The sequence below is a fragment of the Oryx dammah genome, unplaced genomic scaffold (genome assembly GCF_014754425.2).
Source record: "Oryx dammah isolate SB20612 unplaced genomic scaffold, SCBI_Odam_1.1 HiC_scaffold_29, whole genome shotgun sequence".
Lineage (NCBI taxonomy): Eukaryota > Metazoa > Chordata > Mammalia > Artiodactyla > Bovidae > Oryx > Oryx dammah.
In genome coordinates this window covers 31,024,607-31,168,785 of record NW_024070213.1, presented here as the reverse complement: position 1 = coordinate 31,168,785, position 144,179 = coordinate 31,024,607, and the positions used below count along the sequence as shown (strand labels likewise).

The 144,179-nt window shown below is 37.6% G+C and overlaps 1 protein-coding gene and 1 long non-coding RNA gene across 18 annotated transcripts; both read left to right on the top strand.

Moving 5' to 3' along the window:
- The first annotated feature begins 30,429 nt into the window (after positions 1–30,429).
- C2CD5 (C2 calcium dependent domain containing 5) lies at positions 30,430–120,625 on the top strand. Of its 17 annotated transcripts, XM_040235332.1 has the most exons (30): positions 30,454–30,649; positions 30,805–30,923; positions 44,421–44,507; positions 46,103–46,274; positions 47,799–47,894; positions 50,375–50,530; positions 52,010–52,208; positions 57,262–57,413; positions 60,932–61,123; positions 62,738–62,823; positions 63,397–63,429; positions 68,401–68,509; positions 71,495–71,560; positions 80,735–80,849; positions 83,959–84,054; positions 90,287–90,478; positions 93,869–94,055; positions 95,869–96,033; positions 97,893–98,033; positions 100,730–100,793; positions 101,183–101,244; positions 101,470–101,568; positions 102,222–102,311; positions 102,789–102,876; positions 103,644–103,730; positions 112,878–112,928; positions 113,815–113,916; positions 115,227–115,417; positions 118,472–118,618; positions 119,323–120,625. In XM_040235332.1, exons 2-30 carry the CDS (start codon positions 30,834–30,836, stop codon positions 119,452–119,454), a joined length of 3,447 nt encoding a protein of 1,148 aa, XP_040091266.1. In that variant the 5' UTR covers positions 30,454–30,649; positions 30,805–30,833; the 3' UTR covers positions 119,455–120,625. The 17 variants fall into 17 exon arrangements, with proteins under 17 accessions (XP_040091277.1, XP_040091280.1, XP_040091282.1 ...); XM_040235333.1 differs by lacking the exon at positions 71,495–71,560; XM_040235338.1 differs by lacking the exons at positions 57,262–57,413; positions 60,932–61,123 and adding an exon at positions 56,107–56,231.
- LOC120858940 lies at positions 108,273–111,157 on the top strand. The gene is made up of 2 exons (XR_005719971.1): positions 108,273–110,805; positions 110,988–111,157. It is a non-coding gene; the product is annotated as an uncharacterized LOC120858940 (long non-coding RNA).
- Positions 120,626–144,179: the final 23,554 nt, after the last annotated feature.

Below are 144,179 nucleotides of genomic sequence, written 5' to 3'. Positions count from 1 at the left end.
GGTTCCCCTTTTGGGGACTGCCTTCAGTCATTACAAGGCACTGGAAAACTGCGGAGCAGGGCTCAACACTTGCTTCATGCAGGGCATATCATTCTTTCACACAAGCACACCATAGAGTTAGTGAAGTAGAGCAGAAAACGTTTTCACTGAGAAAGCAGAGAGGCTAGAGCTCTTGAGTGTTCTTACCCTGTCCTGAAGATCCTGGAGGAGCCCCCAAGATGACAGCTTACGGTGAATGCTGTCAGATTCGTGATCTCCAAAGATTTAGCTTTGGGACCAGACAGCAGGCTTAATCACTCAAGAGTTTTGTATAGCAGAGTTTGATTAAAGTGAAAAGGGACAGAGAATATGTATCTTTTAATTTCATGGCTGCAGTCACCATCTGCAGTGATTTTGGAGCCCCCCAAAATAAAATCTCTCACTGTTTCTATTGTTTCCCCATCTATTTGCCATGAAGTGATGGGACCAGATGCCATGATTTTAGTTTTCTGAATGTTGAGTTTTAAGGCAGCTTTTTTGCTCTCCTCTTTCACTTCCATTGAGAGGTTCTTAGTTCCTCTTTGCTTTCTGCCATAAGCTGGTGTCATCTGCATATCTGAGGTTTCTGATATATCTCCCAGCAATCTTGATTCCAGCTTGTGCTTCACCCAGCCCAACGTTTTTCGTGATGTACTCTGTATATAAGTTAAATAAGCAGGGTGATAATATACAGCCTTGGTGTACTCCTTTCCCTATTTGGAACCAGTCTAAAGACTAGAGATATCTTCAAGAAAATTAGAGATACCAAGGGAACATTTCATGCAAAGATGGGCTCGATAAAGGACAGAAATGATATGGACCTACAGAAGCAGAAGATATGAAGAAGAGGTGGCAAGAATACACGGAAGAACTGTACAAAAAAAGATCTTCACGACCCAGATAATCACAAAGGTGTGACCACTCACGCTCACCTAGAGCCAGACATCCTGGAATGTAAAGTCAGGTGGGCCTTAGGAAGTATCACTACGAACAAAGCTACTGGAGGTGATGGAATTCCAGTTGAGCTATTTCAAATCCTGAAAGATGATGCTGTGAAAGTGCTACACTCAATATGACAGCAAATTTGGAAAACTCAACAGTGGCCACAGGATTGGAAAAAGTCAGTTTTCATTCCAGTCCCAAAGAAAGGCAATGCCAAAGTGCTCAAACTACCGCACAATTGTACTCATCTCACATGCTAGTAAAGTAATGTTCAAAATTCTCCAAGCCAGGCTTCAGCAATACATGAACCATGAACTTCCAGATCTTCAAGCTGGTTTGAGAAAAAGCAGAAGAACCAGAGATCAAATTGCCAACATCCTCTGGATTATTGAAAAAGCAAGAGAGTTCCAGAAAAACATCTATTTCTGCTTTATTGACTATGCCAAAGCCTTTGACTGTGTGGATCACAATAAACTGTGGAAAATTCTGAAAGAGATGGGAATAGCAGACCACCTGACCTGCCTCTGGAGAAACCTGCTTGCAGGTCGGGAAGCAACAGTTAGAACTGGACATGGAAAAAGAGACTGGTTCCAAAGAGGAAAAGGAGTATGTCAAGGCTACATACCGTCACCCTGCTTATTTAACTTATATGCAGAGTACATCATGAGAAATGCTGGCTTGGCGAAGCACAAGCTAGAATCAAGATTGCCAGGAAAAATATCAATAACCTCAGATATGCAGATGATACCACCCTTATGGCAGAAAGTGAAGAAGAACTAAAGAGCCTCTTGATGAAAGTGAAAGAGGAGAGTGAAAAGTTGGCTTAAAGCTCAACATTCAGAAAACTAAGATCATGGCATCCAGTCCCATCACTTCATGGCAAATAGATGGGCAAATAGTCACTGACTTTATTTTTCTGGGCTGCAAAATCACTGTAGATGGTGATTGCAGCCATGAAATTAAAAGACGCTTGCTTTTTGGAAGGAAAGTTATGAGCAACCTAGACAGCATATTCAAAAGCAGAGACATTACTTTGCCAACAAAAGTCCATCTAGTCAAGGCTATGGCTTTTCCAGTGGTCATGTACGGATGTGATAGTTCGACTATAAAGCAAGCTGAGCACTGAGGAATTGATGCTTTTGAACTGTGGTGTTGGAGAAGACTCTTGAGAGTCCCTTGGACTACAAGGAGATCCAACCAGTCCACCCTAAAGGAGACCAGTCCTGGGTGTTCATTGGAGAGCCTGATGTTGAAGTTGAAACTCCAATACTTTGGCCACCTGATGCAAAGAGCTGACTCATTTGAAAAGAGCCTGACGCTGGGAAAGATTGAGGGCAGGAAGAGAAGGGGACAACAGAGGATCAGATGGTTGGATGGCATCACCGACACAATGGACATGGGTTTGGGTGGACTCTGAGAGTTGGTGTTGGACAGGGAAGCCTGGAGTGCTGCGGTTCATGGGGTTGTAAAGAGTTGGACATGACTGAGTGACTGAACTGAACTGAACTGATGGTCATATTAAAATCATGTGTCATGGTTATTAAGTTTAAAATTCAGCTAAATTTGTCTTCCTAGCCAGAAAAAAGATAAAAATTAAACAGGCAAGAAGTGGGCTTTTTCCTAAATACCCCATGAATACAGATGGAGGCAGTGGTTGCCTTGACAACTATGAGAAATCTGCTTTGTGCAGGGAAACAAATGAAGCATCAAAGCAAGAGGAAGTGAAATGATTAAGTAATTTGAGGTTTAACAGGAGTTTCTAAGTTTCTTATATAGTAAGACACATGCTTAGACGTGACCTATGTGCCTGAGACCAGACATTTTTATTTATGACAATAATGAATTGAATGTGGCTGGGCTGGGCTTGGTACCTCTGAATATGATTCCAACATGAGTCAGGGCCACATGGCAATTTATTTATTCCTAGTTTTCTTTTGTCATAAATCTTTGTTATCCTCTAGCTTCATGATATAATGTTAGCATGCAAATTCTCAAAGAGGGTGGTCATTACCAAATTGTAATGGATTATTACAGAGTGATCCAAGTTTCTTTTGCATCTTCTGTGTCACCAGAAGTCCAACATGGTGTGGCCAGGCTCTCTGTTCAGGATATTACGAACCTGAAACCAAAGTGTCATATGGACTGAGATTTTTGCCTGGAGGCTCTACAGGAAAATCAACTTCCAAGTTCATTGGTGTAGTTGGCCGCATTCAGTTCCTTGCTGTTCTTCTAAGACGGAGGTCCCCTTGGCTTGCTGGCTGTCAGCCAGGAGCTAGAGGACCTAGAGGAACTAGTTCCCAGGAGCTAGAGGCTGTCCTTAGCCCCCTTCTGCAGGGCCACCATTACCACTTCACAACATGCGAAGCCAGACAGTTCTCAAAGGTCCCCTTCTTAAACTAGCCAGAGAAAATGCTCTACTTTTAAAAAAACATTTATTTATATTTAAATATAAATAAATCTGCTTGCAATCCCTGGGTCAGGAAGATCCCCTGGGGAAGGAAATGGCAACCCACTCCAATATTCTTGCCTGGAAAATCCCATGGATAGAGGAACCTGGTGGGCTACAGTTCATGGGGTCACAAGAGTTGGCCACGACTTAGCCACTAACTACCACATTTATATTTACTTATTTATTATTGACTGCCCTGGATCTTCATTGCTGCATGTGGGCTTTCCACTAGTGGTGGCAAGCAGGGGCTACTCTCCAGTTGTGGTGCTTGTTCTTTCTCTTATGGTGGTTTCTCTTGTTGCAGACATGGGCTCTAGGGCATCCTGGCTTCAGTAGATGCTGCACGTAGTTTTGGTACCTGAGCTTAGCTGCCCCAACACAGGTGGAATCCTCCTGGACCAGGGATGGAACCAGTGTCCCCTGCATTGTAAGGTGGATTCTTAACCACTAGATCACCAGGGAAGCCCCAAAATGCTCTACTTTGAAAGATTCGATATAATTAGGTCAGGTCCATCCAGATAATCTCCCTACCTTAAGGTCACCTCTTCCTTGTAACAACATAATCACAAGAGGAAAATTCATCAGATTCGCAGTCCCAGCAATTATCAGGTAATGCACAACCTGTCAGTGGGATATTTGGGGACCATTTGAGAATTTTGTCAACCATACCACTACCCATGGAAGTTTATCAGAATGGGGAGTATATTTTGAAAAGAACCCAACAAATAAAGAACATCTACGGTTTTTCTTAGTACTTTCCCCCAGATTCTGAAAAAGAACCCTTTCTTTAGTGGAATTAAACTTGAATTATTCACAACTACATAATTCATTTCATTCATTGTGATTTATATGACTAAATCCAATTCTTCCAGCACAATTCTGAATTTCCATTGGTTAGACAATGATGGTGGCAAGTGTTAGCATGTGTGGGTTATCCTTGCTGACCAGTGAGTTCATTTTGGGCTAATTTAGCGAAACCATTAAATAACAATAAAATATTTTGGGGGAGTGCTAACAATATCCAGCGATATCTGTATTATTGCACTAGAGTTTTGTAAGATGCTACTTACTATTGGAAAAGACCCTGATGCTGGGAAAGATTGAGGGCAGGAGGAAAAGGGGGTGATAGAGGATGAGATGATTGGATAGCATCACTGACTCAATGGGCATGAATCTAGCAAACTCCCGGAGGTAGTGAAGAACAGGGGAGCCTGATGCGCTGCAGTCATGGGATTGTAAAGGGTCGGGGATGACTTACTGACTAAACAACAGCTTACTATTTGGGGAAACTGGGTAAAGGGTGTGTGGGAGCTCTTTGTTACTCTTACAACTGCATGCAAACCTGAAAATTTCACCTTGAAACTCAAAGTTTACTTTTAAAAAATATCCACTTCTTTTGTGGCACATTAAAATCAGGTGCCAGCTATCTGGAACACTGGGGCATTGATTTTGCTTTTTCCAGAAGAAAAAGATATATGAAAGGGGAGCAAGATAGAATGAGAAAGGATTTTTGGAATATCCTAAGTGACGAATCTGATCAAAAGCTCTAGACAGGCTCTTCCCCAGCTTAAGTCAGCTGAGTTTCTAGATCAGTTTCTAAATTTCACAGAGTGAGTAAATTATCTATTCATGCTTTCGAGTTTGTGTGTTTAGAATATTGGAAATCCAAAGCTTTCCCTAAGTTTCCATTATATTATGCAGAGGATCAGATGTTTTAAGCAAAAATATTGTGACTTTTGTAACCATGTAAAAAAGAATGATTAAAAAAAAAAAAAAGGTGTGAAGCACCCAAAGGACAAGGAATGTATTTTCTCCTAGACACTGTTTCTGTGATTTCAGTTACCATCACCATGTGATGAACGCATAAATATATTCTTCTCTGTGCATAGGCTACATCCTAGGTGAGAAGAGAAAAGAGCTGAAATGAGTCTTTGATTCTGTTCATTATGATTTTTACCATAAAAAGTATTTGAAAGAACTATTATGTTTGAGCTTGTTATATAATGAAGCTTCAAAACAAAAGTATCCTATGCTAAGAATGACATCAATCTCTTACTTATTTTTCTATTTGACCCCAAGCAAAAAATTTTTCAGGTAAGTTCTAGATGCCATTCACCAGCTATTTTCTCCTCACAGCTTCGTTAAAGATGCATCATCACTCCAAGCCTGTAATAATTGAAGTCATTAACTGAGATGTCCACACTTTGCTAATCTCTACTTATTTTTCACAGAATTGCTAATCTTCAGGGAACATCTCAAACCATCATTTCTCTTTCTGAGTCAGAAAAACAGAAAGTGGAGAAAGTTATGGATGACAGGGACTTTTGAAACATTAGACTTTAACATGGTCATGTGACTATCTCTTTTATCTGGAAAGAGACAGTTCTGATACACTGTCATTAAAATTCAAGGCACTCCAAAGCTGTATGGTCTAAGGAAAGAGTATGAAGGATGTTTTTGTCTTTATATCTTTCTCTACATCATGAAAATTTTTGCATGTGAGTGTTCAGTTCAGTTCAGTTGCTCAGTCATGTCCAACTCTGCAATCCCATGAACCGCAGCACGCCAGGCCTCCCTGTCCATCACCAACTCCCGGAGCTTACCCAAACTCATGTCCATTGAGTCGGTGATGCCATCCAGCCATCTCATCCTCTGTCATCCCCTTCTCCTCCTGCCCTCAATCTTTCCCAGCATCAGGCTCTTTTCAAATGAGTCAGCTCTTCACATCAGGTGGCCAAAGCTTTGGAATTTTAGCTTCAACTTCAGTCCTTCCAAAGAACACCCAGGACCGATCTCATTTAGAATGGACTGGTTGGATCTCCATGCAGTCCAAGGGACTCTCAAGAGTCTTCTCCAACACCGCAGTTCAACAGCATTAATTCTTCAGCACTCAGCTTGCTTTATAGTCCAACTCTCACATCCATACATGATTAGTGGAAAAACCATAGCCTTAACTAGATGGACCTTTGTTGGCAAAGTGATGTCTCTGCTTTTGAATATGCTATCTAGGTTGGTCATAACTTTCCTTCCAAGGAGTAAGCGTCTTTTAATTTCATGGCTGCAATCACCATCTGCAGTGATTTTGGTGCCCCCCAAAATAAAGTCAGCCACAGTTTCCCTGTCTATTTGCCATGAAGTGATGGGACCAGATGCCATGATCTTAGTTTTCTGAATGTTGAGCTTTAAGCCAACTTTTTCACTCTCCTCTTTCACTTTCATCAAGAGGCTTTTTAGTTCCTCACTTTCTGCCATAAGGGTGGTGTCATCTGCGTATCTGAGGTTTTTGATATTTGTCCCAGCAATCTTCATTCCAGCTTGTGCTTCTTCCAGCCCAGCATTTCTCATATGTACTCTACATATAAGTTAAACAAGCAGGGTGACAATATACAGCCTTGACATACTCCTTTCCCTATTTGGAACAAGTCTGTTGTTCCATGTCCAGTACTAACTGTTGCTTCCTGACCTGCATATAGGTTTCTCAAGAGGTAGTAGGTCAGGTGGTCTGAAATCCCCATCTCTTTCAGAATTTTCCACAGTTTATCGTGATCCACACAGTCAAAGACTTTGGCATAGTCCGTAAAGCAGAAATAGATGTTTTTCTGGAACTCTCTTGCTTTTTTGATGATCCAGCGGATGTTGGCAATTTGATCTCTGGTTCCTCTGCCTTTTCTAAAATCAGCTTGAACATCTGAAAGTTCACGTGTATTGAATGCATGTGTTGGGGAGTGGGAAGTTTCCTCTTCTCTTCTTGTATTCTTATAACTGGAGTAATAATAAAATTGACACAAGACTGATTCATAGGAGAAAAAAGAACACAATTTAATTCATGCACATGGTGGTCCCATATAAATGACACCTAAGAAGTGATGAAAACAGGCAACTTTTATACTTTTTATACAAAGAGACAATAAATTTGTGAGGAATTGACCGGACAAAGAAACTTAGGTTTGGGGCGCCCCATTAGTGAAGAATCTGAACTGAGTTTGGGCTTGGGGTAGTAAATTTTCAAAGTCATCAAGTTTATTTACACAGGCTTCTCAGCCCCAATTTCCTGCCTCAGGAGATAAGAATGTCCTTCTGCCTCCAGGTGAAAGAAGGGCATTCTTCACATGAGACATTTATTTCCTGCTTTCAGGGAGACAGAGAGGAGAGTTAGAGTGGCCCCCTTGCATTGGCCATTTCTTTAGCAACTTGATTCAAAATAATCAATATGCTATTGAGGTACATTTTGGAGTGACGTAGTCTAAACCCCAATACAGGTAACACTTCAATTGAAAGAAGCCTGCCTTTCAAGGCCCTAAGTATAAAAAATAAACTTTTTAAATGGTATCATTTTAAGTATCAAGTTCACTTTGCAAGGAAAGAGGAGACTGGGTCATGACAATGGTTCCTGACTGTTAGGTGGACTTTGGAAACTTTGGAAACAATTAAGGCAAGAAATTTCAATGACAGACTGTTTCTGCCCTACTGGAATGCTGGCTATGTCTACCATATTAGAGCCAGTCTACCCCACCATAGGATGCAGTACATTCTCAGGAGACCTGAGACCCCCTAGTTAACAGCCAGTGTCGAACATCCAGTCTTGCAAATTACAGCATTCTTGCAAGAACAGCCATTCTTGCAAATATGCAGCTGCATGAGTGGGTCAGCAGAATTGACAGAGGAGCCATCCAACCAACTCAGAATTGGCATAAGAAATCCTTGCTGTAAAGTCACTGGGTTTTGGGACGCTCAAAGCAGATTGGGACAGTTGAGGAAGACTTCATGAAACTCAATGTTTTAAAAAAGGAACAATAGTCCCCAAATAGAGTTATTTATGCTAAGTCCATGTCACCAAATCAAGACTTAATACCTAATCTAATTGCTGTCTCAACTCCCTTGGAATGTGATCTTTAACCAGTCAGCCTGGAATTACCTGTCAGCACTAACTGAAGCAATTTGGCCAATAGGTACTTTCTCTCCCCTTAAAAAGGAGATCCTGTCTAAAACTGCATTGTTTGTTAATAATTTTCAGTTTCCACCCTCTTTCTGCCTTTAAAAACCTTTCCTTTTCCATAACTCAAGGGAGCTCCTACCTGTTTACTATAGGATGCTGCCTGATTCATGGATTGTTTGATAAAGCCAGTTTGATGCTTATATTGACTCAGTTGAATTTTTGTTCTTTAAAAATATTACAAAACTAAACTCATTTTTCTTGATTCTAGTTTTCCCCCTTTTCTAATAATAGTGCCTTCATTTCTGTGTCATCATGTTTCAAAACATGAGGCAGGCTTTTTCTTTCGTTTTATTTCCCTTTAATGTGCAGAGCTATGTCTCATCAATTCTTCCTTAATACTTTTTGTCTCTACTTTCCTTTCCGTTAACAGTTACCATGTTTATGCTAATTTAATAGCTAAAGCACAGCAATGATTCTTTGGCCTTCAGTAGTTCAATTTATCCTGAATCCTCATGGAATTTTCACTTAGTAAAATATTGCTCTAATCATGCTTCTTACCTCCAAAAAATCCTTAGATGGCTTCCTTTGCTGACATAACAATGTTCTTGCTCCTTCGATTTATTGATTGAATCACCTCCCTCCCAATTCTGGTTGCCATTTGTTGCCCTGGGGATAACCTATCCTTTTTCCAAGTTACTACTTTTCTCCCAAATCCCCAAATCCAGCCATAACTCTAGTCATTATTTTTAGACTATTCCGTAAGCATTCTTTCTTGAATAGTTTTGTTCTTGATTTTTTTCTCAAAGGAATCCCCACTGTCTAGATCTTGATAATCCTCAAATTGCCAACTCACTTCTTTCTTTTATGAGAGCCTTCTTCCCTGACTTTTCTCAGATTCCTTAACTCCTTTAATGTTTCATCCAAACCATTCAGTTGACACCCAAAAGGTTGCTCAGTGGTAAATAATCTGCCTGCAATGCAAGAGACTGCTTGCAATGCAGCGGACATGGGTTCAGTCCCTGGGTTGGCAAGATCCTCTGGAGAAGGAAATGGCAAAACACTTCAGTATTCTTGCCTGGAAAATACCATGAACAGAGGAGCTTGGTGGGCTACAATTTAGGGGGTTACAAAGAGTTGGACATGACTTAGCGACTAACCAACAACACATAGTCATTTATTATAGTTAACATTTTTCATGTGTAATAAATGTTTCATCCACATACCTGAACTACAAACTTCTGGAGATCAAGATCCATACCTTAGACCTTGTATAAGGATAAAGCATCGTCAGTAAATCGTAACTGATGCTGAAGGAAGCAGTAAGATTTGCATAAGTGGGGAGAGAAAGGGCATTCTAGAGGAACAACAGGGACCAGAAAATGCACTGTTTGTTCCTGAGACTAGAAAGATGATATCAAGTAAAGGGTCAGTTTAATTCCCTACCAACAGCAACGATAAAAGCAGTGCTCAACTATCCTTCTTCCACTTGCTTACTTTTCTCCAAGGCACATCGGGGCTCATTTTTGCCTCAGGACTTCACCACTTGTTGTGGAAAATATGATAACCAAAACAGAATTTTAAAATTACTTTGCTGTTTGCAAGAGGTGTGTTACAGGAAGGAAAGAGGGGGAGTGTTGGCTAACCGTAGGCAAATTACCACCGAACCCAGTTCCTTAACATAGAAAATGACAGGATCTATTTATACCTGCCCCCCCACCCCCAGCCTCTCTTCCCCAGAGTTGTCTTGTGGCTTAGCACAAGGAAATGCCTCCCCAAATGAGCAGGGTGGTGGAAGAGAGGGCCCTGTAGTCAAAAGTTCTAAAGAGCTGTTTAAAAGGGGTGCTGTTTGCATAAATTTGAAAGTGTCATGCAGTTGGTCCAATAAAACACTCAATAACCACTATGTACATGAGCCCTTAAATTCTCTAACAATCGATATGTAGTGGTGTCATCAGTCAACACATTCATTTATTCAACAAATATTCTCTGAGTGCCAACTATGAGATAAACACTGTGCTAGGGGAAACGTGTCTCACAATAAAAAATATGAAAAATTTGTATACAGAGAAGTCTTATGAGGTGGCTTAGTTGGTAAAAAATCTGCCTGCAATGTAGAAGAGACCTAAGTTCGATCCCTGGGTCAGGAAGATCCGCTGGAGAAGGGAATGGCAGCCCACCCCAGTATTCTTGTCAGGAGAATTCCATGGATAGAGGAGCCTGGTGGGCTACTATCCATGCAGTTACAAAGAGTGGGACACGAAGAGCAACTAACATTTTCACTGGCAGAAATATACCCCCAAGCCAGCACAGTGGTAAAGAATCTGCCTGCCAATGCTAAGAAACACAGGAGACGTGGTTTTGATTCCTGGGTTGGGAAGATGCCCTGGAGAAGTAAATGGCAACCCATTCCAGTATTCTTGCCTGGAAAATTCCAAGGACAGAGAATATACTGTGAGAATACTGACCAATCGAAAGCTGGTTGGGCAATATTAATAGATAAATGTTCATGAAAAAAATATTGTGAGCAGTTCACTTTGTAATGTTGAAATGATCAACAGGAAGAGATCACAATTTTATTTCTGTGTCCTCTGAATAACAGCCTCAATATATATAAAGCAAAAAAAAAAAAAATTGATAGAACTGTAATGGAAAATAAATAAATCCACAATCATAATAGTTTATTATGGAGAAGCTAATTTCTTTACCATCCCTTCTCCTTCTACATTGTTACATTGTATATTCCCCTCCTTTTTTCCTGATATTGCTTCTAAAAGGGCTATTTTCAAGTTATTCTATTTAAAATAATTCCTATTATACTTTATTGTGCCTATACTTGCCTGAGATTACAGTATTCATTTACCTACTTCCTAATTTCTCCTTTATTGAAATATATCCCAGGAGGGCAGTGATAATGTTTCTCCTTCACCATGAAATGTTTGGTTCCCTGAACAGTTTCTGCCACATAAAAATATTTACTGAATAAATGAATAGCTAAATGATAGTTAATGGTTTTTTGATACTTCTGGGCTCCAGAAGCGGTTTCTTGGGGTTTTATTAAGAGTTATTTACTAATGGCTGTGCTGGGTCTTAGTGGCTGCTCCTGCTTTTCTCTAGTTGCAGAGGGGGCTACTCTCTTGTGGTGCAAGAGCCTCTTGTTGCAGTGGCTTCTCTTGTTGCAAAGTACAGGCTTTAGGGCAAGAGGGCTTCAGTAGTCGCGGCTCCCAGGCTCTAGAGCACAGGCTTAGTAGTTGTGGCCCATATGCTTAGTTGCTCCATGGCATGTGGGATCTTCCTGGACCAGGAATCAAACCTATGTCTCCTGTATTAGCAGGCAGATTCTTTACCACTGAGCCACCAGGGAAGTCCCTCCAGAAAGTTTAAATGCATTATTGAAATACTCCCAACACTTCTTAATTTTATAGAAATTCTTAGTTTTTACAGTGTAAGTAATTTACTCAGTCTCAAACAGTAAATGAGGAGTTAAAGGTTTAACTCCAGGGCTATTGTCTCCTTGCAAGTCCTTAGCATTTCATCAAACTTGAGAATCCGTTCTTCTTACACAGGGACATGACATTTTATTCATTTAATAAAAATATACTACATTGCCTACTGTGTGTAATCTGCCAGCGATGTAATGATGAGGCAGAAATGGACAGTGCTTGATTTCACAGGGCTTATTACCAGGGCAGAGGGCTTTAAACAACTACTCGCCTAATTAATTATTTAGTTACCATTATTTTAACATCAAAAGGGGTAACTTAAAGTACTACACAATGCTGACCTAATCTGGGAATGCAGGGAAGGTTTCTTTGGGAAAATGTCAATTGTGTTGAAATTAATTGCTACTCATCTTTCAACTTAAATGTCTGGAGCACCCTAGACACAGGATGAGTAAAATAATTCATGGTAGACTTAATTTTAAAAGAAAACATTTATTAATTCTATGTATTTCTTGTAGGGGTGAAAAAATTTCTAGGTTCTTGGGTTGGTCTAATAATTAAATAAGACAGAATAATAGGATAAAAACACATTTAAACATATATGTACAAGAGCCCCTCAGAGACAATGACACTCAAAATCTGTTAGGAAATTGAGGCTAATATAAGGCTGTGTCCTCTTCAGCCAAGGAGACACAGGTAGGGGCCTGGGACTTCAAAAGGAGGAAGACAAGTCATCGGAAGATGAGTTTGGCTTGCCACACACAAGTCTTTCAAATAGAGAAATCATCTCTGAACTGATTCAGCTAGATACATATATTTTCCTTTACAGTTTATTATAAGGTATTGAATATAGTTCCTTGTGCTATACCGCACAGACTGGTAATATTTTAATTTTACTATTCCTTTATTCATGAACTGGAATATATCTATAAAGAAAAACTTTCCCTTATAAATTATTCCCTTATGTTATCCTGAGGTGAAATTCTTCTAGGAAAGGCAAGATAATACTTTATTCATTCTCTTTAGTTTCTGTTCTCAGAATAATGTGTTTGTTTCCTAGCATTCTCCAAAGGGAACAACAAGGCTTTTTATTCTGTTGCTGTAAATATTATGAACATTGGATTTTTACACACTTGATGTGTTCCAACAAAATATACATGCTATTAAATTTGATGTGGTCCAATAATAAATATATATACACATATATTCAATATGGATATTATTACTAAAGATATTATTACTAAAGATTCAATATGGATATTATTACTAAATCTATAAAAGAGATTAAGATTTCTTTGCAGTTATTTTTGTCCCTAGGATACTTCGCAGTAGGGATATATAGATGAACTTCTACGTTGTAAAGACATTTGGAATGATTTTTTGTGTGTGGTTAATTTACCGTTTTTCTCTTTGAGACCCACGGACTGTAGCCCGCCAGGCTCCTCTGTCCATGGTATTTCTCAGGCAAGAATACTGAGTGGGTAGCCGTTTCTGTCTCCAGGATGATTTTCCTGACCCAGGGATTGAACCCAGGTCTGCATTGCAGGCAGATTCTTTACCATCTGAGCTACGAGGCAAGCACCTTCTATATAGTTAGATTTGCCTTATTTTGATTTCAATTAAAAAAAATTTTTTTTGTACTTTGCTTTGTTTCCAAAGCCTGTGCCACAGAATAAAGTACTTTTCTAAAAAGGCTAGCTTCTTTCCTATCTTCTCTCTCTCCTCAAGGTAACCATTTTTACTAGTTTTCATTTATTCTTTGCTTCAAAATAATATATATGAATACTTTTCTCTTTATTATTATTCCTCCCCTTCCTTTGAGAAAAGATACTTGGTGGTTGGTTTTTTTTTTTTCCCCTCAACTTGGTTGTTTTCAAAACATGCTTCTTTTTTTCATGCTTAGCCTGTATATCTTTGTAATTGTTCCTTAGTAGTATATAGATACTGTCTTTACTCATATTACAGTTGCATACTATTCATATTTAAATATGCAAACGACATAGTGCTTTATTCAGCCTTGCATGATTTTCAGTCATTTCATGACAGGCATATGTGCTCTTAGTCTTCTGCTGTTACAAAGAGTGCTATCATTAATAGCCTTGTGTACACAATTTTCTGTGTTTTTGTTAGTGTTTCTTTGGGATATGTTTCTAGAAGTGGGATTTTTGCATCAAACAAAAATTCATTTTAATTGTGCTAAATATCCCCACATTCTTCTCCACATGGATTATGTTTTGGCATTCCCACCAGAAATGTATGATATATCTGTTTCTCACAGCTTTGCCAACAGAGTATGTTTGTCAAGCTTTTGGGTTTTTTCCTACCAGATATATAAGAAATGATAATTCATTATGGTACGATTTGCATCTTTTAAAATTATGAGCATCTTTTCATATGCTCAAGGACCATTTGATTTTCTTTTTCTTTGTTTGCCCCTGCACTGTGCAGCTTTGGGGATTCTAATTCCTAGACCAGGGATTGAACCTATGCCCTTGTCAGTGACAATCCTAAGCACTGGACTGCCAGAGAATTCCCTGATTTTCTCTTTTCAAGTGGTGCAGGGTACAGAATCTGCCTGAAAATGCTGGAGATGCAAAAGAGAGATGTGGGTTTGATCCCTGGGTCCAGAAGATTCCCTGAAGTAGGAAATGGTAACCCACTCCAGCATTCTTGCCTGGGAAATCCCACGAACAGAGGAACCTGGCAGGCAAAGGCCCATGGATCACAGAGTCAGACATGACTGCGCACACACGCACAGGATGGACATGAACCGTCTGTTTATACTTCTTAGTCATTAAAAAAAAATCTCTTTTAGAAGCTCTTTATTTGCAGAGTTATTAATCCTTTTTCTGTGATATAAGTTCCAACTACTATGATGTGAGGAACATGTTCAATTTTTCCTTTTCCATACAGCTATTCAGTTATCTCAACGTTAATTATTAAGAAATGGAAAATGGTATTGTTTAAAGGAGACCAATGCAGTTGGAATAGGTCAGTGGGAGGGAGGGTCATGAAAATTAAGCTAGTAAAGTTAGGCTTCCTTTGTAGCCTAGTGAGTAAAGAACTTGCCTGCAGTGCAGGAGACCTGGGTTAGATCTCTGGATTGGGAAGATCTCCTGGTGAAGGAAATGGCAACCCACTCCAGTATCCTTGCCTGGAAAATCTCATGGACAGAGGAGACTGGTGGGCTACAGTCCATGGGGTTGCAAAGAGTCAGGCAAGACTGAGCAACTAACACTTACAAGTTAAAGTTGGTAGGGGTCAAATCACATACAATCTTATAGTATAGTTTAGAAATTTTGGTTTTTCTCTTTGTAGCAGTAGAAAAACATTCAATAGTAATATATATCAGGGGATGTTTGAGCAAACTTCCTTTGGCTAGGTGTGGTGGTGGTGAGTCAATTTCTTTACCCAAGTGGGTGTGAAGACAAGCCACAGGAGTTAACTAGGAACTAAGGTCCCAAGGTATGTAGCTGAATTTATTCCTTGAATGTTCATTCAGATCCCTACATCAACTGAGTTTTGTTGTTCCAACATGGTCCCCATAGGTATTGCTAAAATTTCAACTGGTTGCATCTCAATTGCAATAGCTCTCTGCATGTTTGTTGCCTGTAATGTGTGAAGCTACTTTCTCCTGTGGGAAGCAACTCAATCGATAGCAGGGCTAGAAACCCTCTATGCAACTGTTCAGAACAGATTGCATGTGTGTCATATCACAGTGAGCTGTACAGGGATACTAGCCATAGATTAGGTTCACTTCTGTTCTTCCCATCAGTTGCAGTAATTAGTAACTTCCTCACTTGTTACCATCCCTCCTTTAAATAGTCCACAGTGAGTTCAGCCTAGAAGCTGAATCTTGCTCATTACAGATTTTAGTAAATATATATCTCTAGCTTTACTTTTCAAGATACATTTGAACATTATTGAACATCTCCTTTAACAATAGGAAAATACTGGACATTAACAAAGGGGTTGAGAAATTTATACCAGTGTAATTCAATTAATGTTACACTCAGTGTCTCTGTGAAGATAATGGCCTATAGAGTCTGAAAAATTCTATTATAATAATGTCACCTAACTGGCAAAGGAAAAATAATCTGCATCAGAGGAAATATAGCGGCTGAGTTAAAACTTTTAAGGATCAGTATGTAACTTGTATATGACTTCTCAGGTGGCTCAGTGGTAAAGACTCAGCCTTCCAGGCAGGAGACATGAGTTCAGTCCCTGGGTTGGGAAGATCCCCTGCAGAAAGGAATGGCTATGCATTCCAGTATTCTTCCCTGGAGAAAACAATGGATAAAGGAGCCTGGTGGGCTACAGTCCAAGGGGTGGCATAGAGTCAGACAAAAGTGAGCACGAATACACAGGAGGCAGTCTAACTTGTATAACTTGTAATGAGTTGTGGTGAATTGGGATCTATTTCAGTCTGTAGATACTGAAACAAAACAATTCATTTGAACAACAATCCCCTTGAAATGGAACAATCTAGCGTTAGGTGATAGGGTAACACAGGTGGAAAGTCATGCTTTGGCTTTAAACAAACTCATCAAGGCAAAAATTAAACTAAAAACCCACTTCTGATCTCCCTAAGTTCTGAAAATTTTTACTTTCTTGTAAAGAAAAGTCTCTGACAAGAAAAAAGGGATGTCATCTAATCTTTGGCAAAAAAATTCCCCTAAAATAGAGTGATGCAAATATATTTGCTATTTAAAAACATCTCTTTGGCAGCTTTATAGATTTAAAAGAGTGGAAGTGGGGTTACCAGATATCCAGGTGATAAATAGTGAAAGAAGTAGATGGATTTGAAAGATGCTTATTGGAAAGATTGATGCTAAAGCTGAAACTCCAATACTCTGGCCACCTCATGAGAAGAGCTGACTCACTGGAAAAGACTCTGATGTTGGGAGGGATTGGGGGCAGGAGGAGAAGGGGACGACCCAGGATGAGATGGCTGGATGGCATCACAGACTCGATGGACAAGAGTTTGAGTAAACTCTGGGAATTGGTGATGGACAGGGGGTCCTGGTGTGTTGCAATTCATGGGGTCGCAAAGAGTCGGGGACAACTGAGGGACTGAACTGAACTGAACTGAACTAGGAGTAAGAAGCAACAGGACTTGGTAATTCTTTGAGTGTCAAGGGTAAGAGGAATGGTCCAAAGTAATTATCAATTGTGGTTAGAGATTTCCAGAAAGATCTTATGTTCAGTTCAGTCGCTCAGTCATGTCCGACTCTTTGCGAGCCCATGGACTGCAGCACGCCAAGCCTTCCTGTCCATCACCAACTCCCGGAGTTCACTCAGACTCACGTCCATTGAGTCAGTGATGCCATCCAGCCTTCTCATCCTCTGTCGTCCCCTTCTCCTCCTGCCCCCAATCCCTCCCAGCATCAGAGTCTTTTCCAATGAGTCAACTCTTCGAATGAGGTGGCGAAAGTACTGGAGTTTCAGCGTCAGCATCAGTCCTTCCAATGAACACTCAGGACTGATCTCCTTTAGAATGGACTGGTTGGATCTCCTTGCAGTCCAAGAGACTCTCAAGAGTCTTCTACAACACAGCAATTCAAAGGCATCAATTCTTCTGCACTCAGCTTTCTTCACACTCCAACTTTCACATCTATACATGACCACTGGAAAAACCTTAGCCTTGACTAGACGGACTTTTGTTGGCAAAGTAATGTCTCTGCTTTTCACCATGCTATCTAGGTTGGTCATAACTTTCCTTCCAAGGAGCAAGCATCTATTAATTTCATGGCTGTAATCACCATCTCCAGTGATTTTCGAGCCCCCCAAAATAAAGTCTGACGCTGTTTCTATTGTTTCTCCAATCTATTTTCCATGAACTGATGGGACCAGAGGCCTTGATCTTCAATTTCTGAATGTCGAGCTTGAAGCCAACTTTTTCACTCTCCTCTTTCACTTTCATCAAGAGGCTTTTTAGTTCCTCTTCACTTTCTGCCATAAAGGTGATGTCATCTGCATATCTGAGGTTATTGATATTTCTCCTGACAATCTTGATTCAAGCTTGGGCTTCTTCCAGCCCAGCGTTTCTCACGATGTACTCTGCATATAAGTTAAATAAGCAGAGAGACAATATACAGCCTTGACATACTCTTTTTCCTATTTGGAACCAGTCTGTTGTTCCATGTCCAGTTCTAACTGTTGCTTCCTGACCTGCATATAGGTTTCTCAAGAGGCAGGTCAGGTGGTCTGGTATTCCCATCTCTTGAAGAATTTTCCACAGTTTATTGTGATCTGTGTCAAAGGCTTTGGCATAGTCAATAAAGCAGAAACAGATGTTTTTCTGGAACTCTTCCTTTTTTCATGATCCAGTGGATGTTGGCAATTTGATCTCTGGTTCCTCTGCCTTTTCTAAAACCAGCTTGAACATCAGGAAGTTCACGGTTCACGTAGTGCTGAAGCCTGGCTTGGAGAATTTTGAGCATTACTTTATTAGCCTGTGAGATGAGTGCAATTGTGCAGTAGTCTGAGCACTTTGGCATTGCCTTTCTTTAGGATTGGAATGAAAACTGACCTTTGCCAGTCCTGTGACCACTGTTGAGGTTTCCAAATTTGCTGGCATATTGAGTGCAGCACTTTCTCAGCATCATCTTCCAGGATTTGAAATAGCTCATCTGGAATTCCATCACCTCTACTAGATTTATTCGTAGTGATGCTTTCTAAGGTCCACTTGACTTCACATTCCAGAATGTGTGGCTCTAGGTGAGTGATCACACCATTGTGATTATCTAGTTCATGAAGATCTTTTTGTACAGTTCTTCTGTGTATTCTTGCCACCTCTTCTTAATATCTTCTGCTTTTGTTAGAAAGAACTTTCAGTTCAGTTCAGTTCAGTCGCTCAGTTGTGTCTGACTCTTTGCAACCCCATGAATTGCAGCACGCCCCGGCCTCCCTGTCCATCACCAACTCCTGGAGTTCACTCAGACTCATGTCCATCGAGTCAGTGATGCCAACCAGCCTTCTCATCCTCTGTCGTCCCCTTCTCCTCCTACCCCCAATCCCTCCCAGCATCAGAGTCTTTTCCAATGAGTCAACTCTTCGCATGAGGTGACCAAAGTACTGGAGCTTCAGCTTTAGCATCATTCCTTCCAAAGAAATCCCAGGGCTGATCTCCTTCAGAATGGATTGGTTGGATCTCCTTGCAGTCCAAGGGACTCTCAAGAGTCTTCTCCAACACCACAGTTCAAAAGCATCAATAATAGACATAAATGGAAATCCTCTAGGCTTTGCAATACAGGCATTAATAAAAAGAGCTTGTCACAATAAGAAATAATAAGCTTGTCAAAATAAAGTCAAGGCCTTTAACCTACCCATTACACCTGGGTGACATGGCTCATTGAGTGCATTGTTGGTTACTGACACCAAGCAATGTGTTCCACTTCAGTAATGGAACAATCTGGAGAACATCTTTCTCAATGTGGTCAGGATGCCCACCATTATGGCTTTATGAGATTCAAAGGAACCAATGGGAAGATGATCCTACTGAGCTGCCTATTTGGCTCATTTTTATGCTTACTGTGGAAAAGGAAACGACAATCTACTCCAGTACTCTTGCCTGGAAAATCCCATTGTCAGAGGAGCCTGGTGGGCTACCGTCCATGGGGTCGCTAAGAGTTGGACACGACCGAGTGACTTCACTTTCACTTTTCACTTTCATGCATTGGAGAAGGAAATGGCAACCCACTCCAGTGTTCTTGCCTGGAGAATCCCAGGGATGGAGGAGCCTACTGGGCTGCCGTCTATGGGGTCGCACAGACAGTCGGACACGAGTGAGGCGACTTAGCAGCAGTAGCAGCAATGTGCTTACTAAGTTTGATTTACTGCTTTACAAGTAAATCAGCACAAAAGTAACCTAACCGAATTCGAGTTATCATTTGTATCCACCCTCAATCTCAAACCAGTGAGCCTCTAGATTGAGCACTTCACTAGGCATCAGGTGATGCTACTGTTAGAGCTGAGGGACTATAGAGGAAGAGAAAGTCAAAGTGAAGTCATTCAGTCGCGTCCGACTCTTTGGGACCCCAAGGACTGTAGCTTACCAGGTTCCTCCATCCATGGGATTTTCCAGGCAAGAATAGAGTGGGTTGCCATTTCCTTCTCCAGGAGATCGTCCCAACCCAGGGACTGAACCCGGGTCTGCCACATTGTAGGCAGATGCTTTACAGTCTGAGCCACCAGGGAAACTCTCACAGCGGCAGAGAACTGGGTCTTTTATTTTGTTGTTGTTGTAATCGCTATTGCTGTAGTTCCCCGAGGAGAGATAAGGAAAATAAGTTCCATTGTGAGTTCGAAATGCAGTACTTGGATGCAATCTCAAAAATGACAGAATGATCTCTGTTCGTCTCCAAGGCAAACCATTCAATATCACAGTTATTCAAGTCTATGCCCCAACCAGTAATGCTGAAGAAGCTGAAGTTGAACGGTTTTATGAAGACCTACAAGACCTTTTAGAACTAACACCCAAAAAAGATGTCCTTTTCATTATAGGGGACTGGAATGCAAAAGTAGGAAGTCAAGAAACACCTGGAGTAACAGGCAAATTTGGCCTTGGAATGTGGAATGAAGCAGGGCAAAGACTAATAGAGTTTTGTCAAGAAAACGCACTGGTCATAGCAAACACCCTCTTCCAACAACACAAGAGAAGACTCTACACATGGACATCACCTGATGGTCAACACTGAAATCAGATTGATTATATTCTATGCAGCCAAAGATGGAGAAGCTCTATACAGTCAACAAAAACAAGACCAGGAACTGACTGTGGCTCAGATCATGAACTCCTTATTGCCAAATTCAGACTCAAATTGAAGAAAGTAGGGAAAACCACTAGACCATTCAGGTATGACCTAAATCAAATCGCTTATGATTATACAGTGGAGGTGAGAAATAGATTTAAGGGACTAGATCTGATTGATAGAGTGCCTGATGAACTATGGAATGAGGTTCATGACATTATACAGGAGACAGGGATCAAGACCATCTCCATGGAAAAGAAATGCAAAAAAGCAAAATGGCTGTCTGGGGAGGCCTTACAAATAGCTGTGAAAAGAAGAGAGGCGAAAAGCAAAGGAGAAAGGAAAGATATAAGCATCTGAATGCAGAGTTCTAAAGAATAGCAAGAAGAGATAAGAAAGCCTTCTTCAGCGATCAATGCAAGAAATCGAGGAAAACAACAGAATGGGAAAGACTAGAGATCTCTTCAAGAAAATTAGAGATACCAAGGGAACATTTCATGCAAAGTGTGCTTGATAAAGGACAGAAATGGTATGGACCTAACAGAAGCAGAAGATATTAAGAAGAGGTAGCAAGAATACACAGAAGAACTGTACAAAAAAAGATCTTCATGACCCAGATAATCATGATGATGTGATCACTAATCTAGAGCCAGACATCTTGGAATGTGAAGTCAAGTGGACCTTAGAAAGCATCACTATGAACAAAGCTAGTGGAGGTGATGGAATTCCAGTTGAGCTGTTTCAAATCCTGAAAGATGATGGTGTGAAAGTGCTGCACTCAATATGCCAGCAAATTTGGAAAACTCAGCAGTGGCCACAGGACTGGAAAAGGTCAGTTTTCATTCCAATCCCAAAGAAAGGCAATGCCAAAGAATGCTCAAGCTACCGCACAATTGCACTCATCTCACATGCTAGTAAAGTAATGCTCAAAATTCTCCAAGCCAGGCTTCAGCAATACATGAACCGTGAACTTCCTGATGTTCAAGCTGGTTTTAGAAAAGGCAGAGGAACCAGAGATCAAATTGCCAACATCCACTGGATCATGGAAAAAGCAAGAGAGTTCCAGAAAAACATCTGTTTCTGCTTTATTGACTATGCCAAAGCCTTTGACTCTGTGGATCACAATAAACTGTGGAAAATTCTGAAGGAGATGCAAATACCAGACCATCTAACCTGCCTCTTGAGAAATCTGTGTGCAGGTCAGGAAGCAACAGTTAGAACTGGACATGGAACAACAGACTGGTTCCAAATAGGAAAGGAGTACGTCAAGGCTGCATATTGTCACTCTGCTTATTTAACTTATATGCAGAGTACATCATGAGAAACGCTGGACTGGAAGAAACACAAGCTGGAATCAAGATTGCCGGGAGAAATATCAATAACCTCAGATATGCAGATGACACCACCCTTATGGCAGAAAGTGAAGAGGAACTAAAAAGCCTCTTGATGAAAGTGAAAGAGGAGAGTGAAAAAGTTGGCTTAAAGCTCAACAGTCAGAAAACGAAGATCATGGCATCCGGTCCCATCACTTCATGGGAAGTAGATGGGGAAACAGTGGAAACAGTGTCAGACTTTATTTTTTGGGGCTCCAAAATCACTGCAGATGGTGACTGCAGACATGAAATTAAAAGACGCTTACTCCTTGGAAGAAAAGTTATGACCAACCTAGATAGTATATTCAAAAGCAGAGACATTACTTTGCCGACTAAGGTCCGTCTAGTCAAGGCTATGGTTTTTCCTGTGGTCATGTATGGATGTGAGAGTTGGACTGTGAAGAAGGCTGAGCGCCGAAGAATGGATGCTTTTGAACTGTGGTGTTGGAGAAGACTCTTGAGAGTCCCTTGGGCTGCAAGGAGATCCAACTGATCCATTCTGAAGGAGATCAGCCCTGGGATTTCTTTGGAAGGAATGATGCTAAAGCTGAAACTCCAGTACTTTGGCCACCTCATGCAAAGAGTTGACTCATTGGAAAAGACTCTGATGCTGGGAGGGATTGGGGGCAGGAGGAGAAGGGGACGACCGAGGATGAGATGGCTAGATGGCATCATGGACTCGATGGACATGAGTCTGAATGAACTCCAGGAGATTGTGAAGAACAGGGAAGCCTGGCGTGCTGCGATTCATGGGGTCACAAAGAGTTGGACATGACTGAGCGACTGAACTGAACTGAAGGTCACTTTGATATTCCAAATGGAAATAAGAATATGGCAGTTGTATCTATCAGTCCAGATTCCAGGAGAAAGTTGTGAACTACAGATAAAAATGTGAGATTCCTTAGCTAAACAAATAGAAATGTAAATTATGAGCTTGAATGAGATCACCTAGGGAGAGAAGTTAGATGAGGAGCAAGAATGGAACACTGAGAAAAACACATCATTTGTTATGAACTGAGAGTAAGCTGAGAAGACAGATGTATATAGGAGAATACGTAAGAGAAGCTTTGAGGACTATTTCAGGCTTGATCAATCGTCAGATGCTCTTGAGAGTCATGTAAAACATGAACTGTCCACTGGATTTAGCGAGAAAAGTTTATTGGTGGCCTCAGTGAAAGCTGTTTCGGTAGTGGTAGCAAAAGCCAGATAGGAAAAGTTTCAGGAGTGCCTGGGAGGTGAGGCGAGGACACCACATGTAGACAACCCTTGAGAGGCTTAACTTTGAGGGCATGGAGAGAGATGAAAGGATTTTAGGAAGTCAGGAAAGAGAGAGCAATGTAGTAATACTGTAAGTGTTGCTGCTGCTAAGTCGCTTCAGTCGTGTCCGACTCTGTGTGACCCCATAGACGGCAACCCACTAGGCTCCCCTGTCCCTGGGATTCTCCAGGCAAGAACACTGGAGTGGGTTGCCATTTCCTTCTCCAATGCATGAAAGTGAAAAGTGAAAGGGAAGTCGCTCAGTCGTTTCCGACTCTTAGCAACCCCATGGACTGCAGCCTACCAGGCTCCTCCATCCATGGGATTTTCCAGGCAAGAGTACTGGAGTGGGGTGCCATTGCCTTCTCCAACTGTAAGTGTTACTTAAATTTAATTCAACAAGTATTTTCTTGATCACATGAAGGGCAGGGAACTGAGAACTGAGAGATGAGTGAGCAGAAATCAGTCCTCAAGTTGCTCAAAGTTGAATGGAGAGAGACAGGCCAAAAATTATGTATATGGACAGTGCAGTATTACACATGTTAGATGCAGTGGTAGCATAGTATGTTTATTAGGAAGGAGAACAAGGAAGACATCTAAGTCACATTTAAACTGAGTCGTGAATTTTTTAGGTGTCCCTGGTAGCTCAGCTGGTAAACAATCTGCTTGTAATGCAGGAGACCCTGATTTGATTCTTGGCTCGGGAAGATCAGCTGGAGAAGGGATAGGCTACCCACTCCAGTATTCTTGGGCTTACCTGGTGACTCAGACAGTAAAGAATCCACCTGCAATGCAGGCGACCTGGGTTTGATCCCTGGGTTGAGAACATCTCCTGGAGGACGGTATGGCAACCCACTCCAATATTCTTGCCTGCAGAATCCCCATGGACTGTATGTAGCCTGCTAGGCTCCTCTGTCCATGGTGTCACAAAGAGTCAGACATGATTAAGTGACTAAGCACAGCACACACATGAATTCTTAAATGTTTTTTATGATGACTATCTTACAAAGGCATTTCAAGCGGAAGAAAAACATCATTTATTAGAAAACTACATGTAGTCTTTAAAGAACACGGGTTCTTGGAATAGCATTGTCTAGATATAAATCCTGCCTCAAAGATACCAGCTCTATGATTTTGGTTAATCACCACGTGTTTGCCAAGCCTCAGTTTCCTCATCTATAAAATGAAAGCTGATAATTACCATCTCAGGTTTTTAGGGAGGCTTAAAAGTTAAGATGCGCTGACTGTTGCACATCAAATATTCAATATACATTAACTCTGGTTAATACGGTAGGATATAAAATGTAAAAAGTGTGAGAGGGTATGAAGCTAAAGAGGTAATCAGGAAGCAGATCATGATGGATTTGTCAGGAAAGTCAGTATTGTTCCCAGAACTAATTAAAAGAAACCAGTACAATTAGAAGACAAACTGAAGTCAGATTTAATTCTGCTAAAAAAAATCTTCAGGAAGCATCTTAATTATAATCTCCTGTTGATAAGCCTAAGGCAACAGCTATGTACAAGTACCTCTCAGGCTACTAATTAGGAGGCTGAATGGCTAATCTCTAATTGTGCAATTTACAAATTTTTTATTACAACATCCTGTAACATAATGCATTATTTTTCCATTAAGATTGTTACTAAACTTCATTTATCTAATTCTTCTCTTTATATATATTTTTTGGTATAAAAATGATAGTATAGCTACATTTTGATTTCAGTAATAAAGCTATTTCACCTCCACCATTGAAACAAAATAAAACAAACCAAGATTAGCTGATCATGTACTTACTATAGCTGACCTTGAGAGTATTGTAAGGGCATTTTAAGTGTAGAGTTACATTCCACAAAAACTGCAGGTAGATTTAAGGAAATTTGCATTGAAACTGTTGCCTCTATTCATTTGTCATAGTTTGGATGGATAAAGGTTTCTCTAGTTTCATATTTTAGATTTTAATTTTGAGATGGTCTTTGTTTTTTTGGAGGAGGGGAGTTCAACATCTCACTTACATGAACAGTATTCCTTCTGTAAAGAAATTTTTGCTTTGAAAAGATCATTCTGGGTCACCACTGTCTAGTATACTTAATTTAACCTGTTGAGTACTTTTCTTTTATTGAGGTAAAACTAACATATAATTAATGCTATGTTTCAGGTATAAACATAATAATTTGCTATTTCTGCTTTATTGACTATGCCAAAGGCTTTGACTGTGTGGATCACAATAAACTGTGGAAAATTCTTCAAGAGATGGGAATACCAGACCACCTGACCTGCCTCTTGAGAAACCTACATGCAGGTCAGGAAGCAACAGTTAAAACTAGACATGGAACAACAGACTGGTTCCAAATAGGAAAAAGAGTACGTCAAGGCTGTATATTGTCACTCTGCTTATTTAACTTATATGCAGAGTACATCGTGAGAAACGCTGGGCTGGAAGAAGCCCAAGCTGGAATCATGATTGCTGGGAGAAATATCAAAAACCTCAGATATGCAGGTGACACCACCCTTATGGCAGAAAGTGAAGAGGAGCTAAAAAGCCTCTTGATGAAAGTGAAAGAAGAGAGTGAAAAAGTTGACTTCAAGCTCAACATTCAGAAAACTAAGATCAAGGCATCTGGTCCCATCAGTTCATGGAAAATAGATTGGAGAAACAGTGGAAACAGAGTCACACTTTATTTTGGGGGGCTCCAAAATCACTGCAGATGGTGATTGCAGCCATGAAATTAAAAGACGCTTGCTCCTTGGAAGGAAAGTTATGACCAACCTAGACAGCATATTCAAAAGCAGAGACATTACTTTGCCAACAAAGGTCCATCTAGTCAAGGCTAAGGTTTTTCCAGTGGTCATGTATGGATGGGAAAGTAGGACTGTGAAGAAAGCTGAGCACCGAAGAATTGATGCTTTTGAACTGTGGTGTTGGAGAAGACTCTTGAGAGTCCCTTGGACTGCAAGGAGATCCAACCAATCCATTCTGAAGGAGATCAGTCCTGGGTGTTCATTGGAAGGACTGATGCTACAGCTGAAACTCCAATATTTTGGTCACATCAGGCGAAGAGTTGACTCATTGGAAAAGACTCTGATGCTGGGAGGGATTAGGGGCAGGAGGAGAAGGGGATGACAGAGGATGAGATGGCTGGATGGCATCACCGATTCGATGGGCATGAGTTTGAGTAAACTCTGGGAGTTGGTGATGGATGGCGAGGCCTGGCATGCTGCGATTCATGGGGTCGCAAAGAATTGGACACGACTGAGCGACTGAACTGAACTGATGAAGTGATGAACACAGTAAGTCTAGTTACCATCCATCACTACACAACTGACCACTTTCATCATTTTGCTCACTATCAGCCCTCTTGTCATCTAATCACCAGTTTTTTCTGTTCATCTATGAGTTTGGTTTTGCTTTGTCTGTTCTCTGTTCATTTCTTTTTTAGATTCCGCATGTATGTGAAATCATACGGTACTTGTCTTTCTCTGACTTACTTCATTTAGCATGATACCCTCAAGGTCCATTCATGTTGTCACAAATGGCAGAATTACCTTGTTTATGGCTGAGTAGTGTTTTATTGTATACACATACACTGCATCTTCTTTACCCATTCATCTATCACAGGATATAGGTTCTTTTCGTATGTTGGCTAATTTGTAAATAATTCTGCAATTAAAATGGATGCATCTTTTCAAATTAGTGTTTTTGTGTTCACTAGACAAATATCCATCAGCTTTAAATGGCAATCCACTCCAGTACTATTGCCTGGAAAATCCCATGGACAGAGAAGCCTGGTAGGCTACAGTCTGTGGTGTTGCAAAGAGTCAGACACGACTGAGCAACTACACTGACCATATCATAGTTCAATTTTTAATTTCTTGAGGAACCTCCATAATGTTTTCCATCGTGACTGTACCAGTTTACACTCCCACCAACAATGCACAAGGACTCCCTTTCTCCACATCCTCTTCAACACTTGTTAACTTTTGTAATTTTGAGAGTAGTCATCCTAGTGGGTGTGTGCTGATATTTCAATGTAGTTTGATTTGCATTTCCATGATAGTGATGTTGAACACCTTTTCATGTGCCTATTTGCCATCTACATGTCTTCTCTAGAAACATGTCTATTTAGATCCTCTGCCCATTTTAAAATCAGATTTTATTTACTATTGAGTTGTTTGCTTTTGACATTTTAGATACTAACCCCTCACTAGATACATATTTGCCTTTCTATTCAGTAGGATGCCTTTTCATTTTGTGGATGATTTCCTTTATTGTGCAGCTTTTTAGTTTGATGGAAGCTCACTTATTTTTGCTTTTGTTGCCTTTACTTTTGCATGCAGTGTGCAGTTGTGTCCGACTCTTTGCAATCCTCTGAACTGTAGCCTAGCAGCCTTCTCTGTCCGTGGGGTTTTCCAGGCAAGAATACTGGACTGGGATACCATTCATCCTCTGGGGATCTTCCTGACCCAGGGATTGAAACTGTATCTACTGTGTCTCCTGAATTGCAGGTGGATTCCTTTACCTGCTAAGCCATTCAGTCTAAAAATTTAATGCCAAGACCAAAGTCAAGGACCTCACTGTCTATGTTTTCTTCTAGAGGTTTTATGGTTTCAGGTCTTATATTTAAGGCTTTAACCCATTTTAAGTTAACTATTGTGTATGGTGTAAGATAGTGGTCTAGTTTCACACATTTCATGTAGTTATAAAATTTTCCATTGTATATTTTTGGCTTCTTTATTGTAATTGACCATATACTTGTGGGTCTATTTATTGTTTTCTATTCTGTTCCATGTTAACTTCCCTGGTGGCTCAGAGGTTAAAGCATCTGCCTCCAATGTGGGAGACCTGGGTTCGATCCCTGGGTCGGGAAGATCCCCTGGAGAAGGAAATAGCAACCCACTCCAGTATTCTTGCCTGGAGAATCCCATGGACTGAGGAGCCTGGTGGGCTGCAGTCCATGGGGTCACAAAGAGTCGGACATGACTGAGTGACTTTACTTACTTACTTATTCTGTTCCACTAATCTGTGTGCCTATGTTTATGACAACATCACTCTATACAACTTTGCAGTTATAGTTTGCATCACTCAAACTATAACTTTGCGGTATAGTTTGAGATCAGGGAGTGTGATACCTCTTTCTCAAGGTTGCTTTGGCTATTTGTGTTTTTTTTTTTTTATTCCATAAAAATTTTATAATTGTTTCTTCTAGTCCTGTGGAACATGACTTTGTAATTTTGATAGGGATTGCATTGAATCTACAGAATGCTTTTGGTAATACGGACATCTTAACAACAGTAATTCTTCCAGTGTATGAGCATGGAATATTCTTCAATATTTTGTGTCTTCTTTCATTAATGTCTTAACAGTTTTCAGTATACAAGCCTTTCACCTCTTTGGTTAAATTTATTTCCAGATATTTTATTCTTTTGATACAGTTGTAAATGGAATTTTAATTTCTCTGATAGTTTTAAAGAAAGCAATAGGTTTCTATATATTGATTTTGTATCCTGCAACTATAGAGAATTCATGTTAGTTTTAACAATTTTTTTCCATGGAGTCTTTCTTTTTACAGTATCACATCATTTGTAAATACTGAGTTTTACTTCTTGGCTTCCAATTTGGATGCCTACCTTGTTGAGTATTTTCAAAGTTAAAAATATCATCTTGATATCTTCATTTGGAATTTTCCACTCCTGATGAATCCCAGTGGTATAATCTTTCTACTGAAATTGCTAATGCTCATTCTGGTATTTAACATGGCATGCATTGTTAACGCTGTTTTTGATACTTTTATGGAGTGATTTGTGTTACCTCACGTGTGTGTGTTTCAATTTCTCTAATCTTTTTCTCATGGTCCGAGCTTATAAAGTACGCTTCATTTTAGCAAGTTTATGTATATATACAATTGGGTCAAGTCTTCAAACGGTTTAATCAAGCACGTCCAGTTAGCTGAACATAATTTCCTATGGGGTGTGTATTAGTTGCTCCTTCGTGTCTGACTCTTTTAGTCCCCTGACTATAGACCACCAGGCTTCTTTGTCTATGGAATTCTCCAGGCAAGAATACTGGAGTGGGTTGCCATTTCCTTCTCCAGGGGATCTTTCCAACCCAGGGACAGAACCGAGGTCTTCTGCATTGTAAGCAGATTCTTTACCATCTGAGCCACCAGAGAAGCCCAATTTCCAATGGTAGGAGGTCCTGAAATTCCGGCAGCATTGTAGATCTTTAGATGCTTAATAACCACACTGAAACGAATTAAGAGTGGAGGGCAAATTCCTTCAAGAAGTTATAATGGTGTCAGGGCAGGGGCAAGCTATAGCAGCTCAGCTCTATAGCCATTGGTTAGCACCGCAATGGGCTCCTCCCCCAAGCAATTGACAGGGAGCAACTGTCAGCCTGCAGCTGTTACTGGTTCTGCTCAGCGACTGGACTTCCCGGGTGGCTCAGACCCGTAAAGAATCTGCCCGCAATATGGGAGACCCAGGTTCGGGAAGATATTGTGGAGAAGGGAATGGCTACCCGCTCCAGTATTGCTGCCTGGAGAATCCCATGGACAGAGGAACCTGGCCGGCTTCAGTCCATGGGGTCGCAAAGAGTCAGACAAGACTGAGCGACTAACACTAACAGAGTGGGCCCCTCTCCCACGTCTGTATAAAAGGAGCCTGAATTGAGATTAAGCAGAGGTAGCTTTTTGAGGCCTTAGTCGGCCATCTTCTCAGTCTGCTAACTTTCCAATTAAAATCGTTATTTCTTGTTCCAACAACTCGTCCCCTGATTTATTGGCCCGATTTATGGCCAGCATAACCAGCCTGAGATGACCTAAGGGTACGAGGCAAATTCCTGTAAGACTACCCTAGAGGTTCCTGAAATTTCTCACCCTATTTCATATAAGACAAAAACTGTAGCCCTTCCAGGTAGAAACCAGTTAAGCTGATTTCACAAACTACTAAAGGGTCGTTAAAGGCAAACTGAAACCGCTCCTCTATCCGTCTCTGCTGCTGCCGGGTCTCTCCTGGCCCTTTGGAAACGCGGCGCTGGCAGCCGGGAAGGTAACGGCCCGCGAAGTTAGCAGCCGCACCTGCGGTCCGCCTTTGACCGGTAGACCTGTTTTCTTTCCGGAAGCAGCTGTGCTCCAACCTACAGCCCGCGCTCGCTGGATGATGCGGAGCTCCACCGGTTCCCCTGCCCTCCGCTTCCTCGAAGTCCGTCCCGCCTCTCATCTGCTCTCAGCCAATTTCACATCTCCTCTGCGAGGTGGGCCGAGCGCCGAGCAATCGATGCCTCCTCCCCGGCCCCGGGAGCCGCCATTTTAGGGGGAGGAGAAACACTAGTAGGGGCGGCAGCGGCTCAACGGGATGTCGACTGGCTTCTGCTCTTCTTGCCAGCGCTGTGGAGCTCGGACAGAAGCCTCCATCGGGACCACTCCTCCGCCTGCCTCTCCGGAATGAGGCCTAAGTTCCCGCACCGGAAGGCCCCCTTTCTCCAAGAGTAAGTAGCACCAGGCGGCGCAGCGCGCCCCCGCGCGCCCTCCTCTGTCAGTTACCCTGCGCGTCCCCGCGGCCGCGCGCCGCTCCCCGCGCGCTCCCGCCTCTCCCCCTCCCAGGCTGGGCGCTCGGCGCAGACTCGCTTGTTTGTGTCTGCAGGAGCCCAAGAAGAGGCCGAAGCCGAGACGATGCCTGGGAAGCTGAAGGTGAAAATCGTGGCCGGGCGCCATTTACCAGTGATGGACCGAGCTAGTGACCTGACTGATGCCTTCGTGGAGGTTGGTGCAAGTTCCTGCCCCTCCAAACACAGGGAGCGCCAAGCCCTGTGAAGGGTCCTAGCCACCTCGCCCGCAGTCCCTCAGCCCGTTCCCCGCCCACCGGCCTGCGGGGTGCGGTGCTTGGCCAGCCCTCCCTGGAGAGCTGACTGCTGAGACTGCAGCCCTTGTAATGGGTGCACGGCTCGCAGGCGTCAGCGGCACGCTCAGCCGCGAGGGAAGGCTGTTACTGCTGTGTCTGCAGGGGTGACCCTGATGTCAGGACTCCTAACAGGCCACCCGCCAGTCAGGAGATCCCAAGGCGTGGCCAGGCGGCCACTGAAACACACACACAGACACCCACATCCACCCTTCTCTGGGGGGAGGGTGCCTGGTTTTTTAACGTTAGAGTGATGGAGATGTTTAAGAATGTAGATACAGTCTGTTATGGACACGGGAGAGCTGCAAGGCGATCTCCTCTTTAACATAGTGATTTCTGAATCATCAGTGCAAGTTCTGAAACCCAAGTGTAACACTTTTCTGCTCTTGTATAGACTGGTAGGTCTGATGAGCTGTTTCAGGGTAATTTAGTGCCTTGAGGTAGGAAGCCAATTAAGTGCCATGGGTTTAAATTGCAAAATTGCTTTTTAAATCTAATGATTAGTTTAAAACTCATGCAAATTAGCACAGGCCTGGGGCGCGGAAAGTTAATAATCCAGAGTCTGAAAGAAGCCTAGTAATACTGTAATAAAAAATTGTCAGGACGAGCCAGAACATTAGAACAGTAATTGTTTGGGCTATTAATGCTTCAAGTTGATAGATACATGATAATATACAGCCTGATTCCATCTCAATATAAAATACTGTTCACGGTCCCTAAAGATTCTCTAACCTAGTCAAATATTGACACAAACATTGACATTCTTAGTCTCAACTTCATTTTTATTTGAGAAACAGATACTGAGTATGTTTTGGGGCCACATGATAAGTTATGGGGTTGCACAGATTGCAAAAGCATAGTCTTTGCTTTCAGGTATATCAGAGACTGACCTGCACAATTTAGGTTAATAAATAGTAGCTGACGTGTGTTGAGTCTTTTTATTGCCAGGTCTGTGCTAAGTATTTTTCAATTCTTGGTCTTTATATCTTAAATTTTAGTCTTACATCTTAGTCTTTATATCACATTTCCCTGCTAGCTCAGGCCGTAAAGAAGCTGCATGCAGCGCAGGAGACCCGGGTTTGATCCTTGCGTTGGGAGGATCCCCTGGAGAAGGGAATGGCTACCCACTCCAGTATACTTGCCTGGAGAATTCCACGGACAGAAGAGCGTGGAGGGCTACAGTCCATGGGTTGGCAGAGTTGGACCTGAGTGCACAACTAACACACAACCCAGCCTTTATATCAGTCTTACTGTTGTATTGTTATTTTCCCATTTACAGTGGAAGTACCAGAAGGACACAGTAGATTGGTTTGTTTTAATATCATATGGACTTTTGTTTCCAAGCAATATGTACATATAATCAATTAAAACATATCTGAAAAGAATCATGATACCTGAGAAATGCTATGAAGACTTGCTGGTACGAAGGAACCTGGCAAGTTCAGGAGCCAGGGGAAAATGTTCTGAGATAACATTTGCACTGTCAACCTGTATTGACTGTTTTTACAATTAAAAATGCTTTACAACTTGAAATAAAGCCTAGGAACAGTAAATAATTTGCCAGAGGTAACTTAACCTTATGTTTCTCCTTGTATTTAGCCCTGTGGCCTGTTAATCCACTGTGCTCATATCGCCATTCCAGACAAGATGATGGGTGTTTCTGGAAACTTAATTCTGTCTCTGAAGGTTGAGGGGGTCTTCCTAAGAAAGAGACATTGGAGCTGGGCTTTGTAGAATATCCAGAATTTTCCAGGCAGAGTGGAAAGGCACAGAACATCAAAGGCGCAGAGTGGGATACGTGGTGTGTGAGGAGACCAGCTTAGTTTGTGATGTGCTTGGTGTCAGAAGGGATCTGGGGGTAGTGGAGCTTTGGGGGGGTTAAAGCTAGAAAGGTAGGTTTGCGCCAACCTCATTTTTTATATTAACGGCATTTTCCTTTATTTTGTGAGTGTAGGGTAGTCTGGGGAAGTTTTTCAAGCAGAAATGAAATAAGATCATTTTTCTATTAGGTTGTTTCTTTCTAGGATGACTTGAATGGTGATGTTATTGATAGACTGGATAGATGAGAGATGAGGCAGGGAGATCAGTTGAGAAGGTGGTAAAATTATCCAGACAATGTGTGCATGTTTAGATGATAGTGGGAATGAATTAAAGGAGAAAGATTGGAGGGACGTTTCTGAGGTCACATTCTCAGGCCTTGGTAACAAATGGTGTTTGCTGGAGAAGGAGGAGTTGGATTTAATGGTGACTCATTCATTCCTTCTTTCAACAAATAGTTACTGAGTGTCTGCTGTTTGCCAAGCCTTGTGGTAGTCACCGATCTAGCTGCTGTGTATGTGATAGTGAATAAAATATTCTTGGTTCCTGTTTTTATGGACTGTATATTTTGGTGGGAGAACCAGATGTTAAAAAGTAAAGGAAAATTTATAATTAGAAATCGTGGTGAGAGTCATGAAAGAAAAGTGATAGAGAATCTCAGGAGGTTTACCCTCACTGTTCACCTGAAATTATCATGACATTGTTAATCGGCTGTACGCCAATCCAAAATAAAAGGTTTTAAAAAAATTAAATACCATGTACTTGTACCCTTTTTGAAGTAGTAGACTGTTAAAAGTTTAATTTTGCATAGTCACTGTCCTGGAGTAAAAAAATAAATATATGCAGATACACTTTTCTAATTGTCAGTAACTATTAAAAAAGAAGAATCTCTGGAACTTTAGGTTGGATTATCAAGAGAGGCCCCCGAGAAAGTGCCAGCTAGCCACAGACCTGCTGGATGAGAAGGAATAGCTGCTTGGTAGTGGTGGTGGTGGTCGCCGTGGCGATGGCGGTGGCGGGGTGTGTGTGTGTGTGTAGTAGAGAGGCTGGAGGAGAAGAAAGCCTCAGCAGAGGGAAGATCCTGAGGATTTGCTTATTTCAGGAAGTGAGGGAAGAGATGTGTGCTGGCAAGTAGTAAGGGAAGGAGCCAGTGCTGTGAGATAATACTGGACAGTTAATCAGGGAGCCAATTGTGCAGGATCCTAGAGGCCATGACTGAAGTTTGGTTTTGATTCTCAGTTCAGTGGGAAGCACTTATTAAGATGAGTATTTCTGTTACTGTCTGGAGAATGGACTGCAGAGGGGAAAGAGCAAAAGCAGGCAACTAGTTAGGAGATTTCATAGTAGTTCAAAAAAGAGATTGTGAAGGTCAAGGTGATGGTTTTGGTAATAGAAGTGGATGGATTCCAGATATACTTTGAAAATAGACAGTAGAGGACTTGGTAGGTTGGAGTAGGGGCCAGGGAAAGGGAGATGTAAAGATGATTCCTAGCTTTCTGGTGTCACTGGAGTAATATTCTCAGTCTCCATGGGATTCAGAGAGATTGAGTGGGCTGAGCATAAGCTTTCATTTGGGCATGTTCAGTTTGAAGTGTCTTTGGGTCCTTTAATTGGAGTTATTGAGGAAAAAAAGGTTGGATTTGTGAGTATGGTGTTTTGAAGAGAGGTATGAGTTAAAAATAAGCTCCCACAGTCCAGTATTTCTCAACTCCATGAGGCCCAATCTCGTGTTTATATAGCAGGTATTTTGGAATCTTCCCTTTACTATCTTTACATGCTTACAATTCTAAAGAATCAATATAATGCTCTAACTGTAATATGATACAGAATAAAAGTATTTCATATTATGTATTTTAATACAGACATACTTATTAATGACCATAGTAGATGACGTGAAGTAGTCAGATTGAGTCCATGATAGTTATTGAGGCTTTGTGTATATCAGATACTATTAGTACAGCATGCAAGGATAGAGCAGTGGGCAAAACAATTTCTGTAGTCATGGAACTTAGGTTTTAGTGGGAGGAGAGAGTTAATGAGGAAAATTGTTAAGTAAGAGAGAAACTATGCAAGGTGGTGAGAAGTACCCCATGTGGAAAAATAAAGCAGGGATTCAGGATAGCAAATACCTCACCTCCATGTACCATCTCCTGCACACGGCTGCTCCTTGCACAGAGTGAGACAGCTGTGTAGTGCTGGCATCTCAGATGGCCCTTCACGGCCATAGGTGATCTGGTTTTCCAAAATAGTCAGCTCATGGGGAAAAAGTTGTCCACTCATTTTTACAGTAGTCATATTTCTTGACAATTATGTATATTAAAGTGAGTGTATATTTAAACCACATTACAATACTTAAATTTGTAAAACTGAGTTAGGTTCTAGGTTGGTTTTTGACCCATCCGACTATCTGGTGGGGACATTTGATAGTCACAACATAGGACAAGTCTTCATTGTTGAGGACTGTCATTGTTGAATTGCAGGAGACCTAGCATCTCTGACCTTCTTCGCTTAATACTACTACTGTTTGTCCCCAAAATACCTGCTGGCAGTTTTTAAAGTTCCATTAGAAGTTGGTTCTGTCCCATTTGCAAACCACTGACTAAGGGGGAGAGAAGAGGGAGCAAGAAGAAAGAGGGATCCTTGAATGAATTTGACATTAAGAATTTGTTAGAAGTTGAGGATGGTGGGAAGGAAACATACTGTCAGCCAGTGATTTTAGGAGAGAATCAGGAAAGTAATGTCTCAGACGGCATTGACACTCAGAAGGAGTGACAAGGCCGGAAACCCATACTGTAGTAAAGTAAGTACACAGGAGGGCTTCCCAGGTGGTGCCAGTGGTACAGAACCCACCTGCCAAGACGGCAGACATAATAAGAGACTCAAGTTCGATCCCTGGGTTGGGAAGGTCCCCTGGAGGAGGGCATGGCGACCCACTCCATGGGAGAACCCCATTGACAGAGGAGCCTGGTGGGCTGCAGTCCATAGGGTCGCAAAGAGTTGGCCACAACTGAAGCGACAGCACACACGCACTGTACACAGGAATAAGGAAGTAGGGGTGGCATGAATAGGCAACTGTTTGAAGAAATAAGGCTGTGAGGGGAGAGGAGAAGTAGTGTGATATTGAGGGAGTACGCAGCTTTTAGTACTTAAAAAATAAATTAGAAGATATTAGAACATGTTTGTGTGCCAGTAGGAATAATCCAGCAGAAAGGGAAAGATTAATGCAGGAAAAAGGGGATAACGAAGGATTACAGTATAATAAAGGGATACATTGTATGGGGTAGACTCTAAGCACTGTATGAATGCATAGGAAAGGAGCATAATGAAGTCTGGGCTGGTGATAAGAAGCCTTTGTGCTGGACTGGAAGGATGGTAACATCTCTACAGGCAGAGAGGAAAAGGGAGCATTTTTTGGATGAATACGACAAACTTGATAAAAGCAAAAGGAGGGGATAGAGCACGTGTAATTGAAAAGAGGGTTCTTGTTGAATAGAAGTGGGAAATAAAATTTGGCGGAGTAAAGGGGATACGGGCCCCCTGGTGGCTCAGATGGATACAGATTGCCAGGTGGTCTGAAAAGGAGGGGGAGAAGTCTGTAAGGTGGATGCTCTCTTAACCAGTTTCTACCAGCTGACGCATTGTGGTCCCCAGTGCCCTGCATTTCTGCCATAAACACATTTCTGAAGACCTCACATCATTAGATTCTGCTCCAGTGTGCCTGTTCTTCCCATCAGTTCTGATATATTACTAAGAGGCAGGTGTGTTTATTCCCTACCCTATTTATGCCAACTCCATTTGTTATTGCTATTTGTTTAAACCTCATACAAATCAGTGATTCAAGTGGGATGATGAAGTTGATAATGCTGTGTAAAGACTTATGGATACAGTTGCTAAAAATTACTCCTGAATTAGATGAAGATTTTAAAATGAGTATTCTCTATCCATAGTTTTTTACCAGCAATTTTAAGTCTATTGCATGAAAAAAAAAATTATTTGTTTATATGGCTGCGCCAGGTCTTTAGCTATGACATGTGTGATCTAGGTCCCTGACCAGGGGTCGAACCTGGGCCCCCTGCATTGGAAGTGTGGAGTCTTAGACACTGGACTGCCAGGGAAGTCCCTCTGCCACATTATAAGGAAACCCAAACTGGCAAACACAGATGATACATTATGAGTGTTGTTTACGCAAAAAAGATGCCGCAGAACTGTCAGCAGTGGATCCTTACTCAAAGATGAGGCCTTTAGTCTTATGATAAAAGATAGAGAAGTGAATATTTGTTTGCCTGTTTTATTTGAAAATGTTTACTGCTTGTATCACTTTTAATTATTACCTGATCTAACCAGATTATTTGACTGACTACTCAGATATTGGTCCTGGTTGTACTGGTTGAGGGAATTTCTGCTCTATATGATGTGAGCCTTTCAGGAAGCCAGTGAAGACCAAGTAGTACTTAAAGATGATTATTAAATTGGAGTCTCCAGGATGAATGGGATGGGATTCTGTACAAGGGAAGTGTTAATCAAAATATATCCCAGTATTAATGTGCATGTTACAAACTGTTCTGCTAAACTACATTATCATTTTGTGTTTACCCAGGAGCCTTTGAAGGAACTGGGAGAGGAAAAGAAATTAATATTTAATGAGCATCTTCTACCAGACATTTTGCTAGGTCTCTACATGCATTATCCTGACTAATGCTTACAGCAACTCCTCTTTTCAGAGGAGGAAGCAGCTTTAAATAACAGGTTAAATAACTTTCTCAAGGTAATTTAGCTAATGAGTGGGGAAAGAGAATGCCTTTACCTTACCAGGGAATCTCGTTAAAATCCCTGATGTTCTTTAGCTAAATGGTGAGGCATTCATTTAATTGCTGAGTAATAAAATCTCCTTTGAATTAAATAAGACCAAATGAACTCTGATTTTTCGTTAGTAGGTGGGGAATCACCGCAATGTTGGCAGGGTACCCGCTCTAGCCTTTTTCTTCTAAAATCTTTTGTTGATTTAGAGTAGTATGGGGACTATTAGATTTTTACGTAGATGGAATAGGCAGTTGACCATCCCCACCGGCCCCCCCCCCCAAAAAAATAAGCACTTTATGGCACTATACTATAGTGGGACAGAACTTAAGAGAGTGCAAAAATCATAACTTAGGGAATGATATGCTGGTTTTTGGCAGTTGAGCCAAAACCCTTGGGTACATTTGGCTTTTGAATGGTGTTGAATGGTATTATGAATCCTAATGATATTTTACTTCAAATAAAGTAGTTTTTAGGTAAATTAAAAAATAAATATTTCTTTGGTGTTTTGAATATTGAAATGTAATAAACATTAGAGAAGTAGTAAGCATGTTTCTTCTGAGGGGTCTTTTTCCTCATTTCATTTCTTTTACATTTGTGATTTAAAAGTAAAAAGATAGTTAACGCAGTAATACAGTTGGCCCCTGCACGCCCCTGGGGTCTGCTTCCTTGGAATCAACCAACTGCAGGTAGAAAATATTTGGAAAAAAAAATTCCAGAAAGTTCCAAAAAGCAACACTTGAATTTTTGTGTGTGTGGCAGCTATTTTATAGTATGGGCTTCCCAGGTGGCGTTAGCAGTAAAGAACCTACCTGCCAAAGCAGGAGACATGAGACAGGTGTAGGGTTGAATCCCTGGGTTGGGAAGATCCGCTGGAGAAGGGAATGGCAACCCAATAGTCTTGCCTTGAGAATCCCATGGACAGAGGAGCCTGGTGGGCTATAGTCCAGAGAGTGAGTCACAAAGACACAGGACTGAAGTGACTTAGCATACACACATGTTGTATTTACAGCTATTTACCTAGCATTTTGGAAAAGGAAGTGGCAACCCACTCCAGTATTCTTGCCTGGAGAATTCCTTGGACAGAGGAGCCTGGTGGGTCACAGTCCATAGGGTCGCAGAGAGGGCACGGCTGAAGTGACTTAGCACATGGCTTTGCGACCCTCTGGGCTAGAGATGATTTAAAGTCTACAGGAAATTATGTACAGATACTGTACCATTTTATATAAGGGACCTGAGCATCCACAGATTTGGATATCTGGGGCTTGGGCGAGGGGTAGGGAGGAGTCCTGGAACCAATACCTGGGTACTGAGAGACAACTGAGCATGAATAACTCCTGTAACAAAAGATCCAGATACTCAGAAGGAAACCTGAAAGCCCCAAACTTCATACAGCACTGTACTGTGTCATCTGCTCCCTTATCAGTTCCTTCTTCAGAGATCATTGCTGTCTCTTTTTTGGCATGTATCTATCTACTCCTCCCTCTAAAAAAAAGCAACTTTTACATATCATGTTTCTTGGTTTTTTCAGTTGTTATGCCATGGACCTATTCCCCCCACAGCATATATAGTCAGCTCCGTTCTTTAGTAGGGAGTATGTGATTTAGTCCCTTTCTTGTTGTCACTAGGTTTTTGTGTATTTTTTGGAGGAGCCACATGTGAAAGTACTTCTTTAGGATAAACTCCTGGAAGTGAATCCAGAGTTCTATAATTTGAATCTTAAACAGAGTTTTTGCCATTTGAATTTAGTTTTATTTTTGATGTTTTTGACTTTTAAAATAGCCCATTTAAAAAATAGGTAATATACATGCATGTCAAAATTCAACAGGTGCAAAATGAGTCGGCCTCTCATTGCCTCTCCTTCAACTGATCTGTTTTGTTCTGCTCAGTGGCCTCTGTTAACATTTGTTGTATGTCCTTCCAGAAATAATCTGTGCACATATAGGCATACGTCATATGCCTTATGACATTTTGTCATTTTTTTTCTCCACAAAGAATGCCATACACACTGCCCTGCAGTAGAGATGTATTTTAGACATTGTTCCTTTTTAAAAATTTTTTAAATTCAGTTTATTTTGGCTGCACTGGGCTCTTTGCTTCAGCACACAGACTTCTCTGCTTGCAACACATGGGCTTAGCTGTGGTATGTGGGATCTTAGTTCCCTGACCAGGGATCGAACCTGGGCCCTTAGACATTGTTCTGTACTAGTGTTTGGAGAACGGCTTCATTTTTCTCTTTAGCACTGCATCATACAGCTTTCCCATACTTGATTTATCCAGTTCCCAACTGATGGACATCTAGGTTACTTCCAATCATTTGCCACCATAATGCTGCTTGTACATGTCATTGTGCATCTCTGTATGAATTTAAAGGGTACGGGCATTTAACATTTTGATAAATGTCAGATTGCACTTTGTGAAGATTGTTCAAAGTTACACTTAGAGCAACAAGAGTATGAGTATGAAACTTTTCACTCACACTGTTTTTTCAGATTTTTTGACTTCTGCCAACCTAAGTAGTCGACATGTTGGTTTAGTTTGTTTTCATCTTTTGATATATTAAAAAGACATCTATGTTTCCATTTCTTTGAATTTCCTATTTTCAGTTGGTTTATTGATCTTTTTCTTACTTTTTTGTAGGAACTTGTTAGAAATCAAGGAGATTAGCTGTTTGTGACATGTTTGCAAATCCTTTTTCTCAGTTTCTTATTTATCATAGTCCTTACCATGCCTAATGGAGTAGGAAATGGCAACCCACTTCAGTATTCTTGCCTGGAAAATTCCATGAACAGAGGAGCCTGGCTGGCTTCGTTCATGGGATCTCAAAGAGTGAGACACGACTGAGCAACTAAGCACACTCACCATGCAAGAACTTACTATTTTTGTGTAATTTCTTAAACTTTTTCTACCCTCTGACGCAACTACCTAGGTACAAAATGGTAGGTATCATCCCTGATAATTCAAATTGTATGATAAAATGTACAGGAGATAATGACCATAGTTTTGGGTATTTTGCTTTTAGAATATTTTCTGGACTGATTAAACTTTAATGTCTGCCAGTATTGCAATACCAAAAGTAGGATTGTAAGTCAGGGAGGAAAGGAGATTTCATGGGTAATCTGACTGAACCAGCATTTTCTAAGTATCTACAATGTGCAAAATTCTTTGCTGGGTATTGGGATAAACCTTTAGTGAATTTTGAGGGTGGGAGATACATACTGGTGAAAACTGATAGAATTGGGAAAGAGCTTGGCAAGATCAAATTTAGGAAAGATGAGACAGTCTAGGAAGTAGTTTCTTATCTGTTTTGCTCTTAAACTTCCTGACTGCTTCTCAAGTCCAGTCTGAGGTTTCACAATCTCCATTCTTTGTTAGAAACATCCCAGGGATTTAGCCTGCTTTCCATCTTCTTCATTTCCTTCTTATTTACTTTTTCTTTTTGATTTGGTGCCTGCCAAGACTGACTGTGAAACCAGATAGACTCCCCATCCAACCCCTTTTATTGTCCCCTAACGTAGGAACATAAAACCCTTAATGACCATAGTTTATTGCTGATCACTGATGCTGGGAGGGATTGGAGGCAGGAGGAGAAGGGGACGACAGAGGATGAGATGGCTGGATGGCATCACCAACTCGATGCACATGAGTTTGGGTGAACTCCGGGAGTTAGTGATGGACAGGGAGGCCTGCTGCTGCTGCTAAGTCACTTCAGTCGTGTCCGACTCTGTGCGACCCCGTAGACGGCAGCCCACCAGGCTCCCCCGTCCCTGGGATTCTCCAGGCAAGAACACTGGAGTGGGTTGCCATTTCCTTCTCCAATGCATAAAAGTGAAAAGTGAAAGGGAAGTCGCTCAGTCGTGTTCAACTCTTAGCGACCCCATGGACTGCAGCCTACCAGGCTCCTCCATCCATGAGATTTTCCAGGCAAGAGTACTGGAGCGGGGTGCCACTGCCTTCTCCGACAGGGAGGCCTGGTGGGCTGCAATTCATGGGGTTGCAAAGAGTGGGACACGACTGAGCGACTGAACTGAACTGATGTATACACAAGTAAAGATTTTTAAAAATAACAAATATGAGGAAGTAAGAAAATAGAGGAGTATATGTTACTAAGAAGTTCTTGTAATAATAGTCTGTAGTTCTGGATTCCCTTGATGAGCTGGTAAGAAGCTGTCCTTTTTACCTTCTGATTTTGTTTTGCTGGTCCTCTACCCTTAAGACTTTGCTCTTTCGTTTAAGCTCCTGTTTAGTGAAGGCTGTGTTGAGTACTTCCTCCATATGGAGTTGGTGATGGATTAGCCACTGTCGTGTCCCACACTTGTGACCTCATGGACTGTAGCCCACCAGGCTCCTCTGTCTGTGTGATTTTCCAGGCAAGAATAGTAGAATGGGTTGCCATTTCTTTCTCCAGGGGATCTTACCGACTAGGGATTGAACTTGGGTCTCCTGATTTGCAGGTGGATTCTTTACAGACTGAGCGGCCAGGGAGGCTCTCACACTGACATAATGGTCCGATTTTAATTTCCCTGTGCCATGCTGTGCTTCGTCGCTCAGTTGTATCCGACTCTTTATGACCCCGTGGACTGTGGCCTGCCAGGCTCCTCTGTCCTTGGGGATTCTCCAGGCAAGAATACTGGAGTGGGTTGCCATGCCCTCCTCCAGGGGATCTTCCTTGCCGGGGTCCAGCCCTGGTGGATCCAGGGAATTCGAAGGGTGGACGGCGTTGGCGAGGAAAGACTTATTTATTTATTTATATAAGATTAGATTAGGAAGACGTTAATGACGTTTAATGACGTTATTCTAGAATGTTTTCTTTCCAGATGATGATTGAGAAATGTGATTTAAAAAAAAAAAAAATGGTGCCAGGTACCACAACAGTAACAGAACTTTGCTGTTTTCTGAGGTTTTGTTTTTTTACTTTTTTTTTTTTTTTAATGGAGTGTGCTGGATGTCTCTATAATTTTGTTCAGATGACTGCAGGACCTGGAAAAGCTGTTGCTGCTATTGATGCATAACATACTGCTATTGGGCTTTTTATATAAATAAATAAATATATATATATATATATACATATATATATAATTTGAATTTTTGGAAACTTTAGCTGTGCTGTCAACTTTGGAAAAAGTATCCCAGTTGTACCGTGTTGGGTTGGCATTGTACAGAAATTAACAGCCATATTGGTCTAGAAACGTTAAACATTTTTTCCATTTGTACAGGGGTAACACACTGTATTAAATATGTAAGGTCTTATCTACATGGGTTTGTTAACAGAAACTAATAAAGTATTCTCTAAAAAAAAAAAAAAGATTAGATTAGGAAGAAATAGTGTAGTAGGAAGATTAAGTGGAGGAAGAGGGCTGAATAACTTGGATTACGCGGAAGACCAATAAAATTCCAGACAAGGAATTTGCACCATCTACGTTGGGCCACCGGCGCTCGCTTGAATATCTAAGGGTGCCTCGCCTTAGGCTCCCTTTCGCGCGGGTCTTAACAGCCAGGGCAAGTAAGTAGACTTGGCGAGCCTCTGTGCCCCAGATGGGAATTCAGCCTGAAATTAAAGTAAAGAGGAGAGGGAGGGAAAAAGAGAGAGAGACACGGGGGAAACCAGTCCAGCGTCTGGCTCCGGCTCCTATTGTTTAGAAGGCCTTATATGCCTTTTAGATGGTACATACAGATCAATGGGTAATACAAAATTATGCAGTGTTAGCAGCCCAGACTCTTATCAAAACCAGGCTTTTCTCTCTGCATACCTAATTGTATACACAAGTCTTAGGTGATTTATATCATCTTCTGGCCAAAAAGGGCCAATTAACATTTTACAGCCTTTTTTCTGATAAGGGTTTGTCAACCAGAAGACTTACTTGTGTTGATCTTCCCAAGGTTTGGTGCCACTCTCAGAAAGTACTAAATAAAGTTACATTCTTACATAGCAAGGACACAAGAAGAGTGCAAAGAGAAGTAATTAACTCAAAAGTCTAGTGTTGCTAACATCAGAACTACTATATATCTTTTTCCATATCCCGTTTATATTGATTAACATCCTCCCAGGTGCCTAAAAGATAAAGAATATGGAGGCCTGGCAGCAATCATTGAGTCAACAGTGAAATCCCGTCACCAATATAATTTTTAACTCTTTAGAAAAGGCTCTGTATCTTTTAAGATGCTTTTAAGCTTTGTGCCTCTCGCGGTTGGGGGCTGCAAGCAATTCACAAGCTGTAAGAGGTCCAGGGAACCTGTTAGGCAAGCTAGAGAGCAATCAGAGGGGGTTAACTGAAACATCCCTTTTAAATGCAGAAGACTAAAGCCCTGAGTTGACTTTTTTCCAGAGAATATCAGAAAAGTGGAAAAGCAGAGTACAAAAGCCGGCAGATTTTTATTTTGGGGGGCTGGATGCTCAGGAAATGCCAGGGGGAGCTCCTGAAGTCTGATCACGGCCTTGCGTATGTCAGCTTCCTCCCTCATGACCTTGTCACGGATGGGATTCCTCACACTGGCTCCCGGCACTTCCTGACCCAGGGATCGGCAGAGCTAGTCAGACAGAACGGTGGGCGAGCCCTTGTTCCCTTGTCCCCAGGTGTAATCTATCAACTTACCTGGGCCTATCCTATTTTCTCCCTTTTCGTCTCAGGGATAGTTGTCTTTTCCCCCCTGCATGGCTAATCTTCCCATTGCTTAGCTGACATTAAATTTTATTTTTATTCACATTTTTCATCTTTATATTTGAATTGTTTCTCATTTGTTTTTAGGTAAAATTTGGTAATACCACCTTTAAAACAGATGTGTATCTCAAGTCCCTCAACCCTCAGTGGAACTCAGAGTGGTTTAAATTTGAGGTAAGTTTTTAAATGTCAGCATTTTTTTTATGTGTATTTCTGAAATGACCCTTTTTTCTCCCCTCCCCAGGAATGATTGCACTACTTTTTATTTCAGGTATTGTAGTTTTTCTACACCAGGAAAATATTTCCTATATGTGTGCTCAGTCACTCAGTTGTGTCTCTTCGGCCCCATTGAACTCTGCCCATGGGATTCTCCAGGCAAGAATCCTGGAATGGGCTGCATCTTCCAGGGCATCTTCTCAACCCAGGGATCAAACCTGCATCTCCTGCACTGGCAGGCATATTCTTTACCACCAGTGCCAGCTGGGAAGCCCTAGGAATATTGAATTTTCCAAAAAATTATGTTACAATTTAGAAACTTGGTGTATGAATAGGACAGCCAAGATTAAAAAGGTATTCTATTATTATGTAATAATTTTCCTCTGGATTTTAGCATATACCAAAAATGACTTACAAACTGTGTACAGCTTAAAAGTTTTTGAATTTTGTAAAAATATATCATAAATATTACCATTTTAACCATTTTTAAGTGTACAATACAACAGCATTAAATGCATTTACCTGCATACAATGATATGCAAACATCACCACTATTTCCAAAACTTTTTGGTCACTTCAGAGAAACTCCTCATTCAGCACCAACTTCCTGTGCCCTTCTCTCCCCTGCCCCTTGTAGCCTTTCATCTACCTTCTGTCTCTGAATTTGCCTGTGTAAGTATTTCATATAAGTGGAATCATAAGTATTTGTCCTCTTGTGTATGGCTTCTTTCACTTAACATGATGTTTTCAGGGTTTATCTGTGTTGTGCAGTGTGTATCCAAGTTTCGTTTCTTTTTATGGCTGAATAATATTCCATCTTATGAACATACCATGTTTTGTTTATTCTCATCTGTTGTTGAACACTTGGATTTGTTTCTGCCTTTCGGCTGTTGTGAGTAATGCCACACCAGTGAACACTGGTATACAAGGATCTGTTTGGATCTTTGTTTTCAGTTCTTTTGGGTATATACCTAGAAGTGGAGTGTGAGTCATATGGTAATTTCTGTGTTTAGCTTTTTAAGGAACTGCCAAACTTTTCCACATTGGTTGTGCCATTTTGCATTCCCACCAGCATGTCTTGAGAGTTTCAGTTTTTCCATATTCTTGTCCATATTTATTTATTTTAAAAATATAAGTCATCCAAATAGGATAATTATATAAATGATCCTATAAATTATATAAATTATTATATAATTTTAATGTGCATTTTTATTATGAATTAGGTGAGTTTGATTTCTTATGGCTAAGGCTCATTTGCATTCTTTTACTTTGAACTGTTTCATATTTTAACCACCAAAGGAAGATATTTAGATTTTGGAGGTAGACTTCACCAGACTTGATAACCATTTTAATACAAAGAATGTAAATGTGAGGTGGTATCTCATTGGTTTTCTTTTGCATTTCTCTGATGACTAGTCTCTCTACCTTTACTTAGAGATAAATCTGTACGATTTATTTTTTCCCAGAGATAAGTAATCTTCTACATTATGCATACATTTATGGTAATGAAGATTTTTATTATAAGATTTAACTTTTAAAGTATCCTTTTTTAGGTGGATGATGAAGATTTACAAGATGAACCTCTCCAGATCACAGTTCTTGACCATGATACGTATAGTGCAAATGATGCCATTGGTAAAGTGTACATTGACATTGATCCTTTACTCTACAGTGAGGCTGCAACTGTCATCTCAGGATGGTTTCCAATTTATGATACCATTCACGGTAAGCAGTACATTTTAAGAAAATAAGTCACAATGTTTTTTTAAAAATTAATTCTTCAAAATTATTTTTGGGTGTGCCGGGTCTTTGTTGCTGCATGGGCTTTTCTCTGGTTGAGGTAAGCGAGGGCTTCTCTGTTGTTATGGAGCATGGGCTCCAGGTGCCTGGGCTTCAGTGGTTGTGGCTCGTGGGTTCCAGTTCTGGTGCATGGACTTGCCCTGGGTGTCATATGGGATCTTCCTGGGCCAGGGATTTGAACCCGTGTCCCCTTATCACTGGGCCACCAGGGAAGTCCTCACAATCTTTTAATTTATCTTAAAGACTTTTGTGCTAAACTTGTTTTTTTTAACAATATGGCTTTTGTTTTAATAGATGTGGTAGTATGTATTGTTGGTAGAATTGTAACTTTTCTGACCATAATTTGGAATAATGCTTGCTGAATTTGTGCAATATAATAAGCAAATACATCATTTGAAAATCATCTAATATTAGTACTCTGTTTCTAAAACATACTTTAAAAATGAATGATTTTGAAACTTTTCTACGTAAACATTCTTGAAAGGAAGAAAAGTGTTCAAAGACTTTTTGTTAACTAAAGTAAAGTTCTCAAAGTATGGTCTAGAGACACCTGTGTGTCCCTGAGATACTTTCATAGGCCCTGCGAAGTGAGATAACTGTTTTTGGCATGATACTTATATGTATGTCATTTGCCATTTTTAGCCTCATTTTCTTAAGAGGGTACAGTGGAGCTTTCTAGAAGTATCTTACAATAATATCATGTTACCACACACTGAATGCAGAGCAGAAATGAGAATCTAAATATTTCATTAAGTTATGCACTATAGAGGTTCAAAAAAATGTAATGCCACTCTTATCGTTAAACATTTTTTTGTTTTTCAAAATATAGTTATTTTTATAAAAATGTTTATTTTGTCATAAATGGATTTCCTGTTAGTTTAAATGAAGTAATAAGTAAATATTTTTCTGAATTTTCAGTTTAAATTTGTAACATGCTAAATATTGAAGATAGGTTTTGACTCACATAGACAAAGACTCTTTGAGATCCTCAATAGTTTTTGAGATTAGAGGGGCCCAGTGATCAAAAAGTTGAGAACCACTAACCTAAAAATAATGTCATCTCTTTAAAAGGGCAGATGGACTCATAAGAAACTGGCAGATTCTTCTGCCTACAGTCTTGCACTTTTCTGCCTATTTTACATTTTTGACCTGGCAATTCCATCGATAGTAGTTTATTATAAGAAGGTAAGATATTTGATGAGATTTGTGTGTATTGTGACATTATTCATATTCTCTATTTTTACTGATATTTAAAATAGTAAAATAAGTTAGGAATAGTATTTACTTAAATAGAGCATCTATAGAATAAAAATAATTAGGAAACAAGGTTAGCATTGCTATCATGATTGATATATTATTTTAAAATCATTAATTGGCATTTATTTGCTGATTATTTAATTATACTTTATTTTCTAAAGGTATAAACTTGATTTCCTTTTGAAATTACAGGTATCCGTGGGGAAATCAACGTAGTTGTCAAAGTAGACCTCTTCAATGATTTAAATCGATTCAGGCAGTCATCATGTGGAGTCAAATTCTTCTGCAGTAAGTAAATATATTTTATTACTCATTTGACAGGAAATTTAATACATTTATTAATAAATATGAGAAATTTTGTTAATTTATACATATTTACATTAATAAATACAAAAATGTATTAATAAATGTGTTAAATGTAAGAAATCAAATTAATATTTCAGAAGGCTAACAGAAAACCTGTTATACCTTGGTCTTAATGTCAAAGAGAAAATTGCTAGTTTTTCAGAACTAATTGCTGTAGCTCTGGAAACTTATCTGATTTTAAAGTAGATGATAGCCAATTTTTCACAAGTTCATGGAAAGTTTTTTCTAGAAAAATCCAATAGGGCATGTCTGTGCATGTGGTTGTCATGACGATGTCACTGTGGCCTCCAGGGAGGCTGCCTTTGGCTGTTCCCCACTTCCCTGACTTCTCTAGTCTCTATGCCAGCCTCCGCCCAGGCCCACAGAGCGTGATTAGAAGGAATCACATTAATCACTGCTGGTTACAGTATTTAACAGCATTAAAAAGAGTAACAGCTGAAGATTTTTGCATCTTTTTCAGAAGTTTTAAAGAAGAATCCATATGTTAATGAGAGAATATTTACTTAAACCTTATGTTTAGTGATACTGGGTTTGAGGTGGAGAATTGATTGGTAAAGCACTACTTAAGAAATATCTAAGCATGACTAGAAACAAGATTGAAGATAAAGGTGAAAAGTTTTTTCCTGCAATGCAACAAATTAATTCAGCCTTAGAGAAATTAGATATGGGAATGCAAAGTATGCTAGCATTTGGTACAGTCTTTACTCAAAATGCAATAATTAAGGGAATAAACCCAAACTGATATATAGAGAATGAGCCCACAGTTCATCAAGGCTACATGTTGAAAGAAAATCAGTGCATTCTTAAACTGGGTGTGAGCCCATGTGTAATATAAAACATTGTGATATAAAACAGCTGATATACTGTATTTGAACGTAGCCTACACTACCTTGATGTCAGCAGGTAATAAGTGGTCAGAGACAACACGAGGGGAGAGAACTTGTTGCACTTTCTCAATCAGTGAAGACGAATCCCATTAATATCTACATTTGGAAAACATATTTGATGAGGCTACATGTGTGGAATATTCAGACCTAATTCAAATAGGTTGTTCAAAATGAAACAATATAGATGTGGAACCATTTGTGGTGGATGGACATGTATATCTTGCAGAAGTCTCACATGGCTTTAAAAAGCAGAATTATTATTTAAAAAGCATAATTACAGGACACTAACTTATAGAGAAGACTGCAAGCTACTCGTCTAGTTTGAGTTTTACTCTTGTACCAGTAGTCAACAAAATCTTAAAATAATTTTCACATATTTGTCTTATTCTATAAAAATTAATATTTTATTGCCTAGTACATTTTTTTCCATAAATTAGAACAAGTTATTTTTGTCAGATGTGTAAAAGATCTGACTATAATTAAGCTTTGAATAACTGTCACAAAAAAGAAAGATCCAGTGGCATTTTATGCTGGTATAGGATGCTGAAAGGTAGGAGTGGAGTACCGTGGTACTCTCCAGAACAACATAAGCATCTACAGGTATGGAACCCTGCAAATGCCATGAAATGTGGGGTCGCAATAAAGCAGTTCTGGGCAATTCATAGCCAGCCTGAACTAACAAGGTTGAAAACTCCTAAATAGTTAATTTCAAGGTACATGAATGGCTTGAAACTAATGACTCCACCACAAATGGCTCCATGTCAGTATTGTCTGATTTTGAACAGCCCATATGAATTCAGTGTAAATACACCACACATGTAGCCTCATCAGATTTGTTTCCCAGATGTTGATATTAATGGCATTTTTTTTTTTTTATTGGTTGAGAAAGTGAATTCTCGAATTCTCCCCTTTTCGATAAATCCAGGGAGCTTTGTTGTTCTCAGTATTGAGTGAGTCTGTTAAGTAGTGTAGTGACTACTGAACCAGTTGGTCCTGGAGCCATGGATTATTAGGAACTACAAACCTGTAGGACTTCTCAGATTAAGTCAGAAAGGTAATGGTTTGATTTTTGAGCCTTCATTATGAGGTGTTCAGAACTTTTTAAAAGGGTTTCCAGTAATTAGAGGTTTTTGGTATTATCTACTTTCTGATTTTTTGTATAATACCTACTTAGCTCAGTTTAATTTTGACTTTTTAAATATTTTGTATTGAATACTGTTTAAGATGGTGTGAAGCTGTTTTCTATATTATAAAAATAAAGTTTGTATCTACTATGCCATTATATGAGAAAGGTGAGAAGCCTCATGAAAGAAAATGATTGTTTCTAAGAATAATCATTAGAATCAATAGAAGAGACTGTTTGATTGGAAGTATTATTATGATTACACTGAGGTTATCACAGTAAAAGATGTTCTTGTAGTATGTATCCACAAGGTAAGAACTAGTTGTACATTTTTAAAGGGTTGAATTTAACTTTGTGATAAACGGAGCATAATAAATAATTTTCTTTAACAGCAACATCTATTCCAAAGTGCTATAGAGCTGTAATAATTCATGGATTTGTAGAAGAACTTGTGGTCAATGAAGACCCAGAGTATCAATGGATTGATCGAATTCGCACGCCAAGGGCATCAAATGAGGCCAGACAGAGGCTCATTTCTTTAATGTCAGGTATTTGAAAAATAATAATATGACTTAATCCTCCAAAATTCTTCACTTCCTTTTGACATGTTACTAAAACTTTACAACGAAGACTATGAGTTTTAACTGTTTCCTTATCCTTGGCCCCATTCTGCTAAACACATGTGCATTATTGTCTTATAACAAGAAGAAATCTGAATCAGAAGCTTATGGTTCCTCTTTATCTAGGTGATGAAAGGAAATTGTGCTTATGAAGTGGAATAGTGGGAAGTAGTTTTCCTCCTTTGAGTGTTTATTTGTAGTCAGAGCTTAGGTGATCTCTCTGAGGCTTTTTGTTTGCGTGCTTGCTCAGTTACTTCATTGTTGTCTGACTCTTTGCGAGCCCATGGACTGCAGCCCACCAGACTCCTCCCCACCAGACTCCTCTGTCCATGGCATTATCCTGGCAAGAATACTGGAGTGGGTTGCCATGCCCTCCTCCAGGGAATCTTCCAACCCAGGGATTGAATCGACATCTCCTGCGTAATAGATAATTTTTCCTGTATTGTGGGCAGATTCTTTACTGCTGAGCCACCAGGAAAGCCCCTAGGCTTTTTGTTTAAATGTCTTTTCATAGTCCTTCTCTGACAATTTATACCTCCTTTTATCCCCTACTCCCCTGCTGTTCTTACCCCATTACTTTATTTTCCTTTGAAGAACTTATTTCCATCTAAAGTTTGTATTTATATGTATGTGTGTGTGGCTGCATATGCACACACACACGCACATACATTCATTCTCTCATATATATCAGATAATGCATATTTGTTATTAATAAACACAAATATATTTATAATAAATTTGCATACTTAAATAGAAATATAGATATATTTATAGTTATTAATTTATTAAGTATATTGACATGTACTTAATACTTATAAATTTTTAATATAATTGATACAATTTTAAATATTTATAAATATTTAATGTTTGAATGCATATGCATATTATATTTAATGTTACTGTTAATATATTAATTATATGTTTTATTGTATTTAGTCTACATATTAATAAATCATATATAATTTATTATATTTTTATGTATTAGAGTATATTGTGCTGTATATTCTATGTGTATTTATATTATATGTAACACTTGTTTACTTGTTTTTTATCTGTTTCTCCCCCTAGTATGTAAATGCCACTAGTTTTAGGGCTTTATCTTTCTTGTTCCCCTCTGTATCTCTAGCACAGAAGAAAAGAATGCCAGGCACACAGTATATGGTGAGAAATTATTTAGTAAATGAATGTACGAATGAGTGAACCTTACTTAGCACATCTGTAAAATGTAGCTAATAATATCTTACCTCCTTGACTATAGGAGTATGTATCAGGTAATCTTCTAGGTTCCCTTCAAGTTCTCAAAATCTGTGATTTCTGTGTACTCTTTTGAATCAACCACCATACCCAGCTTTGTGTTTTGAAACATACAGATAAAAAGCTGACTGAATTTTCTTCCCTTTTTTGTAGGTGAACTGCAGAGGAAGATTGGCTTAAAAGTACTTGAAATGAGAGGAAATGCGGTTGTTGGGTACTTACAGTGTTTTGATCTGGAAGGCGAATCTGGGTTAGTGGTACGAGCCATAGGAACAGCGTGTACGCTGGATAAATTAAGTAGCCCAGCAACATTCCTTCCAGCATGTAATTCCCCGTCCAAAGAAATGAAGGAGTAAGTATGAATTGATGACTTGTTCTTATGGAGCTTTTTATCTTTTGCTTACATATTTTCATTTGATTTGAAACATTTTAGTAGAGTTGTTCAAAATACATTTTTTCCTGTGGCAGTTTTACTTATCAGAGATGACTATCAAAATTTGAAACTTAGATCTTCCTAGTATTTTTTATACTGTCTTGTGAAGTTCATATTAAGTAATGTATAATTAAACTTGTTCTACATCTTTAGGCACTGTGTACCTAAAGCATAAAATGAACGTTTATGCATTGTGGGGAATTTTACTTGTTGTATGGGAAATGCTTAATACCTTATACCTCGTAATCCAATTATGCCTATTATTAGCAACATAGTATAGAAAGCAGGGAAGACTGACCTGTTCGGGGGTCTCAAACTTCAGTGTCCACAGAGGTCAAGCAATTTATATAAATAAAATAATTCGGTATAATTAAATGGTGAATACTGGGACTGCGTAGAGCAGATGTTGGCAAACTTCTATAAAAGACCAGATAGTAAATAGTAGGTATTTCATGCACTGGACATATAGTTTTTATCTTTGTTTATAAAAAAAAAATTAAAGGAATTTGGCGATTTTGATCTAAAGGAAGTTAAGAGTCTCACATTAAAAAAAAAAACTCCATCTGATCCAACAAAACATTTCTGTTGGCTTGATTTGGCTTACGTGTCGTCATTTGTGCTTAAGGCAGAGATTCTTAATGTGGTGGTGCTATCGAGAAGGAATACTTGAAATGAAAAGTTTCTGTTGTAATGTTTGGGGTAAGGTGGATGATTCTGTTGGAGACCAGAAATGCTGCCTGTTCTGCAGAGCAAGGGATAACTCTATACAACAAAGACTTGTTCTATGCTAAAAATACTGATAGTATTTCCACTGAGAACCATTGCTCTAGAGATTCTTGTAGATCACAGGTCAAAAAACTTTTTGGTAAATGACCAGAATGGGAATAGCAAGGACTCAACTTTGCTGTTGTATGAAAGCAGCCGACAATAGTTTGCAAATGAATGGGTGTGTCTTTCATTCCAGTAAAACTTACTTATTTTGAAAATCGGATGGCAAGATGGATTTGGTCTGTACTGTGTACTGTGCTGACCTCTGACTTTCATCATCAGGGAGTCAGAGTTCTGTAGTCAAAAAACCCAAAATGTTTCCTAGTTCAGCAGTAAAGAGGTTGCCTAGAAAGCAATCACAATGTTTTTTCAAACAGTCTTTATAAAGGTGAAATTTTTCTCTTTGTCTCCACTTAACTCTTTTTAATTATTTCTTTCTGCTGACCTTTAGTTATTTGAATTAAATATTAGTCACAAGAGGGAGGACAGTGTTGCGTATGCGACCTGATTTTATTTAGAAGTATTGATAAGTGTAATTTTTTAAAATAAATTGAGTGAATTTGCTTTATATTCCATTTAAAATATGTCTTTAAAAAGGTGTGAGCTACCTTGTTCTATAGATAAAGTCAGATGGCAGGTATAACCTTTTTGGGGATTGAGATTTTTTTCTCTTTCCATAGCAAATTTACTTGAAGACCTGGGTCCCTCCTCCTTCCGCCATCCTCCTGCTTTATTTGTACTGCCTGAAGGGGCCTGGCCTTTGCAACTGCGATGTCTGAAGTTTTCCTCTTTTCACTAAATTACTTAGTGGAAAGAAAGCTGCAGTACCTGTTGTTGTCTTAAAATGATATATGGATAGTAGGGAACTACATTTTACCTGCATTCAGGGAGAGTTCCATTTATAGTAAACCTGAGCTTGTCTAAGTTTTCTCTTTTTCTAATTTTGTTGCAGCCATTTGCCTTAAATTTTCAGATATTCACACCATGAAGAATTTAAGTGGCTTCATTAAGATTTTCTGATGGCATCTTATTATTTAAGTCATGTTATTATTATTATTTTTTTAAAAAAAAACACTTTCAACCAGCTTCTTTGTCTTTTTGATAAAGAATTAGTTTGGGTGCTAGTTTAAAATTGTTTTATGAGTCATCTGATTGTATTACTTTGCTATTTAATTTTAACTTTGTTGATTCTAGACAGGAATTTGATAAAGGTAATTTGGATTATGTTCTTGTCTGAATGGATTTAATGTTAAGAAATACCACTAACATATTCTTGTAAGGCAACCTTTCATATAAGACCAATAAGAATTAGGGCTCCAAGAATACATTATGGTGATGCTCCCTCCACTGTGCTTGGATTTTAATTCAGTGTCATAATTTGAACATTTAACAGTGTTCATTTTATTTTGCTTTTATTAACTGTGTGTTCTACTCCATCAGTTTGTTTTCATTTTAGATGTTTAGTTCAGAGTATAAATCTCTTTGGTGTTTCCTATTTGAACTATCTTAATGGTAGAAAGTGCATTTAAATATGATTTATCAATTCCATGGTGCTGCTGCTGCTGCTGAGTTGCTTCAGTCATGTCCCTACTTTTTTTTAAAAAAGTACTTTTTAGGAGCTTTTAGTTATAGTTTCTCCTCTGTATGGCACTGATTCTTAGACTTTTTAACTCCATTAGTCTCTTGAACAGAGAAAGAAAAAAAATAAAACCTCACTCAGTTGCTTGTATAGAAATTGGTCACCCATGAGATATTTGATTTTTATACATTAAACACTTAAAAATTTAAGTTAGCAACTAAAACAGAAACATTTGTCCTACAGTAAAAGCAGTGATATTTTCAGAAAGTAGATGGTCTGTAAAGGACCACTGTTGCCAATTAATGAGAACTCATGTTTGAATCTTGACAGATTGTGACTGTTGGGAATGTTCACTGGGCAATGGAAAAGGAAGAAAGGCCAGGAAAAGTTGGGCTCTTAAACTACTATTAATTTGAATTCTAAAAAATGGGAGCATGAGAGCTTTTCAGAGTATAGTCACTTATTTGTTTCTCCCCATTGTCCATAAGGGAAGGAATTGCACAGTGAAATAATTGATTATATGAAGTCCAGGATTCTTAATTATATAATATGCCTTTTTTTTTTTTCTTTTTGGCCATCCATTTAAACTGTGCTCTTTCACCTAAATTTCTTTGAAAATTTTAAATGTCATAGATGAATGTATATCTGTGTATCTGGTCTAAATATGTATCTTTACATGTACATAGATGTGATCTATTGCAGGATATTAGTTGATATCCTACAAAGTTTCAATTCAGAATGTAGTTGAAATAAATTCTGTTAAAAGTTTAAATAATATTTTCTGTTTGAAAGTTACAGAAGAGTCATTTATATTGTTTAATTAATGTTTTTATTTTTTAAAAAGCAGTGTTCCTTTGCTTTGTTTTGTTCCCGTTGTAACCTGGTTTTAAGGTAGATGTTTGGTGTGTTCAGAAATATGGATGATTGGGTATACATATATATACATTCTATTCACTCATTTATCTTTATGCTGTCATTTTTCATATTTTTATGTACCCTAGTCTTGATATTCTAGACAGAAACAGTTCTGTTATTAAAGTTTCTTTATAGAAAAATATAATTATATTAGCAATTATTCATATCTCAGTTTCAAAGGTCATGTAAGAACTTCATATTTGACTTTTCATTTTTATGGGTATTTTCTTCCTGAAATACTGTTCAGTGATGATCAAAATAATAACAGGCATTTTAAAGTAACTGAAAATCCAAATCGCAGTCTTTTTATTATTTAATTCACTGACAGTTCTGCTTGCTGTTTTTCTATTCACAGTCATAACTTATTAATCTGATTCCTAACAAATTAATATCTAGCTCTTCTTTTTTATCTCAACTTGTTTTGTGCATGCTAGGGATCAAAAAAATAATTCCTCTCCCTTAACTAAAGCTCGTTTGAAACTGTTTTAACATAACTTTGCTATCTGTTGTATGTATTGTTTTCTTTTCTTCCACTTTGACCACAAACTCCCTCAGGTCTCCGCTGGTTCATCCTCCAAGCCATGGATGCCGCTCGACTCACAACAGCCCAATTCACACTGCTACTGGCTCACGACTTACTCAGAACTTCTCTGTGTCTGTTCCCACTCTCATCTATACTGGTACGAGACTGCTCAGACTCCAGAGCTGGGGAAGCAGGCCACGGGCAGAGTGGCTGCAGAGGGCAGGCAGGCAGGTAGCGTAGGCAGGCCCCGCTAGTCTTTGCTTCTTCCTTTTCTTACTCCTAGTCCAGCGGCAGTGAAGAATCCTGTATTTAGCCGCCGCAGAGGTTCTAACTACATGGAAGTGAAAGTGTTCTTCCAGCTTCCAAAGTCTCTTCCATAGATCCTCTAAGAACCCTATCTTGTGTGCGTGTGTGTGTGTGTGTGTATATATATATACACACATATATATACACATACATATAGATACTGTGAGTTTTGGGAGAATCTTCCAGTATGTATTTTTGCCATTATTTCTGCATTAGAAATAAAATAGATAATTGGAATCTAAATGAAATAGCTGCCAAAGCTTCCAATTTGCTTATTTTCTTTATGTACAAAGCTTGTTACAGTAGGGTCTGTTTCATTCTGTGGAAGAGAACTATTGGAAAACAGGTAAGCGACTCTTGTGCATAAAATGCGATGTCTCTGTGTAACTATATTCATTTTCCACTCTGCTGTGTTTTTAGCTGTGGCACTCGATGCTATAGGATAAGGAAACATGTTTTTTTCCAAGATATCCGTGTGTGCAAATATAAAAACTATTGTGAATATTTACACACACCATTTGCAGTCACCATTTTTTATTTTGTAACTTAAAAAAGCATTGTTTGTTTGAAAATATTTTTAATCATGTATTGATCCTTTTTGTTTATTTCTTCTTTTTAATATTTTTTTACCCCTTGAGTCTGCCATTTCATGCTTTTTTGCTTTTTCCCTTGGCTTATTAACTGTTTCAATGCAGATAATTACTTATCTGGAGAATGTTGAATGGTTAAACAGTTGGATGCCTTTGGCCTCAGACCCAGCTCCACACTTAAGAAATGACTACTGGCCCTGCCCCAATCCTTTCCTGGTGTTTGGATCATGCTGCCTCTGTCAGGTCCTTTGGCACATGATTGCTTAATATTTTTCCACCTTCTTCTGGCAGGATTCCCTTCAATGAAGATCCCAATCCCAATACTCACTCATCAGGACCCTCAACCCCTCTGAAAAACCAAACTTATTCCTTTTCACCTTCCAAGTCCTACAGTCGACAGTCCTCTTCTTCTGACACAGATTTGAGTTTGACACCCAAAACTGGTAAGGCACTTCCACTCACCTTTTCTTTTTTTCTTTTATTTTCCAAATTTGTTTTTTGTTCCTTATTAGCTTTCCATCCAAGCCTTTCTTCCTGTTTTTGGCATTTAAGTTAAAAGCTAATGGAAATACTGATCATTTTCAGTGATTACAATTAAAATGTGAAAACTTTGTATAGTTCAGAAGTTATTTTGTTCGAAGCATGACATTTTGTTGATTTAATTATAGTTCAGTTTAGATATGAAGTCCAGGATTTATTTTTGCATGTAGACATTTTTCATTTCATGCTCAAATTAAGAGGAATAACATCTCAAAGCATTTGAATAGAAAGTAACACTAGTAGCTTGCAGTCCAGTTCCTCATGCAGTATAAACAGTTTTGAATTCACTGTTTCTATTTTGAAATTTAATTCTAAGATTTTATTATGAAAAAAACCTTAAGAACAGCTGATATTGTTATACTGGAATATATATTTATTAGCTTTTATTTAAAATGTTTGGTTTTGCTAGTCATATTCTCTAGATTAGAAAATAGCATTTATGCTTTACTTATTCTTGCATATTTCTCAGTGTATGAAATTTATAATTTTTTCCTCTCCTATTTGTATTTTGCTGATCTCTCAGTTTTGTGAATATGTTTTATGATAAAAATTGATTAATGAATCAAATAAGTTTCTTATGCCTTAAAATTAGCTTATTTAAATCATCAAATTAATATTCTTGAGAAAAATGAAAGATAAATGAAACATTTAAATGTTAATCGTTTGCAGTTTTTGCAAATAGCATGTTTGGGAGTTTCCTTGACAGACTGAGGAAAACATTTTGCCTAGTTCATGTGTTATTTTTAGTTTGTAATCTTTAATAACTATTTTTATGTTAGACAAGAAATTTAGAATGACCCCAGATTTTATGAAAATAATGAGAAGAAATCTAATTCTAGAACCAGGGCTACTTTCAAATTAAAGATAGGGTGTTTTTAAAAAACCTGTAGTCATAATATCTGGAGAAGGAAATAACAACAGACTCTAGTATTCTTGCCTGGGAAGTACCATGGGTGGAGGCACCTGGCAGACTAGGGTCCATAGGGTCACAAAGAGTTGGACACAATTTAGTGACTAAACCACCACCACCAGACACAATATTATTTTTTATAAATATAGTCACAAAATGTAAAGAAGACAATTATTAATACCTAATTCTTTGATAAGCATTACTTTATTTTTACATGTATAACTATGAACAACAACAAAAAAATGTGATATTTGATAGTAATGGATGCTGTGGAATGTGGCAGCTTAACCATATTGGTGTCGTAAAGACAGAAACATTGAAATTGTAGGGAAGTGGGGGTGTTTTGTTTTTTGTTTTTTTTAAATTTTGTTTTTAAGTAAAGTATAAGATTCTGGCTTTGGTATTCATAATATCAAAACAATAAGGACGTAGCATAACATTTGATGAGTAATTTTCTTAATTTTTTGAGACTTTGTCCACTGCTTGTTCATTTTTGTATTCCAAGCCATTTTTCAGTATTCCTTATCTTTTTTTTTTGCCATGCTACAAACACATTTTTTAAAGTATTTTCCTTTGTCTTTCTGTTTCTTTTTAATTAATCAGGAAAACCAAATCTAATGAAGATTTTCAAGTAATAAATCAGACTTCTTTTCCCTTAGCTTTTTAGTAGGCAATCAATTGTATTATCAATGAAAACTTTTTTGTATTTTCTAGCTCCAGATTTTTAGTTTTTAAAAATTCATTTACAAAAAATGTATTGTTCTCATGTATTTCTATATAAGCTGCCTCTAAGTAAGTTATTTTGTTTTGCCTGTAATTATTCACTACATCGGAGAAGGCAATGGCATCCCACTCCAGTACTCTTGCCTGGAAAATCACACGGACGGAGGAGCCTGGTAGGCTGCAGTCTATGGGCTCACTAAGAGTCGGACACAGCTGAGCGACTTCCCTTTCACTTTTCACTTTCATGCATTGGAGAAGGAAATGGCAACCCACTCCAGTGTTCTTGCCTGGAGAATCCCAGGGACGGGGAAGCCTGGTAGGCTGCCATCTATGGGGTCACACAGAGTCAGACAGGACTGAAGCAACTTAGCAGCAGCAGCAGCATTCACTACATCAGTTGCATTTTTATAGGATATTAACAGTTTTTAGGTGCTTGTCCTTATTGTGGATCCTTACTACTTATGAAAAAGTGAAAGTGAAAGTGTTAGTTGCTCAGTCCTGTCTGCCTCTTTGCAACCACATGGGCTATAGCCTGCCAGGCTCCTCTGTCCATGGGATTCTCCAGGCAAAAATACTGGAGTGGGTTGCCATTCCCTTCTCCAGGGGATCTTCCTGACCCAGGGATTGAACCCAGGTCTCCTGCATTGCAGGCAGATTCCTTATCGTCTGAGCCACTAGGAAGTATTCCTATTTTTCATGGAGATTGAAAGTGCCAAAATTATGAATGTTCTAAAATTTCTAGAGCTGTGGGTCAGCATGTATTTCATGGTAGATTGGTTGCTCATGATTGATTAATTACATGTACATTGGGAAACAAAAACAGAATAGAATAAAGTTAATAGAACTTAGATTAAGAAAGTTGTTTTTCTGTTTGTAGTTAAAGCGGTCATCCACCTCAGATGAGTCTTGTTTTTAAAAAATTTCATCTATTTCTGTAGATTTTTATTTTTTGACATTTTACCAGATTTTTTTTTTCATTTTTTTTTTCAAGTATTCAACTAGGAGAAGTGGAATTTTAGAATGCTAGTGTTAAGATACTGATGTGACATCTGACTCAAGCTAATTTTTACTTTTTTTTGATCAGGCTTTTTGCCATGTGTGTTTTTTGTGGTTCAGAGCATATTCCTTTGACTCTCAGGTACTCAAATCTTTGTAAATGCAAACAGTGTTATGATCAGATTTGAGTATTTAAAATTTTAGAGGAAAAAGAAAAGCGTTAATATTCATCCTGAAGCGTGACAGAAGGTAGTTAATATTTTATTTATTTAAACTTGATGGCTATCTGCTTAATATGGTAGCAGGTGTTTGATTTTTTTAAATTCAATTAAAATACTCATAAGTCATGTGTTTTAGTTAGTAGCATTGGAAGAACTATACTCTTACTTCTTTAAAAAAGTTCTTGCATTGAGACAACAAATTTCTGGCTTTAAAAAATGTGATACATTTTGACCTTAAACAGTCTTAAGCAAAAAAATGGGAAGTAATTTAAATGTTTTTAAGGAGTCAGCGAAAAGTAACCAGAATGGCATAAAATCGTGTTAATCGATTTAAAAATGTTTAATGAGTACCGAGTTTGTAAAGGTTTTGTTAAGTGTTAGACTATGCCTTTTATTTAGATTACGTTGAACAGATGATCTTGCTAATGACTTCATATGCTTTGCTGTAATTTGTGTACGCATTTTACAGTTCATTTTACTGTTACGTTTTGCTTCACCATTGCTTCCCTTATCCTGCCTTTTCTGGTCACCTTCTGAATCTGCGTCTTTTCTCTGCTACTTTCCTCCACAGCACCTTACCCACAGGGGCCTAGGATTTACCTGTGTCCCAGCTCCCCCTCTCTCCCTTGTGGGTCCCTTCATCTTAAAAAGTCCTGTCTCCTCCTCTCGGAATCTAGCCTTCCCCCTCATCCTTCTAGCCTTGTCAGCCCAGTTCTGAGGAAAAGTGTTTCTTTCAGTGAAGAGCTGTTCCTGGCTGCTTCTGGTAGGATCATATTATGTCAGCTTTTTAATCCCTTTATTCGAAATCATTTTTGAAAAAAATTAATTATTTCATACTATACAGAAGTATTGAGTATTTGACACAGGATGTATTTCTTATTTTTCTTATTGGCAGACAGTAAAATTACCATGAGAACACAATTGAGGATTACTTGATGGATAATTATGAATATTCTGCTAAATAATCTTATGTATTAAAAATTGTTTGTCTAAGTGCTTAGAGCTGCTTATTTCTAATAATTATTAGGTTCTCATTACTAGAATTTCTGTTTTAGATGCTTTTACTTTCTTTCCCTTCACACAACTCCATTCACTTTGGACCTATGCCATCATGTTGCTAAACCATATGGTTACATTAGTGAATTATTCTGTTTGAATCAGTTTAAGTCTCATTTTAGTGATATTCTTTCATTATCCATTTTTTTCTTGTCCATTGCATTAATTTTCAAGTTATTCTGCTCTATTTTCTGATATTTCATTTATCTCTACCAAATTACATTTTATTTTATGACTTTCAATATGCTTCATATGAAGATCTTAGTTTTGTTTTTGTGTTTAGTATTGTATAGTCTCTAAAAATTATGTTTAGGTTAACACAAAGAAAATTACATTTCTTTTTAATTTTTAAAGAACAAAATGGGACTATACACATGCTAACTTTGTTTCCTTATCCAAGAACAGCTAAAAATATAAAAGTAAATTAGTTCCTTTCTTAAGTCATTATAGTAAATATGCTTGCATGTATCTTCAGGTTTAAAAGGTGGGACTAAATTATTAATTTTAGTTTGTAGAGCACTGGCTTCTCACCTGCCCCCTGCTTTCTTTAATTCTTTGACCATAGTTGGTCTATTAGTACTATCAAAAGAACAAAATAAGGAAAGACACTTAAACTTATGCCTTAAAAATAAATACATCTAAGAGCTTGGGAAATGTAATTCTTTCATCCATAACCATGTACATTTGTGATGTGTCTATTATATGTCTGCAATTTTTAGTTTTTAAAAATTTTATGTCAGTTTTTGCAAATGAGTTGTATGATATGAATATTAGTGCTATTTTGTAATGAATATTATGTTTATGAATGCAAAATTATCAGAAAATAGATATGACTATATTTCAAAATTGCCTAAAATTCATACTCTTTAGAGAATTTTGGAATATTTTAAGCTCAATTAGTGCTTTCTCTATATATATATTTAGTTTGAAACAAACATTTAATGTTTCTCATTTCTTTTAGTACTCTTCACTTGTTAGCAGGGTATAAGTAATTGATATTACATTGATTTTTTTATTAGAAGATTCAGCTTTTAAAATTGAATATTACATAAAAAGTTTATCACCTTAATGTAATTTTAAAAGTGATTTTTAGGATAAATTAAGTCCACACTCACTGTGATCAGAATTTTGACATCTTGCTTCTAAAGAAAACCTTGTGAATAAAAAAGAGTATGTGCTTAGTTACCATCACAAATACTTCAGATGTTTAGATTTTTGTTTTTAACAGATTTTGTTCATGATATTTATGAAGATAAATGCAATTAAACTTTCTATGTCTCTAGTTGTTTTTGGTCGTTATTTACATACTGATGTTCTGTAGGAATGGGAAGTGGTAGTGCTGGAAAAGAAGGGGGGCCCTTTAAAGCTCTTTTAAGACAACAGACTCAATCAGCATTGGAACAGAGGGTAAGGTTCACTCAATATTCTTTCTTCTTACACTGTTAATATGATTTTATTCTCATGTTCTATGTACTTACTTGTTTCCATATACTAGTTTTGATTAATATTATAATTTCAGTCCAAAGGTATCATAGTAATTTGCTTATAAATGATTACTTTTAATTTGGAATAATTCTATAACTATTTTTGTCTTATCTCCCAAAGTTATATTAGAAATAGTCTGTTTGGAAATATCCATTGAATAATGAAATCTTTCTAATTTTATGTTGAGTTTAATATATAAAAGGAAATAGTGGATAATTTTCTAGAAAAAAGTTTATTGGTATTGTATTAAAAATAATTCTTTAGTATATTAACATATATTTGCTGAGATAAATGTTATCAGTGGCCAGTTTCTTTGGGATTAAGAAATGCAGATTCCATATTTTTACAGATTAACATAGATAATATGATTGTTCAGTCTGTGAATACATCTCTTTTAAGTACTGTAAATTTACTTAATTAAATATGTTGTATGAAGAGCTAAAGTGTTTGGATGATTTTCTCTCTTTATTTTTTTGTATAAACTTCATTGCTAAGGGAGGATCGCCTCATAGGTTCTGTAGAAGGCGGGTATGTTTCTGAACATGTATGAGAGCCTATTTCATGTATTGGTAGCTTTTCTAGTTTTAATCTTGGTCATTTAAGTTTTATTTAAGCATTTAACAAATGTTGCCAGCTTTTTTTCTTTTTATAATGCAAAGTTGTTTGTTTTTTGTTTTAATTTAATGGCACTATGAGACTCATGTGTTTTTTTTTCCCCTAACTAATACAGTGCATGGTTTTATATGTCATGTCAGTTATTTTAAGGCACAGTTCCATAGCTTTCATTATGTCTGATTTGGAAGTTACAAGCATTTACAGAATTTTCTTCTACATGTTCCATTTTATACTAGCAGTAAAAAAAAAGATGAAACATATCAAATATCTGTAAAAGGATGCATTTTATAAAACAAAGGTATTTATTTGCTAGAAGTTGGCTTTCGACAAGAGTGTTTTTCAGATCCTATTATTATAAACAATACAACAAGTAATTTTAGACTTTCTTTCTTTGTGCTGAAAGTATCTGTGTGTGCAGTTTGCCTGTTATGAAAGTCTGGAGAGAACAGAGCTGAACTAAACTTGGGACTTTGGTAGGACTTGGGTGGTACCTGGTTCTTTGCCTGTGAGCTACTACTCTTACGTCGGCAGGCATATTGTGCCAACAACTGCCATCAAGTAGCTCACCTGAACATTCAAACTATACATTGAAACCAAATATAAAGAAAGACTAACAGCATGGGGAAGAGGATCAGAGTTAAAGTGTGTATGTCACTTACAGTTTTTAGGCCAGAGAACTCTTTATCGCCTACCCCCTCCCAGTTTTACATTTTCTGGAGTCCCTTACGCTAGGAATATTTTCTGTAATCTAATTACCATTCTAGAATTCACATGAACAGAAAAACTTGACTTGCCTTGACATTTGATATAATGAGACTGCCTGTGTGTTGAGTCCGTGACTCTCCTGTCTGTACTAAGAGCTTTAAAAAGCACCTAGTTTTAAAGGACAGAAGAAATACTAATCATTGAAAATGTTTTGGATTTAGTTTGGATAAAATTTATGTTTGAAACATTCTTCAACTTCTGGGCACATTAACACATTGGACATACATTACTAAATAATCCTCGAGGCATTAACAGCAGAGATGTGGAGGTCTGTAGTTTTCATTTACCACTCTGTAAACATCAGTTGGCAATATATTTACATTATCAAACCTTGCAGTGGCAGTGAGTTGTATGTGTGAGCCTCCCTCTCTACCCTGTGTACATAATGGCTAGAAAAAGCCTTGTCATGCTTGGCTTCCCCATGTACCTGTGGCTGCCATCCGTATGGGAAAAATTTGAGCAGAAATAATGAAGAATTCTCCCTGTATGTGGTCACTTATGCTTTAACTCTGCCAAGTTGAACACTAGATCAAGTTGAACATATGATCTATTTATCATTTTATATATTCATTTTTAAAACATTCACTTCTGCCCCTTGCTACCCTCAATATATTATATGGCTTTTTGTTTCTTGTGGAAAAGAGGAACTTTATTTGTCCATCATCTTTTGAGTTATTCAAGTAGCAGTTATCAAAAATAAAAGTGCTTTTTTCTTCCTCTCTCACAAAAGCATTAAAAAATAAATTGACAAGATCTTGGTAATTGGTATCAGACTATTGGGAGGTAAAAGTTTAGATTAAGGTTCTGCCTGTGAAGTATTTGCTATGAAGCAAATAGATTTATTTTTCCAATATGATTCTTTTTTAACTTGCCAGAAAAATGAAGTTACTTTTTAGATTCTGGAATGTATATTTTTCTTCAATAAAGAATCCTAATTAACTTAGTTTGGTATTTCCCAAATGTATTTTACCATGAAGTCCTTCCATTTAAAATGCCTGTTAGGAACCCACTTTGGGAAAGTTAGATTTAAAATGGATTCTTTTGATAAATTATGATCTTTTTTGAAGAAGGGATAAAATTATATGATAAATCGTTGTAGGAACCTGGCAGGGAGTTTTATATCTAGAAAGTTTACTATGGTGTCTTGGGATAATAAAAAAAAATCTCTGATTGCAAAAAATGAAATTGATTAAATATCTTCTGAGAAAAATCCTATTTAAATCTTTTTAAAAATTCCATTTGTTCTCAGAATTTTCAACTAGCCTGCCCCTGAGCACATGCTATTAAATGATTTATGCTGCATGCACTTGGCTTATGTCAAAGCATCAATGTATGAAGTCTTATCTAGGCTCCACAGGGCAAAATAAGGGCTTTCCAGAGAAAATGTGGTCCCTGGCATTCCCATCTGGACACTGAAGGCAGGGTGCGCTTGGGTGGATCTTAACGAAGCTGTCCTTTTCAGTGGAGGAGAACCTGTAGATTCATCAGGTGTAGTAACAGATAGAGATTAAAATTAATTCTTTTACTCAGTGTTTTAACCAAAAATGGTAAGAAGCCAGGTGACAAAGTTTGTGGCTCAGAGAGTGTAGGCCCTCTTCATTTCACTGTTTCACCTGAATCCTGGATTTGATAGGACATCCATCTCAGGGTATGGTAGCGTCTGTGAAGCCTAGTTTTGAGGTGCTGTGCCCAGGACTGGCACATTGGAAGTGCTCCATAATAGTTACTGGTGATGCTGGTGGGAGGACAGCTATGTAACCCTCAGTTGAGATACTGGCAGTAAGCTCTTCTGAAAGTGTTGTTTGCCAATCGTAGTTTGGGTTGAATAACAATGCCATTTAAATTCTAGGTTAAGTTTGTTGGTTTGTTTTTGGCCACACCCTGTGGCAAGCAGGATCCTAGCCCTAACCGTGGGTGGAACTCATGCTCCCTGCAGTGAAAATGCGAGTCCTAAGCACTGAACTTCCAGGGAAGTCCCTCTAGGTTAAGTTTTGTGTTAAACTGGGCGAGTGTGCTGCTTGGATGAACTGGGGACAGGACAGAGTCTAAGTTGGCAGGGCATCCTCCACCTCTTAGGTCAGCTGGTCCCCACTACTTCTGCTCTGACCAGCTCTGGAGTGATGCTTCCCCCGATCCTGTTCTCCCATTTTCTGAAGTTTGGGGAGAAGAGTTAGAGACTCCCAAATAGAGAAGTCATTTCGGTTCCTTTTCTTTTTCTATCTTATCTAAAATCTTATATGCAGATTTCCAGCATGGAATTGACTTATTTCTCAAGTTTAGGTGGAAGTACTGTGTTCCATTTAGCTCCCAAAATTTGCATTTTCACTGTCTGTTATCCAAAATATTTAAAATGTTAAGTATAAAGATAAAGTGTAACATGCTTTTTGGACTTTACCACAGTAGTTTGAGGAAATTTTAAAGCTCCTGTATTCTTAAAATTGAAACCAAATCTTAAGGATCTTAAGGACACAACTTAGAGACTGAATAAAAGACTCATGTTTCCAATAGTATGAGCTTATCTGTACATTTCTCATTTAAAATTTATATGTAAAAAATTTAGGTGGAAATAAGGGGGCCTCTACCTATCAACTGGGTCAAACCTATCCACTTCCACTGTTTTTTTACTCCCTTTTTACATAGCATAGGTTTTTCTTGCCCTTGTTAAAGATTACTTTTAAATTTTAATGAATTTATTTCTGAATATGAGTGTGTGTGTGCACACACCCACACATGTATATATATTTTAATAGTATATGTCATGGGTTATTGGGGTGTGCAGGACTGTTTGCCTCTGTGCTAAATGATTCCAAGTTGCTTTGCTGTGTGAATTATGGTTTGGTCGGTTCATATCCCCCTGCTTTAAGCAGCCAGTCAGTAATCTTGCTGTGGTTAATGTGCCTGCTTCTTGTAGTATTCTATATCTCTCTATCTCCCAATTTTTATTTGCTGCATTTAATCTGCTATGGTCCAGAAAAAAAAGATACCAGTAGATTTTAGAATATATTTGTAATGTTGTACACTTGTAATTACCATATATCATTGTATGAATATAGTCTATGGGGATCTCTTAGGAATGAAATACATGAAGTTTAGTCCTTGCAACTGTAACAGTTCTTTTGACTGTTGAGAGCCCTGTTTTGCTTAATTTCCAGTTCTCAGTATGTTCTGAATAGCTGAGGCTACTGCTAAGTGACTTGTGGTTACGTGAGCTACGTTAATCTTGCCGCCAGACAGGTTGGATATTGTTTTCCTTTCTTGCATCCAGTTTTTATCATATGAGCGGCCTCAGGAACTCTCCTTTCCTTTGGGTGCCATTTCAATAAATTTTCTTTCTCTGCTTTACCATTTCTCTGTTGCCTGCATCTCTTCATTTCTAAGTTGACAAATTTGATGTCCGAGAGAGAGAGAGAGAAAGAGGAGAATAAATCCTGGAAGAACTTGTAGAATTTGATTGCCTCCCTTGCTGTCATCTACATACCTCTCCCCTTCTTAATATGCATTTATATATTTAGATTTTTTTTCCTGCTGCCCCCTTGTTGATAGAGGAAATAAGCCCACACAGTAATTCTCTGCCTACCTGAACTTGGCTCTTCTCTTCATCTTTCTATGTAGCTGTTAACCTGCTCTGCTCATCCTCTCCCTCCTCCTACCTCAGCCCCACCTTGTTTTAGACCTCCTGCCCCAGGACTTCAGAGTCTGCCAGTAGCCTGGAACAGGGTAGGTGTCTGAGGGAGAGTCTGCCCCATGGAGAAGTAGACGTGGATTGTGGGTCAGGCAGATTCCTCATCGCATTGCCAAGTTGGATCTCAGTAGGCTATTGAGAGGAAGGAAGAGTGTGTTCAAATATCTCAAATTGAAACTCTGAGAATGTTGTTTTTTTTTCTCATTTAGAAGTGATAAAAAAAAGGTGTTCGGATTCTCTATAACATCATACATATGGGAAAATGGATTGGGAACTCAGCATCCAAGGAAGCTTTTCATTACAAAGCATCTGTAATGTATAATTGGTAGCCTTTTGTTAAGGGGTAGAATTCATTTCTTTATGACAGGCTTTTTAACAGACATGCATTTGTACTTCACACGTGGTCAGGCATATTTTTCCCCCATTCTTTCTACTAGGAATTTCCATTTTTCACCCTGACGGCATTTCCTCCTGGATTCCTTGTGCATGTTGGGGGTGTTGTTAGTGCACGCTCTGTGAAGCTTTTGGATCGTATCCACAATCCTGGTATGTTCTCTAAACATTTGTTTTCTGTGTTTCATTTACTTACACTGTGATGATTATTAACACTGATTTTTATAGTTTTTTAAGCTGAATTTATCCAAAAAGAAAAATGACGAAGAAAGTATAAACTAGCACACATTGCTTTCAAATATTTGCAGTAATCTTAACTAAAAATAAACTAAGTAGACATGTATATTTCAGTTACCTTTTTTTTTTTTTAACACAAAGCAAATCTTGATTCATTTTTGGCCAAGGTGTATCACTCTGAGGCAATCCTTAAATCACTTTTGAGTCAGCTATTTTCTTTGACTCAGGCAGATAACAAAATTTACAATTTGATCATTGTGGCCATTAGCTTAAGAGGTTAGGTTAATTCTTTTCACTGGAATAATTCTTTATGGGTTATTTGAGTAATTTTCTTATTCATAAAAGAAGTCTTAGTTTGACATGTATACATTATGTAGAGAACCTAAAAGTTTTAAAAAAGTAATTGTCTTTGGATCCTTGGTTTCTTTCAGTAGCTATTTATTCCATTTAAGCAAACAGGAGAAAATGGCAACTCACTTCTTTAAAACATGAACCTTGATTATAAAAGAGAAAAAAAGCATGCAAGTCCCAGTAATTTCAGACCCTTGGATTAAAAATGCTTTGCTGGTTTTTCTAAATCTAAAATAAGCATGAGAAGTGTAGTAGGAACTTTCCCTATGGAACTTGTTCTTACATCTCTCATTGACTAGATGCCCAGTAACTTGCTCAAGTCACTTATTATTTTGATGACATACTTTAAACTTGAAGTTATATTAGTATTCTTACCTGGCATGTATGCGAATGTATTTTTGAAAATTGAAATGGTCACTTCCAGTAACCTCTTTGGGGCTTTGTACTGACAGCTATGAAAAAAGAAAAATGCTTTGAAATTATTGTATGCAAAACTCAAATAGTGATTTTGAGGATACAAAGCATTACCGTTCTTTTAGATTTTTAAAAAATTTAATCTAGGCCCCATAGTTTGATGTCATTTGAATTAAAACAGAATGGAATTTTTCTAGACCCTGAATGGAATTGCAGAAAAGCAATACTATTTGGGATTAGTTAAACTCTAACGTTGAGCAAATACATATTTTAAGTACCAGTCTTCTCTTTTTCTTCTCTGGTTTATTATTTTTTTTCCCTGTATCTCATTTTTGGGGTCAATTTAAAATCATTTCTTTGTGCAGTATTTTATGCATTCTGTAGTAATTAAACGGAGAAGGCAATGGCACCCCACTCCAGTACTCTTGCCTGGAAAATCTCATGGACGGGGGAGCCTGGAAGGCTGCAGTCCATGGGGTCACTGAGGGTCAGACGCGACTGAGCGACTTCACTTTCACTTTTCACTTTCATGCATTGGAGAAGGAAATGGCAACCCACTCCAGTGTTCTTGCCTCGAGAATCCCAGGGACGGGGGAGCCTGGTGGGCTGCTGTCTATGGGGTCGCGCAGAGTCGGACACGACTGAAGTGACTTAGCAGCAGCAGCAGTAATTAAAGGCAAATTTAGACTGATGCCAGTTTTAATGGATTGAGATCTTGAAGACTATGCCAAGTTTCATATCTGTGCATTTAGGAACTTAAATTATTTGAGAAGTGCAAGGAAATACTGAGTTAAGATACCTGACACTAACTGGGTGACCCAAGGCCAGTTACCAGTGTTTCTATGTACCCTTGACTCAAGTATTTTGATAGTTGGCATCCACTCATCGATACAATAGCTCCAAAAATGGCTCTAGGGTTATATTCAGTTGTTTGTGATGGAAACATTTAGATTTCATCATTGCTTCCATGTACTCTGAGTAAGCTGTAGAATCTAGGAGAAGAAATGAAGGTTACTTAAACTAAGTTTAAGTAGAGAGCCAAATTTTAAATTGCATTACTTAAAAAAAAAAAAAAAACCAAAACCTGCTTTTGAGCGTTTTCCATACTTGACAGTTTATTTTTAGTTGTGTAAGAAATATAAAATTCCAGGCCCAGGGAAGAAAACACAAGTTCTTCCTTCTTATAAAATATGATTTGTATATTGTAACTATAGCACATCCATTTTCTTTCTCTCCTTCCCTATCAGAATATTTTTTCAGTTTACGTGGAGAAATTCTCAGTTACTGATGGTTTATTTTCCAGAAGATTATGGGCATATATAATACATATAAATACTTGTAATGTTATAAATGTTGTATTTCAGTTTTGTTTCTATTTTCAGTTAAATACAAATCAGTTAAATACTAATGGCCCCAATATTATATTATTTTGATATAATTATCACATTATTTGGATTTTTTTTATATATGTACTGTGCCTGAAAAAAGAGCATTTGCTTAATATTTTGTTAATCTTCAGGCCTCGTAAATAATTATGTGTGAAAAAATTTTAATTTGTTTACAGAAGCTAAATGTCAGAACAAAACTCAGTTAGCATCTACCATAATAAAGATTTATTAATTTTATGATTCTGAGTTACTCTGCTGAAAGAAAATTATGACAGATGAGATAACATGTGCTAATGTTAAAAGTCCTATATTTGCACTCTCAGATGAATCTTGCAGCTATTTTTTGACTAGTGAATATGGGAAATTTTCATTTCACACTAAGTATAAAAGGAAAAGCCTTATTTTAAAATGACTACCACCTGCTAACTATTGATTATTATTTTGGAGTTACTTCTTTAGAACTTCCTCTTCTTCAATAATAAACAGGTCATACAATAAGGGAGAGAATGGGATGGTTTTAAAAGGTAATTAATTATCTGAAATAATAATTAGACTTCAGTTAATGTTAGATTACTATAGCATGTTCCTTCTTCTCTATTTCTACTTCTTATTAACTCTGCTGTCTGTGTCTTTCTAGTTCCTGTCAAGTGGTGGTGTCAATTGTGTTCTTATTTGTAGTATTTTTTGTTTTTTTTTCCTACTATTCTGCACCTAAAACTGATCTACTAATTTGCTGTTTTGAACTCAGCCTTTGTCGGAATTATGGGTAACACAAGATCTTACAAACTGCTAGACTGGAATAGTTTCAATTCAGGTATTTTAATGGTCATTCAGTACTACATATGCTGACAAAAATTATGGCAGCTCAGTGAAGTTTTTAGAAATGTTCTCAATTAAATAGGCTTAATGTCAATTCAGTTAATACAGATATATTTTGGAATACATATGTGATAACTTTTGTAATTTCCATGGAGATACAAACATAAAAATGTTTTTACTAAAATGAATTAATCAAAACCATAGAAATACCATGAATTATGAATGACTTCTGTTAGGTGATGAACTTTCAGAGTGATAATTTTAAATTATATTTATTACATTTTTGTACAGTTTTTTTCATATCAATTGAATGATACTAGATTAGCTTTATCATTGAGGGAATAGTAATTGTTAAATATATAAGTATCAAATGGCTAGTTTGATCATCTTGAAGTATATTTAAACTTCAATTTAGATTTGAATATATTTAGTGTTCTGTAAATATTATAAAAGTATAACTATTTTTATTAATTTTAATTTTTTAAAATTTATTTTAATTGGAGGCTAATTACAATATTGTGGTTTTGCTGTATTTTTATTTATAATTCTAGAAGTGTTCTAAAATTTGGTAAGTAGGAGCAGATTTTGGGGGGATTAACAGCTTTCATAAGCTTTCCTCTCTCCCTTTCCAAATAGAATATATTTTTTCTTTTTAAGTAATTTTACATATGAATATAGTTTGTAGTTTTTAAAGAAACTAAGATAGCTTTACAGCTGATGATGTGGTTTAGAGTCAAAGCCAATTAAATTTTCTTTTTGATTAAAAGCATGTTCTCTTAACATAAAAATGTAGATATTTATATTATCTCTATTTTAGAATTAAATAATAGAGCTATTTGATTCAGTATCAGAAACTGGCATTTTCCTAAAGAACTTTTTTAGTTGTATCAGAAAGTATATCAATTTATAGAAAAACAAAAGCAGAAGCACCAAGAGGTTCATCATTTGAGATAATATCCCATAATCTTTTCAGTATTATAAACTTTTTGTTTTTAGGAGTCCAGGAGTAAGTTCTGATGTAAGTAGTGCATGTTTGACTATGAAGTAACTCATGTTCATCATGTGGATTTAACCTAAAGTCAGATCTGATCTGATCTGGTCCAACAATCTGATCTGGTCCAACCTTTGCAGATTTGGACTGACATCAGTTGGTAAATCTTTGAGGAAATTACCTCTATTTCCTATCTAAGTTTTTGCCAGCATGTATCACATTGGTTAGAGTTAAAGTAATCTCTTGTAATGTCATGCTTTATATTGTTTTTTTTAATGAGAAATTTAAAATACCCTGCTGGATTCATTTAATAAAATAAGAATATATTTTAGAAAAACATGGGCAGATTATGGTCGTGTGCAGAGAAAAGGCTAGTTATATAAGAATAGGACATTGAGGCATCATCAATAATTTAAGGAGCTGAAAGTTTGTGAGGGCAACGATGTTTAAAATGAGAGATATAATAGATGATAGAGCTGTTTTGGAAAGTGGAAAAGGCAAAAGTTAAATCTTAAAGACACAGTAAAGACTTTATTCCCTGTCAGCAGAATTTGGTGAGGAGGAACATGGTTGAGGAAGCAGTATATCTTGCCATCATTTAAAATAAAATCCAGTAGTAAGTATAAGAAAGAAAAGATGGATATGTTACAGCATATTAAAAGAACATAAAAAATGATGCTTTCAGTTTAACATGCTCATAGTTTTATATTTTTGATTTGGGGATGTTTTAGAGTCTTTCTGGTAAGAATTGGTACATACTTAGAAACCAGGGTTTTTCTGATACTAGTTTCAGAAAAATAGCTTGATAATTCTGCAAAAAAATTATATATTTGGTAAATGTATTCAAATCATTTATATATTTTTCTCTGTAATTAGGGAATATTTAGCCACTCCTGTCCTGTATTACCACAGAAACTCAAAAATTGTAGAAAAGTAGTTGTTGATACAGTTTCTGTTAATGCTAGAAATTATTTATCAATACTATATTTCCTGGTCTCTGATACCAGCTATATCATTGACTTCATAAAAGCCTTCTAAGAAAAAAGAGGAACACATGCTAGTCAAACATACTAATTATTTGACATTTTTATTTCAGAAACATTAAAATGTGGAACAGTATAGGAAAACATTTTATATCACACAATAGTGTTTCATGCAAAACAGTAGACCATGTGGGCAGTTATTAGAATTTATTTTGTACTATGCAATTTGCTAGATAAGAGATGTGCAAAGGTACCTGTCCCCCTATTTTTATATTCTAGGAGGACAGAAGAATATGTAAATGGCTTACTGTGTAGTATGGTGTGATACAAGATTCAGAGTTAGAGAGAAAGTTAGGATTAACTCTCTGTGGCAGGGTACCTTATAGAGGTAGTAATCTTGAGCTCAGATTTGGATAGTATATGAAGATTCACTTAGATTTATATTTCAGACAGTGTATTTGGAACCATGTTAGTATATTCTTTGAGTCTATTTCTGAAACTTCAAGCATTTGCAAAACAATATCCTAGCCATTACTCATTTGATGAAGTTTATTACACAGCTAATTCATACTTTTTGTTTGCCACCTCCTTTTCTTCTGCTTCGTCGTGTTAGTTTGTGTTAACTACAGTGTTAACTTCCCTGGTGGCTCAGAGGTTAAAGCATCTGCCTCCAATGAGGGAGACCCGGGTTCGATCCCTGGGTCGGGAAGATCCCCTGGAGAAGGAAATAGCAACCCACTCCAGTATTCTTGCCTGGAGAATCCCATGGACTGAGGAGCCTGGTGGGCTGCAGTCCATGGGGTCACAAAGAGTCAGACACGACTGAGTGACTTTACTTACAGTGTTAACTACAGTGATAGAAGGTATTTTTATAGAGCAGGAAGAAAGAAACTCAATATTTGAAAATTTATTCAAAACTCTAACGTTTTATTACCTTGTTTCTTATTTCTTTGGCCTGTTAAAACACTTTGAGAAAGACAAAATGAACCTTGCTACTAGGAAGGAGAATGTAACATTTGCAGATCTTGTGTGTGACATGCCAGGGACAGGAGATTCAAGACAGATTTGCATTAAATTGCTGCCTACTGGTTCAGAATGAATTTAAAAGCAGCAAGACTAGAGAGAGCCCAGTTAGTGCAGTGCAGGAATCCTAGCCAGTGAGTGACCTGGGATCTGATGGTGACAGGAGAGCTAAAGTTTTATGGTGCACTTATTATGTACTTTTCTAAGATTTTATGGTAGTAGGTCATTTAATCCTCAAGCACAGCCCTCACATAGGCATTCGTCTCATTTTGTACGTGAGCAGTACGAAACATAGTCATTTGTCCGAGGTCAAATGGGAAGTGACTGAGCCCCAGTTTGAACCTTACAATTTTGGCTTCAGGGCTTACACTCTTAACCACAAATTTACAAACTGTTTAGAATGTGAAGCCTGCAGGACTTGGTAATTATAGGAGAATGTGGTGAGTGAAACAGGCTCTGTGCAACTTTCAGCTGAGAGAGAAAGAGAAGGGTAATGATTGTCCCACATGTCTGCAAGTCTTAACATCCCAGGGCAAATGATTCCTATCTTTTAGAAACTCAAGTCTGTTTGAAAGTTCAGTTGTAAATAATATTTTGAGTAAATTTTAATAGCCCTAGCTCATTGCTTCTCAAATGGCTGTAATCTTTTTTTCTTCTGAGTTTACCACTAGAAGTATTTCTGAATAGGTCTCACATAGTTTCTTACTTATAACAGTCTCAGTGAGTTGAGGAAAATTTGTTATTCTTTCCTGTGTAGGATGCATGTCAATTTAGATAACATTTTTAAAAGTGACAAGAGGAAATTTAAAGTAGTTATATAATGTCATTTGAAAAATACTATTTTGAAGTAACTTATGAACTTAGACAATATTTTTAAGTGTTTTTAAGCCCTGAGTTAGTAAAGCAAGATGTTTGAATAGCCTTTCTTTTGTTTTTGAGAATATTCTAAAAATATTTTTTTTCTTTTTTTACTGTTTTAGACAGATTGTAGGTTTTAAGACTTATTAGACTGGAAATTTTCTCAATCTTACAATGAATGAACTTCAGCTAATGATAGATTTAGTGGTTTAAATTTACAAAATGTTACTCTTTTTCTCTTTTTTTGTTTTCAGAAATATAGTTAGAAATTTGACTTTATTTTGGAGGCAGAATTAATAGTTAACATCTAAAAGTGTAGTTACTACTTTAAAAATATTTAACAATATGAGTCAGCTGAGGAAATATTTATACAGAATATACTTATCACTCTGATCATTCAGATTTTTCTCCAGTAGATGTTTGTCAAGTGCCTACTATGTCTTAAGCACAGTTCTGGGGATTGGAAATAACCAGGGTTCACCTAGGCAAACCTCCTGTTTACATACTAGTCTAGTCTATTTCTTATACTACTTTGCTGTGTGTGTGTGTGTGAGAGAGAGAGAGTTAAATGGAGATAGACTTTCTTGGAATTTGAATTCTACTGATGATCTCAGCAATCATTATTTTTCTACATTTGAGGGACATTCATGAGCAGATGTGCAAAGTTAAGCAGCATTTGGTTTTCAATATTTTAATAAGGTTTTCAGAAAGTAGATACATAGAGTTCAAGAAGGCATAAATATAGCATGCATGACTTGTGAGCTTTCCTTTAAATGTGACATAAATATAATATTTAATTTTCTTTCTATATATAATGTAACTGGATATTCATTACTTTTCTACTATCTGTAAAAAAAAGTCAGATGGGTAATCTCCTTAAGTGTGAAGTTTCACTCTTCATATATATGAAATATGTAAAATGTAACTGGATATTCCATTACATTATTATAATGTAACATGTAAATGTAATGTATCATTCTCTGTATAAAATAATGTAACTGGTCACCAGTTACATTATATATATAAAGAATGAAATGTCACAGTCAAGGAGTAAATTACATATTTGACTTTTTTTAAAAAAACAAATAGTAACGACTGCAGTTTGGTCCAACATGGATTGTATCTGAGCCACCATCCTATTCCAAATTACCACATCTTGAAGTTCACTCTTAGTTTGCGCATTACTTCTTCTATAATGAGATTCTTCTTTTTAGTCTATACTAAATCCCCAACCAGTTTGAGGTTCTATACTTCCTTGAACCTGGACTCTCTAATTTCTGTTCTATTAGTGGAAATTTATCTTCTTCAAAAGGTTGTTTTGCGTTGGACTATTACTTTCAGATATTTGAGAAGATAGCTTTTTGTGCTCTCCATTAACAAGATACATTGTCCTTTTTCTGAGAATCCTATCTAACATTTTATCTTCTCTTGTTTATTTAAAAATTAGATTGAATAACTGCCCATTTCCTTTTTTTTTTCTTTCAACTTGATTAAAAGGTTCCCAGGGACAGAATTATTCTCTTCTAGACCTATATAAAAATAGAACTACATTGAACTCTTTATGTAGTCAGCATTTCTTAGTTGCAAATGTGTAATTGCCTAAAATCTTGCAGGAATTGACTTTTATAAAGGCATATTATGTTGAGTTGTTCACGTCTTTACTTTTTGAGGGGTAAACTATTACTGTCATTTTAGGGATCTTTACCAGTGTCACCTGTACTTTAGAAATAAGGAAAAATACTAAAAAGATGGCAAGATATCAAGCTATGGCCCTGCTCTAGACAAGTAATAGAAAAACGAATTAACTGTGGTGTCAGCGTAAGTGTGAGGACATTACCCTTGTAAGAGGCATCATGAGGCATTGATCTAGAAGTCAATTCATGCTTGCAATTAAAAGAATATAGTAAAAGATTTGTGATAATTATCTATGTATAGTTCTGACCCTTAGAAGAAAAATACAAAATAGTATGAAATATAATATATAATAAGTAACTTTTCATATCTCCTAAAATGATAATCTTTTTATGATTATCAATAATTCTGTAGATTCTTGGGAGGAGCATGGTATTTTAAGTGAAGCTATTTTTTCTTCACATCTCTGAAACGTTAATTTGAAACCCTCACATCTCAGCTGTATATCCTTCAAGTGACCAAATTGTATCCAGTTTCATATAAGGCGTGTATAGTTGCCAGTAAATTTTTAAACCAGGTTCTTTGTTTTGCCTTTTATATAAGTATGGTAAATCCTCAGTTTTTACTTTTTTGTAGGGTGAATAAAACAGTTCAGATTCACTAATGTATTTCCTATAAGAAGTATAATTAGCAGTTTCTAAGCTTGAAGATTTCCATTAGTAGGGATTAAACACTATGATTTTTGTTTCTGAATTTTCAGTACTAGTAAGTTAGACTGAATCATGATTGCTACTTGAATATTCTGTGGCTCATCTCTGGCATTAAGTATAACATAGGCTTTGAAGAGAAGCTTAATTTTTCTGTAGTATTAAATAAATTGATTTTTCTTAATTGTATCTTAATTAACCCCTAAATTTAATAGCCAAAAAATTCATCCTTTGACTTCTTGCTCACAGTTGTAGGTAATGATTTTAATCCAATTACTGGTTTGTGATCAAGTGCTCCCTACTGTATGCTTGCCTTGCTTTCACCTAGAATCTAGGGCCATTACTTTCTGTAACCATTTCAGTGAGCTGCCATAGTTTTCAGTCTGTACCGTCACCTGATCCAAGCATGCGCCAAAGTTTCCACTGTTTCTGGCTCCTGTCTGCTGAATCTGCTTTGCAAAACCCTTCGTTCTTTGAGCTTTTGCTTTAGCCAAAAACCAAATTTAAGAAATTCTTTGGAGTGTGGACATAACACCATTTGCTTCCTTAGCCCTCCTGTTATGTAACTCTTTAGCTTTTATTAAACTTGTAAATACTTTATTAACTACAACAGTGGCATCCCCATGTGCAGTTGTGTGGCTCATGTGTCAAAATAAAGGCTGCTTGTGAACTTGTCAGAAGAGTATGAATGCTCTACTTGCACTGCATTCAGCTTTTTGTCGGTTTTTTGTTTGTTTTTTTAAATCAGCCACTTATTCTTTCATAGTGTTTGGTTTAATTATCTGATTATTTTATGTGTTACACCAAGGTAAGTTTGATGTAGATAAACTTTGTATTCTATGTGGTTACATGTATCTCATGGTAATTATTATTACATACTTTTCCATTTAGGCATGCTGGCCTTTCTAAATAAATAGATCTCAAACTTAAAATAAGTAGCTTCTTCCAAATTTTTCATTAATTTAAAAAAATATAATATTGTTGATTACATCCTGTAAAATTTTTAAAGCAGAAAAACTGCCATGTATTACCATGTAGCAAGATGTAGGCAAACCTAATGTGAGAAAATCTATTTTTTTAAAAACGTAATATATGATTATTTGATTTAGTAAATATTATTGTAAACTTCCAGAATGATTTGAAAAGTAAATTGCAGGTTTTACTATTATGTTTTAGAAAGTCGACTTTTCATTTTACATAGTTTTTCAGGAAAATAATTTTTTTCTAAGCGGAGATATAGTTCTCTTATTTTTGCTATCTTTTTAGAAAATCATAAGTAATTCGATAGATGGAGCAACTAGTTGAATAATAGTTTGTCTTATGATATAAAATTTCCCTATTAGGAAAAGATGATGTTAATAGATGTCCAAATTAATCTGGAAACTTGTATGTCCTAAAAAGAGAGAATGGATATGAAAGTGTTTTTGTGCTCTTAATGTCTACAATTCAGCTAGGAATATGAAGAAATTCTTTAACGTAGTAGCATATGTGCAAAATAGGGCCTCCTAATTGTCTCACCCATTTCTGAATTTGTAATATTGATTGCTAACACCATATTGTAGTATTTTCTATTTCTTTTCCTTCTTTATCTCGTACTTTGATCTTTTCCTCAGTTTCCTGGAGTTTTGTGTTTCTTTCTTCTCTTCTGAAAGAAAGTTTTAGGGTAGCACGGTCTTGGATCTAAGACTTTAACGCAAGAACTGGCTGGCATCATTTGTAGTTCTGGTTTTTATCTCCTCACTTCTTTTTGCTGATCTCCCTGTGGGGGAAACAAAATTCCACCATAGGAATGTGAGCTATAACAAGCCTTTTAACCTTTCTTTACTTTGCTGTCTTCAGTATTTCACTAGTGAGTATGATTCTACTTATTCTACTTATTTTGAAAAACGTATTTGAAAACTGCATATGTACAGAAACTCAGAAGGCTTTTGGATTGTTGGATTTTTAGTCGTAATAGTGCCTTTTTAATGTGAAAGATTTACAGTAAGAGCTTAGCATCTTATTTAGAGTTCATCAGGTTTTTTCTTTTCCAAATTGTTCCCAAATGGAATTGGTCACAAAAAAAGAAACAATTTAGGATATGCTGATTATAGACCGTTTCTGTTTTTAACATCTTTGCACATGAAAAGTTAACTATATATGCAGCTGCTGTTCATCAGTAGTTTGCAGCTGAATGCAAGTAATTAGAAAGTGTACGTGACAGATGTTCCATCTATAATGCTCCATTGCAAGCAATGTTGGGCTACTCTATGGTAATAAAATGTGATTCTGTGATTCGAAAGCATTTTCTTAATGACAGAGCTATATATGGAGTTTCAGTGTTCTTTCTGAAATTTGTCCTTAATGTACATTAACTAGATTCTTTGTACTAATGTTTCCAATGTATTTGCTTTCTTTATTTTCAATTGGCCAGTCCCTTTATTTCTTGTCACTTTGCTTCAGGACCCACATCTCTTTAGAAGGATGGCTACACATGGCTTTCTGCTTTTTAATGTTGATAAATCTATGCCTTGCAGAGAACCCAGACTGTATTGCATTATTAAAAATTAAGTACCAGGAAATGAAATCAGAATTTAAAATAAATTTATGGATATGACTCAAGGTGCTCACTCAGTGAGGTGAGACATAGGAAGTCCTTTTAGTTTAAGATTAGAGTCTGAAAACTCTGGGTCTACCTTTCAAGTTGTGTCTCATAAAACAGATCCCTATAGATAGCCCTAAAGCAATAAAGCAAATAGAACTAGAGGATTTATTTTCTAGCATCTGAGTTTAAAATGTTAAACTTCTTGAGAAGTAGCATTAAATGAAAATGTTAATAACCTTTTTGAGAACTAGCATTTTAAAGATGTGAAGTTTGAAAACCTGTTGTAGAATAGTAGTTCTTTGCCTTCCAGAGTATGTGTACTTTAAATATTTCTTGTTCAAATAGACAATGTGCTATTGAATAGTGAACTGATTTAAAATTTATTTTTCAGATGAACCAGAAACTCGAGATGCATGGTGGGCAGAAATCAGACAAGAAATAAAATCCCATGCCAAAGCACTAGGCTGTCATGCTGTAGTGGGCTACAGTGAATCAACTAGCATCTGGTAAATGATAATAACAACTTGATTTTCTAGATGCTGTAGTTTACAGATTGTCATCTGAAAGGGGAAAAGCTTTAGGCAGATACGGAGAAAAGAAGAAAAGCGGATTGATCCAGTTAGCATGGGCTTTTTTAGAATACATCAGGAGGAGGTTCATATGCTATCTTTACTGCTTAATTTTCCTGAAACTTCAGGAAAATTGCTCTACTCCTCCAAGTCTCAGTTTATACATTGGAGACAATAACTACCTATCAGTTAAGGTTATTGAGACATTAAGTGAGAATATAATACTGGCACACAGCAAGTATTAACTCCAGGCCTACTTTACTCCAGTTTATGACTCCACCAGCTCCTGCCTCTGGGATTTTGAAACCCTTAATCTATTGTAAATGAACCGCCGTGTGTCTTTCAAATTCATTTGTAAAGTCTTCTGCCTGTATTAATGAACTATAACAACTTTTTCCCACCAACAAATCTCCCTAACGCTACCCAGTTAGGAAGGGACTTCCATACTCAGTTCTCAATTTCTTTTTCGCCTGTCTTTCATTTGGACAACCTCTTCCCCATTTAAGTCCGTGCCGATCCACTGTTCAGGATTCTCTACCTCCAAAACTTTTTTCTGCTCTTCTTTTTCCTGCCTGTCTCCTCCAGTTAAACACAATAATCTCTTCTAACAGCCTGTCATTGTGCTTTCTCATTCTCAAGTCCTCTATCCTCAATTGAGTTTCAACCTTATTTTGACTTCATTATCACATGAAACTGTTCCTCTTTAAAAATTTGAAACCATAAAATTCCACTGTTGGATCACAACCTGATATTTTCCTACCCATTCCATTTGCTTATTTATTTCTAGTTTATTTTGGCCCTTCTCTTAATCAAGAGTTTTCCCAGTTCCTTACTTAGGTTCTGATTTTATGCTGTCTGCCATCCTTGAACCCTACTTTCCACTCCTTCAGAAGTTGGTAATAGATGTCATCTAGACACTGTTTGACCTTATGCTGTCTAATTTTTCCACCTTCTGTTGGGTAATTCTTAACTGCCAGCTATTACATGGATAACTTTCTTATGGTGGTGCTGATCATTTTTGTTGGAGAAAAAATGATTAGACTGTAATAAATGAGGATGTTATAGAACCATGCTGTTTCATTCTCTAAGGATCCTTTTTTTTTCTTTGCAGACCATATATTGTACTCTTTTTAAAAAACAACTTTATTGATGTGTAATAGGCATATAATCTCACATGTTTAAAGTGCATTACTTTGAAAAGTTCTCACATAAGTTTTATGTGAAACCATAAAAGTCAGGAAACCATTATTATCCTGAAACCATTAGCATCAGTCATGAAACCATGAAATCATTAGTGTCGAGACAGTCAACACATATATCACCCCCAAAGCTTCTCTATATGCCTTTGTACTCTTTCCCTTCAGTCCCTTCTCATCCCACCCCTGTCACAGGATATACTGCTGATCTGCTTTCTATCACTAGAATAAGTTTTCACTTTTACAGAATTTTGTGTAAATAGAATCTTAACATTATGCACTCCTTTTTGTTTAATTAATTTCACTCAGCATGTTTAAGTTGAGATTAAATTGAGTGTCATCCCTGTAACAGTTAGTAAGAACCTGTTCCTTTTCATTGCTGAGTAGTACGCCTTTGTATATATTATACTCTTGAACTGCTCTGCTCTCATAGAAGCTGTTCTACTTTTATTAACCTGCTAACCTTGTTAGGCTTATCCTACCTTTCCCCAGTAGATAGTCTTGCTCTATTTGTGGATTTATTTTCATAAACTTTCAGCTCTTAGGGGTATAGTTTTAGAAGACATAGTTCTTACCATCAGATTCACATTCTCCTGGAGAATTATGACAAGCATAATACATTTTATGGTAGAGATATCCCAGTATATCTTAGTTTCCTAGAGGCCTATAGGTTAGGAGGATTGGAAGAAAGTTTTAATGAAGTAACTGAAGCTTGAACTGTATCTTGAGAAATGAGTTATATCAATGAAGAGAAAAGGCATAAGGAGGGTTTTCAGGGTGAAAAGAGTAGCATGTGGAGAAGGCCAGAGGTGTGGATTCAGTTGCTGGAGATAAGTCAGAGATGCAGGAGTCTACAGAAATGAGTTCAATTCATTTACTTAGAAGTTTGCATTCACCTGATGTAAGCTTCTGTTTTCCCTGGAGACCTCAGAAAATCTTTGTATTTAGATCCTGTCTTGACTAGTTTTTTCTGTTCTAACCCATCCTACTTACTGTTACTAGATTTAGTTCCCTGCAGTGCACACCTTGAAATGCACACCTGCTCTAGTAGCTATTTGATTCAGCGCCTTCTGTGGCTTTGTGTTTCTTTTATATTCTCAGTGTGCATTTGACCATTAGAAGCTTGGCCTCTTGCAGATCATTTCTTTTATGGCCTTGCTTCTTGTCCATTTACTTTCTTTGAAGTGTATTGTCCCTAGGTTGCTACTTTTCCCATTAGCTTTGAGTGATCATATTCATAAATTCAATAATTATGTTGATTGTTTTTTGGTTTTCAGGTTGGATAATATGTAATAAAGAGTTTCAGATAATTCTTTGGAAAATCGGTTTTTAACATATATATATTATGATGTAGCTTAAGCTCTGTCTAGTATACTTTGTATGTTTGTGTTAGTTGTCTTTTTATTATTAAGTTTAAATTAAGCTAAAGCAATATAGATATTTACATAGTTGTGCTTTTAGAATAATTTTAATAAAATTCAATATTCATTTAAAGAGTATTTTATTACAGTTTAATGGGCTATTGCTGGATTCAGCAATATAGTTTGTTACTACCATTATTTTGAAACATTCCAGTCTTTATAAGCTTTGCCATATTTTAGAGGAATTGTCACTAATACTCTATCTTTTACAATTTTTAAGTGACAAAGAATACTCTTCGTCTTCATTTTAACAATGTCACTTCTATTTTCTATTCTAGATTTAGGAGGTAATCCTGTGATAATAATATTTAGTAAAGTCTATCTTAAATTTAAATTGTCACCTTGGTAATGACTTTGATATTTAACATTTTCCAAAGTTAGACTGCCTGAAAATATTAACTAGGTTATGTTTTTTTTTTTCTTTTGTAGTGAAGAGGTCTGTATTTTATCTGCATCCGGCACGGCAGCTGTACTGAACCCTAGATTTTTGCAGGATGGCACCGTGGAGGGCTGTTTGGAACAGAGGTTGTCACGACAGCATGGCTTATTTTCCTTAAGGGTAGAGAAGGGAGAGTTGGACTTTCTTCTCAGAGCTGGGATAATCCTTCTCTATGAGGGCGGGTTACACGGGTGCGGTGTAGAAATCAGGACCAGGCACTTGGCTGATTTTTACCTAATCCATAGCAACACCATAGCAACAAAGAAGTATTGGGTTCTGCACTGCATGACGCACGTTGTTATTTTTAATATCTCAGTAAATGGCACATGTGATTACCAATTGAAGAATTTCAGGTATACATTTTTGTGTTTGCTACAATGTAGAAATAATTTCTTTTGAGTTGTCTCTTCCTTTCTTTTCCTTTTGTCTTACCTCCAAAATAGGAAAAGGTCATGAAACAATTTCCATAAAGAAAATTCCTAATTTACAAAACAGACACTATGTTGTATGAAAATTATGTATAAAAGGTTCAATTATGTATAAAAACCTTGTGAAATATGACTTTAAGATATGTGAAAGAGAAAGTAAAAGTGAAAGCATTAGGTAAAACGAGACTGCTTTTTGGTTTATTTGATTATTGGTTCCTTTAATCTGTTAGTGTCCATAAATAAAATGATCAGGTTATCAACTATATATACAGAAAGCTGTAAGTATGATACCAGAGCTTCCCTGAATAATATAAATCTTAAATACTTCTTACCTAACACTATGCATATTTTTCCCCAGTATTAATGTAGGGAAGAAAGTAAAAAAAAAACCACCAAACTATATGTTATCAAATTTAGTATAAATTTGCAAGTCTCTGTAGCCAAGAAAGATATATTATGAAGACCTTGGTCAGTTTCTTCTTTTGCCAGTATTAAACATGGATTTTGACCATAATATGTTTCAGAGCATTAAAAGTCATGGTAAATAATAGGAAAGTGAAGATTGGACATTTTGAAGTATACTAAACAATTGGAATATTCTGTTGAGGAAACTGACTTTGCCAGTGAGTTGTCCCAGTGCTGCTGTATAGTTCTTGCTTATGTCGGTAGCTTCCATTCTTTAGTAGGTAGAAGCCTAATTTAATGAACAGCCTTTCTCATGCAGTTTGATTGTTTCCGTATTATGGCCTGGACGGACACATGAAATTATTAGTGCTTACTAAAGAAAATTTGAAAAAATGTAGGAGAGTAGAAGGAACAAAAAAATTCCCTAGGATGTCAGTATTTAGAGATTATCCGTTTTGTACATTTCATCTTTCAGATGTTTTCATACTTTCTTTGCATTTCTTCCTTTTTGGGATGGTTTTGATCACCGCCTCCTGTACAGTATTATGAACCTCCGTCCATAGTTCTTCAGGCACTCTATCAGATCTAATTCCTTAGCTCTGTTTGTCACTTCCACTGCATAATCATAAGAGATTTGATTTAATCATACGTAAATGGTCTAGTGGTTTTCCCTACTTTCTTCAACTTAAGTCTGAATTTTGCAATAAGAAGTTCATGATTGGAACCACAGTCAGCTCCTGCTCTTGTTTTTGCTGACAGTATAGAGCTTTTCTACCTTCAGCTGCAAAAATCTGATTTTGGTGTTGACCATCTGATGATGTTCACGAGTAGAGCAGTCTTTTGTGTTAGTGGAAGAGGGTGTTTGCCATGACCAATGAGTTCTCTTGGCAAAACTCTTTTAGCCTTTGCCCTGCTTCATTTTGTATTCTTAAGGCCAAACTTGCCTGTTACTACAGGTATTTCATGACTTCCTACTTTTGCATTCCAATCCCCTATGATGAAAAGGACATCTTTTTTGGTGTTAGTTCTAGAAGGTCTTGTAGGTCTTCACAGAACCGTTCAGCTTCTTTAGCATAAGTGGTTGGGGCCTAGATTTGGATTACTGTGCTGTTGAATGGTTTGTCTTGGAAATAAACAGAGATCATTCTGTCATTTGTGATATTGTACCCAAGTACTGCATTTCAGACTCTTTTGTTGTCTATGAGGGCTACTCCATTTCTTCTAAGGGATTCTTGCCCACTAGTAGATATAATAGATACAATGTAGATATAATAGATATAATAGTAGATACAATGGTCATCTGTATTAAATTCGCCCATTCCAGTTCATTTTAGTTCACTGATTCCTGAAATGTCGATGTTCACTGTTGCCATCTCCTGTTTGAACACTTCCAATTAACCTCGATTCATGGACCTAACATTCCAGGTTATGAATCTTTTCTATGCAATATTGTACTTTACAGCATTGGACTTTATGTCCATCACCAGTCACAAAATGCAAAAAGGCAACATAGTTGTCTGAGGAAGCCTTACAAATAGCTGAGCAAAGAAGAGAAGTGAAAGGCAAAGGAGAAAAGGAAAGATATATCCATCTGAATGCAGAAGTCCAAAAAATATCAAAGAGAGATAAGAAAGCCTTCCTCAGTGATCAGTGCAAAGAAATAGAGGAAAACAATAGAATAGGAAAGACTAGAGATCTGTTTAAGAAAATTAGAGACACCGAGGGAACATTTCATGCAAAGATGGGCACAATAAAAGGACAGGAATGGTATGGACCTAACAGAAGCAGAAGATATTAAGAAGAGGTGGCAAGAATACACAGAAGAACTATACAAAAGAGATCTTAATCACCCAGATAACTACAATGGTGTGATCATTCACATAGAGCCAGACATCCTGGAATGTGAAGTCAAGTGGGCCTTAGGAAGCATCACTACAAACAGAGTTAGTGGAGATGATGGAATTCCAGCTGAGCTATTTCAAATCCTGAAAGATGATGCTGTGGATGTGCTGCACTCAATATGCCAGCAAATTTGGGAAACAGCAGTGGCCACAGGACTGGAAAAGGTCAGTTTTCATTCCAATCTCAAAGAAAGGCAATGCCAAAGAATGCTCAAACTACCACACAGTTGCACTCATCTCACACACTAGCAAAGTAATGCTCAAAATTCTCCAAGCTAGGTTTCAACATTACATGAACCATGAACTTCCAGATGTTCAAGCTGAATTTAGAAAAGGCAGAGGAACCAGAGACCAAATTGCCAACATCCACTGGATCATAGAAAAAGCAAGAGAATTCCAGAAAAAATCTGTTTCATTGACTACGCCAAAGCCTTTGACTGTGGAGATCACAAAAAATTGTGGAAAATTCTTAAAGAGATGGAAATACCAGACAACCTTACCTGCCTCCTGAGAAATCTGTATGTAGATCAAGAAGCAACAGTTAGAACTGGACATGGAACCAGCAACATTTCAGTTCAGTCCAGTCGCTCAGTCGTGTCTGACTCTTTGCGACCCCATGAATCGCAGCACTCTAGGCCTCCTTGTCCATCACCAACTCCCGGAGTTCACTCAGACTCACGTCCATCGAGTCAATGATGGCATCCAGCCATCTCATCCTCTGTCATCCCCTTCTCCTCCTGCCCCCAATCCCTCCCAGCATCAGAGTCTTTTCCAATGAGTCAGCTCTTTGCATGAGGTGGCCAAACTACTGGAGTTGCAGCTTTAGCATCATTCCTTCCAAAGAAATCCCAGGGTTGATCTCCTTCAGAATGGACTGGTTGGATCTCCTTGCAGTCCAAGGGACTCTCAAAAGTCTTCTCCAACACCACAGTTCAAAAGCATCAATTCTTCGGCATTCAGCCTTCTTCACAGTCCAACTCTCACATCCATACATGACCACAGGAAAAACCATAGCCTTGACTAGATGGACCTTAGTCGGCAAAGTAACGTCTCTGCTTTTGAATGTGCTCTCTAGGTTGCTCATAACTTTTCTTCCAAGGAGTAAGCGTCTTTTAATTTCATGGCTGCAGTCACCATCTGCAGTGATTTTGGACTGGTTCCAAATAGGGAAAGGAGTACATCAAGGCTATATATTGTTACCCTGCTTATTTAACTTATATGCAGAGTACATCATGCAAAATGCCAGACTGGGTTAAGCACAAGCTGCAATCAAGATTGCTGGGAGAAATATCAGTAACCTCAGATATGCAGAGGACACCTCCATTATGGCAGGAAGTAAAGAGGAACTAAAGAGCCTCTTGATGAAGTGAAAGAGGAGAGTGAAAAAACTGGCTTAAAACTCAGCATTCAGAAAACTAAGATCATGGCATCTGGTCCCATCACTTCATGGCAAATAGATGGGAAAACAGTGGAAACAGTGACAGACTTTATTTTCTTGGGCCTCAAAATCACTGCAGATGGTGACTGCAGCCATGAAATTAAAAAACGCTTGCTCCTTGGAAGAAAAGCTATGACCAACCTAGACCACATAGTAAAAAGCTGAGACATTACTTTGCTGACTAAAGTCCATCTAGTCAAAAGCATGGTTTTCCAGTAGTCATGTATGGATGTGAGAGGTGGACCATAAAGGAAGCTGAATGCCAAAGAATTGATGCTTTTGAACTGTGATGTTGGAGAAGACTCTTGATATTTCCTTGTACAGTAAGGAGATCAGACCAGTCAATCCTAAAGGAAATCAAACCTGAATATTCATTAGAAGGACTGATGCTAAAGCTGAAGCTCCAATAACTGACTCATTGGAAAAGACCCTGATGCTAGGAAAGATTGAAGGTGGGAGGAGAAGGGAACGACAGAGGATGAGATGGTTGGATGGCATCACCAACTTGATGGACAGGAGTTTGAGCAAGCTCTGGCAGTTGGTGATGGACTGGGAAGCCTCATGTCATGCAGTCCATGGGGTCACAAAGAGACAAAACTGAGTGAACTGAACTGAACATTTTAGCACTTTTATTCTTTATGTTTTATGATGTTATACCACCTGTGTTCAAACTTCTGGGAGTTATTTGGTTAAAAATTGTCCCAATTTTCATCTTTCTGTGTCCCCCTTGTACCACATGGGCTTTGGATTCAAACAAACTGACGTTAAAATCTGATGTCTGCTACTTAGTACTTTTTGTGACTGAGCAAATTACTTAGCATCTAAGCTGGGTTTCAGGCCAAGTGAAACTAGGTTTTGTTTCCCTGTGCTTGGCATCATATTGAAGCTACAGTCATGTACCTATAGTTTTCTTACTTAATCTTTAAAAAAAATAGAACCTTTCTGAGTAGATACTGTTGTTCCAGTTTTATAGAGGAGACTCTCAGGTTAAATGACTTGCTCAGGCTCACAGCTCTGCTCATATCTGTTTCCCCTGTTACTTCTAATAAGCCAGAATGCCATCCCAACAGTAAAAGAATAATATCTGGGAGAAACTTAATTTAATTTGGAGGCTTACTGAGAAAATTCTGTAAAATAATGTATACAAAGAATCTATGCAAAGCCTGATTCCTGGGAAATATAGTAACTTGTAAACTTTTAGATGAAACAGAATTGAGAACCCACATCTTTTCAGAGCCATGGATGTGACTGTGTGAAATCCTGCTGTTCTCCATGGTGTTTCTCTCTTCCCTTCCTATTCTCATGATTTCTTCAGATTTAATGACTGAAAAAAGACTTAGTCATTCTAAAGTGATTTCATAAGCAGCCTATTACAGTAGACATTTTACAATGAATGGGAAGGTTGTGGGTTGTTCGTTTGTGGTTCATGTATGATGGATGTTCATTTCTGAAACCCAGGTGTTTTGGTTTCTCTGAAAGGCTACAACAGACATTAGAAATTAGAAACTTTAGAGTGTGCCTAGCTTTGACTTTTTTTCCCTCTTAAATACATTTGTTTCTAACTGTAGATTTTTTTCAAATTGGTTAAGTTTTTCCCTTAGGAATTATTTTGTGATTTTATGTGTATTATCTTTTCAGATAATAAAAGCATATCACTTATTATCTAGCCATTTTAAAAAATACTTAATTTTTAATTGATTGATGATTGGTTTGCAATATTGGTTTGATTTCTGTCATACATCAACCATTCATTTTTATGTTGTATCCTAAAGGAGAAACCATTGGAATAATAGTGGTTTTTGTCAGGTCATCAAACATAAGAATTGAGGGAAGGGATATATGTATACCAATGGCTGATTCATGCTGAGGTTTGACAGAAAACAACAAAATTCTGTAAAGCAATTATCCTTCAATTAAAAAAATATATAATTGATAGAAAATGCCTCTCTACTTGTATAAGCCTCTTCTTCCATAACAGAGTGTGTGGTTCTGATTTCCTGTTTATTTCTTATCAATCATAGTGGTACCTATTATGGTCAAAGTTATGATATAGTTTGTACATAAGTACTGGATAGATAATATTTGTTTTCAGAAAATGCATAGAATTTTCAAGAATGCCTTTTTTCCCCTTAATGTATCCATATAGGCTAGAAGAAAATTTGCCTGCAGGCTGTGGATTTTGCCATATACCATATGATGAACTGAATATGCCATTTCCAGCTCATCTCACATACTGCAATAACTGCAGGAAACAAAAAGTTCCTGATGTTCTCTTCACAACCATAGACCTCCCAGTGGATGCAACAGTTATTGGAAAAGGTTGTCTCATTCAAGCAAGGTATGTTTGTGAAGACAGTACTTGGGGTCCTTGAAGGAATATAGAGTATGAAGTCAAATAGACATATATGATCCACAGGATTTTACTGTATGGAAAATTGGAAGGAAAAATAATCCTCTTTATGAGACTCAGATAAACTTGTATGCAAAAACAGTTTTAAACATTGAAATTAGGTACAAATGTTTATTATTATGAAGAGTATTAACTAACCTGTCACAGGTGAGGGATGTGACTCACTATGCTTTAATGATGTTAAATATCTGATACATTTTGGAAGTTGACTTTTTGTTCTTTTTAAGAATGGTGCTGTGTGGTTTTTTGTTGTTGTTTTTTTTTTAAAACAATTTCAGTTAGCTGTTAAGAGTTCTCTTTAAAGTATGCTAGAATAGGAAATTGGAAGGCCCACAGGAAACAGCTGCAGCTATCTAGGTCACTGACAACTGCCAGGCTGCCAAATCCATGGAGCATTTCTGTCCTCATTTTACTTAAGGTCTCAGCAATAACCACACAGCTGATCATTTTCTCCTTGAAATTCATGACTTCACAATGCCACACGTCCTTTTTTCCTACCTTTGTATATAGTCTTCATTCCTCCTCATTTCTTATTCCTTGAGAGCCATGAGTTCAGACCCTCTTCTCAACGCTCTCTCGCTAGTTGAAGTCATCAACTCCTATATATCTGTATTCTGTCTGTAACTCTAGGACTCCTAAATTTATAGCTCTAGTTCAGAACTTTCTTCTGAGCTTCAGACCCATATATTTTGCTGTCTACTTTACACCCCACTTTCATAAGCATCTAATACTTGTTACATATTGAACTGCTGATTTTATCCATTTTTTTCATATTGGTCTTTTCCTGTTTTCATAAGTGATACTTGCTCTATTCAGTTCTCCATTGCAAATATGGTATTCTTAGACATTGTTTTCTTTCCTAACCTCCCCACATCAGAGTTATTTCAAAAGCATGTTACATTTTCTTCTAAAATATATTTCTAATCTATTTCCTTTTTGCTTTCATTCCCTCTTGCATCTTAGACCTTCCGTTTAGAATTGTTTTTCTTTCACCTGAGTTATCTCCTTGAGTATTTTTTTTGATGGATCTATTGATGGTGAACTATTTTTACGTCTGAAAATGAGCCTACTTTATCTTTAAACAGTATCTTTGGCTAGCACATTTCTTTAAGCACATTGAAGATACTCTTCCACTGCCTTCTGGCCTTCATTGCAACTGTTGAGAAAAACCTATTAGACTAACTGTTCTTCTTTTGAAGTTTGTCTATTTTTTTTTTCCCTCAGGCTGTGTGCAAGCTCTTTTATTTGTCTTCAGTTTTCTTCAGTTTCCCTGTAGAGTGTTAGGTATGGAGTTCTCTTTATCCTAATTGTTATACCTTGGACGTCTTGAATTTATAGAATGGTATCTTTCACGTGTTTTAAAAAATTTTAGGTTAGTTCTGTGATTCATCTGTTCTCTTGATATTCCAATTAAAGTATGTGAGACTTTCTGACCATCTCTTCTATGTCTATTACTTTCTTATCTATATTTTTAATCTTTTTATTTCTTTATGTTATATTTTGGATATTTTCTTATCTTTCAGTTCTTTAGTTTTGTCTTCAGCTGTCTTTAATATGCTGTTAGGCCTAATAATTGGGTTTAAAATTTTTGATTTTTTATTTCCAGAAGTTGTATTTTATTCTTTTTCAAATCTGATACCACTTACTGTAGTCTGTGTTTAATTCTGTAACTGATGATTTTAATATCTAAAACATTTTTTTTCTGTTGTTTCTGCTGGTTATTGTTCATTGTGTTTTACTTGCTTTGGCAAATATTGTAAAAATAGCTTCCCCGATTGGTGACATCTTACACAGCTGTAGTAGGGTATCAGCTAGGATAATGACACTGTTATAATGGTTTTAACTATGCTCCAGACCTGAATCAGTTTTACATTTTTAATACTTGCATTCATTTAAGTATTTGTGTGAGTGTATATATGTCTATGCAGTTTTATCCAACAAATAGATTGTGTAAACCACCATCATAGTCAAGATACACAGTTGTTCACCACCACAAAAGAACTTCCTTATGCTACCCACTTATATTTATACCCTGTATTGCCCCTTGCCCTGGTCCTGTGATGCTTTTAGGAAGATTTTTAAAAGTACATCATTTATCCAGTTGCTTTTTTTCTTGTTTTAGGTAATCTTCTTCAACAGTTCTCAGAGTATGGCCCTTAGACCAGTAACATCACCATCCTGGTGAAATGTATAGAAATGCAAATTGAGGCTCTGTGCCAGAACTGTTGACTCGGAAACCCTAGGGATGGAGCCCAGCAACTGTTTTTTAACAAGCCTCCAGGTGGTTCTGATGCATGCCTGCATTTGATAACTACTGGCCTGAGCAGCCTGGCTTACCAGTTTGAGGATCTTCTCTTCATCTTTTCAGTCAACTTTTTAGTCCAAGCTTTTGTTGTCTGTCACCTAAGTAGCTCTTGTTCACCATTCCCACATCAGTTCTCTTTGTACCATTCTCTGTGTAGCAGTATAAATGATGTCCTAAAATATACATTAGATCATGTTACTTCTTAAAATCTATCTGGCGTTCCCATTGCTGGTAGACTAAAATCAAACTGCTCACCATGACCAATCCTGACATATTCATGCCCATGCTTAACTGCATCCTCCTCTGTGCTGCCCTCACCCTTGCTCACTTCACTGGAGCTACAATGGTCTCTTTTTGGTTCTTGTAATATGCCAACTTCATTCCATTATTGTCTTTCTCCAGCAGTCCCAATTCCATCTTGTCTTTAAGATCCTGGCTCAGGTGTTATCTCTGCTCTGAGGCCTTCTGTCCAGTTATTCTTTCTTCACCTGGTTTATTTTCTGCACACACCTGATTCTTAAGCGTTGTCGGCAGTTGCTTTGTTTCTTTGCCTTTTTTTATTACTCTTCCCCTGGAATACGGTCAGGAGCAGGGTCTCGGTGTTTTATTCATTGCTCACCACCTAGAACAGTGCCTGGCACATGGTAGATACTCAAGTTTTATATTCTTTTAATGAGTAAATTAACTTTTTTTCTCTATTGTCCACCCATTATATGACCATGTGGAGTTATGAAACCTAAGATTTAAAACTATATTCTCTGATGATTTTGATTACTATTTGTATCATTTTAGAGATTTAGAGATTTTTTTTTCCTTTTATCAAAATGGGACTTTTAGCAAAAGTGTGTACGGTGAAAAAATGGCAGAAAGGATTATTGATAAAACATAATAAGCCCATCTGAAGCAAGTAAATGTTTTTCATCAAGCACATTTTTAGGAAGTTTTAAAAATTGGATATTGCTTAAGATGGTATCAGGAACACTGTCCACTGACTACATTATTTTCCTTAATAGATTGTGTCGCTTAAAAAAGAAGGCACAGGCAGAAGCAAATGCCACAGCCATCAGTAATCTCTTGCCATTTATGGAATATGAAGTGCATACTCAGCTAATGAATAAACTAAAACTCAAAGCAATGAATGCTTTATTTGGATTGAGAATTCAGATCACAGTGGGCGAAAATATGTTGATGGGCTTAGCGGTAAGTTTTTAAGATGTTTTGTTTTTGTTTTGTGATTCATGTAGTTGTAGATTCTGTTTTATGTGATTCAAAGAGTCTTTTAAGAAGACTTAGCTAGAAAATAGGCATTAAGACTTCTAAAGGCTAGGGACATTAAAAGAAGAAAAGAAATCCAGTGATAGACTTTCAGATACTTTTATATTTCTTTATGAAATTATTATTTGAAATTAAATTAATAAAGTATAAATTTATATTTATGTTATTATTCTATTTTTGTATTAAGAGTATAATTCTTATGGTCGCATTTCTAAGAATTACCATGTAGACCTTATTTTGTAAGTTGGCCACCATTGTCTGGACTTTATTATTGTTTATATATTGCTAGCATAGGGTTTTTCCTTCTCAGCATTGTTAACATTCCTGCCTCAAATACTGCCTTTTCTGATTCTTACTGATCTTTTCTTCTTGATCACTAGGGACACTCATTGTAACTGTTGGAGACTTTTTTAGTCTGTACACCTGAATCTCAAGGTCCCAAGAGTAGCTTTCACAATAGGTAATCTCTGATGAGTGTCTCCTGGGTATGTGGCACTGCACTTCTCTGGAAGAAATGGACGTTATCTTAACTTTACAAGAGAAGACAGATGCCGTAATAGATTGAGACTTGTCCAAAGTGATATGGTTGCACATACCAGAACTCAGTTTCAAATGCAGGCATGTCTAGTTCCAGAGTTTGTGTTCTTAGCCATGCTGGGTTGTTGCCTCGTTAGAGAATACAGTTAAGAAAGTGTTAGAGATGGTGTTTTAAGGCATCGTATGGTGCGGAGGGCATTCTAAGTTCGAGCATCGGAGACTGGGTTGTGGGTCCAGTCATGGACATGTGAACAAACCAGGAGAAATAGCTTCTGGGGACCAGACTTCATAGAGCACCACCACATGCTTTCCAGGACGGACTTTAACAAAACTGGCAGTCACTTAAAAATTTTAGTAACAACAACAACTCTTACAATTTATGCAACTATCCAGAGTTAAAAGAATTGTCTTCTCTTTTCTCCATTCTACTCCTTTGATGTGAACAGTTTGCTGTGTGTACTTTTATACATTTTTTGCTTTCTTTCCTTACAGAAACGTATTTAAACATAAAGCACATATGTGTGTGTGTTATCTTGTTTTGTATTTCCCCTAATAGGTTTTCAGTACTAATGACATGCAGTACTGTTACAAAGTCAGAATTTTATTTACTTAAATATTTGAAATAAATCTGTATCAGGTTTTCTTTCTTGGTGATTGTGAAGTTAGGATGATATAGTGGAAAGTTCTTGGTTTTAAGAGTTTGAAACACGTTCACATCTCTTCTCCACATTTATTGATGTGATCTTGAGTAAGCTTCCTGTCCTTTCTGAACTTCAGTTTCTTTACTTGCTTTGCATAAGTCTCCTTTTTACTTTTGCCACTTTAAAGGTAAACTTTACTCGTTCATTAAATACTTACTTATTACAATTTTCACTCATATTTTCCTGAGCTATTTTTTTCTGTGCACATTATTTTTTACAGTCATGAAGAAGAACTTTAAAGGCCAGTTGTGTATGCAGAGCCAAGGAAATTGTCCTTTCACTACTGTGTCTGACCTCCCCAAGGTTCTCACTGGAAGTAACCAACCCCTGTGCTACCAGTTCTGTTTTTCTATGTTCTTTCACATATGTCCTGTGCAAACACTGGTGCTAATTATCTTTTTCCTACACAGGACAAGGACCATATTTCTAAATATGAATACTGAAGGACTGTTATGATTTAGATATTTTTTTTCTCATTATTCCCCCATTAATTTTACCAGTCGGCCACCGGTGTGTATTTAGCAGCTTTACCAACGCCTGGTGGTATTCAGATAGCTGGAAAGACTCCTAATGATGGCTCATACGAGCAGCACATATCTCATATGCAGAAGAAGATAAATGACACGATTGCCAAGAATAAAGAGTTGTATGAAATCAATCCTCCGGTAAGTGAAATAAATCTCCATTGTGAATACATAAGTTATTGTTTACATGTTAGTGTATTTCTAGGTTCTTGTTTCTACACTGTCTAAATTTGCTGTCCCTATTACTCATTCTTTCTCCTTCCTTTACATCCATGCTCAAATGTCTTATTTTTCAGGGAAGCCAACTCTGAACACCCTATTTAAAAAATGGTAACTCTCCCATCAATTTTTGGTACTTCGCATCTCCCTTCAGTGTTTTATTGTTTTCCGTTTCTCTTATTTCTGTGTATCTTTATGTGTGAAGTGTCTGTGTGTGTGTATTGCTTGATACTCCTGGGCTTCCCTGATAGTTCATTTGGTAAAGAATCTGCCTGCAATGCAGGAGACCCCGGTTTAAATCAGGAAGATCTGCTGCAGAAGGGCTAGGCTATCTCCAGTACTCTTGGGCTTCCCTGGTGGCTCAGCTGGTAAAGAATCCGCCTGCAATGTGGGAGACCTGGGTTCGATCCCTGGGCTGGGAAGATCCCCTGGAGAATGGAAAAGCTACCCATTCCAGTATTCTGGCCTAGAGAATTCCAAGGATTGTATAGTTCATGGGGTCACAAAGAGTTGGACACGACTGAGTGACTTTCACTTACTTGCCTTGATGCTCCCAGTAAAATGAAGCTGGGCTGTATTCCTAATGGTTCGACCAGTTCCACCTAGTAGTAGCCTCCTGATAGATAAGTCCTTGTTGAGTAACCAAATAAATGGTTTAAATTTTTCTTTATTTAGTATAAAGAAAGATTGCTTATCTGTGGCAAAAATACTAAAATATGCAGGGTCTTTTCTTTCTCATTTTGTAGTCACTGTAACAGGCACTCTGTCAGATTTATGTAGGGCAGATTAATGTGGAAAGCAAATAAGGTAATGGATATGAAGGTGCTGCAGATTAGCTGAGTTAGGAAATGGTGCAGTGGCAGTCTTATGTAAGGTGTGCACTAGCAGAGAACGTTGAAAACAGTTTGGAAAGACCTTTTTAAAAATAATTTCCTTGGTCTTTTTTTTTTTTAGATAGCTCTGTTATTTCAACAGCAAGCTTTGTCTTTTACATTGGTGTTCTGTACATTGTGTACATTCCACTTTCTGTTGATATCCTTGTGGCCAGCAGCTATTTGGAACCTCTAGTTAGCTGCTATCTTTAGCTATAAAATAGATGAAAACTTACAAACCCATATAAGATTGCACCATACATTTACCTTAAAAAGATCATTGTAACTGTCAAGATTTATTTAGCTTAATAAGTTGCATAGCAAATACATGTATAATATATGTATTATGTGTACAAACACAAATATAGAGATACGTATGTCATATACCACATTTTACTATTTGGAGCTTTGAAAAATTAACACTGCATAAGATATAAAAGATTAGAATGTTATTTGGGTACATAATCTTTAATTCTTTATGAGTTATTTAGGACTTTCAAATGTCAGTAGAAAACACTGAGCTGGAAAACCCGCCAGTTCCCTACCAGGTGTAGTGTCCTCTTTGTACACTAGATGTCACTGTTGCTTTGCTGTGTCTGTGATAGTTTCTGGATTATTGTATCAAGGTGGTGGTGGTGGTTTAGTCTCTAAGTTGTGTCTGACTAAAAGAGATAGCCATGTAGTCTATAAACGTTTAATTATTCCTAGAGATTCTGATTAAATATAGACTATGAATACATTTTACATATCCCCCCCGTAATTTTCTATTAATATGAAAATTCAAAACCAGACTGAAGCATACAAATATCAAATCATTGTATTGAACACCTGAAACTGCTATGTTACATGTCAACTGAAGCTCCCTTAAACAGAAAAAGATACGATATAAAGCAGTTATATTTCTTTTAGGAGATATCTGAAGAGATTATAGGATCCCCCATCCCAGAACCTAGACAACGCTCAAGACTTTTGAGATCTCAGTCAGAAAGCTCTGATGAAGTTACAGAATTGGACCTTTCACATGGGAAAAAAGATGCCTTTGTTTTGGAGGTATTATTGCACTGAAATAATTTCTAAAAGTTTTTGAACGATATGTATTTTTACAGTCAGATCCTAAATTGGTGCGATTTTTAAAATCATTACAACTTACAACTGTTATAAATGTTAAAAGAATGTTTTCTTACAGCAATTACAACAAATTTGAAGATATAAAGACTTGGTAATATATCTTTTGTTTAATACCAGATGACTGATAAAATAATGTAGATGGTTTGAGAAGTAATGTTGGGGTTGAAAAAAAAAATTAAACTTTTAGAGCTATTTTTGTAAATTTGAATTAATTTAAATAAGGTTCTATTCCTTCACTTACTATAGTTCTTACCTACTTTATAGGTTGTAATGTTACTATAACATTTTTACATGTAAACATAATAATATAAGCACTTAGTGTTTTCTCGCTGAGTTCAGAATATGTAGTCGAACTTTCATGGTAAAAATACATTCAGAACTGACTTCCTTAAAGAATAAATGTGACATGAAAGGTTTATGAAACTTCTGCTTTCACAGATCTGCTTCCCAGGCACTCCCCTGTAGAATGCTTAGCTTTAAAAGGGTTGATGATCTTTCTTTGATCCTGAAAGAAAGGAAAATAAATGAAGATACTGAGAAATGTTTCCTGGTAAGGTGACAGATCCAAAATCACTGCTGATGGTGACTGTAGCCATGAAATTAAAAGACGCTTACTCCTTGAAAGACAAGTTATGACCAACCTAGATAGCATATTGAAAAGCAGAGACATTACTTTGCCAACAAAGGTCCGTCTAGTCAAGGTTATGGTTTTTCCAGTGGTCATGTATGGATGTGAGAGTTGGACTGTGAAGAAGGCTGAGTGCCGAAGAATTGATGCTTTTGAACTGTGGTGTTGGAGAAGACTTTTGAGAGTCCCTTGGACTGCAAGGAGATCCAACCAGTCCATTCTGAAGGAGATCAACCCTGGGATTTCTTTGGAGGGAATGATGCTAAAGCTGAAACTCCAGTACTTTGGCCACCTCATGCAAAGAGTTGACTCATTGGAAAAGACCCTGATGCTGGGAGGGATTGGGGGCAGGAGGAGAAGGGGACGACAGAGGATGAGATGGCTGGATGGCATCACCGACTCGATGGATGTGAGTCTGAGTGAACTCTGGGAGTTGGTGATGGACAGGGAGGCCTGTCCTGCTGCGATTCATGGGGTTGCAAAGAGTCAGACACGACTGAGCAACTGAACTGAACTGAAGGTGACAGTTGAAAGAAAAAATCCTATGTCTGCATCTCAGTAAAGCAGGAAGGTGATAGTAGAATTGAACTGGGTTGAGATTGGAGGCTTGAAGAGTCTAGAACAGTGCTTGTGAATAATTAGGATGTCAGCTGTAGAAGATGCTCAAGGCTTAACTGAGATAAGAGTGTTACCTTATAGAAAACTCAAACTATATGATTTTGTACGCTTTTCTCATAATTTCTACAGTCTGAGAATGGAAAAAAAGAAGTATAGGTCAGTGAAAGATTAAGAAGTAACAAGCTCCAGGGTTCTGTTTAGAGCAGTGCTACTCAGTGTCCTGTGAAATGGCATTGGCACCAGTTGGGAGTTTGTAAGAAATTCAGACCCTGGGGCCCCTACTTCAGACCTCGTACGTAAATATTTCAGTGTGGGGCCCAGGAATCTGTTCCACAAACCCTCCAGATGATTCTTAGCATTTCTTAAACCTTTATCCAGAGCATTTTTTTTTAGAACTTCATTTTTAATTTTTTTTATTTATTTTTATTTATTTTTTTTTTGTGAGTGCAAATTTTAAATTGTGTATGGGATTCTAGCTAATTGGAGAATGGAAGTGCTTCAAGTGTGGACAAGAGGGCAAGGTGTAGATTCAGTAAAAGGGACAGAGACACATGGGTTGTGCTTGGAGAGTGCTTGAGATCTTGGTGTGAAATGTTTTGGGGAATACCACAGTTGAGGTATGGCTATGACTGTGGGTAACTGAAGCAAAGTGTAAGTGAAAGTGATTCTTGACATTTCAAGGGTATGAGATAGGACTTAGACCCCCAAAGTACAGATGAATGTATGTATATGTCCAGTTGGATATGTTCACTATTTATAATTAACAATAGAATATTGAGATGTAAGAAAAATGGAATTTGTACTTATTCTTTTAAGATATACTTTTAAATTTATCCCTATGTAATTCTGTTTTAAAGTAGTTCCATATTTAGCCAAAAGATTTTTTAAAGTTACACTTTATTAGTTTAAACAGAGGTAGTGATTGTTTATGTTATCTTTGTAAATCTTTTGAAACATGCCGTCAAAAAGACTTGAGAAAAGGCTTGAGTTTTTTAACCCAGTATACTTTGTAATGTAAGATATTTCATTTAGAAGTATTTATAATTATTATTGCAGTAAAGTTTATAGATTCTAGAAAAATTTTTTCAAATTTTATGCTTTAACTTAGGGGAAAATGGCTCTACTTTTCCTTGACGCTTTATTTTTTCTATTTCTATTTATTTTTATTTTTTAAATTAATTAATTAATTTATTTTTTATTTTACTTTACAATTCTGTATTGGTTTTGCCATACATTGACATGAATCCACCACGGGTGTACATGCGTTCCCAAACTATTTTTTCTGTTTAATAAATAATAAAAATAATCTTAAAAATTTGAAATAACTACATATTTATTATTTATGTGATAGGTTTAATCTTTTCATTTTCAGATTGATGACACAGATGCTATGGAAGATGTCCATTCTCTCCTCACTGATGTGCCACCTCCTTCAGGTAAACAGAGAAAAATTACCTGAGAGGAGACTAGTTTTGCATATCAGTGTTTCAGTTCATAATTATTATAGCACTAACTTTAAAGGCTTTATCAGTGTTACATTCTGTCATGTTCTTTGCTGCCCCAAGATTGAAAACACAGTGTTTAAAAATATTTACATTAGAACTTAAGTGAACTGATTTTTAATCCTTTTATGTTTATCATTAACCCCCAAAACCATGCTAATTATTAACGTGGTCTAAAGTTTCCCAGAGGTATAGAGTTGTAGAAAAAAAGAATGAATAGATTTTACAGTTAGGACTTCATGTAATAATTGAAATATGTTATCCTTTAACAACAAGAATAAATGAAATATATCATAAGTTTTAACTGTAATTTATTTTGACAGGCTTTTATAGTTGTAATACAGAAATCATGCCTGGTATAAATAATTGGACATCTGAAATACAGGTAAACCTTTTGTTCTTAATTTTAAGCAAATATAGCATGTGTGATTTTGGCCAGTTTTTTCTTAACATGTGTCTTCTTTTTGCCTCCTTATTGCAATTAAATCTTATCTTTTTAGAAAATAATTATTACAGTAGTAGTATGATAGTTCTTGTTTGTTTTATTTTCTGTTACAGTATATAGTTAATAATAATGAAATGACATGCCATTATATCTTCCCATATTTAGATGTTTACATCAGTAAGAGTAATCCGATTAAGCAGCCTTAACCTGACTAATCAAGCCCTTAATAAGAACTTTAATGATCTCTGTGAAAACTTGCTTAAGGTAGGAACCTTCTGACTAACTATACTTTAGTTAAAATGCCTAAGGATCATGAGATTTAAAAAGAAAAGTGCTAAAAAAAAAAAAAAAAAAGAAAGAAAAGTGCTTATATTGTCTGGAATACGTTGCACAGTGGTAGGGGCAATTATTTTTATTTATTTTTCAATCTTAACTTGCCACCAAGTAAAATGCCAAAGTTGTCCTCTCCATCCTAATATGCCCCAGTATAAAAGGTATATATTTTGAGTTATTTCATAGCTTTAAACTGCATAAAAATTTATATTTATAAATTTTAAAAACCCCTCTTTCTTATGTTTTTATGACTTAGAAATATGACTAAATCTTTCTATCTGCTTAGATATTAAAACCATATTCATTTTTTAATGTTTTAAAATTTTTTCAATTAATTTATTTTAATTGGAAGATAATTACTTTACAATATCGTGATGGTTTTTGCTTTATATCAACATGAATCAGCCATGGGTGTACGTGTGTTCCCCGCCCCCCCAACTGTATTCTTAATGAAAGAATAGACAAAACAGAAATGTTTTAATCTTTTGAATTTTATTTGCCACAGTAAAATATGCATTAAAAATCTTTTTTTTTGGATTTTTAAATTAAAAGAAGTGATATTCCTAATACTTTCTTTTGTGTAGAGCCTGTATTTTAAACTCCGGTCTATGATCCCCTGCTGCCTCTGCCATGTCAATTTTACAGTCTCCCTCCCTGAAGATGAATTAATTCAGGTAATTAAAGCTTAGTCTGTTATTAAAAAATATTTCTTTGATCTGTTTTAATATTATACATTTGCTGTAATTGAGAAGTATGAGCTGCTTTATTTCAAAATATTTTTAAACATTGAGTCAGACCTTGTCTGTCCATTTTACTTTTGTGAACTCTAGTTATCTAAAGGTGGAATCCCGTGTATGCTCCAGCGTAACACCCACTGGGAGTTCTGCCTCAGTGTGACTTCTGCAGTGCCCATCCTTTAGAGAAGGTTCTTGAGCTTTTTCTGGAATACCTAGGTTTAGGTGTACATGTTGGGCCTAGTTGTAGTCTGAATATCTGAGTTTATGTGCAGTTCCGGTTAAGAATCTTAACCAGTAAAAGTAAAGGCAAATTAGCCAGTTTGTATAAGTTGTTCCATGGTAGTGAGAAAGATTTGTGAGGAGATGACTTTGGGAATGATTACTTCGCTCATCATATTGTTTCTGTGATTCTAGGTTACAGTCACAGCAGTTGCAATAACTTTTGACAAAAATCAGGCTTTACAAACTACAAAAACACATGCTGAGAAGTTATTGCAAAGAGGTAAACCTGTGGTAGATGGGAGCATGGTTCAATGAAAAAATATATTTGTCTATTTTATATTTCAGTGAAAAAATATAGAGGATGGGTAACTAACTAAATGATATGTTTTTTGGTAAGATACTGTTACTTTTCCTGTTTTCTTTATCAGGATAACTGTATGGATAAGCATATGACTGGCTTTTTTTTTTGGTTTCACACATGGATAGGTGGTTCACTGCTGTTTATGCAGGAAATGTGGCTTTTTTTTACATTTAGATTGTATCCTTAATTCTACAGCAATTTAAAGGCTCTGAAAAAAAGAAACTTTCTGAAGTTTAATGACTTGCTGGCTAAATAAATATCTAAAATATTTTAAGTTGAATATATTACACCTGTATATTATTGATTTAATGTCAGATTGAGAGATGTGTTAAATGATGATGTGTTCAGATATTTATCAAAGAAAATAGACGAGTAACTGGTTTAAGTATTACAGAACTGGTATAGTATCAATACAAAAGTAGGATAGTGATAATTATTAGTGAGTGCTTATTCTTTGCAAGGCATGTGCTAAGAGGTTTATATTATCATCCTTTCTAAATCTCAACAGCCCCTCCTGGAAAGATAGCAACCACTCTCAGTGTCTGCAGGTGAAGGTAGAAAGCAAGGAGAAAATAATCAGAATAAATTGTGTTGGGGGAAAACACATATATTATCCCAGATTCTTAATTTTTAAAAAATTAATGAGATCATTATGTAGTAATTTACATTTTTTCTTGCTTCTCTAGCCTCTACAGATAATGAAGAACTTCTGCAGTTTCCCCTGGAACTCTGTTCAGATTCACTTCCTTCTCATCCTTTTCCACCAGCTAAAGGTTGGTTAAGCAAGAGAAATGCAAGCACAGATACTAGTTTCTAGATACTTTTACTTGCTTCTTGATTGTAGGTGATCTTAACTTAATTTTGAAATGGAGATTTGCTCTTCATTCAATCATTGTATGTTTCTTCATGTTCATAAAGGGGAGAGAGTACTGTTGCTTTCATTTTAATTTCTCTAGTAGTCTCATCATAACTGATTAAGGTAACTTTTCATATGATATTCTGTTCTAGTACCTCAAATATATTAAAGTTTTATTTTCAGAGATTTGGATTTCCCAAAGTTAACTGTTCACGTATGGTAGCTATGATATTTTTATCTGGTGAATTTTTTCTAGCAACATTCTAACCTCTTGCAGAAACTTTAGATTTTCTTGGCCAACGAAATACTTATTTTCTTCAGAAGCCGTGTGGAGAGAGGTTTTGGGCAAGGATTAGTACAAGTGAGAAAGGGATGAGCTTTCTTTCAGGTGTCTTATATTTGAGGAACATATTTTCAAATGCAAAATGACTATCCCTTAATTCAATACCGTTACGTCTGCCTACATCTGTAATCTTTGGAGAAAAGTGGGAGGTAGTTTTTTCCATTTCTCTTGTGATTTCAATGTAATTCTTATAAAAATTTCAGAATTACTGTACCTTATCTTAGAGCAATTTATACACAATAAATGTTTGTGTTTTTTCCTCAATTTTTTATTCTGAGAAATGATATATTCATTATTTAAAATCAAATGGCCTTTCTAATGTTTACATTTTATAATGCATATGGTTTCTACTTGTCAGTTACTTTATCTGATACCAAGTGAGTTATAATACATAATAGCTATAAATTCACATTGTGTATATATCAGTAGAGTCTTTACTAAATCAGTTCAGAGTCTATGAAGATAAATAGATCTTGACTCATATTTTTGAGCTGAAAAAGTTAAGCTACTTTCAGATTTGGAACTTTCTAACATGATTACCATGTGGTTCTTTTTCCTTTTTGTCCAAATAAAATTCCGATTAAGAACTTCATAGAGAATTTCCTTAAAAAAAAAAAAAAGGGAATAAATCCAAAGATAATCTGAGTTCAGATTTATAACTTAAATATAGCTTTTAGAACAAAAAGCAGAACAGTCTAGAATCTTTCTTGAACTGACTAGATAGAAACTTACATTTAACACAGGGTTAGTTTCAAGCTACTTTTAGTTTTCACTTAGTTTATCCTTACCCAAAAGTGGTGAGGAGGGGGCAACTAAAACCAATAACCCAATCAGCAATAAGGTTTGATTAGTTGCTAATCTATAAAAATATTTATTTGTGGAGTTGAGGTCCCTGTCAGCTCTGTTTCATCATGTTGTTAATAGCTACTGAATTCTGCAGAAGATTAAATTTAAACTGTAAATTAACTATGTTTATATTGATAACTTACAGTTTTGGTAATAGCTTTCAAAATGTTTTCAAAGGTAATTAAAACTAATGCTTTTTGTAGTAATTAGTATATTTTGCACAAATGATACTCTGAACTGAAAAACAAAGAAGAATTTCAGTAGAATAAGTTATATCTAAACAATGCCTACAATATTTGCAGTTTATTCTAAGGAGCATGGGAAAGGGCCATACAGTGGACTCACAAAGCAAGAGACCTGGCCTTTTTCTCAGTTCTGCTCCTGATGATATCAAATGTGAGAACTGGGGCCAGGTAATCTGCAGTTAGGCCACCGACGTCTCAGTTCTTCATTTGTAAAATTTGAAAAGATGAAGATTCTCTCCTGCCTTTAAAATTCTCGGATTTTTTTGTGTTTCTTTGGTGTATGGTCCTTCAATTATTACTAAAAACATAAAAGCTAAATTATGCCTGAGGTCACACTGAGCTTCTTTGAGTTCATTTTCCAAATAGCCTCAAATCAGTTAAACCAATGATTTTTAAACCCTGTCCCTCCAAACCATAGAATTTCTTCAGAGGTGTCTTGTGGCCTTCCAAGAAATAAGGTATTGGGGGTAGTGCTGGCTCACCTACCTCTGAACTAAAGCAGCTTTGATTCACTGTGCTTTCTGTGTTGGCTTTCTATGTGATTTTGTTAGAAGGAAGGGTTTCCAAAAGTTTGAAAATCACTGAATCAGATCCTGCTGCCTTTATCATCATCGTCGTCACCGTTGTCACTTCATAATAATATCATCACATCTAATACTTATATATATATATATGTATATATAACTTTTAATACTAAGTACTTAACTGTAAAACCTATGTGCCTTTCTTTGAGTGTTATATTTTAAAATCATCAGTGAACACTAAAAAGTTTATCTGTGCATTTTTTTCTAAAGTCATGTATATTGTGGTTTATGTTGCATGCTTACTTATTGTCTTTGCTTCCTGACGTCTCTCCAGGAGAACATGTGCTATGCTATATACGTTAAAAAAAGTTATTTCAAAATATTTTAGAAAATTTGAGGATAGAATGGCTTTTGAAAGGTAGAAAACATATAATAATAGAGTGTTATATTATGAATGTAGTAGCTGAATATTTTAACATGAAGGCAGGGTTTGAATAGAGAATAAAAATATCTGGGAACGGTTAAGCTTAGTGGTTTAGAGGAAATAGGTGGGACAAAGAAAGGCAAGGGTGGGAAATAAATGTTAAAAAAAAACTTTCTGCAACCAGAGGCTTAAAAATTGACGACTGATATGATAAGTAAAATAAATACATAGTTTTCATAGTTAGATCAGTTAGCTAAGCTGACTGAGATTTATCTTTTTTAATTCTGAAGACTTTGAATACTAATTTATTTTCCATGTTCTCATCATAGATGGGATGATTTATGAAAATTTTTATTTCTTTTTAGTTGACAGAGTAGTGTCAAGAGCTGTGCACAGTATGTTTATTAATACTTCCATCTTTTCACTTGTAGATAAACCTTTACTTATCTTTTTGTGTTACTGAAAATGAATGACTCTTTGAAGAGAAGATGTTTCAATTACATGTATTCTAATTGACTGTGTAGAGTAAACCCGGGCCTGAGTTGTTCATCCGTGTCCAGTTTTTTTTCCCTTCCATCTTTTGTTATACTTGGTTTTGTTTCTCAAGGTAAACAAAACAGTTTTGATGTATGTCTCAAATTATGGTTGATTTGGTGTTACCTTGCTAGTTATCTTGATTTTTCTGATTTGAAATATCAAAAAGTGCTGCGCCTAAGTAATTTCTTAAAGAACATTATCAAGTGAAGGTCATCAAAATTCTTAGAATACTGTGAGGAACAAAGATGATGTGGCATCACCATAAATTACTTTTTTTTCATATGAACCTGTGTTATAAGAAAAAAGATAACAGCAAATTTTTTATGGCACTTTCATATTTTTCCTCTTCATTAATATCTATATGTCAATTTTTTTAATATGTCATTTCACTCTGAAATGAGAGTGAAGTGACATTTTTTTAAGAGAATTTAAAAATCATATATATTTTATGAAATGAAAGTGAAAAAAGATTGAGCAAATATAGTAAAAATAGAGAATCTGAGTAAATGTAATCTGGGTAAAAGATGTGTATAATTTTTTAATATAAAAGATTAGCATATTGCTTTAGTAGATACACATTTAAAGGTCTGAATCTTGAGATATTAGATACCATATTGGCGGACTTTAAGAACTTATGTTAGACAAATGTGTGTGATTCATATACTACTATATATATATATAAATAGATATCAAATTCTTTATAAATCTAATCTATATTAGGATAATGGTTTTCATTAAAATTCTGAGAATTTAAGGCTATAAAAGGGTTTAATTAAGTCACTTTTAGTGTTTATATACTGTTGGGTGAAACTGTATAGAGGAAACATTTTTTTATTACTCCCCACCCCCACCATGCTTGTTTCTGCTGTCACTTGGCTTTATGCTGGGCTGGTATCCTCATGTTCAGTTGCATTAACTACAGGCTGGGAGCAGTTCTCTTTTCACTGAGCAGTTGCTGATTAATGTGACAAACATAAGTCACATTCTGGATTTAAGTAAAAAAGAAAACACCCCTCAATGCACTGTACTCCATAATTAGGTACTCCACAGTACAATGCACTGTACTCCACATTGGAACCTTTTTCCTTTATTTTTACAGTAAGCTATTGGAGTTTACCTTTTTGTTAAACCAAATTTGATTTTTAAATATAGCTTAATTTTTTAAACTTAAATGACTTGCTTTAAATTATTATAAACTAGTTATTAGAAATATAAATCTATAAGAATTACAGAAATTAGCTTTTAGTTTTTCCTGCCAACTAATGGTTCTGAATTCTTACAAGTATATATATTTCTTTATGTTAACTAAAATTTCTTTATATTAACAGTTCATTGCATGTCTGTTTTTCCTATTTTTTAAGATATATTTTGTCACTGTGACCAAATGGTGGGCTTCCCTGGTAGCTCAGCAAGTAAAAGAATCTACTTGCAATGCAGGAGACCCCAGTTCGATTCCTGGCTCAGAAAGATCCCCTGGAGAAGGGATAGGCTACCCACTCCAGTATTCTTGGGCGTCCCTGGTGGCTCAGGAGGTAAAGAATCTGCCTGCCATACGGGAAACCTGGGTTTGATCCCTGAGTTGGGAAGAGCCCCTGGAGGAGGGCATGGCAGCCCACTCCAGAATTCTTGCCTGGAGAAGCCCCATGGACAGAGGAGCCTGGTGGGCTGCAGAGTTGGACGTGACTGAGACACTAAGCACACGTGACCAAGTGGTAGCAGCTGTTAAAAATGCTGCCTTTCCCTTGCTATTGGTGGCCACAGCAATCAGTAGGGCACCCTGAAAGGTGAACAATACTGAGGGGAAACAGAATGAACAGGAACTCTCTAAAGAGTGGAAAATGTGAAAACTGCACCTAAGAAGTGTGAAGGAAGCAGAGTTGATGAAGAGGTAGAGATAAGGAATCTTAGCTTCTTCAAGGCAGCTCGAGGGCAGTAAACGCCAGTCAAGGAACGAGGGAGTGAAAAGCAAAGAAAGTGGAATTGGGCTACTGACCAAAAACCAGGATTATTTGGGGAAAAAAGATAACAAAGGATGGTAGTGAGAGGAGTGAATGATGGGGACTGAAGAAGAAAAGCAAGTGGGTTAGGGAAGTTTTAATGATTCAATAGGGCAACTAATTGTCTTTTGTCATATATTATATATTATCTGTGTATTGAATTTTTTTTCTCCTAGTGAAATATCCAGATCAAAACAACTTACATTTTTCTCCATGCCTTAATAATTTTTAACTGTAATATGTCAGTTTCATTATCAGACCACCAATATTTGCAGACCATTAGGGTCCAGGTATATACTAAAGGTTTACATACATCATTTGTCTCACTCAGTCATTAAGCCAGATACTGATCAGTGCATTAGAGACTGATGGAAATGCCTAAAGGAACATAAAACCAAATTTTGATCATCATAGTTTAAAACTGAGCATGTTTAAATAGGAAAATAAAGCATTATGATTTAGAGACTCCAGATTGCACATAGTTTTATCTGCCGGAGAATCTTTTCAGAGTTTGCAGGAATTTTTTCAGTTTTAATAACTTTCTTAGGGTGACAGGAAAAGAATATCTCAAAGACTTTTTTAATTATTCAGAGCAAAAATGATCTATAAATTTTAATGATAGGAAGTAAATTGTCAAAAGAGTAGTTAGTGTAAGACTTTATCGTGGCTAGTACATCCCTTTGTCATTGGTAACACAGATGGTTTAGGAGAATGGAGGCGTCTCAAACTTTAGAAGCACTGGCAGGTGTATAATTGAAGGAGGAAGAATTCTTGCTAGATTTTCTTTCTGTTTTTCATCTGTATGCTCATTTCCACTAAACCACTTTAATCTAGATTAATCCCCCTCCCCACTCTGCTAAGGCCTGTTAAAAGTCACTGGAGTATACTAAGAAAATAGTTCTGTATGTTCTGTTTGCCTTGTTAACTTTCCAGCATTGTTTTTTTTGAGGGATTATCACTATCACTTAGTAGATTTTTTGAACAGCAAAATTGTATTCAGTGGGCAAGGAAATGGTAAGAGAACTGGGTTGCTGTGTGGCTTGATTTAAACTCTCTTTGCAGCTTCAGTGGGGACCTGACGTATGAAGCGTTTGTCTCAAAGTCTTCCACAGAGATGTACAAATGGCCAGAACTGAGCATGGGCTCCCCAGCAAAGCCTCAAGGACATTTAAAAAGATTTCTACTTCTGAGTGTGAAATCTGTTGCCTTTTTTTAGTACTGGCTTAGAGATTGCATGGGGCTTCCCCGGTGGTTCAGCAGTGGAGAATCTGCCTGCAGTACAGGGAACAGGAGATATGGGTTCGACCCCTGGGTGGGGAAGATCCCCTGAGGAGGAAATGGCAACCTACTGCAGTTTTCTTGCCTTAGAGAATCCTGTGGACAGAGGAGCCTGGTGGGCTACAGTCCATGGGGTCACAAAGAGTCAGACACAATTGAGCATGCATACACTGGAGATTACAGAGGCTTCCCCAGTAACTCAGACGGTAAAGCATCCGCCTGCAATGCAGGAGACCCGGGTTCGATCCCTGGGTCGGGAAGATCCCCTGGAGAAGGAAATGGCAATCCACTCCAGTATCCTTGCCTAGAAAATCCCATGGACAGAAGAGCCTGGTAGGCTGTACAGCCCATGGGGTCACAAAGAGTCAGACACTACTGAGTAACTAGCACACACACAACCGGAATTTCTGCTTTGTCAGTGAGCCAGACAGCTAATGTCTATGCTACCTTCTCTTTTGAAAAAGGCTGTTACCTGGGAAACCAAACTGTAATTAGAAGGGGCAGAGAGCCTGAGGTCAATAGAAGTTTGAGGTGTTCAGACCAGTCCAAAGTGCTGAAGTCCACAGGACTAGCTTCTCTTGGGCCTTTTCTCTGATAGAAAAAATGGACATCCAGGCAAACATGGCAGAAGGTGAACCTGCTCTCCTTCAGTGAGGTCAGAAGACTCATTCTTTCCCTCTACGTCTCCAGTTTAAGAACTGTGTTCTTTTCAGATTTTAATTCAGACACATTCACATTTGAGGGCTGGGAATAAATATTTTTCCTCTTGCTCCTCTTCACCTTTTGTAAAATTTTGGGGTTCAGAGGTTAAAGCGTCTCCCTCCAATGTGGGAGACGCGGGTTCGATCCCTGGGTCAGGAAGATCCACTGGAGAAGGAAATGGCAATCCACTCCAGTATTCTTGCCTTGGGGAATCCCATGGACAGAGAAGCCTAGTAAGTTACAGTCCACGGGGTTGCAAAGAGTCAGACACGACTGAGCAACTTCACCTAGTAAGTGTAGTAAGTGTACATGATAAAAAATTCAAATCCTACAAAAAGACCACATTGTCCAAAATAAAGCTCCCTTCTCCCTTCTTTTCCTTCCCAAGAGGCAAGTGCTCTTAATAGCTCTATTGTCTCTCTTTGCAAAGATGTTCTATTTATCCTTTTTTAAAAACAAAAAACACAGATATTCTACAGATCATTGTATACCTTTACTTTTTAACATGACATATTTGAAGATGGGAGCAGATAGATTCTACATGTATAAGCTCTTTTTGTGGACATTTTATATACAGTTGCTACCAGGGAGTTCCATACTGCCAAGATAATATGAAGGTATAGAGGATAATTTTAGTCATTTTCTTGTTTTCTTTTAGCCTCCCCTCCCTTCTTCCGATCCCCACACAATAAAACTAGGGTCTCTAATGCTGACTGTATTTTCTGTGTCTGTACTCAGTGAGGCTGTGCTGCCCAGGACCTCTGGGAGTCCTGGAACTCCCCTGGGATATGTGAGCCTGAGGTGGGCCACTTACTTTCCCAGCTTCTGCATTGGATCAGCTGTTGCTAGAAATTGAGTGTCAGTTCTGTTTAGTCTTCCTGCTGTAGGTCCTGTCTCCTCCTGGGCTTCCAGTACCCCTCAGGACTCCGAATCAGGAGGACACTCCCTCGAAAACTTCATGATGGTCAGGGCACACCCAGTGTGATCTCCTCACAAGGCATTTTGTGAACTTCTCCTCGTGATCCCTTTTATTGACAGCTGTGTGTTGTAAGAGGAATGTTGATCACTGTACTGTCTCCAGTATTAGCTCGTGGTCACTAGCCTTAGGAAAAAAGAGGTGGAGTGGGGATGGGAGGTATGTCATTGCCCCCCAGTTGGCAGAAACATTCTGTATAAATCTGATTTTTGAAAATTACAACTTTTACAAATTTAAGAATATTACCCCCCCAAATCACCATATGACACAGAGACAAAAATATATTTACTTATTTACTTAGTTTATAATTTTTTAAAAAATGGCTGACCCAAATTATTCTTAGTGTTTTTATGAGTTATTTCCATCTTGGCAATACTATGTCCTCAGTTATGAGATTCTTAGAAACAGAAATTCAAATATGCTAGTGTGGGTAGAGCCTGAAAATTAGAAATAGATGATGAAGATTTTTTTTTTTTAATGTAGTGCTGCTGTTTGAATTTGTACAGTTCCTTAAATATCTGTGATAAAAATATAAACTTTCAGGAAGAATTCAAGATGTTGCTTTTGTGAGCTTACTAGAAAGGAGGTTACAGTTTGGGATTCCTAGTTATTTCTGTGAAAAGTAGTCACCTTTTAGTTCCATAAAGTCATGATAGTTTCAGAGGAAGCTGTTGAAAGTGAAAGCTTTGAATGAGGGGATTGGTGGTGAGGTGGGTGGGGCGGGGCTAATGTATGGTGGGCGTTTATCTATGAGACACAGGTCACTGCTTTGTCTGTAGCTCTTAATCTTACTGGCTTCTCCCCCCCACACATTTACCTTCCTGTTTCATTTCAGATTTTCTTCCCAGTACATTGACCCTTCTCTCTGTTCAGATTTCCCACATTCTGCTTCCCTCCCACTAACATTTGTTACTGTGTGGATATTTTCTAACATGTCGAGTTTCTGGAACTTTCTTTGTGTTATAATAACAAGTAATCTTTCTTGGCATGGTGTTTATTAACTGAGCTAGTTTTCATATATCAATAGAAACTGCCATTTTAAACCTAAGTACTTCTATTTGGTTTGCTTTTATAATGAGGCCATAAAAATTTTCTCCTATTCATCTGGTTTTTAGAGAGTATTAACCAAGAGCAAAGAGATACTGGCTTGTACTTAGCCTCCAAGCTAATGTTGTTCATATTGTCTTACTAGAACACCTGGAGAGTGCAAGTTCTAACTCAGGTATACCAGCTGCACAGAGAGGTGAGTTTGTCTAATTAAGCAAATAGTCACCAAAGGTGTGAAATTCTAGCGTGGTGGTGCATAAGCATACAGACATTGAAGAAATGCACTGGACAATGGAATAGACACCAAAATGTGGCTTTATTGTAGTTAGATTGTGTAATTCAAATATTATTTACGCCATCTAGCATTTTAATAGTGTCCCAGTTTCTAAAGATAAGACTTTAGCTTTTAATATTATTTTTTAGCTCAACAGTAGTAAAAGATCCTCTTTTGAAAAGAAGAACTTGTTGGGCTCACACTTGATCCTCACTCCATGTTAATAGAAGCTTTGTTGCCAAAATCAGATGTGGAAATAGGATATTGATAAAAATGACCCTTTGGCTTCCTTGTTACTACTGGTGGAAAGAAGATATTTTGCAAAAAAATAAGTTAACTAGTGATTTTTTTTTCATGTATCCTTTAACATTTCTCATTTATTCATTTATTTTTTTTGATTTCAGAGCAAAAATAGGTCAAGGAATTATTCACTAAGTTCTGATTGTAAATTAAAGTCCTAAGTATAAACAGCTAAAACAGTGTAAAATAAAAACAAGGGAAAGGAAGTTAGTTAAAACGCAGCACGTGACCCTTTCCTTGATCTTGGTAGACCCGCTTCTGTTCCCCCCTAAGAGACCACACAGCTCTGACATCACCAGAGATGCTCAGCCAACCGACAACTTGGTTTTGGACAAATCAGTGTCTAAAGCTTGATTCTTTACTATCTCTCTCACCTGACTTGAAAAGGACCACCTTTCCCCCTAAGTTACAGTTAAATTACATCATCGAGAGGAGTGTTGTGACGAGTAAGAGACGTCATCCATATTTTTTCTTTGTTTTTTCTTTTGTTTTCTGTCTGTGTTTTCAGCAACGTCAGTTGATTACAGTTCCTTTGCAGACAGATGCAGCAGCTGGATAGAGCTCATTAAACTGAAAGCTCAGACCATAAGGCGCGGATCAATTAAGACAAGTAGGCGGATGTTTCTACCACGTTGTGATTTGAGAAGCATATCCTTGATTTCCCAGTGGTGAAGGCTGGCCCTGACTACTCAGTAATAACATTGCCAATCAATCATGTGTTGGAGTGTGAAAGCTGCAGATGCTAACGGTCATTTAGCAAAAGCTTTTGAAGGGCCTTTAGATGTTTAAATTGCAGCTGCAGGGTTGTGTTTTTGGTGTTTTATTTTGGTGAAGGTATTCTTAAACGTATATAAATAGATATTATGTCACATAGTGGAAGGAAATTAATGAGCTTTTATTGAAGAGACTCTTTCAGGGTCCGAGGTCCTGGGTGGTATACGGCGTCTGTCAGATGACTAAGAGTAATGTCTAGAGTGAGAATAGAAGGCATCTCCAGAGAGAAAGTGGCCAACTCTTATCTCACTGCTAGACTCAGCATCAGGACTAAGATTTTTTTTTTAATCTATACTCCATGTGTTTTGGTAGACTTTGAGGTAAATGTATTTGAGTGAAAGAGTTGACATTAAAGGGAAGGAACTGTATTTAGGGGGAAGCTCACAGCCTATGGAACCAACCAGCTCTGGTTTTGAATCCTAAAAGTGCCATTTTAATACGTGTGTGACCTTGGCAAGTTATTTAAGTTTTGTGAGCCTCAGTTACCTCATGTGTTAAATGGGGATGATAACACCTATGTTGCTGCGTTGTTGTGAAAATTATAGACACACACACACGTGTGTGTGTCTGGTTCATGGTAGTTATTTGATAAGCAGTAGGTATTTGTTATTTTATGAACAATTAACTTTTAGACAGCCAAGGTCATTTGTTAAATTTTTTAAATTACAACTTTGATCGAGAAGGTTTGGAAAAGAAACCTGCTACAACTAGTTAAGATAAGGTTTATCTACAAGTTGACAATGATGAAGTCATCTGAAAAAAAGATGGAAAACACTGCACTGGGAAATGTAACAACTTTCACACTCTCGTGATAATTTGTTCCTACAGCAGATTTTTTAATGCTCTACCGCTTTTTCTTTGTCTTCACTTTATAACGATCACTGTGTGTGTAGCTACACCGCATCGACATTTTCTTTTGCAGGAATGCCATTTTTCTTCCCAAAGATTCCATTCCAGCATTTCCGCTTACGTTTTTCTTTCTCTCTCTTTGTAATTGCATGCAGTGCATGGTAATTTCTTTTCTTTCATGACATGGCTTAGCCTCACAGACAGCTGAATGTTGTCACCACTTATTTGGAAACACTAGGGAATCATTGAGTCACCAACATGTGATCTTGATGCTTTCTCTTCTTTTTCCAATTTTAGCAGTGACAGTTGAAAAAGCAAGTCCAATGGGTGAAGGAAACTTCCGGAATCGTTCTGTTCCACCTTGTGCAAATTCTACTGTTGGGGTTGTTAAGATGACACCTCTTTCTTTCATTCCTGGAGCAAAAATAACAAAATATCTTGGGATAATTAACATGTTTTTTATTCGGGAAACTACTTCTCTACGTGAGGTAATTTTATAGTTGTTATTTCATTGTGTTTGTGAATTTTTTGTGGTTGAAAGAATTAGTATCAAAACCAAACATGTTTCAAATTGTTTGTTTTTTTTTTTGCCAAAAGTAACACACACACACACACACTTTTTTCCATAACCTGTCTGGATTGGCTATAGATGAGGCTCAGATGGTAAAAGTGTCTGCCAGCAATGTGGGACACCCGGGTTCGATTCCTGGGTCAGGAATATGCCCTGGAGAAGGAAATGGCAACCCCACTCTAATATTCTTGCCTGGAAAATTCCATGGACAGAGGAGCCTGGTAAGCTATAGTCCATGGGGTCACAAAGAGTTGGACGTGACTGAGCGACTTCACTTTTGCCTTCAGTATTATCACAAGAGTTGTGTTTTGTTTAAATTCATTTGTTATTAGAAGTTACAGATCCTTATCAGAGGGTAAATTTAAAAAAAATAAATGTATCCATGTTTGATAGAGGTTTAAAACAGCCCTGAGCTTAGTTTCTCAGTAGGTGTTTGCCTGAGGTGGATTTAAATGGCAATTTTTAAGAGTCCACATTAAGAAATAGTAGGGGACTGTATCCTGAATAGATGTCTTTGGAGATTTTTTTAATATCATTTAGTTCTGTCATTTTCTCCTGACAAAGAAGGAGGCTGCTTGTTTTCTCCTCTAGCCATCAGTGTTATTTGTTCAAGTGCCTACTTCACACTGGGTATCATTAAACTTTAATTTGTTTTTTAAGTAACAGCAGTTATAATCTCTTGCTTGATGAGGTCAGAATTAAGAATCAGAGTCAGCCTATTATATCTTGCATTACAGAGGAATTTAAACTCAGGAAAAGATTATATTTCTATTTGTCTTACATTTCTTGAGCAGGGCTGCTAAGCAAGTTAATATAGTGAGTAGGGAAAATTTTTAATTGTTTAAGTGTGAAACCCAATAAATCTTCAAAATTTACTTTAGCAGAAGTTTGTATTTTTTTAAAGTGTGTTAATTATGAACACAACTTAATTGTGTTCTCCCCCCGCCCCCATTGTTTCACCAGCAGTGTTTGTATGCCTTCTTGGAAATAGCAGCCTGCTTACTAACCTCAGGCTCACTCTCCTGCACCTAGCATAGTGCCTGGCGCAGAGTAACCACGAGCCGTTTTTGTGTAAATGAGGGAGTGACTTCTGACAGATTAATTAATTAATTAAATGTTTCCTTTAAGAAAAATTATTTTTATAATCATATTCTAATTGTGTTGAGATGAAAAAGAAACTATCTCAAGATATTCTAAAACACCTTTTAACGTAGAATTAAAATAGGCAACACTTTTAGATCCATTGAGGTTTGACAAAGAAATCTGGGTTTGAGAAGCTGTCATAGATTGGTGAATTAACCTTTTCCAGTTGCACATGGATATTATACTGTCAGATCCATAAAATTTTCTTTCCAAAGTGTCTTTTCAACTGCAGAAGCAACCATACCCTGAAATGTTGCTTCACAGATTTCCTTTCAACAGAGATTTATAATACCAGCTATAATGTAGTTAATAGTATAATATGTAGTGTATGCATGCACGTGGGCTAAGTTGCTTCAGTTGTGTCTGGCTGTTTGCAGCCCCATGACTGTAGCCCACCAGGCGTCTCTGAAGATGAGATTCTCAAGGAAAGAATACTGGAGTGGGTTGCCATACTCTACAGGGGCTCTTCCTGACCCAGGGATTGAACCCACGTCTCTTATGACTCCCGCCTTGGCAGGTGGGTTCTTGACCACCAGTGCTACCTGAGAAGCCTGTATATAGTGTAATATCTGAAATCTGTTCATTCCTTGTTGAGTTATTTGCTTTCAGTTATGTGATATTAGAATTTACCCCTCCGTATGGTCTGTTACTCTAAGAATTTTACTCTGTGATTGAGTCAGAGGCAGGCTGAAGCAACTCCTTTAATTCCTTAATGACAAACTTTATGTAGGATCCTGTAGCTTTTCAGAAAAACGTGACCTAGACAAATGCTTTTTCTAACAGTGTATTAAATTTTGCCCTTACCTTCCAATTTAAAGTTGGAAATTTCTTCCTAGATTGTGAAAAACCTTCAGTAAAATTTGTGGAAAATTTAGATTGTAAAGCATTTTGAGCTATCAGCTGGCCTTTGGCTTCTGTCTTGTTTGGTTTTGAACACTGCAAAAGTTCCCCAAACTGTTGGGTTTCTTTCCATGACAAATACATGCAGATCACTGGGCACATGTGCCTGTGGAAACAGGTGTTAGTGTCTGTAGCTGTGAGCCTGGCAGACGCAGCCCCTGGCAGGGTGGAGTTTAGTGGACAGTAAGTGATCATCATGTGGTGAATACGTGGCTCTTAGTAATAGTAAGTCATATAAAGAAATACCACAAGGCTCTCAGAGAATGTTAACAGGAGAACGTAATTTAGGTCTGATAGGGTAGGTTGCTCTGAAGAAGTCACATGTAAACCAAGACCTGAAGAACTGAGTACGAGTTACCCTGGTGGAAAATCGGGTGCGGACCCTTCATGTACAATGACCCCAAGGCTGGAAAAGGTGTCAGACCCTCAAGAAACTGAAAAAGATGAGTGCGACTTGGAACATGGTTCATTTTCAAAGTGGGAGATATGGATAGCAGGGAAGTCTCATTGTTTATATTTACCATCAATATTTGAATGATGATGGGAACAGTTTGATGGAGGGAGGTGTTGACAGTGGAGGAACAGTTAGAACTCTTGCTCTGCCATCTGTCCACTAGCTCTGTGTTCCACCTTCATCCTGGGCATGTCACATGAGCTTCAGTTTCATCATCTCTGAAATCAAGATAGTAATCCCTGTTGGGATTATGACACAACTTCGTGACTGAACACCAACAATAATCCCTGTTGTAGACAAGTGTTAAGTAAAGGTTTTTTCATTCATGCAACAAATCCGCATGGTGAAGGAAATTAAAAGGACCATCCATTATAGTAAGATCACTTAAACTGTTTTAATATATATTCTTTGATGTTTTATGTACATTCATTTACACAGGTATATAGTTTGGTTTTCTTGTGCATTATCCTTTAGGAAGGTGGAGTCAGTGGTTTTCTCCATGCTTTTATTGCTGAAGTGTTTGCCATGGTGCGCGCACATGTGGCTGCGCTGGGAGGGAACGCTGTTGTCTCCTACATAATGAAGCAGTGTGTCTTCATGGAGAATCCAAACAAAAACCAGGTGAGGTGGAGTTAAAAACCTGATAGGGAGACCCTACAAATTTACCCTATGGGCTTTTCACCTCCCACCCACCTCCAAAAAAAGAGAATTGCTCCTCAGAGCTCTTTGATTCCAGAGGCTCAAAACATGTTTTAGTAAATATATTGGTAACTGTGGTCATACATAGGTCAGGTGCTGTTTTCACATCCCCAGTGACTAGTTATTAGTCTGAAATACCTCTGGAAGTTTTGCTCCTAAATTACTTTTCCCACCACCTTCTTGGGGGGGTTCTTTGGGATCCCGCGATGGCTAATGGAGGACAGTTAAAGATGCCCTCTAGTTTGAGCTGTGATGCTGTCCACTTCTGACTGCTCTGTTGGTGAAGAGTACGTCCTGATGGGGCCACACTGTTAATTCTAATAAGTAATATAATTCTGTTAATGAGGATAGGGGAGTGTTGCTTAGGTTAAATTTTAGAATAGATTTCTATCAGCTTTGTTAACATAATAATTCACTTACAATTGTTAAAGATAGTCCTTTAAAAAATTAAATAACTGTATTAATGAATTTTTTTGTTTCCTTTCCTATGCATTGCCTTCTTATCCTTTGCTCATTTTTTTCTTGGACTGTATGCTTGTTTCTGCTCGACAACGCTGCCCCCAGCGTAACGGGAGAATATGAGCGTGTTCCTGAAACGTGACTGAAATGTCCTGTTGTTCTTTTAGGCACAGTGTCTCATAAACGTCAGTGGTGATGCAGTGGTTTTTGTTCGTGAATCTGAATTAGAAGTGGTGTCTACTCAGCAGCCTGCTGCCAGTTGCCAGCCCTCATGTACTGGAGGAGAAGTCACAACCTGAAGTCAGTTGGAAAGAAAGAGCTCAACTAAATGACATTCATCAATTTCCTTTGTCATTCATTTATCATACTAGACATAAAAAATGAACTTAATATGAGAGAATTAAGAAAGAATTGATCCCATATGAAAATGTTTGATTTGAATGGGATCACCTTGGAGGCATGAGAATTTTCAAATCTTGACGTTTTTTTTTTACCAAGGCTAGACAGACAGGCCTTATGGAGGCTTGACTCCCCAGGAAGTTCAGATAAATTTCTCTGAGAACTGTAGCAAAGATGCAAGCTATTTATAATTTATGTTGATTTTAATAAAATCGTAACTTAGATTATCAGGAAATTAGGCTAGCTATCCTGGTGTAATTTATAAAAATTAAGTAAGAAAGTAACAAATTGTTAATAAGTAATCTGATTTGAGGAATGTATGGGGAAAATGTCAAGTTTTCAGAAAACTGTGAGTTTATTCATGTGTTATTTTGATGAGGAATTTGGTAACAGCTGGAAGGGAAGAGTGCTTTAGCCATCTTTGAAAAAGAAGTTAAACTTCTGTGACTTGTATCTTAATTGCTGCAAAAGTAAAATCTGTTTATCAGAGCCAGTGTCCTTTCATTGGAAGCTTAATAATATCTCTAAGGAAGGAGGAAAAAATTACTATATAACTTCATTTTTACCCAAGTTTCTCTTTGTGTTTAATTTTTCTGGAAGGGGCTTGGCTTCAACTGGGAAGAACAGGCCAATGAGTTTTGTTGAAGTACTTAAAATATGATTGATCTAGTTGGAACATAAAATTATTTTCTAATAAAGTCATACTGAACTCTTACCAAATAAACAGAATTTTAGTACTATCTTATTAGGGGTTTGGGGTGGTGAGGTAGACTGTATTTGGCATAGAATTTGGAAATGTAACTTGAATGTAAATATGCTGCAGAATGTTGAATGTATAGATAGAAATACTTTTTTTTTTGTCAATGCCAAATACATATGACAGATGAATCTTTAAAAGTACATTCCTCCTTTGGACAATAAAATTTCTTTTTAAAACTCATGATTTTGCTCTTCCAGGATAACAGCTGCCCTAAAGATTAGGAGTCATTTCCTTGTTATCACAGGTGTCAATATTTTTCTGTATTTTGTTTATAATTTTATTTTTTAAATAAAAGATTTTATAAACTGGAATATTCCTAAATCTGTTTTTTTGCCTCTTTGTAGTATTGTCAGTGGTCAGAAATCACTTTCCATATGATCATCTTCATTTCTTTAGTCAACAATCATCTGTTGTATGTCTGTTCTTCATTTGGAGGGGAAATACATGTGTAATTGTGCCACTTTCATTGTTGTTGGTAGGAAACCTGCACTGTTAAGTGGGAAAATGTGTGTAGCTTGGGATGAAGGTGGCTTCCCCAAGAGCTCATACTGGAGCTCATTCTGGAACAATAGGTACTTGGAGTGGACTGACTTGTTCATAGTTTTATCCATCCATACAACAGCTATTTTGTGATTCCTGAGTATGTTTCTGAGTTTTTTCTTGGCAGGGGCTTAATAATGTAACTCACTGGTTGAGTACCTGTTTTGTGTCATATCCTGTGCATATTGTTGTTGTTTAATCACTAAGTCGTGTTTAACTCTCTGCGACCCCATGGACTGCAGCGTGCCTGGCTCCTATCCTCCACTACATTCTGGAGTTTGCTTAAATTCATGTCAGCTGAAACAGTGATACTGTTTGCTGGCTGTCTGATCCTCTGCTGTCCCCTTCTCTTTTTGCCTTCAGTTTGCCCCAGCGTCAGGGTCTTTTCCAGTGAGTCAGCTCTTCCTGTCAGGTGGCCAAAGTATTGGAGCTTCAGCAACAGTCCTTCCAGTGAATATTCAGGGTTGATTTCCTTTAGGTTTGTGCATATACCTTATTACTAATGTTTAAAACATAATACTGGCTGTTTTGGTCTCAACATTTGGATACTTAACAGAGGCACAGACTGATTCCTAGAAAAGCTAGAGTTTCTATAAGTACTCAGGTTTTCTGTCTGCTGACACAGGCCATTTGCTCAATGTGGGTCACATGTGAGGTAGTCATCCCATGCCAGAAATGGCTCCTTCTGGAAAGGCTGATGTTACCTGATGCCGAAAGAGTTGCTGCTGTTCATTGTGTGTAAATTCCCTCAGAAACATCATTTTAGACAAACGTACTGGGACTTAATCTTTTGGAAATATAGAGGCCAGTGACAGGACTTCAGCACACCTTGTAGTATCTCATTCTCTGTTGTTAGTCCAAAGCTTAAACTACAGAATTTATCCAGCCCTTTGTTGGATTTGCTAAACTCACTGCCCTACTTCCTCACCTCCAGTGTGTGTGTTTAGTCGCTCAGTTATCTCCAACTCTCTGTGACCCCGTGGACTGTACCCCACCAGGCGCCTCTGTCCATGGAATTTCCCAGGCAAGAATACTGGCATGGGTTGCCATATTCTTTTCCAAGGGATCTTCCCGACCCAGGAATTGAACCTGCATCTCCTATGTCTCCAGTATTGTAGGAGGATTCTTCACCTGCTGAGCCATCGGGGAAGCCCTACTCTGCCATAAACCATCACCATCAGGTTTCCATCGCCTAATCTTCCCCTAAATTTGAACTTGCCCAGGATGCGAGTATTGGACTGCAGCATCAGGCATCTAAGAAGCTTCATGCATACACATACAGTTTTTCATAAATTGAATCAAGTACCTAATTTTTAAGTATATTGGTGTGTTTTTTTTTTACCTTTTCACCTGGTTTTCTCTTCCCCCATCTTATCCTTCCCAATCCATGTTAATAACCTAGTATGCTTACATATTAAGATATGCTAACGTATAATTTACATTCAATAAAATTTATCTATTTTAAGTATACGAGTCAAAGTCTGACAAATAGATTCAGTTGTGTAACCAAGATAACATTTCCTCACCAAGGAGAATGCCTTGTGCCCCTTGGCAGTTAACTTACCCCCTCCATGTAAACAGGATCTTGTGCTTGGTAACTTTCACGTAGTGTGATGTTTTCTAGATGCATCCCTTTTGGACAACATTTGTGGCTATTATGAATAAAACTTTTATTTAAGTTCACACTTTCTTGTGAAACTTGTATTTCTGTTCTATGGGGTCTTTCGAAGAGTACTGTGACAATCTGATCTAAGCTCTGGAACTTTCCTCCAGAAAAATAAGCACAGAGGTGAAATTTTGCACAGTTTCAGGTTTGTTGAAGCCCCATTGTTGAGCTCAAGTTAAATTTAGTATAGGCCCCAGGTGGCGCTAGGGGTAAAGAACAATGCAGGAGACAGAAGGGCCGTGGGTTCCATCTCTGCATATGGAAGATCCCCTGGAGGAGGGCATGGCAACCCAGCCCTGGTGGGCTTCTCTGTCCTAGGGGTCAGAGTCAGCCATGACTGAAGCAACTTAGCACAGCACAGCATATGGAGGGGAATAAGGAACCAGGCTGAAGGAAACATTAGGAAGATTTGGGTAAATCCTATCCTAAAATGTTTGCCTCTTCTCCGGTAGAAAAGACATTTTTAAGATTAGATGTTTAAATATTTGAAAGATGTGTATTTATGGTAGGCAGGATGATGTCCCCCCAGCCTCCCACCTCCCAGCAAAGATGTGCACAGTCTAACCTCCAGGGCCTGTGAATATATTACCTTACGTGACAAAAGGGACTTTGCAGATAGGGTCAAAGCTAAAGAACTAGAGATGGGCGAATTATATAAGTTTATCTGTGAGAGTCCTAGAACCTAATCTTGAAAGTCAGCAATGGCAGGTTGAGTTTACCTCTCAAAGAGGGATAGGAGACTAGGTCAGACAGATTCTTTGAGAGGTGAACTCAACCTGCCATTGCTGACTTTCAAGAAGAAAGAAGAGAGCTATAAACCAAGGAATGTGGGTGGCATCTCAATGCTGGGAATGGCCACCAGCTGACAGCTAGCCAGAAAACAAGGTTCTCAGTTCTACACCTGCAAGGAACTGAATGTTGCCTCACCTCAAATGGAGGAGGAATTGGATTCTTCCTTTGAGCCTGCAGAAAGGTACAGAGATCCCTGCCAAAGGCTTGGTTTTAGCCTAGGGAGACCCACATCAGACCTGTGGAACTGTAAGCTAAACTTGTATAAGTCACTAAGTTTGCAGTCATTTTTTAATAGTAGGAATAGTAAACTAATACAAGTTCTCATAAGTTTAAACTGAAGAGATTTAGTTCAAATATCAAATACAGTGCTCTTTGGCACCCTACTCCAGTACTCTTGCCTGGAAAATCCCATGGATGGAGGAGCCTGGTGGGCTGCAGTCCGTGGGGTCGCTAAGAGTCAGACACAACTGAGCGACTTCACTTTCACTTTTCACTTTCATGCATTGGAGAAGGAAATGGCAACCCACTCCAGTGTTCTTGCCTGGAGCATCCCAGGGACAGGGGAGCCTGGTGGGCTGCCATCTGTGGGGTTGCACAGAGTGGACACAACTGAAGTGACTTAGCAGCAGCAGTAGCAGCAAGCACAGCACATGGTAATAACATCTAATACAAAATGCTTCACTAACTCAAGGTACGAGTATAGTTGTATCTCTTTTTTTTGCCAATTAATTTTTTAATACTCATTGACTAAGCAGAAATTCATAATCTCCAGTCTTTGAAGTTGCCTTCAATTCTAGGTCTCAGTCCCCCAAAACGCTCAGCTCCCAGAACCTCTTTGGTTTGCACTTGCTTCTCACTGCCACATGGTGTCACTGTTGTAACGGGCTCCATACAGGAGAGCAGAACATGCTGGTTTTTCTGCAAGGAGGACGTCAAACTGGCCAAGACGCGCATATATGTTTCCAGGATTCTTTAGCAAGTAATTTTCTTCATGCCTGCTCCATCTGAGGAAACCTGCCAAGATTCAGTTCATGGTGCTCAATTGTTTATTGAGTTCTGAGAGTTACAAATTCTAGATGTCAGGGTTGTTTTTTTTTTAATATGTATTTTGCAAACATTTCCCCTCAGTCTGTGGCTTATTTGCATTCTTTAAACATTCTTTCTGAGGAATAGAAATTTTAAATTTTGCTGAGGTCTAATTCTTTGTTTTTCTTTTGTAATTTGTGTGGGGTTCTAAGAAATTTTTGCCTAATGAACCTCGAAAACATTTTCTAGAAATTTCACAGTTTTTGCCTCTACATTTAAGTACTCGATCATTTCGATTTACATTTGTATATGGTATAAGGTAGGGGTTAAGAATTTATTCATTCATTCATTCCTTTGCTTGCATATGGATGTTGAATTGCTCCAGCAATGGCAATGTTGACTAGCCTTGCTACGCTGGATTGACATGGCCTCTTTGTTGAGAGCTGAATTTTAGTATATACAAATATTGATTTTTTACATTAATATTGCATCCTGCATTCATGTATTGATTCTATTAACTTTTTCTGTATTTCTTTGGAGTTTTTATGGAGAGAATCATTTTTACGACTGTACATGGGGACAGTTTTATTTATTTCTTTGAATCTAGTGTATATTTATTTTTCTTGTTCCTTACTTAATTGGCTTTATTAGTAATTATCTTATTAAATTATTAAGTATAATATAAAATGATAAGAGTAGATATTCTAACCTTGTTCCAGATCTCAGGGGGAGAAGAAGCATATTTTCAAAGAAGCAGCTTTTGGTTTCATTGATTTTTCTCTATTGTTTTTCCCTCTGTTTTTAGACTCTGTGTCTGCTCTTACCTTTACATTTCCTTCTTTATACTTGCTTTTGGTTTAATTTTCTCTTGTTTTTCTAGTTTCTTAAGGCAGAAGCTTAGATCATGGATTTGAGGCCTCTTTTCTAATATAAAACTGAATGTGACACATTTCTCTATATACACTCCTTTAAGAGGCTCCCCAAATTTTGATATTTTTCTTAAATTCAAAATAGTTCACAATTTTCCTTTTAACTTCCTCTTGAACTAATGAGTTGTTTAAAAGAGTGTTGTTTAATTTCCAAATATTTAGGGATTTTTCCAGTTATTTTTTTGTGGTGATAACCCGATCGAGTCTTTCAGCGATTTTGAAGTTTATAATACATGATGTTGACTGTAATAACTGCTGTGCGTTGGAGCTCCAAGACTTACTTATCTATTGTTTGCAAGTTTATACCCTTACAGAGCGTCTCCCCAGTGCCCCCACTGGTTCCCCATCCTGGACTCCGATAACCATCATGCTGTTCTCTGTTTTTATGAGTTTGACTTTTTATTTTAAAATGTTTACTATTTATTTAGCTTATTGATATAATTGATATGTAACCTTGCATAAGTTTAGAGTGCACAGTTTTTTATTAATTTGATACAATTATATATTGCAATATGATTGGCACCATACTGTTAACTAACACCTCTCTTTGCTCATGTAATTATCATTTCTTTTTGTGATGGGAATAATTAAGATCTAGTCTCTCAGCAAGTATGTTTATGTTTGAAATACAGCATGTTGTCTATAATCACTATACTATAACGTTTTATTTTTTTAAGATTCCACATAACTTACAGTATTTGTCTTTGTCTGACTTATCTCACTCAGCATAATATCCTCAAGGTCAGATTTTGTGATTTCATTTTGTCTTCAAAATTGACATATAAATTATGCCTCTTCTTAAAATAGCTTTGGTGGTTGCTCTAGACTTTTCAATATATATTTTTATATTTATCACAGTCTACCATCAAATAATAGTATAGCAGCGTAACTTTGCAGTTCAAGAATATTCTTTGAATGACTGAAAGCAATTTTCCTTTTCATTTTTTTTCCTTTGGACTTTATCAGCTTCCTGGGGTGAACATTTAGCTTGTTTATTGTCACTCTTATTTTCTCATAAGTGTATCTAAAGTTATAAATTCCCCTGCAATTGCTTGCAATTGCTTTTTTATCATCCCACAAGTTTAATTCAGTATCTCTAGATTTTTATCTGAATATTTATAATTACCACTATGATGTCTTCATTAGAAGTGTATTCTTCGTTTCCAAAAGCATGTTGTTGTTTACTTTGGTGTTTTCTAATTAAGTTGCACTATGATAAAATATTGTGATCTCAATAAGTTCTTTGAAAATTGTTGAAAATTCCCTGGTTGTTTTCCTATTCAGTTTATGTACCTGTTTCATATGCAGAGAAAATTCATTTGTTGCAAGCAAGTTATATATCTCTATATCATCTATCTGCCATCTATCATCATGGCTGTATTAAATCAAGCTTGTCAATTATGTTATTAAATCTTCTACATCCTTACCACTATTTTTGTCCCCTTGACCTGTCTATTTCTGAGAGAGGTGACTGTGGTGCATTGATTACAGTGATGTCCCTAAATAATGGCCTCCAGGTAACCAGGCATTTAGCATATGACTTTGTGGCTCCTACCGTCAAGAGGTGGACTCTGTTTCCCCAGATTTTGAGACTGGCCTCCTGCTTTGCAAAGGCCAGTGGGACAAAGCAGAAGGATATTTGCTTACACTGCGTTTGGATCACAGATGTACTGTACTCTGTGCTTCTGCTTTCTCTCTGGAACCTCTACCACACCAGGCAAACAGGCCCTGGCTAGTCTGCTAGAAGCTGAGGAACTTTGTGAAGCAAAGATAAGTTATTCTGAGTCCATCCCACACTTGAATGAATTAACTGTAAGGTAGATCCATAAATAATAATGAATGACAATTGCTTTAAGCCAAAGAGTTTGAGGGTAATTTTTATGAAGGAATAATTACTAACTGATACGTAATTTTTAAAAATTTCCACTGTAATTATGTAGTTGTCAATTATTACTAATGATGACGTTTGGGAGAATGTGACTTTAAGTCTGTTTTCTCTGATTTAGGCAGACTTCAGTTCAGTTCAGTTCAGTTCAGTCACTCAGTTGTGTCCAACTCTTTGCGACCCCATGAATCGCAGCACGCCAGGCCTTCCTGTTCATCACCAACTCCCGGAATTCATTCAGACTCATGTCCATCAAGTCCGTGATGCCATCCAGCCATCTCATCCTCTGTCGTCCCCTTCTCCTCCTGCCCCCAATCCCTCCCAGCATCAAAGTCTTTTCCAATGAGTCAACTCTTCACATGTGGTGGCCAAAGTACTGGAGGTTCAGCTTTAGCATCATTCCTTCCAAAGAAATCCCAGGGCTGATCTCCTTCAGAATGGACTGGTTGGATCTCCTTGTAGTCCAAGGGACTCTCAAGAGTCTTCTCCAACACCACAGTTCAAAAGCATCAATTCTTCAGTGCTCAGCCTTCTTCACAGTCCAACTCTCACATCCATACATGACCACAGGAAAAACCACAGCCTTGACTAGACAGACCTTAGTCGGCAAAGTAGTGTCTCTGCTTTTGAATATGCTATCTAGGTTGGTCATAACTTTTCTTCCAAGGAGTAAGCGTCTTTTAATTTCATGGCTGCAGTCACCATCTGCAGTGATTTTGGAGCCCCCAAAAATAAAGTCTGACACTGTTTTTTCCCTGTTTCCCCATCTATTTCCCATGAAGTGATGGGACCGGATGCCATGATCTTCGTTTTCTGAATGTTGAGCTTTAAGCCAGCTTTTTTCGCTCTCCTCTTTCAGTTTCATCAAGAGGCTTTTTAGCTCCTCTTCACTTTCTGCCATAAGGGTGGTGTCATCTGCTTATCTGAGGTTACTGATATTTCTCCCGGCAATCTTGATTCTAGCTTGTGTTTCTTCCAGTCCAGCGTTTCTCATGATGTACTCTGCATATAAGTTAAATAAGCACGGTGACAATACACAGCCTTAATGTACTCCTTTTCCTATTTGGAACCAGTCTGTTGTTCCATGTCCAGTTCTAACTGTTGCTTCCTGGCCTGCATACAGATTTCTCAAGAGGCAGGTTAGGTGGTCTGGTATTCCCATCTCTTTCAGAATTTTCCACAGTTTCTTGTGATCCACACAGTCAAAGGCTTTGGCATAGTCAATAAAGCAGAAATAGATGTTTTTCTGGAACTCTCTTGCTTTTTCCATGATCCAGCAGATGTTGGCAATTTGATCTCTGGTTCCTCTGCCTTTTCTAAAACCCGCTTGAACGTCAGGGAGTTCATGGTTCACATATTGCTGAAGCCTGGCTTGGAGAATTTTGAGCATTACTTTACTAGCATGTGAGATGAGTGCAATTGTGCGGTAGCTTGAGCATTCTTTGGCATTGCCTTTCTTTGGGGTTGGAATGAAAACTGACCTTTTCCAGTCCTGTGGCCACTGCTGAGTTTTCCACACTTGCTGGCATCTTGAGTGAAGCACTTTCACAGCATCATCTTTCAGGATTTGAAAGAGCTCAACTGGAATTCCATCACCTCCACTAGCTTTGTTTGTAGTGATGCTTTCTAAGGCCCACTTGACTTCACATTCCAAGATGTCTGGCTCTAGATTAGTGATCACATCATCATGATTATCTGGGTTGTGAAGATCTTTTTTGTACAGTTCTTCCGTGTATTCTTGCCACCTCTTCTTAATATCTTCTGCTTCCTGTTAGGTCCATACCATTATCCATTGTCCTTTGTCGGGCCCATCTTTGCATGAAATGTTCCCTTGGTATCTCTGATTTTCTTGAAGAGATCTCTAGTCTTTCCCATTCTGTTTTTTTCCTCTATTTCTTTGCATTGATCGCTGAAGAAGGCTTTCTTATCTCTTCTTGCTATCTTTGGAACTCTGCATTCGGATGCTTATATCTTTCCTTTTCTTCTTTGCTTTTTGTCTCTCTCCTTTTCACAGCTATTTGTAAGGCCTCCCCAGACAGCCATTTTGCTTTTTGCATTTCTTTTCCATGGAGATGGTCTTGATCACTGTCTCCTGTACAATGTCACGAACCTCCATCCATAGTTCATCAGGCCCTTAAATCTATTTCTCACTTCCACTGTATAATCATAGGGATTTGATTTAGGTCATACCTGAATGGTCTAGCGGTTTTCCCTACTTTCTTCAATTTGAGTCTGAATTTGGTAATAAGGAGTTCATGATCTGAGCCACAGTCAGCTCCTGGTCTTGTTTTTGTTGGCTGTATAGAGCTTCTCCATCTTTGGCTGCAAAGAATAGAATCAATTTGATTTCGCTGTTGACCATCTGGTGATGTCCATGTGTAGAGTCTTCTCTTGTGTTGTTGGAAGAGGGTGTTTGCTATGACCAGTGTGTTCTCTTGGCAAAACTCTATTAGTCTTTGCCCTGATTCATTCCGCATTCCAAGGCCAAATTTGCCTGTTACTCCAGGTGTTTCTTGACTTCCTACTTTTGCATTCCAGTCCCCTATAATGAAAACGACATCTTTTTTGGGTGTTAGTTCTAAAAGGTCTTGTAGATCTTCATAAAACCGTTCAACTTCAGCTTCTTCAGCATTACTGGTTGGGGCATAGACTTGGATAACTGTGATATAGAATGGTTTGCCTTGGAGACGAACAGAGATCATTCTGTCGTTTTTGAGATTGCATCCAAGTACTGCATTTCGGACTCTTTTGTTGACCATGATGGCTACTCCATTTCTTCTGAGGGATTCCTGCCCGCAGTAGTAGATATAATGGTCATCTGAGTTAAATTCACCGATTCCAGTCCATTTTAGTTCGCTGATTCCTAGAATGTTGACGTTCACCCTTGCCATCTCCTGTTTGACCACTTCCAATTTGCCTTGATTCATGGACCTGACATTCCAGGTTCCTATGCAATATTGCTCTTTACAGCATTGGATCTTGCTTCTATCACCAGTCACATCCACAACTGAGTATCATTTTTGTTTTGGCTCCATCCCTTCATTCTTTCTGGAGTTATTTCTCCACTGATCTCCAGTGGCATATTGGCAGACTTATCTGGTTCCTATCAGTGTAGAGTAACCACAGGACTTCTTCCCTACTGAGAAGCAAAACAGAACAGAGCACAATTCGTGTTCTCTACTGATAAGCTGATCCCAAAGATTAGAAGGGACTGAGCTGTGGCTAGAGAAAGCCTGCATACAGCATCGAAGGACACTTACAGACACTTGTGGTTACATGTAGGACCCACCTGGATAAACCAGGATAACTTCCCCATCTCAAGATCCTTAATCCTATTGGCAAGGCCCCTTTGGTGTATAAAATAATATTCACAGATCTGGATTAAGGGTGTGGCTGTCTCTGGGGCCTGTTATGCAGCCTACCACATAGATGTTTTTTTTTTCTTAAAAAAAAGTTGCTTACTTCTTTGTCTGCATCTGGTCTTAGCTGTGGCACTCTGGATCTTCTGTGCAGCATGCAGCCTCTTTCACTGCAGTGCAGGGGCTTCTCTCTAGTTGTGACACATGGGCTCAGTAGTTGCGGCACAGGGTATGTGACATGTGGTTCCCCAAGGAGGGATCAAACTTGCGTCCCCTGCATTGCAAGGCGGATTCTTAACCACTGGACCGTGAGATAAGTCCTCATGTATCCATTCTTAGTATGTTATTTCCCTAACAAGTCGAAACTTTTGAGTGTTCCTATCTTTCTCCCAGATAAGCAAAGATTTAATGTTATTGTCTATGATTTTTAATTCTCACACTTTAAAACATAAACAAATTGTGGTTGTTTTGTATTTTATGTATTTATGGAGATTACTGATGTACTTTTCTGATATCTGCTTAGCATTTCTTTTTGTGTACCGTTCCTTTTTTGGGGGTTTATTCTCATTCTTACATCACAAGTATATTTATTACAATTTAGTTTACTCAGGTTCTGTGCATATTTAAAATTTTGCATCTGAAATTTTTTTATTCCACCTTCACTATGTAGTATAGCTGACTCTATAAATCTAGGTTCACAATATTTTTTCCTCCGAAGAGTACCATATTTTCTAGCAGAGCACCAGATACCTAGGGGTGAATGAATGAACTTTATAGATATTAAGAGAACAGAAGAGTGAAAATAATCACTAGGATGAAAATACGGACTAGCGTTCAGAAGAACTGGCCTTAAATGCCAGATCTCCTTATCACAGTTTGGTTTAGATAAAGCCACTTAACATAACAATCTCACTTGAAAATGGGGATATTAATCTGTGCCCTAAATCACAATGGTCTTGTGAGCTTCCAAATAAAAAGAAAATAATGGATCTGAACATTCTTTGTGAATTGTAAAATTTTACAATATCTGAGTAATCAATTACTTGTTATATTAATTATTTTTATAATAAGTAATTGATTACTCAGAAATGGTGACTGCATCCATGAAATTAAAAGACTCTTGCTTCTTGGAAGAAAAGTTATGACAAACCTAGACAGCATATTAAAAAGCAGAGACATAACTTTGCCAACAGGGATCCATCTAGTCAAAGCTATGGTTTTTCTAGTAGTCATGTATGGATGTGAGTTGAACTATAAAGAAAGTTGAGGGTCGAAGAATTGATGCTTTTGAACTGTGGTATTGGAGAAGATTCTTGAGAGTCCCTTGGACAGGAAAGAGATCCAACCAACTCAATGGACATGAGTTTGAGTAAACTTTGGGAGTTGGTGATGGTGCAGTCCCTGGGGTCACAAAGAGTCGGACACAACTGAGCAACTGAACTGAACTGAAAGGCATTTCCAAAACGCTGATTTAAATCTACATCCACTTCCTGGGCTTGAAGAGTGTCTCTTTCAAATGATTCAGAGTATTTGACAAGGTTGCATTGCATCTCCTGCATTTGCAGGTGGATTCTTTACCAACTGAACTATCAGGGAAGCCCCTTCCTGTGGCAATATACTTTTTACTAATTGATGTAATTGAATCTCACAGGTCAAAGTTATATTTGTGAAACATACATACCCACTGGAGTATTCTGGCCTGGAGAATTCCATGCACTGTATAGTCCAAGGCGTCGCAAAGAGCTGGACATGATGAGCAACTTTCACTTTGCTTTCATATTGCCACAGCAAAATACATTGTGTATCTGAAGACTCTTCTCTAGTATATCAGCACAGTGTTTCCATAGTGATGGTTTTTGAAGTAACTTTAGGTGTAAAAGGTTAATTAGAGCCTTGATATTCCTAGCAGTAATGTTTTCTTGACAGGAAATTATTTATTTGAGACTGTTTAAGGGAGTTGATGAGATCTGTAGAGAAGATGACAGATGAAGCTTAGGATGAATACTGAACCAGAATCTGTAACGGTTAGAAAACATTTTCTCCTTTTGCATTGCAATCAGTCACACATACCACTTTATCCTCACAGGTAAGATTTTCAAAGAAAATCTTTGAAATTTTCTTTGAAAATCTTACTAGGCTTCAGGTCGAGGGGACAAGATGGATTCTTCATGGCATAAGAATGAAGATAACTATTCTATACCCATAAGACAAAAAGGCACACATACATGTTTTAATAGCAGTCATCTAGCTGAATTGCTCCTGCCTGCCTTGGGTGGTGTTTGCTAGGTGTTTTTAGAGAAACGATCTAAATATAAAGGATCTATTTACAGACATTCTCATCTCTTTCTCACTCTCTGAAGCTGAGGAAATTGAGGAATAATCATTTCTATTTTTGCTTGTCACATTCAGTTATGTTTGATGGACCTTTGCCAAGATTTCCATTGATCAGTCTCCTAATCCTCCACTTTGAAATAAAGTACTCAGCCATTCTTGGATCCCAGGATAGACAGAAGAAATACTTATTGGTCCCTAAGATTTTCCTCTGCACATTGGCATAAATACCTCATTTACCAGAGTGGTTATAATGATGGAAATAAAAGATGAAGCATCAGTTCGTAATGGGTGGAAGGAGGTGGGGAGCAGCTGGGTTCAGTGGACTGATTGCTATTCATAACCTTAGGCATTTTCCAGAAAGGCCTTTCATATTTATTCTTATCATGTTTCAGAGGCATGCACCCTAGGGGATTGCCACTTAATGTCTCTAGCTGGGAAACTATAGACCAGGTTTCTTGGATGCTCACTGGGATGGACATAGGTACCACTTTATCCCTCAGATTTTAGGTCTTAAATTACTAATAACCTATTTACAGTTTCTTTTATTTTGCTTCAACTGATCTTAGTATATTAAGAAGGGTTCTGCCACTGTTCTAATGCAGGACTGGTACATAGTAAAGGCAGAGTAAATATTTATTACAGGTAAAATGAATGAGAAGCTTTTGTTTCTTCTTTTAAAAACATTGAAATGCAATTCAAGATAAACTTTTAAGCATAAAGCTGTTTAAGGTAAAAACCAGTTATTTCTCTTAGTGCTTGTATATCTGTAATAAATTTTATCATTTTTGTGTCATGCTCCCTGAGTTTTCATCTATCCTAGGAGTTACCTTGTATGTCTTTTTTTTTTTTAATTAACTTAAAATTTTTTTTGATCCTGTGTTTCCGGATCTTTTATTTTATCACTTTCTTCATACACTTGTTTGTTTGAATCTAATTTTCAGAACCTCTGATATTTTAAAACTAAGATCACAGGCCAAGAATCTTTTGGTGGTTTTTAAGTAAACATCCTGATTTTAAATACATGTTATCTAAAGAGCAATCAATTAAGAAAAGAATAAAAAGCCAATGAGGTAAATTATCCCTCTGCCCAAACTCCAGATTGATACCCTTCCATTCTGATATTGTTGTTGTTCAGTCACTAAGTTGGGTCCGACTCTTTGCGACCCCATGGACTGCAGCACATCAGCATTCCCTGTCCTTCACCATCTCCCAGAGTTTGCTCAAACTCATGTCCATTGAGTCAGCGATGCCATCCAACCAGTTCATACTCTGTTGCCCCCTTCTCCTTTTGCGTTCAATCTTTCCCATGATCAGGGTCTTTCAGTTCAGTTCAGTCGCTCAGTCGTGTCCAAATCTTTGCGACCCCATGGACTGCAGCACACCAGGCTTCCCTGTCCATCACCAACACCCAGAGCTTGCTCAGACTCATGTCCATCGAGTCGGTGATGCCTTCCAGCCACCTCATCCTCTGTCATCCCCTTCTCCTCCTGCCTCCAATCTTTCCCAGCATCAGGGTCTTTTCCAATGAGTCAGTTTTTCACATCAAGTGGCCAAATTATTGGAGTTTCAGCTATAGCCTCAGTCCTTCCAATGAATATTCAGGACTGATTTCCTGTAGGATTGACTGGTTGGATCTCCTTGCAGTCCAAGGGACTCTCAAGAGTCTTCTCCAACACCACAGTTCAAAAGCATCAATTCTTTGGTGCTCAGCTTTCTTCACAGTCCAACTCTCACATCCATACATGACCACTGGAAAACCCATAGCTTTGATTAGACGGATCTTTGTTGGCAAAGTAGTGTCTCTGCTTTGTAATATGCTGCCTAGGTTTGTCATAGCTTTTCTTCCAAGGAACAAGAGTCTTTTAATTTCATGGCTGCAATCACCATCCGCAGTGATTCTTGAGCCCAAGAAGATAAAATCAGTTTTGTCTGATTATTGGCAAAAGTTTTCACAGGAAAGTTGATATTAAGTAATTGTTTTTCTCCTTCCCTCCCTTTCTTCCTTTCCTCCGTCTCTCTTTTTCTTTCCCTTTCCATCTTCCTTCATTCTTCCTCCCTTCTTTCCTTCTTCCTACTTTCCCTCATTTCATTCTTCATTTCAAAAGGATTTTAGAGATTCATTTCTTCCAACATCTCAATGCATCAAAGCTTCAGGGTTTTTTTAATGCATAAAACACTAGCCATCTAAGACATTTCCATTTAAAATGATGAGATAAAAAGTAGTTTGTTCTAAAGTCCACATTCGCTTTGAAATAAGAATTATGCCTCCAGAGTGGAAAAAAAAAAAAAAAAACCAACCTGTGGATAAGCTTTGGCACAGTGATTTTACTCTCAGCCTGTGTAGGTATAATGGCAAAGGCACTGGTGTTCAGGAACCGGTGTCCAGGTGGGCGGCTCTTCCACTCACCTAGTATTATTACTTCTTCACCTTAAAGTCACCTCCTTGACTCCTTGTGGCTCAGACGGTAAAGCGTCTGTCTACAGTGCAGGAGACCTGGGTTTGAGCCCGGGGTTGGGAAGATCCCCTGGAGAAGGAAACGGCAATCCACTCCAGTACTGTTGCCAGGAAAATCCCATGGACAGAGGAGCCTGGTATGCTATAGTCTATGGGGTCGCAAAGAGTCGGACATGACTGAGCGACTTAACTTTAATCTCTCTCTTATACATCACCTAATACTAATTCTCTACGTAGCCCTTATCACTTACTACTTGATATTTTTCTTATTTGTTTCTTGTGACTGTGATCCTCCCAGAATTTAAGCTTCAGAGACTTTATGTCTTTTTCTTTGCTAAATATCCAGCGTCTAGAAGAGAAGCAGAAGTATACCTATCTCACCAAATCTAGCATGATGTCAATTATAAGATACACCCTCATTTTACATATGTATGAAAAAAATGCCACCACTTAAGCTATGGCACAATGTCTTCTTCTCACTTTAGATTTTTTTAATCTCAAAATATTGAAGAGCTCTTTTAGATTTATTTAGAAAGACTATAAATTTATCATATATCTTACTGTACACTTGAAAGATGAGAACATAAGCAAAACTAAACTGTTTAACCTATTCCTGAAACAACTTCTCACTTAGAATCCAACTCTCCAGTGTCAATTTTCAATGAAAAGCTGCCAGTACACACACTTTTCACACAGTATTATTGTCTTTGTCATCAAGAGCATTAGCAAAGCAGTGTTTCTTAAAAGATTAAGCCATTATTGTCTTTGTGATTTTCTTCCCAGAGGGTAACATTTGCTCTGCAAGTTTTGATGCTTGTGGACAGTCAATGCCTGGCAGATAGCAACTCTAAAAGTCACCCAGATTTCAGAGATGTCAAAATATGAAAAACTGTACATCCATGAATTGCACAAATGGGTTATAGATACTCAATAAATAAATGTGTTTTGAATACTTGAAGAAATGAAGCTTTCTGTCCTTCGGGAAGCCAGTTTATTCCTTAAGTCTTGTTTTCTAATATAGAAAATTAAGGTGTGAGACTAGAAGCCCTCTAAGATCATTTTTTACTAAAAGAAGAATTGTTTATTCTTTGCAAGTGGCTAGAGTTGTATAAATGTAAGACAGTGTAGTTCAGGTGAACTATTAAAAAAAAAAATCCTCTGGCTAATTCTGGTCTTCAAGCATTCAAAATTCCAGGTTAGACAGTAAGAATCCCACCCAGCTATTTCTTCAGGAGATTGATGGAAGGTGCAAGAGCTCAGCTCAAAAGATGTAAGTTATGTGGAGGGTGGGGATTCTCACCACACTTAACTGGCACCTTTGCCTAGCTGCCTGGTTGCAGATGGTGAGTGAGTGTACAGCACCCAGAACACTGCCATCAGAGAGAGAAAAACATCATTGAGCAGGTTTCCAGACAGGAACAAATATATGTTTAACCACTATATGGCTTGGGATGTAAAGAAGGGATGACCTGACCAAGACTCAGGTTCCGGACATTGTAAAAGGACTATCTGGTCTGACTACTGGTGACCCAATGGGCATAAGTTAAAATATCTTGTCTGTCCAATCATGTCTTGATTCTGTCTGTACACAGCCCTCAGGGTCTTATATCTCCAGATATGGCTGAATGGACACTTTGTGAATACAAAATTGCTCCTTTATAAGCCTGAAGGTAGTGCCTACAAATTTGGGGAGCAACTCCATGAACCACCAGATAACCCCTGTATGTATGCATACCATCCAGCTCAATATGTCTATAGGCACTGCCCAGAATGGCTACCTACACCAAGTAATCTCTGTGGTCTTGAAATTGCTATAAACGTCGCTCTGTTTCAGGAGGCCATATCTTAGACACAGTGACCTCCGGCACATCAGTGAGATGACTGAAACTAGAATAAGGAAAACTTGGATTGGTTTCTCCTTTGTTTTTGCTATTACTGACAGTATCTGACTATTGTAAGTAATTGCTTCCTGCCTGTTTCTTTCTCTAGGTTATGAGATACTCCCCAGAGAACTGGGGAAGAACAATGGAGTACATTATTAACTAAAATCAGCGCATTCCTTTCTTTTTTTAATGCCATCCTGGAATAGATAATTTATCGTAGTTTTGGTGCCCCAGGAAACATTCCATTTTTGTTACATGCTACAGAGAGAAGTTGTCTTAAACTTGCCTCCCAGACCCCTTCTTATATCTGGCCTGGTGCTAACACCTCCCACTGCCTTGGGACTTTGTTTCTCAGCATAATTTGAAATTCTACTTCCAAGTCAAAATCAAAGAAGGATTAGAAAGAAGCCCATTTCAATATTTAAAGATGACTTCAGGAATACTTACAATATCCCACCAGTTGTGAATGTATTGCGTTTACTAAAAATTATTAAGTACCCTGCTAAATTTTTGGTTAATATTATCATCAAAAGTATTTAGTTATTGGTATTTCTGCAGCCACTAAAAATACCAAGTAATGATATACAGAATATATTTTCTCCTTTGAAACTGCAAAACCCTAGAGGTTCAGACTAATGGCCACACTCTTTCAGATACATTATTCATTATATACTAGCTTTCAAGAATCCTACATAATGGAAAACTAATTACCTGCCACATTTCAAACTACATGTATGCTAATTTATACTATTAGCATTTTGAACAATCATTCTTGGTCAACTGTTTTCTTTTTAATAATAAAGGCACTAAATATATATATATATATATATTAGTAAAGCTAAATATATATATATATTAGTAAAGCTTAAAGAAAAATAGCAAGTTAGGGAAATTTGATACAAAGACATTGACAGATTCATTATTAGATGCAAGATAAACAAATACAATGAAAGGTGGGTAAGAGATTTATGTTCCAAGCCAATTGTTTAAATATGTCTTTTATTGTTTATGGTTCTGTGCAGATGCTAAGGCCTGAAATGGAGGTGATAAGAGGTGTCTCCCAACTGAGGATGCAGAAAACATCACTTATCCATTTGCAGCTAACACCTTGGTGAAGATTCGATAGGATGCTTTTTCTAGGTGACTTTCTCCCCCTTCTTGGAAGCTTCCCAATGATTGTATATGGAATTATATGCCTGGTAAATTTGGGTTTACCAAGACCCATCTGCTGTCCATTAAGTTTATTCTTTTTTACAGTTTTTTTTTAATTTTTTATTTTGTGTTGGAATATAGCCAGTTAACAATGTTGCAATAGTTTCAAGTGAATACCTAAGTGACTCAGCCATACATATAGATGTATCATTCTCCCCCAAACTCCCCTCCCATCCAGGCTGCCACATAACACTGAGCAGAGTTCCCTGTGCTATGCAATAGGTGCTTGTTAGTTATCCATTTTTAAATATTTTTCTACAGGTTTCAGTGAAGGATATTGAAAAGCATATTAAAATGCAGACATTATTTTGCCTACAAACTCAATATAGGCAAAACTATTATTTTTTCCAGTAGTCATGTATGGATGTGAGAGCTGGACAATTAAAAAAAAAAAAAAAAGGCTGAGCAAGGAAGAATTGATGCCTTCGAACTATGGTGCTGGAGAAAACTCTTGGAAAGCAAGTCCTTTGGACAGCAAGAAGATCAAACCAGTCAATTCTAAAGGATATCAACCCTGAATATTCACTGGAAGGAATGATGCTGAAGCTGAAGCAAAGATAATCAAGGGAGGAGAGTGTGAGACATATATGTATATATGACTTCTCCTCCCCTGATCTCCTTCACCTGATGGGAAGAGCTGACTCATTGGAAAAGACCTTGATGCTGGGAAAGACTGAGCAAGATTGAGGGCAGGAGGAGAAGAGGATGACAGAGGATGTGATGGTTGGATGGCATCACTGACTCAATGGACATGAGTTTGAACCAACTCTGGGATATGGTTCAGGACAGGGAAACCTGGCGTGCTGCAGTTCATGGGGTCACAAAGAGTCAGATACGACTGAGCAACTGACCAGCAAATTAAAAACTCATCTCACGTGTAAGTGTTCCAAAACCCTGGGAAGGCCTGAAATATTATCACATATAGAATAAATATAGAGAATAGTTAAAATAACAACAAACCAGGTATAACTGTATTAGTGAGCCTGAACACAGAGTTTTCAAGTCAAACTCTCCCCCCGATAACCCTCTTACCCTGCTTTTAAGTCTCATTCATCTAGAATACAATTAAAATCCTGCAAGATCTTATATGAATTGTCCCCAGGCACCCACTCTGACAGCAGCTCCCAGCCATCCCGGCTTCCTCTGCTTTAAGGTGTCTCTTGTTCATCACTGCATCCCTTACACAGTTGTTCAGTTGCTAAGTCATGTTCAGCTCCTTACAACACCAGGGACTGCAGCATGCCAGGTGTCTCTGTCCTTCACCATCTTCCAGAGTTTGCATCAGTTCAGTTCAGTTCAGTTGCTCAGTCATGTCCAACTCTTTGCAACCCCATGGACTGCAGCACGCCAGGCCTCCCTGTCCATCACCAACTCCCGGAGTTCACCCAAACTCATATCCATTGAGTCGGTGATGCCATCTAACCATCTCATCCTCTGTCGTCCCCTTCTCCTCCTGCTCTCAATCCTTCCCAGTGTCAGGGTCTTTTCCAGTGAGTCAACTCTTCACATCAGGTGGCCAAAGATTGGAGTTTCAGGTTCAACATCAGTCTTTGCAATGAACACTCAGGACTGATCTTTAGGATGGACTCGTTGGATCTCCTTGCAGTCCAAGAGATTCTCAAGAGTCTTCTCCAACACTACAGTTCAAAAGCATCAATTCTCTGGCACTCAGCTTTCTTTATAGTCCAACTCTCACATCCATACATACTGGAAAAACCATAACCTTGACTAGGCAAAGTAATGTCTCTGCTTTTCAATATGCTATCTAGGTTGGTCATAACTTTCCTTCCAAGGAGTAAGCGTCTTTTAATTTCATGGCTACAATCACCATCTGCAGTGATTTTGGAGCCCCCAAAAATAAAGTCTGACACTGTTTCCACTGTTTCTCCATCTATTTGCCATGAAATAATGGGGCTGGATGCCATGACCTTAGTTTTCTGAATGTTGAGCTTTAAGCCAGCTTTTTCACTCTCCTCTTTCACTTTCATCAAGAGGCTCTTTAGTTCTTCTTCACTTTCTGCCATAAGGGTGCTGTCATCTGCATATCTGAGGTTACTGATATTTCTCCCAGCAATCTTGATTCCAGCTTGTGCTTTATCCAGCCCACCGTTTCTCAAGATATACTCTGCATGTACGTTAAATAAGCAGGGTGACAATATACAGCCTTGACGTACTCCTTTTCCTATCTGGAACCAGTCTGTTGTTCCATGTCCAGTTCTAACTGTTGCTTCCTGACTTGCATACAGGTTTCTCAAGAGGCAGGTCAGGTGGTCTGGTATTCCCATCTCTTTCAGAATTTTCCATAGTTTATTGTGATCCACACAGTCAAAGGCTTTGGCATAGTCAATAAAGCAGAAATAGATGTTTTTCTGGAACTCTCTTGCGTTTTCCATGATCCAGCAGATGTTGACAGTTTGATCTCTGGGTCCTCTGCCTTTTCTAAAACCAGCTTGAACATCTGGAAGTTCACAGTTCACGTATTGCTGAAGCCTGGCTTGGAAAATTTTGAACATTACTATACTAGCGTGTGAGATGAGTGCAATTGTGCGGTAGTTTGAGCATTCTTTGCTATTGCCTTTCTTAGAGATTGGAATGAAAAGTGACATTTTTCAGTCCTTGTTTCATTAATATTTACACAGGTCTACAAAAAAAGGTAGAGACATATATACACATATATATAAATAATATATTTGGGTACAGATGTATATGCAATTATTTCTTTATTTTAAAATTATTTTTTTATTAGGCTGCAATGGACCTTAGTTGCAGCACACAGGCATGTCTCCAGTTATGGCACAGGGACTCTAGAGTGCATGGGCTCAGTAGCCCTGTGGCTTGTGAGATCTTAGTTCCCCCAACAGGGATCAAACCCACTTCCCCTGCACTGGAAGGCAGATTCTTAACCACTGGACCACAGGGTTATTGGTGTTATTAATTGCACCCTACATAATTATTTAAATTGCAGTGCTTTATACTTTTTAAATTACCTTTACTTCCCCCCCTTTGATCTCTATCTTGTTTCCAGAAACTTTCTATCAGTTTCTACCAGTTTTCTAAAAACTTACCTATTCTTGATATTAGATTATTAAAAGGTTATCAGTCAGTAGAAGTAATTGATCAAATAAATGAGTCAATCCATGTGGCATGTTGGTGCCTTTGAAAAAACAAATTAATACAAAAATAGATGGGAAAAGTGCTTATTTCTCTTTAGCAAATACATGAAAAAGTCAGTGGCTTGTTAGAGAAGGCAGACTGGATGAGAGAATTTTAGCCCAGTCTTCCCAGAAACAAGGCAGCATAAAGTGCAGAGATGCAGAATGACGTGACTCAGAGAGCTGGGATTCAATTCGTCTAAGGTAAAGGAGCTGCATTTAGGGGCTCCTTTAGGCTGTTGCCCATGATTCTGCTTTGTGAATCACAGACAACAGTCTCAAAACAGAGCAAAAAGTCTCACATCCTTAGGTTGGAAAATCTGTCTTGTCTTTAAGCCTCTCTTGTATGGATGATGGTTCTATCCATCATGGTGCCATTTAATGAGATTGAAAACCTGGGTCCCTGTGCCCTTGATAGGAAGAATAACTAACATGTGGCTTCAGATTCTGTTTATGCTTCTGCTGTGAATGGAAGTCATTTTCTAGGTTGCATGAAAATAATCTTTATTTTTTAAATTGATGTGTAGTTGCTGTACAATATTATACAAGTTATAAGTATGCAATATAGTGACTCACAATTTTAAAGGTTATACTCCATTTACTGTTATTATAAAATATTGGCTATATTCTTTCTGTTGCACAATACATCCTTGTAACTTATTTTATATCTAGTAGTTTTGTACCTCTTCCTTTTAACCCGTATATTGCCCCCTCCCTTCTCTCAAACTACTAGCTTGCTCTCCATATCTGTGGGTCTGCTTCCTCTTTTTGGTTATATTCACTAGTTTGTTTTATAATTTCTAGATTCTGCATATAGGTGATATCATACAATATTTGCCCTTCTCTCTCTGATTTATTTCATGTATTATAATGCCCTCCAATTGCATTCATGTTTTCTGCAAATGGCAAAATTTCATTCTTTTTTAAGGCTGAGTAAATGTGAATGATGGCTTCCCTGGTGACTCAGTGATAAAGAGCCTGCAATGCAGGAGACGCAAGAGACTCAGGTTCGATCCCTGGGTGGGGAAGATCCCCTGGAGAAGGAAATGGCTGCCCACTCCTGTATTCTTGCCTGGAGAATCCCATGGACAGAGGAGCCTGGTGACTACAATCCACGGGGTCACAAAGAGTCAGACATGACTGAAGCAACTAAGCATGCAAATGTGAATAACATGAATACTTTGAGGTAAAGAGGATAAGCCAGTAGTTTTCCTGAAGACCAAACAGGAAGGAACACACTGAAATCACAGCAGAGGGTATGGCACCGGCTCCATCTGTGTTCTTCATTCCCACGTGAACAAACCACCACTAAAACAGCTGACATTTATATCATGCTTCTTATACACAGTTACTACTTCAAAAGCTTTACATCTATTAAATTTTTAACTTTCATGCAACAGTTCAGAGAGGGATGAATTTTACTCTCCTCGTTTTTTATTTTATGGGCTCCATGAAACACAGAGTAATGAACTCTTTTCCCCAAAGTCACACAGCTAGCAGTGGCAAAACTGTCATTTCAATTTAAACTCTCTGAGTCCAACATTGCAATAAAACCTGGACAAAGCTCTCTGAATCTATTTCTCAAACATGAGTACCACAGCTGCTTCTATTTTTAACTTCTTTTTATATGGCTTCCTCTTCTGCCACAAAAGAGGAACAAAAAGGGCAACTAATACTCTAAAACAACAAGTGTTTCTCCCCTGGGGTATTTCTTATGCTCCCCAAAGATAGTAAGAACAAGAATTCCTGTTGCTGCTCGAGGGACAGCAAGGAGGTGACAGGATACTGGGTGGTTGCTGGCCTGGGAGCTGGAGGAGGGAGGTGTGAGAGGGTTAGAGGGTTTTGAGTGCTTCTCCTGAGTCATCAGTGTTTTGGATATTTACACATTTTTAAAAAGATTTTTTTTGACATAGACCATTTTTAGTGAAAGTCGCTCAGTCATGTCTGACTCTTTGCAACCAGTCCATGGAATTCTCCAGGCCAGAACACTGGAATTGGTAGCCATTCTCTTCTCCAGGGGATCTTCCCAACTTGGGATCAAACCCAGGTCTCCTGAATTGCAGGCAGATTCTTTACAGCTGAATCATCAGGGAAACCGAATTTTTTTTTTTAAGTCTTTTAAAATTAAAAAATTTTTAAATTAATTTTGAAAAAGTCTTTATTGAATTTGTTTCAATATTGTTTCTGTCTTATGTTTTGTTCTTTTGGCCCTGAGGTATGTGGGATTTTAGCTCCCTGGCCAGGGATTGAACCTGCACCCCTATGTTGGAAGGTGAAGTCTTAACCACTGGACCACCAGGGAAGTCACAGGATATTTATAATTCTTACAAAAAAAAAAAAACCCCAAAACAGTGCACATTGGCTTTAATTCCACTCTGGATCATTGGAAGCTCCTAAAATAGAAATTATTGCAAATGCTGGGCAAACGTGGGAAAAGAATCTTTGGTCAGCCTTTTACTAGCTTACACATAAAAGCCATGTCTTGCGGATACTCTTTGTGGAACATGAGATGTTTTGATATTTATGTTGTTGAAGTTATAAAAATAGAGAAGTGGAAAAATTGTAGAAGTAAATCAACAAGAACCGCTTCCTAATACTGAACATATGCCCATTCTTACAGACAAAATCTTTT

What these genes read in the sequence shown, in the direction of transcription:
- C2CD5 (XM_040235332.1), top strand. Translation starts at nt 30,834, where the DNA reads ATGCCTGGGAAGCTGAAGGTGAAAATCGTGGCCGGGCGCCATTTACCA. An exon ending in CCGTCCAAAGAAATGAAGGA is followed by an intron (nt 52,209 to 57,261) that starts GTAAGTATGAAT and finishes TTCTTCTGGCAG; the next exon opens with GATTCCCTTCAATGAAGATC. An exon ending in TGTATGAAATCAATCCTCCG is followed by an intron (nt 96,034 to 97,892) that starts GTAAGTGAAATA and finishes TATTTCTTTTAG; the next exon opens with GAGATATCTGAAGAGATTAT.